The following is a 144179-nucleotide window of genomic DNA, read 5'->3' on the forward strand; positions in this document are numbered from 1 at the left end:
CATTTTTTTTCAACTTAGCAAAAATCAATTTTCCTTTCACCCATCGTCCTCCTACTCACCATATGAAACAAAACCCAATAACAGCCATTGGCTTTGCAAGCAGCAGGATGAGTGAGGGAGCCACCACTACCGTAGTTGAGTGGCTAGTTCTCAACCAGCTTTTCTGCTTCTGAAATTTCAGTAGAAATTATATCTTACAATAGCCTTTGACATATACTAAAAGTTCTGAGGGAGCATGTCTACTTTTATTTTCATTTCTATAGTGGTGAATCATGATATATTCAAGAAGATCTGTAACATGGCTTTTTTGAACATTGTGATCATAGGAATAAAAACTCTTCTCACTTTTTTACTTTTGATATAAAAATATCAGTATATCATAGTAGCTATACTTAGCCTTCAAAGCTCTCTGAATACCAGCTACTGTCATTAGCACAGCAAATAATATTTAGTTTGTGTAGAATCATAAGAATTAACTTCCTTGGTCCAAGAAAAATCATGGATTGGCTAGACATAAATATTTAATTACTTCTGATGTTTACTACCGGGGAAAACTTCAGATAGCTAAGTTATATTTCCATTTGCTGTTCTGTCTTTTCATTGATGGTTTGGAAGGATTTTGGAATGGATCACCAGTGTTAATGCATGAAAAACATATTTATTTCTGAATCCGACACCCTGGTGTGTAATATAGGAGTTACAAGCTCAAACATAAGAATATAGTAATTAAAATGTTCACCCATGCCACCTTGCCCTCCCCCTCCTCATTCTTTCCTGGGTTGTTTGAGTAGTTCTGAGATGCTCCCTTCCAGCTCATTCCCCCGCTTCTGGGAGATCCATGATCTTGAGGTGTCTTTGACCACATGTGATTCCTCCTCAGGATTATGATAGCTTACTAATTTGCAATGGTTCTTTCCAAAATCCTTAACTTGTAGCTCAAGGGGACCCATGCTCCACCCGCTTGGTCTCTGAACTTCCTCATGCATCAAAGTATGTCCTTGATCACCTGGGTGCTTTGGCCAGCACCTGGGTGGTCACTTGCACCCTGGACTCAATTTAGTGTTGGGTTCTATGGATTCCCTGGGAGTCTGCTCAATGCCTTCTTCTATATGTCTACAATGATGCCACACTATTTACTGTATATCAGTTCATACTCTGTGGGATCCCCATGACTATTTTGTTCTATTTTTTCACCTTCTTGCCATATATCTGTATTCATATCTATCCATACGTGTATCTGTATCTAACCATATATATGTATTGTATGTATATAATAATTTTTCAAAGCTTTTGAGCTCAAAGCTCTGGATATTACATACAGTAGCCATATGCTATGGGCTGAATTGTGTCCTCCCCAATTTCATATGTTGGAGTCCTAACCACCATTGTCACTGTATTTGGAGTTAGGGTTTTTAGGACATAATTAAGTTTAAATGAAGTCATAAGGGTAAGGTCCTAATCCAATAAAATTGGGGGCCTTATAAGAAGAGGAAGAGTGCCTGGGTGGCTCAGTCAGTTAAGTGGCCGACTTTTGCTTTCTGCTCAGATCATGACTTCAGGGTTATGAGATCTAGCTCCACCCTCAGCAGGGAGTCTGCTTAAGATTCTCTCTCTCTCCCTCTGCCCCTCCCCACCCCCCGCTCTCTCTTTCTCTCTAAAATAACTTAAAAAATATTTTTGAAAGATTTTATTTATTTATTAGAGAGAGATAGCACACAAGTAGGGAGAGCAGCAGGCAGAGGGAGAGAGAGAAGCAGACTTCCCACTGAGCAGGGGGCCCAATGTGGAGCTGAATCCCAGGACCCTGGGATCATGACCTGTACCGAAGGCAGAAGCTTCCACACCAAGAAAAGGCCATGCGAGGATACAGCAAGGAGGTGGCCATCTGAAAGTCAACAAGAGAGCCCTGGCCTCACCCGACTATGCTGGCAGCCTGATCTCAGACTCCAAGCCTCCAGAACTGTGAGAAATAAACTTCTGTTGTTCTGGTCTGTGATATTTCTTATGGTTGCCGTAACTGACTAATACATTATCCGTGGTAAAATCATTCAATGTTCATTCAACAAATGAGGGCTCCGTGCACTTGGGGGGAAGTCATTTATTCCCACAATTAGATCTTGGAAACAATAGTGCTGAGATACAGTTCCTGAATTTCCTATTTATGTTTCTTTCCTGTGGACGAGTTTGACCTTTAGCCATCACAGGTTCATGAATTGCTCAGAATCACAAGGTCTATGATGAAGCTGTGACAATAATTCAAAGGATTTGTTTTTCTGCTCTGGCTCTATCCATCTGATTACATTGTAACCAATATTTGCTGCCATCTCTGTGGACAAAATTTGTTCATAAACTACAAAGAAATTGCATAGCCATGGAAGAAATCAACTTGTTAAATGGGTCATGTTTTTTCTCCCTAAGCAACAGGGAACCTGTAAAACACTCTGTTGTGCTGGAAAAAAAGAAAAAAAAGAAAAAAAAAAAAGAAAAGAAAATGAAAAGAAAGGAAGGGGGAAGGGGACCTATAAACACTGAAGAAATGTTCTTGGAAACTCAGTTCTCAGATCATTCATGTGACATCCTCTGCTGCACAGGGCTTATTTTAATAGGGGGCATGACGGTATAATATTCTCCCACTTGGGACATTTTTCAAGGATATATTGGTGGAGAAAAACAGCTCCATCAGCCAAGTTATGCACATGAATCTATTGGAATTGATCCATTCTGAAGGCAGATATGTTGGCAGTCAGCAGATACCAGTAACCAGGGCGGGTGTCATGCTCCCAGTATGCTGCTTACCTCCGGACTGAGCCGCCCCTCTGCACTGAAGAGACAGATGTAGGTGCTTGTTTATGTTGTCTGTCTGTGTCATGAAGTGAAAGGGGAGTGCAAATTTTTCCACTATTCTTCAGGAGAAATCGAGTGGCTATGTGACCATAGTCATCCAGCAAGGAGTGGACCACCCATGAGGTCTCCACCAGTCCAGTTCCAACTGTTCCTGTCACCCAGAGTGCACTTCTGTCTCCTGTATGAATGGAGTGGAAATAGTACAGTAAGCTTCCAAACCTGTCTGCCACCGGTACCCTGACTCCTCATAAGCTATCCTCCTACTGCTCTCAGCCATCTCAGTAAATGCTGCCCTGCATCAATGCCACCATCAGCCATATGTGGCCCCATGGATCCTGGCTAACTAAAGGAAAATACATACCAGCTTTAGAATTAGAATGTTGTGGGGCGCCTGGGTGGCTCAGTGGCTGAGCATCTGCCTTTGGCTCAGGAAGTGATCTTGGGGTGCTGGGATCAAGTCCTGCATTGGGCTCCCTGCAGGGAGCTGCTTTTCCCTCTGCCTGTGTCTCTGCCTCTCTCTGTGTGTCTCTCATGAATAAGTAAACAAAATCTTTAAAAAATTAGATTTAGAATATTGCATTTTTGTCTATTGGGACTCCATAGGAGCTGGGAAAGTTGTCATCTCTGGTTTGGCTCAAAGAAGAACATTCTGAAGTTCTGAACAAAGAAAGAGAACAGCCTCTTCCATCACTGCAGCGTGTCACAATCTCTTCCCCACTACCATTTCTTCCCAAGGCCGCAGCAGCCTACATCAGACTCCACCAGGTTCCAGAGACATAAGGGGATGTGGAAGTCTCAGTTTACTTTTGGGACATTCCCTTTTGATCATGATGTGCTTGCTCTGGTATGTCTTGGCCTTTCTCATTCTCTGCCCATGTGCACCTTGCGTTCCTTGCATGATCCAGCATCTCAGCACGGATGCAATTGCTCAGCATGCACTTCATGATTAGCATTCACTGGCTGGGCAAATATCATAGCTTAGATAATAAATAATGTTTAGGAGCAGAGTGAAGCTAAGATATTCTTGGACAAAAGGGAATGCAGGTTATCGACCGGAAAGAAAAGGAAATATAGGAAGGAGCCTGTGAGGGAAATAGGAAATGACAACAGCTCTAATCCACACACACACACACACACACACACACACACACACACACACACACACACAACTTCACTGGGGTCTGGGACAGTCATGCAATGTCACATGAAGCAGTTACCAACCCCTGCCTCCTCCCTCCTGTGTCTGAGCGACTGGGCGCTGTTGGTGGTGCTGAAGCACTGTGGGTGAGGTGTGGAGGTGCCATGCAAGGTGTTCCTCAGACTTTCCTCTTGCTCAGAATGTCTCCTTGGCCGGTATGCGGACATCTCCAGAGATGAGAGGTTTATTTCTCTGTGCTTCATTGGATCTTCTCTCTCATGCATCAGCTTTCTCCCAGAGCTCTCTAAAATACCTGGCAGGCGCTGCCCTCTCGTTAGGACGAGTTATGAAATCTGGTGTAGAGTGAGCTCCTGAGCGTGGCAAGGAAAGGAGAGACACAGGTCCTCAGCAAGCCTCCGCCCTCTCTCAGGATGTCGGAATTAAAAACTGCTCACAATCCCTCAAACCAGCTAAATACAACTCTGAAATCTTTCTGGTAAAATACAAAATAACTCAAGTGGCTTTTGAATGTACACAGGGCTTTCCTTTCCTCTGCAGTTATTTCTTTCAGGCAGAAAATTATTTTGTTAGCATCTTGGGAGAAGGAGCAGATGGAAGTGGCTAGATTAAAGCCCCTCTGTGTAAGCAAAATAATTTACAGCAACACTGGAATTGCTTTATTCTTTCTCTGAATACGAGACGAATAAATCACAAGGTTGTAAATTTGGAACAGTGACAGTACAGCTATGACTCCGCCACCGCCAACACTGTCATTTTCGGGGCTCCCTGAGAAGTGCGGCTGAGGACGGGGGAGGCATGTGGCAGGCTTTCCGGTCTGGGTCGAGTGGCTGCCTGTGCAGGTGACAGGATGTCTTGTTCAAGCTCCCAATGAAGAGCCGTGTGGAAAAATGCTAGCCTGGTGTATTCTCCAGTTCCACGATGAGTTTCTGTGTGTGGGTCACAATCAGAGGGGAACAGAATCCAAGAGAGACAGGATTGAGTTCTACACACCTGCCAAGTGACTCCATAAAGCAGTCACCTTTTAACTTCAGAAAGCGGCTGCCCACGGCGCAGAGGCTGGGCGAGCCCATAAGGGTGGTGGCTGAGAGCCCCAGCACGCTGCAGCACTAAGCCATTTTGATGCCATTTTATAAGTATAATCCCTCCTCAGGGGTTCAGGTGGTATTAGTTACGATCAACCAAAGTGCTCTGGGTGATTTCATCATTTCAGATTGAACTGTTCCTTGTCCCTTTATAAGATTTTCTTGTTATTTTTAACTACACAGCTGGTCAGGTGTTGTTTTGTTTTGTTTTGGAAATAGCATCCAAAGAATGGGCAGTGGGAGGGAGAGGCAGGTAATGAGCTGCCTGTCAGGGCAGTGCCCTGGTTGGGAATCTGGTTTCAAGCATGGGATGTGAGGAGGATCTGGTTCACCCTTCTTGCTGCTGCTGGAGTGGGTGGCAAATCCTGATAAATGGGACACTTAGGGGTGACTGTGAGCCAAGGGTAGTCAGGTTGTGTCCACTGGGGCCAGGGTCTGTTTCTGGGTTGAAGGAGGCAGCCGGCAGCCAGCCTTCCCAGGGCTCTGTCTGCAGGGCTTTGACTTTTCCCATCCTGGGAGAGAACAAAGGAGAAGGTGGGGGAGATGCCAGTCACAGCAGATCTGGTCCATCTCGGGCTCAGACCTTTGGGTGTGCCGCCATCCTGTCCAGTAGAGTCAAACCCACACCTCACTGACCCATGTTCTTCATTGTCGCTGAACACAGACATTCATCCTCAGGCTCGGGCAGGGGAGGGGAGCAGGATACTATCTGGAAATCTTATCTGACACATTTTTGTGCCTGTAGTTCTCTCTCATCCTTGGATTCTTCTGCCATTAGCCAGGATGGTGAGACCAAGACTCATGGCCTCAGAAACTGAGGACACACAGATTTGCATTCATGGCTTTGTGCTAAAAAAACGGTCTTGGGGAACTCCAGCTTTAGATTGCAAGAGGTTGTGAGGACGGGGATGTGTTTTGTGTGTTTATTTGTTTATCGGGTTTTGGGTTTTGAATGACAAATCTTGGCTCTCACTATTAGGAGTGACATCCAGAAGACTCCGAGCTTCAAGGCCATGCCATCCACCACACAGAGTGCAGGAGTCAGGGAGTGTGAGGGCTATTCCTCTGCATGGAGGGGGCCCAGACCCTCAGGCTGGGGGACACTGGCAGGCACAAGAGAGGAAGATAGGCAAGTTTCCATTGGAGAGGGTACAGGGAGCCTGTCATCCATGTGACACAACCACCACTGAAAAACAGACCTAAGCAGAGATAGATAACATCACACCCTCTGCCCCTGATCCAGCTTGCAAGCCTTCACACTGGGCACAGAGGAGAGTTTGAAGGTTCCCCACAAACATTCGTCACCCCAGGAGAGACAAAGGTACTGATGGAGAATAGCCAGTATCAGGCCTACAGGTCTCAGGACCAGAGACCATGGGAACATGCATGAGGGAGCATCTGCTGATAGAGGAGCACTGGAGAGGGAGCAGCTGAAGGCATGGGAGCATCACTGGATGCCCCCACCACGGTGCAAAAGGCACTCTGTCGTGGATGCCTGCCAGGGCACAAATAGCCACAGACCAAATCGTCCCTCTTCCTTGGCACCATTATGTCATTATGTAATTTCACCTGACCCCAGGTGTCACGCCCATGGGAAGGAAAGGGATGTGGGTGGAATGAGGTGGGTGGGATGGGCTCTGAACATGGTATAAAGTCAATGGAAGTCCATGATAGAGCTAGAACATCCATTTTTGAGTTTCCAAGTTTGTGACCACAGATTTTGAACTTCTCACATACAACTTCCTTTATGCCATTGGGAAGACAAAATTTTCAATAGATTCTAGAGTCTTGCAGGAGATTTTTCAATTAGTTTGATTTATGATACATTTTGCCTCCAATGTGCTCACCATGGACATCAGTGGTGCTTGGCTTGAGGAAAAGCAAACAAATGCAGAGAGGAAGTATCCGAAACCGGTTCTCAGTGGCTATACAGCACTAGCCAAACAGTAAGAAACACACCGTATACAGCATTAGGGCCAGATGTCTCGGGCATCAAAGGAAGAGAGGCTTTGGTTGTGGAGTATGGGGACAGCCACGAGTCTTCTAGAAGCAGCTCTGCAGGGCTTGACAGATGCTTGCTTCACTTTGGGGCCCCACCAACCACAGGGCCCCATCCTTCTTGTTTGAAGACAGTGGGCTTGCCTCCTGCCAGCTTTCCTGCCTCCTAGGGCTGCTCTACCTGCTTCTTTAGACTGCGTGGATCTGCTCATATGCCTCGGATATCAGCCAAGCCTTCCCTGTGGCTGCCAGTTGGGCTGGCCCCCTGGGTTCTAGGGGATACTCTGGGCTCTCCTGCTCTTCCTAATTGACTCCATTCTTTCTTCTTTCCCTTTTCTGGCCTGCATGGCCCTGTCTGGTGTCAGAGTGCTGGCCTCCTATCCATTCTGTTCCTTTGCAGGCTGAATGCTGGTTCTGAGAATAGTCTTGGCTCAGGGCCTGGAAAATATCACCTAGTCAGAACCCCAACAGGACAACTCACAAGGTTGCTTAGTGAGCATAAAATTGGAGCTGAGAGAGCTGGATATTCTTAAGGGATGTCTCCAATGTGCTGCGGTAGCAAACTATGGTGCCCTTTCCACCTCTGGGCTATTTGCAGAAGAAAGCCTGGGAAGGGACATCTAAAATTGGGGCATCCATCCTCCCTAACAAAGCCAGAAGAGTGGGAATGCACACCTCCCCCTTCCCGCCTCTTTTTTACGATATCCCAGTGTTCACTACTCTAGGCCACAGCAGCAATGGAGCATGCGTTACAGGCTCAGGACCTCAATTCATCCCCTTGGCATGTCATCTCAAGGAAGAGCCTTAATCACATCAGTGATACATTCATAGATCTTGTCATCCAACAGATTGCTTCTGGGAAGATTTTTGCTGATGAGTGAATCTGGTCGCCAGTGTCAAGTCCTGGATTTCCCAATGGAGAGTGATACTTGCTGACTCAAGTTCACAACCTGGCTGTGGTCAGGTGGTCTGTTTCCCTTGGGATCGTGGGCCTGTCCTTGCCCCTCTGCCTATTTGCTCCCAGGCAAGTGCGGCTTCCTCAGACAGGTGGTTCCTGAGTCTTCTAACCACGAAAGACTCTCTGAGACTGACCCAGACAGCACTGTCTCCTGCTCCCCACCATAGTGCTCAGCAGTAATAATTTTACCCACATTTGGGGTTTTGTTTGGTCAATACTTATATTAGTTTCCTAGGGCTGTTGTAAAAAAAAAAAATACCACAAACTGTGTGCCTTTGAACAACAGAAATTTATTGTCCTGTGTTGGTGGAGGCCAGATGTCTGAGATCAAGGTGGGAGCAGGGCTGTGCTCTCTCTGGAAGCTCTAGGGTGGGGTCTGGTCCAGGCCTCTCTCCTGGCTTCCAGTGGCCTTGGGCATTCCTTGCCTCGTAGACGCATCCCTCTACTCTCTTCACATGGCACGTCACCTCTTCTGCTCTGTGTGCTTGTCTCTCTGTGTGCAGATCACCCATTTTATAAGGTCACCAGTCATAGTGAATTAGGGCCCAAACCTAATGGACTAATCTTAAGTTGTTTATCTCATAGAGACCCTATTTCCAAATAAGGTCACATTCTGAAATACTGGGGGTTAGGGTGTTGACATATGAATTTTTAGGGGACACGAGTCAGCTGATAGTATGTTGCCTCCACGAAGGCAAGGAACTTCTTTGTTACAGTCTCTGAGCCTAGCCCACTGTCTGGCACAGAGGGAGTGCCTGACAGCTATTGCTCAATGTATGAATAAAAGAAAGAAATAATAGAAGCTAATTATCTAGGATCACCCCCATGCCCTCAGGCACATGTGGCAATCTTTAAACAACAACTGATCACAGGTATCTTGAGACAGTCCAACCACACAAGAATCAGGTGCATCATCCAATCTATCCTGCCTTTCTTTTCTAGTCCCACTGTTTGAGAATCTGAGCTTGTGGGATAACACAGTAAATTTGCTCTTCTCTCCTTTCTCCTGGATTAACGAACAGTAGAGAGAACTAGGACAATAGAAAGTGTTTGGTCTTGGTAAAGAGTAGGTTTGGCAGAAATAAAAATGTAGGATGCCCAGTTAAATGTGAGTTTCCCAAATATTGCATAGGACCTACTTTTACTAAAAATATTCATTGTCTATCCAAAATCCAAATGCAACTGGGCACCTTGTATTTGATCTGGCAACTCTGCTGTGGTTGCCATCTAGGTGGTGCACTGGATTTTTGAAATTTGCAGGAGATTCCTCTGGAGATCAGAGTAGGAGGTAAGAGGGTGGGGACTCTGAGTGAGGAGAGGCAAGTAGGACCAAGTCCAGGTTGATCTGCTGTGACTGTTTTCTGTCATTCCAGCTCTTCCTTTAGATACAAACAGCTCTGGGGCACCTTCTCACTCACCCCCTCACCTCTCCTTTGTCTTGTTTCCTCTCTTTCTGTTTCCTTTAAGATGATGGTCTTCCTTAGACAATAAGTAGTGTGTACCAACATAGTGCTTATTCTAAGCACCCCCTGCACATTTGTAGGGTTTCCTGCTCTAGGCTCTCGGCAGGTAACTGGCCTCATCTCAGAGGCCCAGAGCTCACCTGTGACTTCCAGGTAGTGTGCCCATGGGTACTGACCTCTCATTGGTCATGGAAGACTGCAGATTCTCCAGAATCAAGGCTAATCTGGATCTGAATATCTTCTCTGTCTCTTCCTAGCTAGGTAACTAGGCCTATTTTAGTTCTCATCTACAAAATGGCAATAGCAATAGATCAACCTCACACATTGTAAGCAATAAATCCAATAGCTTAATTAAGGTGCCATGGATGTAGCACATAGTCACCATTTAAAGATATTAGCTATCATCATCATCATCATCATCATCATCACCTTCATCCCCATATCATCATTCCCATCACAATCCCATCATCACCACCCTCATCTCCAATATCACCATCATCATCACCATCATCACTGTCATATCCATTATCATCATCACCATCATTTTCATCATCACCACCATCTCCAGTATCTCCATCATCCTCCTCATCATCATCATCACCATCACCATTGTAAAAATCATAGTCATTATCATCACCATCATCATTTTACCCATATTACTTTTATATACCCATATTGCCCGTATGTCTCCATTACCTCACCTTCCCTTGCCTACTCCCCTGCCTCTCGGAACCTGGATGGAGTTGTTTAAATCCATATTTCACTGTTGTGAGAGGACAGGCCTCTTGCCAACATTCTGATAAATTCTCTAGAGGCAGACCTCCTCAAGGTTGCCTTTAGTCTAGCAGAAGCCTGCTTCCACTAACTTAGTTCACTGTAGCAATTATCTTACCAGTTAGCCTATGAGATCCTCCATCTGTGTAGCTTTGATCTTGACATGAAATTTATCACTCACTGGAGCATTTCAATATGTTCTTTACAGAAACTTGGGGAACATGAGAGTTAGTATTGTATCAATGCAAACTGAATTTTCCATAGTTCTATTCACAAAGCTCCTCTCCATTCATTCAACTCATTCTGTCACATTGTCTCAAATCATCATTTTTCCTTCTTTCTTCCTTTCTTTCACTCTGGGCCCCAAATTCCTGTTCATTTGTGCTGCATCTCCTACAGACTTTGTCCTCAAAGTCTTCCATGTCTTCTAAGTAGCTAATCAAAATGTTTTCCTAAACACACTTTCCTCTCTAAAAGACTCTGGTGCCAGCAACTCAAATGACAAAAGTTTTACTCTACTACAATGAGTTTGAAAGGTTCAGGGAAGAACTTGAGCTGACTTTTAATGCATATTTTCCCTTTTGGCCTGAAATAACTATTCTATATAACTTTTACTTTCAACATGTGGGATAGAGTCACTTTCATCCCAGAAAGTTAGTGGCCTCTTAAAACAAGATTCCAGAAACATGTTTCCCTAATATGCTTAGTTTGATGATCAACACTGCATCATCTCTAACGCCCAATTATCATCATACATTTTTGTTTGCACTTAGTGAATGAAAAACAATAGTAGAAAAGAATCTCATCAAAAACATCCTTCTTGAGACCAAGCTAGGAAAATGGAAAGATTTAAATTCGTACTGGCTGAGAAGCCAGACTGAAGCCAGCCTGGGAGGATGGACTTCCCTCCATGGAGTGGCAGCTGGACAGGCTGCCTGGCAACTTTCCTGTGATTTAGTTCTGAGGCTCACATGTCAGCATTATTGTTGGAGATTGGATTTGCTTCTACAGGGGCAGTGAGGCTTCAGGATGCTGGCGCTGAGCCCTATCGATCTGTTTGGATGATTTTAACTCCCCGAAGCACAGGCTTCCTAAGCCGAGGGATGTTCTTGAGGCTCTAGCATTAAAATCGTTCATTTTGACACCTTGGGATCTTCCCCCACGTTGCAGAAGTGTATCCAAGAAAAATAATTATACTTATGACTATGAGGAAATATACCTTTGGGTCAACGGAGGTTTCCAAACTTCATTATTACTCTAATATTTTGACATTGAAGAATTGGATTCTAACATTGGGCTTGGGGTTAATGCCAAAGGACTCTAGAAAAGTTATAAATAAGACCTTTATGGGGTAAATTTCTTTAATTAGGGAGGCTGTGTAACTCCCTGTTCGGCAGCACAGTAGATAGAGTTATGGTGAACTTTCACTCAGCGTGAAATCAACCATGGCATTGCATTTCCAGTAAATGCAGTTTGATGATTCCAGCCAGCACAAGCTCCAGGCAGTGGTATTTGCCTGTGCGACAGACGGCGGCAAAGGGAGACCACACGGTGCTTCATGGAAGGCAAGCCATTTCCTGTCTCCATCCTCCCTCCTTCCTCTTTCACTGGCTTCAGCTCTGGGGCAAATTGAGGGCCCGGAAGCTGCCTTAGGGGAATGATATACAAGGGACTTCCAGAAGGCTGGACCCAAAGGGGAAGGGAAGAGCAGAATGTTCTCTTGGAACCACTGAGCCCAGGAGAAGAGGGCAGCAGTGTGGGATGCAGCTGAAGTCAGGGCTGGGGTCACTGGCTTGTGTGCTGTTTCTCTGCCTCCCTTGGAAGGGGATGCTTGCTTCTCGGCATAGTGGGTCGAATGGTACTCCCTCAACTCCCCCCAATTCACGGCCAGATGGAAACTTCAGAATGTGACCTTATTTGGAATTAAAGTCTTTACAGATGTACCTAAGATCTCAAGATGAAATCACCCTGGATTAGAGTAAACACTGAGTCCAATGGCAGTGTCCTTAGGAGAGAGAGAGAGAACAAGAGACATAGGCAGGAAGGAAGAGGCCATGTGAAGATAGGCAGAGACTGGGATGATGCATCTGGAAGCCAAGGGCCCCCAAAGACTGCTGGTGACACCAGAAGCTACAGGACAGAGTGCAACAGATTCTCCCTCAGATCCGCTAGAAAGACTCACCTTAATTTCAGATGTCTGGTTTTCAGAACTATTAGAAAATAGATTTCTGTTGATTAAGCCACTATTAGAAATTTGATTTCTGGGGGGACCCAGGGGGCTGGAGAACCACCACCACCGTCATACCCTCGACACCCCTGAAAGGCTCAGAGCCCAGTTTGGGTCTGGCTTGAGGCCAACTCAGTTTGCCATTTCCCTCTTCACTCTCCTTTCCATGATGTACCCAAACCCCAGATCTTGGCTTACCTGCTCCTCTTCACATCTTCAGGACACCTTAATAGTCTTGTGCATGTCCAGTGAGACATGTGTTTAGAATTATTGGTTTAATTCTGTTGTCAGACTCTTGCTGAAAAAAATGACTTGTCTCTGTTAGATAATTTACTCCTATTCAGGGAATAGCTGAGTGACCACCCTTTCCCTAATACTTCTGTGTCCATTGTTTTGTGTCCTCCTTAGTATCCCCGTGAGGTGAAATGCTTTTTATCCCTGCTTCGTAGTTGACAGCGCAGTGGGGCAAGAGACTTGGGCCAAGCCGAAGTTTGAATGCAGGTCTACAGAGACTGCATCCAGGGCAGGTGTTTTCTCCTTTCACACAGAACATTTCATTAGTCCACAGAGCCTTTTAGAAATAATGCTCCCTTGGTGATAAAAATTATAACTGTTCATTACTAAAAACTTGGAAAATACGTAAGGATACAAAAAGAATATAAACACCAACTATTTTCCCACCGCACACACAAAAATCATTATTACATCTTGAAATACTTAATTTTCTCCAAATGTCACATCTTTCCAAGGTATACACAAGGTCATTTCATGTAAGTTTAGTTTTCATCCTCTCTCCCACTTAGCAATTTGTTATGACTGCAGTTATGTTCATCAGTACTATTGGAAATGCCACGGCTGCATGGTATTCATCTTGAGGATAAATCACAGTGCTTCAAACCCAGGGTTATACATTCAAGCTGTCTAATTTTCCCTTTCAGAAGCCATCTCATTTTGACCATCATTGTATGCAAATGTTTGTCTGTGTTTTTGACTATTTTCTTGGGACAGCGTCCTAGAAAGAGTCTTTTCAAAGTGTTTCCAAAGGCAGCTCTGCCTCCTGGCTACCATGTCAGTGCTTCTCAGGGTATTTATTTTTCAAAACAAGACATTAGGAGATATTGCATCTTGTGTTAGGGAAAGAAATTCTAGTTAGAAGAAGGCTTAAAAATAAAAAAAATAAAAAAAAGAAGAAGGCTTAGTTGGTGGAAATCTCTGTTAATGGGTCTGTTTACCATACTTCCCATCAAATCTGGGCAACTTGGAGCCTCATTACTTCATGCTTTTGGAGAGAGCTGCTCTAGCAGGTCTGACAGCTGAATAGATGAACAAACTATTATGTCCTGAGAACTTAGAGGTTGACCCTTCCCCAACCAGGTTTCTGCCAATGTTAGAGTGGCATAGATGTCCCCTGGTCCCTGTCTGGTGAAAGCATGGAGCTTTCTAGGGGTGAGGCCCCTGCCTACTGCATAGTAAGTGCACACCTCTGCAGGTAATGAACTCAAAGGGTCACACATGCTGGGGTCTCACCTGTGGCTCCTGTGGCAGATGCGCATTCCTACCTACAAAGAAGCAAAATGCCCACTGCAGTTTGACTGCAGTGCCGATTGCAAAGATAAGTTTTAATTAATCTTATTTACTTTGAGTCCTTCTGAGGAGTGGTTTTAATTTATATAGAAGAGCAAGAACAGAACTTCTAATTATAACATTAGTGAACGGTAATGAAAGAGATCCAAGATTATGTGAATAATAATTCCATTTAAAGGGACTTTCTATAAATACAGGATAGAATTATTCTGAAATTAGAACTTTCTTTTTAACTCTCTTGACTTTTAAATCTTTGAGTTGTACTTAAACATTATTTTATTGATGGTGGCATGCTTTAACTTAATAATGTACTCTTCTAAAATAACCCATTATAGGTGCAGATTTTTAAACAGGGAAAATATTCTTCAGATAATAGGCTTTTATAGATATTTGAGCCTGTATCTTTGTAATAAAATGTACTTAATCCCCTAAAGTGCACAATCTTTTTATAATGTCCGTGGGGGTAATCATAGGTATTAAATTAGCTGCAAGCGGGTTTTGAAAATGTTCTCTAAATGCTGTAAAAAGATATTGAGAAATCAAGAACGATATTGAGAATTAGAAGAAAAAAATTAATAATACCACATAGCCTAGTAAGATTCAAACGTGGCCCTTTCTAGTAAGTTTTGTTCTACTTTGACTTTCCTGAGCAGAAAGAGCTTGCAGAATGTTTCACTGCTAGAGTCAAAAGGTGGTTGCTTATGACTGAGCTAGTTTATGGAATTTACCCATCCATGACGCTTTAGAAGATTTGAATTCATCTCATCTGCTTTTTTGGCAGAGGCCAAACTGATCGCCTGCACCGGGTCTGGTCTGTGAATTTCAGCTGACACAGTTTACAGTCTTTCTGTATTTCCTGAATGTAACAAGATTGTGGGGATTATAATATAAACATTCAGTTGAACCTGGCTTTTGGTGTCCATTTGGGTTTATCAAGGAACATGTTCTATTAGAAAGTAAGCTGTCCGACATATTGATTTAAGAAGAGGAGTTGATGTGTGGCGTTTTGTTGCACTAGGGATATGAGAAATGATTTCTTATATTGTGTTTTAAATTTCAGGGCACCAGGAGGGCTCAGTTAAGCATCTCCTTCGGTTCAGGTCAGGATCCTGGGGTTCTGGAATCAAGCTCAGCATTGGGCTCCCTGCTCAGTGGGGGGTCTGCCTGTCCTTCTCCCTCTGACCTTCCCTTCATGCTCTCTTTCTCTCAAATAAATAAAATCTTAAAAAAATAATAATAAAAAATAATTTTTTTTCACCATGATCACCTGCTGAAATAATAAATTCAAAATCAAGATGGGAGAAACCCCACCCAAAACCGACAAAATTTTAAGAACAGGAGAGATTTGAGAAAGCCGGCCTTCCTCGTCTAGGGAGGTTGTGCACCAGACTAGAGGAATGAGGGTGGGGAGGCTGTAGGTTATTTAATGAAAGATGCTGATGAGGTGACATGACACATGCCTGTGTTTTCTGTTCATGGTATGATTGGAAATGAACCTGGATACTGGCCACTCTCAGGGAAGGCAGACTCCAGATTGAAGGCATGGATTCATGTGTCCTGTCTTTGGCTGTATCTCTGGCCATAGCTGAGAGGAGGTGAGGGACTGTTAGGGACACCTGCTTGCAGGACAGAGCAGAGCCTCCAAAACTGAATTTGCTTCCAAACATCTTGCAGGGAACCTGGCACATAGTGTTGATAAATATTTGCTGAATGAATGATTAAGTAAATTGTCTAGAGTGGCTCTCCTTTTTTTTTAAAACCCTCCCTTCGGTTAAAGTATTTTCCTTGAAGGATTATACACATACAGAGAAGTGCACAAGCATAAATGTGTTCAAGAAATTACACCGTGAAACAGCCCCACGAAACACCTGGTTACCGCCCAGTAAATTCTTTGTCCACTCTCAGGTCACTATACCAAAGTACCAACTGGGTGGCTTATAAGCAACAGAAACACCTTAGTGGTACCAAGTCTCTCAAATCACAGACCTCTCACTCATCCTCACCTGGTAGAAGCAAGAAGCAGCTCTCTGGGCCTCTTTTATGAGGACACTAATCTCCTTGGTGGGGGCTCTACCTTAGGGACCTGAGCACCTCTCAAAGGCCCCACCCCCCAGAGGCAGCCGGGTGGCTCAGCGGTTTAGCACCACCTTCAGCCCACGGCGTGATCCTGAAGACCTGGGATAGAGTCCCACATTGGGCTCCCTGCATGGAGCCTGCTTCTCCCTCTGCCCGTCTCTCTCTCTCTCTCTGTCTCTCTCTCTCTGTCTCTCATAAATAAATAAAATATAAAAAAGTAAATTCTTAATATTATTTCAATACATTTATAGACTTCCATATTTCATTATTTAATTTATATTTGGGTAGAAGTTTATTCAAATGTACACATTCAAATAATATTTCATTGTGTATTTTAATCTGAAATATATATTATAAAGTAATGAGTTTTTTTTTTTTTGGTGTGTGTGGAAACAGAAAATATAGAAGTGGGGCTCAGAAATGAAAAGCTGAAAAATAAGATATTTTTCAAAGAGAGCGCTCTGCTTAGATTAAAAAATAATCTGGAAAATTATTTTTCAAGCAGACTTTTGTCAAGTGTGATTCATATGAAATTTGCAAACAGAATATTATAAATTTTATAATTAGTTAGATTTAATTGCCGAAAAAATAATGAAAATGAGGAAGAAAATTATTCTTACCAAATAGAAAACTTAAAAGAGGTCGGATAAAATCTCTTTATATTCATTATGAATATAATATAAGCAGGGGCCTCATTTGAATGAATTGTTTTTATTTTATTTTATTTTTGGCCCTGAACGTTTTATCTTTAAAAAAAAAAGAAAGAAAAGGAAGAAAATGAAACACCATCCCCACAAGGGGAAGGCCTCACTTGGGCCCCTGTCTTCTCCTTGGCTCCAGAGGCTTCCGCACAGGCCCTGGCTGCCCACCGGCCGATCTCCTGTTCCTGGGGCAGGAGCCGCTGCTAAGCATCCTTTCCCCCACTTCTCGCGAAAGCCTGTTCCCCAGAGTCCTCGAGCGAGCGCACACCAGAGCTCCGGGGTGGGGAAGAACCGGTGGGAGCGCCAGAGTCCCGGGGCAACCAGAGCGACACTTGTCAGCAGACCCTCTGCTGGCTCCCGAAGCAAGCACAGGGCAAGCTCCCACGTTGTGTCCGGTATCCAGCTTGGAGACGGCACATGCATGTGAAGAGGGACACGAGGGCCCAGGGGCCGCGCGGTGGGACTGGAGGAGGCTGTCAGCGCACCCACGTGTGTTTCACACCACTGCACGCTGCTGTCACCGGGCCTCAGTTCAAAGCCACGCTTTCTGAGCTCCCCCTGGTCCCACACCAGTTTGCAGTTTTGATCAAACAATGAAAATAGAAAAGAGTAATTCTTATCATATCCACAAGTAAAAGCTGCAGACAGAGCCTCGCCTGCTGCTAGAAGATGAGGTGATCTTCATGACATCGGAAAATTAGGCAAGAGGTGGAGACCTCAACACGTTGTCCTGGCCCTGTGTGCACGTTTCTAGCAATCTGATTCAAATTAATCGTTCTGATTTTTCCCTTTAGTAAGTCTGACAGAAAACTTAGTATTTTACATCAAAATTATTTCAAGTGGAAAAAGAAAGTGCAGAAACCAACTTTTCTACTTCAGGTTTAAAGGCAGAGTGTTTTATTTTTGTTTACGGTGTGAGGAGGGGGTCCAGTTTCATTCTTCTGCATGTGGCTGTTCATTTTTCCAGCACCATTTGTTGAAGAGATTATCGTTTTCCCATCAGGTATCCTCCCCTGCTTTGTCGAAGATCAGTGAGATCTATGGTCAACCGATCCATATTTTAAGGCATAATAAAGTAGAGGAAAAAATCATACATAAATGTTTTAAAAAGTAAATATTACTCACTTAAACTAGATTGTACCAAGGACACGTGTTCTGTTGAACAACTAACATTCATCACATGTGGTATTTACTACCATACAAAAGAAAACAGGGACATTAGAAGGAGTGACCGTGTCATTGGTTTAGATCCGTTGTAAAATGTACAGGTTTTGACTTACATAGAAGACAAGATAAGCCACTTTCAGTTTTAGGCATTGATTTAAAAGATCATTGAGGGCCTATGGTAAAAGCACTCATTATACTGTATCAGTAAAGAGGATTGCTTACAAACTGGAAATTTGGCTGAAAATCCAAACTGGGAGTCCTGACTCAATTATATGCATAGTGACATTTTTGGAGCAATGAATGCAGTAATTATACATGCTATTTTCTGGATCTTCCTGGAGACAGAATATTTTATCAAGTTGGACCTCATGATCATTCTCAAACATTTGAAGGGAGTATCAGATAGATGCAGTTAGAGAAATCAGATTTTATTTTGACTAGATAAAATACTTATTAGAAGAGTTTTAGGTAAAACAACAGATGACCCTCAAACAAAAATTAATATGGTCCTCAGCACACAAATGAAATAAATGTTGAATCTGTACCATATGCAGTCATGGGCTATGAATTTTTGCTTACTAATAATATTTAGCAAAAAGTTTACACAAAAGCCAAACCTAAATTTAAGATTAAAATAATTTGAAAAATGGGGTGCCTGGGTAGCTCAGTGGTTGAGCATCTGCCTTTGGCTGAGGTCGTGATTGATCCCAGGGTCCTGGGATGGAGTCCCGCATCAGGCTCCCTGGAGGGAGAAGGGTGTGTATTAATATTCTGAAATGATTTATACTCATTGTAACTTATGACACAGTCTCAAATGAAGAGAGACCTGAGTAAGTTGGGCAGCATTCTGTCAGTTTGGTGTTCTTTATAATGTTCCAGAATTTTCTGAATTCTGAAGGAATTTTCTGCTTTATAAGAAGAACTTACACGATTCAGTTCTATAAGAATTAAGTAAATAAAGTAAATGGAAGTTTAAGGAATTCATTGATTGTGTATTTTTGTAGCTTAAACAAACCAATATTGATATGTTATTGTTAACAGAAGCCCACACTTTATTCAGATTTTCTTAATTTTAACTAAATGCCCCTTTTCTATTCCGGCATCCTGTTCAGGATATCGCACTTCATTTAATCATCTTACCTCTTTAGGCTCTGCTAGGCAGTGCTGTCTTTACAGACTTTGCTTGTTTTTGATGACTTTGATGGTTCTGAGGAATGCTGGTTGGGTATTTTGTAGGATGTCTTTCAACTGGGATTTGTCTGATGTTTTTCTCATGATGAGACTGGAGTTAAAAGTTCTAGGGAGAAAGACCACAGATGTTAAGTACCATTTGAGCCATATCAAGGGGACACACTATCAACATGACCTGTCACTGCTGATGTTAACTGAACACCTAGGGCTCATAATTGCATTTCTTTACTGTAAAGTTACTCCCACCCCTTCACACTGTACACTTGGAAGGAGGTCACTGTATGGAAGGGAAGCCCTTGTTTGAGAGTGGAGAGGTATGCTGCACCTTTTTGAGAACAGACCATATAAGTTATTTGAAATTCTTCTGCAGGGGACACTTGTCTATTCTCCCCCATTAATTTATGTATTCAATCATTTATTCATATCAGTGTGTACTTACAGACATTTATTTTCTACTTTGGGTCATAATCTAATATGATGTTGCTCAAATTGGTCCAGCTTTGACCATTGGGAGGTCTTTTAATTGGCTCCAGGGACTTTTTGATATACCCCCTGGTCATAGTTTTTAATTATATTTAATTATATTATTATTTAACACTTACTTGCCTTTTGCACTACAAGATGCTCAAGGCTCCTCTTGTGCATTCCTTGCCCTGGTCCTAGAATCAGCCATTTCTCCAAGGATCCCTGAGTCCACTAATTGCAGAGCAGCATTAGAAATCAGGATGTGGGTGCTAGATGTGTTTATTGTTGCAGGGTGTTGTTGTTGCTAGATGCACTCATCTGACAGAGCAAGGAAATATCTGTGAGAATATTAACTTGTGTGTAAATACAAAGCTCTAAATATTTTTTTAATGAAACCATCTTTATCTATATTAAGCTAAACATGGTTTAGGTCTCAGCTCTAATGTGTTACTACTTGGGTCATTCTAGCATCCTCCTTCCCCTTGCTTATCTCCAACCTCTCACACCAACAGTGAGAAACCTGGTGGCTCCCCCTCCCTCCATTTCCTTAATTATTCAGTTCCAGTCTACATATACTGTGGTTTCAGAACTGGTAACGTGTACTCCAGTGGGAAACACACTATCAACCAGAACACAATGCTTATGTACAGTTTCCATTGTCCTCTGTCCTACAGGCCCCGCTTATTTCCAGAGATTGAGGTCAGCCTCTTTCCGCCTTGCCTCTGAAGTGAGGTTGTTTCACTCATTTGTAATACAGTTAGATCCTTCAGTCACAGCCTATATTCCATCCTGGGATCCCATGACCTCTTAAGTGATTCATATTTTTATATTCATTAAATCTCCCTCTTTATACAGAAAAATTCTGCAGATTTTGAGAAATGCATGGTATCATGTACACACCATTATAGCATCATACAGAATAGTTTTGCTACCCTAAATAACTCTTTGCTTTACCTACATACCCCTACTCCCAGCTTACACCTTTGGCAACCACTAATTTGTTTAAAGACTTACATAATTTTTCCTTTACCAGAATATCAAATAATTGAAATCATAAAGTATCAGTCCTTTTCAGATTGGTTTCATTTAGCAATATGCATTTAAGTTTTATCCATTCATTTGTATGTCTTGAGACCTCATTTATTTTTATTGCAGAACAGAATCACATTGTATAGAGGTGCCACAGTCTGATTATTCACTCAACTCTTGAAGGACATCTTGGTTACTTCCAGTTTGGGATGATTATGGCTAAAGTTCCATACAGGTTTTTGTGTGGACCAAAGTTTTCAAGTTGGTTCGGTAAATACATGGTTGCTGGATCATATACTCCAACCAGTTTAACTATATATGAAACTGTGAAACTGTCTTCCAAAGTGGCTGTACCACTTCTCATTCTCACTAACAATAGATGAGAGTTACTGTTGCTCCATATTTTTGCCAGTATTTGATATTTTCAGTTTTTTGTTTTGTATTCTAGCCAGTTTTAGCCATCTTAGCCATTCTAATAGGTATGTCATGATATCTGATTACTGTTTTCATTTGCATTTCCCTAAAGAAAAATGATTGATAATTTTTCTTTTTTTTTTGAAGATTTTATTTATTCATTCATGACAGACACAGAGAGAGAGAGAGGCAGAGACACAGGCAGAGGGAGAAGCAGGCTCCATGCAGGGAGCCCAACCTGGGATTCAATCCCGGGTCTTCAGGATCACACCCCAAGCTGAAGGTGGCGCTAAACCGCTAGGCCACCTGGGCTGCCTGATTGAGAATTTTTCATATGCTTATTTGCCACCTGTAAATCTTTTATGTATCTCTATATATCTATGTATCTATGTGTTTATATTCTACCTATTTTTCTATCATCTATTGAGAGAGGTTTATTTTAAGGAATTGGTTCTTCCATGATTGTGGAGGTTTGTTAAGTACCAAATCTGAATGATAGACTGGCAGGTTGAGAGCCCAGGGAAGAGTTGCAGTTTGAGTCCAAAGACAGTCTGTTTCTAGAATTCCTTTTTTCTCAGAGGAGCCTAGACTTTGTTCTATTAAAACCTTCAGCTAATTGGATGAGGCCCACCCATCTTATGGTTGGTAAAGTGCAATGACTTAAGTGTTAATGTCATCCAAAAACCACCTTCACAGAAGCATCCCATATAATATTTGACTAAATATATAAACTCTGTGGCCCAGTCCAGTGGACACACAGAATTAACCATCAGAGAATTTTTAAATTTCAAATTCCAGTTATTTATTACTGGATTATAAGAAAGCAATGGACTTTTGTGTTTTAAGCATGTACTTTGGAGCCTTGTTTAACTTGCTTATTATTCTAGGACTTGAGCTTTTCTTCATACACAATTATTTTCTGTGAATAAAGACAGTTTTACTTATTTCTTTCTAATATGTATATGCCTATTTCTATTTCTTTTCTTTTTGCACTAGCTAAAACTTACAGTGCCATGCTGAATGGGAATGGTGAGAGAGGACATCATTGCCTTATTCCTGACCTTTTTTTAAAAAAAGATTTTATTTATTTATTCATGAGAGACACACAGAGAGAGGCAGAAACATAGGCAGAGGAAGAAGCAGGCTCCCGCAGGGAGCCTGATGTGGGACTGGATCCCAGGACCCCAGGATCATGCCCAGAGCCAAAGGCAGATGCTCAACCACTGAGCCACCCTGGTGGCCCCGCCTTGTTCCTGATCTTAAGGGGAAAGTGTCCAGTCTCTCATCTTTAAGTAGAATGTTAGCTTCAGGTTTTTAATAGATGTTCTTTATCAATTTGAGGATGTTCCTCTCTCTTCGTAGTTTGCTGAGAATTTTATTATGAATGGGCATTGGATTTTGTTAAATTGTAATCAGATATTTTTCTTCTTTAAAGTCTTGATATGAGAATTACATCAGTTCATTGGTATATTTTTGAATGTTGAACCAGCCTCATTATACCTGGAATAAATCCCACTTGGTTTTGGTATATAGTTCTTTTCATACATTGATGGATTTGATTACCTAACATTTGGTCGAGGATTTTTGCATCTTATATGCATAAGAGATACCCATCTCTAATTTTCTTTTTAAAAAATGTCTTTACCTGATTTGAGTATTAAAGTAATGCTGACCTGAGAGACAAGTTAGGAAATGTTCCTTCTGATTTTATTTTCTAAAAGACATTATGGAGAATTAATACGATGTCTACATTAAATGTCTTGTACAATTTACCAATGAAACCATCTGGACCCAGTGCTTTCTTTTTTGGAAGGTTATTAATTATTGATTCAATTTCTTTTGTAGATATAGGGATGATTATGTTGCCTATTTCTCTTTGTGTGCATTTTGTTTTTTTGTGCCTCTCAAGAAATTCATTCATTTCATCTATGATATCAAATTTTGTGGCAAAGAGTTGTTAATAGTATTCCTTTGTTATCCTTTTAAAGCATAAGGAATCAGTAATGCTGACCTCCCTTTCATTTCTTATATTGATGACTTGAATTCTCTGTTTTCTCCTTCCCTCCCTCTCTCTCTCTCCCTTTCATCCTGGCTAAAGATTTATCAATTTTATTTATCTTTTCAAAGAACTAGTTTTTCAGTCCCTTGATTTTGGTTCTTTGTTACTTTCTCTGAATCCCACAAGTTTTGCTGAGCTATATTCTCATTGTTATTTAGTTCAAGATACTTAAAACATTTTCTGAAACTTCTTTTTGACCTATGGGTTCTTAGAAGTATGCTTTTCAATTTCCATATATTTGAGGATTTCCCGGTTATCTTTCTGTTACTGATTTCTAATTTCATTTTATTGTAGTCTGAGAATACACTTCGTATGATTTCTATTCCTTTAAACTTGTTAAGGTATTTCTCTCATGGCTCAGAATGTGGTTTATCTTGGTTGATGTTCCACATGAGCTTGCAAAAAATGTGTGTTCTATTATCACTGAATGAAGAATTCTAAATCGTGTCAATTAGATCAAGTTGATTGATGGTACTGTTCGGTTATCTATATATTTACTGATTTTCTGCCCTCTTGATGTATCAGTTACTGGCAGAGGATGTTGAAATCTCCAACTATAATAGTGAAGTTGTCTATTCCTTCTTTCATTTCTGTGTTTTTTTTCTCATGCATTTTGATGCTCTGTAATGTGGCACATTCATGTTGATCATTGTGTCTTCCTGGAGAATTGACTCCTTTATCATTATTTAATGCCCCTATTTATCTCTGTTAATCTTCTTTGTTCTGAAGTATACTTTCTCTGAAATTATTATAGCTACTCCAGCTTTTTTCCTCATTAGGGTTAGCACAATATAAATTTCTTCATCCCTCAACTTTAACTTGTCTGAATCTTTCTTTATGTTTCATGTGGAGTTCTTTCGTAGACAATATAGAGTTGATTTTCTTAAATTCCATATGAGAATCTCTATCATTTAAGGAATTTGAGGCCATACATTTTAGGTGATTATTGATATATTTGGATTGATATCTATTGTTCTTAACTATTTTCTATTCATTTATTCTTATTTCTCTTATTCCTCTCTTTTTCTGCCATCTCTGGTTTTAATGGAGCATTTTGTGTAATTCCATTTTGTTTCCTCTCTGAGCACATCAATTTTACTTTTTAAAATAATTTTTAGTGACTGCCTTACCATTTATAACATATATTTTTAAATAAACGAAATAACTCTTCTAATAGCACTATATCCAACCATGTACAGTGCAAGTACGTTATAGTGTAGTGCAATTCCTCTCTCCTACCTCTTGATACATCCCTGTCACTTATGTGCTATAATTACACAACAACAACACCATGCTACTATATTCCCTTAAGCAAATATTAATTTTTTAGATCAATCAAAAATCACAATAAAAATATTTTACTTTCACTTATTCCTTCTCTGATGCTTTTCCTTTTTAAAAATGTCAGCCCAAGTTTCTAGTCTCTATTGTTTTTCTTCTTTCTAGATAAAGAACTTCTTTTAATATTTCTTCAAGGGCTGATTTCTTGATGATGAATTCCCTCAGTTTTTGTTTGTCCAAGAAAGTCTTTATTTTCCTTTCATTTTTGAAGGATAATTTCCTTGAAAGATAGAATTCTAGGTTCGTTAGTTTTTTCCTTCCAACACGAGCAATATTTCACTTCTGTTTTCTGATGAAAAACACTGAAACTCTTATCCATATTTTTGTATAGACAAGATATCCCCCGACTTCTTTCAGAACTTTTTCTTTGTGTTTGGTTTTCTATAGGTTGAATGTGATGTGTCTAAGTGTGTGTACATGTCCATGAACCCATGTGTTTTGGTAGTAATACTGCTTGGTATTTTCTGAACTTTCTAGATGTGTGACTTGGTGTTGTCATTAATTTTGAAAAAAATCTGAGCCATTATCATTCCTATTATTTCTTGTGCTGACTTCTATCTTCTCCTTTTGTTATTGACATATCCTCAAGCTCACTGATTCTTTCCTTTGTTGTGTCTGGTTTATTGATGAGCCCATTAAAAGCATTTTTCATTTCTGTTACCGTGTTTCCGATTTCTAGCATTTACTTTCAATTCTTTCTGAGATTTTCCATCTCCTTGCTTACATTAGCCATTTGTCTTAGTCTTTTCAGGCTGCTATGCCAAAATGCCACAGACCAGGTGGTGTTTAAACATAAGAAATGCATTGCTCACAGTTGTGGAAGCTGGGCATCTGAGATCAAGGCACCAGCAGATTTGGGCTGATGAGACCCTGCCCCCCAGGTGTCTATCTTTTTGCTGTGATCTTATATAGAAGAAGGAGCAAGGGAGCTTTTACAGGTCTGTTTTATCAAGGCACCATTACCCCTTATGAGGGCTCTGTCCTAAAGACCCAACCACTTTCCAAAGGCCTAACCTCCAAATACCATCACACTGAAGGTTAAGATGTCAACAGGGAACTTTTGGGAGAACACAAACATTCGGTCCATAGAACCATCTGTTTTTGCATGTTGTCTCTTGACCCACTTAATATACTAGTCATGATTATTTAAACACACTAATACTGAGCATACTAATCATAGTCCTTTACAGTTCTTTGGCTTCTGATTCTAATGTCTTTGTCACATCTGATTCTAATCCTGCTGTGGTTCTGCATGTTTAGACTATTTTTCTTTTGCTCCTTTGCTACCTTATCTGTGTTTTGAAGGCTGAATAACAAGAATAGAGCTAAGTAGGTCTTTGGCGTGAAGATTTATATTAACCTGGCTAGGAGTTGGTCTGTTTTCTGTGTGTGTGTGTGTGTGTGTGTGTGTGTGTTAAATGTTTACTATGACTGTAGGTGCTAGGGGCTTAAAATTTCTCTGATTTCCGTGTTTTTGTCTCTTCTATTATCTTTAGATTCCCTTTGAACTTTTCTTAGAGTGAATTTGTTTTGCTGTGATCTTGACTCTGTTCCATGGTTTTATGTTCCAGGAGTCCTGTTGGGGTTGGTAGCAAGGCGAAGGGGCCAGGGAACATTCCAGTGCCCTGTAATCTGATCACAGTGACTTGGGCCTGAGCCTAGGGGTTGTGACTTTCACCAGTGTCTCTCCATTGGCACAGGTTACCCTTATGTCCCTTCCTCACTTCCTTCCATTTATTTCCTTGAATGCTGGCCCTGTAGACTATTTTTCCCCATGAGACAGAGGCTGGAGCAGGAGGAAAGACCCTGACGCACCTTGAATAAGGTTCTGGCAATGTGTTTTTCCCTGAAAAGTAAATCTTTGCTATGGAGAAGGTCTGGGAACATTCTTGAAGATTATTCTTCCCTTCTCTCTGCTGTGGTCTTGAGGGGATCTTTCTCAGGTCTTCAACATAAATGCCTGGTGTGGTTTCTGATAGTAAAGCCCATGAGAATGTGCACTCCTTGCCCCCAAAAGGTGTGGTTTCTAGGAACTTCTTGTCACATCTGATTCTAATCCTGCTGCTGTTCTGCCTGTTTAGACTTCTTACCTACTTACTTACTTACTTTTTTTTTCTTTAAAGATTTTATTTATTTATTCTTGAGAAACACACAGAGAGAGACAGAGGGAGAATCAGGCTCCTTGTGCAAGGCCCGATGTGGGGTTCGATCCCGGGACCCCAGGGTCATGCCTTGAGCCAAAGGCAGATGCTCAACTACTGAGCCACCCAGGCGTCCCAATTTCTTACTTTCTTGCTAGTCCACACTTAGCCTCCAGTAAGTGTTTCTACCAGTTGACGGCTCCAGGGGCTTCTGCTCCAGGCAAACAGATCTCTCTGGTTGTGTCTGTCTCTCCAGATTTTGGGGTGGTGGTCTGCCCATCAAGCTCAACTTTTCTTTTGGGTCCAAGAAAAGTTTTTTATTTTCAGCAAAGGAGAAGGTTGCACAGTTGCACCAAATTGGACTACTGTTTACTCTGGATCTTAGGTGTGATGCAAATGAGATCAGCCTGCATCTGTTTTGCTCCCATTTATCCTTGTCTTTAATCCTCCACTAGCTCCCATTTGCTTCTGGGGCTGGGATCCATCTGTTTCCTCTTCCTAGTCCCTTTTCCTTTGTAGCCTTCTGGAAAGGGATGTTAAAGCCATTCTTAATTGCAGTTCCAGGGCAGAAAAAGTAAAGCTGATCTTGCATCAGTGGATTGAAAACGGGAACAGAGATACAGCACAGATGTCTTTCTGAGGGGCCACCACAGGTCTTGGTGACCAGTAGGGTGTGATGAGGGTGACAGAGTAGAGGTAGAGGTAGGAGAAAGAATACTGCAATTGTAGGCTGTTTGACTGGGTGGATTAACCATTGGTTAGGTATGCCCTGCACATATCTAACAAACGGATAGATATTTCCACTATGATGGGAAAATCAAGCAGACTGTTGCATCTAAAACAGAATCTTTGATGTGATCACATCTGTGCTTTCACAAGGAGACCTCAGGAGGACGGGCAGGTCATTGGGAGATATTTTGGGGGCAGGTAGATGCCAGGCTTCTCTCATCTCCCTTCTCCTTGACAGAGACCCAGAGGGGATGGGTTGAGTGTTGCTGAGGCCCAGCAGAAGATGGAAGGAAACAGTTGCTCATAGATCTCCTTGCATTGCTCTGCAGTGAAAAGAAACTCAATAAAAGCTTCATTTTCAAAAAACAGTAGGCTTCTTTTCTGAGAAATAAATGCTATTTCCTTTCTTTTTTTCTTTTTACCTGCACTAACAGGAAACTGAATTAAGGTTGAGTTTTGCACCCTAAGGCTGCAGTTGTAGATACAGTTGTTTTCATCCTTGTGATCAAATATTGAAGGTGCACGTGGGGAAACTGATGCCAAGGTGGAAGCACAGAGTCCCCTGTGGGCCACGTGAATGAAACATTCTATGCTCTGAATCACAAGCAGGCTTTGAAATCCCAGATTTCACTTCTACTTGAGTCTGTTTTGGAATTGTGAGAAATCAATATGAAAACGTATAGATGCAACTTTGAAAAAATGTCTTCACTCACCTGAAAAAGCCAGACTGGAAGCGCTCCCACCAGTTAGTGCGCAGTCCCCGTGCAGAGCCACTATCCGACGTGAACCATGAGATGCTCGTCCTCCTTTCAGATCCTCCAAGCCCGCCTGGGTGGGAGCGGCAGTGGTCTGGAATCCGAAGTCATAGGGGCTCTTGGGAACGTGAAGGAGCAGTCTAGTAAAATTGGAGGAAAAGGGTGAACTTTAGACTTTATAAAAGAATTCAGGTTTATTACTTTTAATTTTTTTAATTTTTTATTTTTTTAGGTTTATTACTTTTAAATATATGGATTAACCTGAGTTGGCCAGAGAAGGGGCTACCCTTGAAAAGGCTGGACTCAACGAAGAATCATTCTAATTCCTGTGACCCTGTTTACATGAATGGTCTGTTCAGATATGTCTACAAACGATACATTTTTCTCAGGTAGCAAACTTTTCTTCACCATTTACACAGTTAAGCTTAGACACTGGTTTTTCATAGATTCCAAGGAAGTGACCTTTTGAGCTGGCCCTTTGCAGATGGCTGCTGGCAGGTTCCATGCTCTGGTTGGCGAGGACAGTGATGGATGAGCACCATCTCCCAGGACTCACCGTCAGAAACTCCTGAAGGCACTGTCTGCAGATGGTGATTAACCAGACAGGTTTATCCAGCTCCTGGAAGACCCTCCTTCTCAATTAACCCCACGTACATAGTTAGATTGATTGAGGACTATAGAGAGAAATACGCACCAGTCCTGTCCTCGGGCACCAAGAATCTAGTTGGTCGCGAGGGAGCAGGGGGCGATTGTGCAGGTGATGTGGTAGGGGACATGGCGGAAGTAAGCTCTTGTCTGTGGGGATGGGGGCCACAGGGAAGAGTTGGCAGTTCTGCCTTTGGTGGAAATGGAGGCTTGGGAAAGTTACACAGAAGTGATTTTTGGTTTGAATTATTTATAAAGGGCTTGGTTGAGAAACAGGATCCAAGGTGGAGCGATGAAGGCCCAGAGCCTTGGGAATGAAGCATGTGCTGCTTAGGGGGCCTGTGAATGGCGTAGTGTGGTTGGGTAGTGATGGTGCCTGCATGTGTGTGAGGGGACGGCGCCTTTCACCAGCGATCTTGACAGATGGATCCAGATAGACAGCAACAGGAGCTGGGGCCACGGGAGATACAATGGAGACTCTATTCTAGTGACCTTGGCAAGCTCACTAATGGCCTTTTCACTTATTTTAAAAAAACTTTTTACTTGAAATAATTTGGGGCTTAACAAGAGAGTTGAAAAGATAGTACACAGAGTTCCTGCACACCCCTCCCCTTACCTCCTCTAATGTTAACATCTATGCGACCCTGGTGCATTAGACAAAGTCAGAAATTAACACTGGTATAATATTATGAACTCAACTGTAGACAAGTAATATTTCATCATTTTCCTAAGTATGTCCTCTTCTGTTGCAGGATCTGATGCAGGTTTCATGATGCTTTCAACCCTCATGTCTCCCTAGTCTCTGCCAATCTCCTCACCGGTTCTTTCTTTCATCCCCTGACATGTTTGGAGACTATTGGCCAGGTATTTTGTGAAATATCTTTCCCCTTCCTGTCCATCCCTCCTTCTTTCCTTCCTTCCTGCTTTCCTTCCATGCCTCCTTCCTCCCTCTCTTCCTTCCTTCTTTTCTTCCTCCCTCCCTCCCTCCTTCCCTTCTATCTATCCAACCATTTTTCTTTTTTTCTTCCTTCCTTTCTCCCTTCTTTCATTTTGAGCATTTTCTTACCAAGTACTCCAGACTCATCTCGCATTGCACTTCCCTTGCCCATAGCTAACTTTGCTTTGTCTAAAAGACAGAGTGAGGATGCCTGGGTGGCTCAGCAGTTGGGCGGCTGCCTTCCACTCAGGTCATGATCTGGGGATCCAGGATCGAGTCCCGCATTGGGCACCTGTGAATAGCCTGCTTCTCCCTCTGCCTATGTCTCTGCCTCTTTCTCTCTCTGTGTGTGTCTCTCATGAATAAATAAATAAATCTTAAAAAATAAATAAACAGGGAGTTACATGACAAGAGACGTGTTTGGAAAGATCCATGTCATGGAGGATGGATGAGTTTGTAGAGGGGTGACTACTATACTGATCAGGCTGGAGATGAGGAAGCCAGAGCAGGTTTGTGTGATGGGACTGGAAACACAGGAGTGGGTTTTGCTTTGCTTTTCTGGCCTCCAACAGCAATATTATTGCCCAAGTTTTCAGCACTCTTCTTCTGGCTCTTTCTGTGTTGTTTCCTCGATTTTCTGGATCCTCTCCTTTCTTATCAGAGCTTAACTGAATTGCCTCACTTCTTGCAAGAGAGGCACTTACTGCTCAGATAGCCCTTTGTTTCTTAGATGTGCAAGGATGACACTCTTTCTTGCTCTGCCAGGCACTGTAATAGGAAATAGGAGGTAAATATCACAGCCAGGTAACTGTCACATCTGATTCTAATGTAACTGTTCTCATGAAGCCGACAATTCTAGGATATGTAATAAACCAGTGAAGCTATAAACAACCCAGAGTATACTAGATTGCTGAATAAGTGTGATGCAAGACATACAGTGAAGAAATCTGATGCAAAAGAATCTCAGGGGGTAATTTTGATTGAATGCTCATTGCAAGGCCCATTAAAGGGGCCGGGGGACAGGTGTTGGGTTGTGCCAAGATGTGCAGGGAAGAGCCTGCCATGTAAGGATCCAAGGAAAGAACACTTCAGGCAGAGGACTAGCTAGTGCACAATCACCAAGAGGGGGCGAGATTGAGTGCACATTTTAGGAACAGATTGAGAATCCATGGGGCTGAAAAATCATGGCCTGGGTCGGGGAGGGCAGGTGAGATCAGATGGGAAATATTAGTTGTGGACTGGTCAGCCTAAGGGGAAAATGAATTATATTTCAGGAAGAATGCAAAGCCATCAAAGATTTTTACTTAGAGGAGTAACATGATCTGATCTATGGTTTTTGTTTTGTTTTGTTTTGAGAGAGGGAGAGACAGAGTGAAAGCAGAGTGGGGGGGAAGGACAGAGAGAGAGGGAGAATCTTAAGCAGGCTCTGTGCTCAGTGTAGAGCCCAACACAAGGCTCCATCTCATGACCCTGAGTATCTGATCTATGTTTTTAAAAATTCACTCTAGCTTTTGTGGTCTCAGGGTTGTAGGAGGGCAGCAGCAGGTGTAGAGAGACGAGAGGTGAGAGATGAAGAGGGTGGCAGAGATGGGTGTGAAGAGAGGAGGGCATGTTTGGGAAATATTTTGGAGGTTATAATGATAGGATTTGCTGATGAAATAGGGGCAAAAAGAATCAAGGATGGAATCTAGTTTTTAGCTTGAACAACTGGGAACTGAGGACAGCTGACCGAAAGGCAGGTGTGCGAGGGGGAGACGAAGAGTGTGATCTTGAGTATGTAAATCTGTGATGGTGATCAGGAATCCTCATGGATGTGTTGAGAAGGCAGCCCTGAGTTTAGTGTTTGGGAGAAATGTTAATTCAGAGTTAGTAATCTGAGGGTGGTGTTTCAAGCCTTGGGGCTGGAAGGGGACGCTGTGGGAGAAGGTACAGATGGAAACCACCTTTAGTTTTGTGCCTTCACAACCCCCAAGTGATTGCTTTAGACATACAAGGTAGCAAATTTCATTAGTATACAAATAAAACAACAGGGCTCTGATTGCAATACCAGGTCGATGCGTGGAGTGGACAGAGCAAGCTCCTATTCCATCTCCCAGCTCCAAAAATCCATTTAATATATTGTCCTCGGATAGAGAACATATCAGATATTAAACTGATAAGAACAGATACTACACTTGATCTTGGTCAAAAGGCCGAGAAGTGATCAGGACCATGATTATAAGGAGAATAGCCATCTATCTGGGTTAAGATAGAGACAAAAAATGGAATAAAAGTATTGCAAAACCAAAGGATAAGACACAGCTGATGTGCTCATAGTCAGTTGTTTCTGGGACCAACGAGCATCGCAGTGACCCTGGGGCTGTCCCTGGGATTTGGATTCAGAAGAGCAATAGTAAGGGACAGAAGCAGAGCCATTTGAGGAAGGAAAGGGAAAATGAGATGACTTCCATCTAACTTCTCTTAAGAAGAATATTTAAAATAAGATTCCATGCTTTTGTCAGATCCATAAGGATGACAGGGGACCAGAAAATCTAATAGGAGGGGAGGGGGGATTCTGAGGAAATAGTCTGGGGCAACCCCCAGGAGAGATTAGGGACTTGGGCCAAGGTCTCAGAGCCACCGCCAAGGGGTCTTGGCAGAACCACTGTGACGATGGCCACTGAGGACTGGGTCAGTGTGAGATTGGAAAGTGGGCATTTAAGAGAGCGAGACTGGGGAGGTCAGCACCAAGTAGGCACAGAACCTCTGAGAAAGTCTTGGTGGGACTTTACTCCACAATAGCATATCCAAGGCAGTGAAGGAATTAGGACCCCAAGAGAAGGCATGCTGAAGATGAGCCATGCAAAGTGCGCCGGGACATGTAACATGACATTAGGAATGGATTGGATTGGCTCTGATGCAGACCATCCCCAGGTAGGATTATCTAACTCAGGAACATGTAGGCAATATATTCCTCTGAGTAGCAGATGATTTCGGCAGATTCTGAACTTCCTGATTTCATCTCTGTCACTGTGGGGTACTTCACTAGACCAAATCTGGTGGGATATGCTTGAAAAACAAATATGTTGGAGGTTGGAACACTAAAAGAAGATCAAAGGAAGGAAGATTTGGAATTCCAGCAAATTGGACTGACTTTCCATTTCACGGGGAAGGCATCAAATAAGAAGCGGGTTGAAGTGTTAGAACTCGGCTTCCTAGAACCTTCCTGAAAGTAGTGGCAAGGAGAAGCTGGAAATAAAACACAAGACACATACTCCCCCCATTTCAGGAAGAAAAGCAGTGTAACAAAGACACGCTAAGCAGAGCCTGAACACGGGCCAGCTGATGAAGCATCTCTAAGAGCACACGGAGTCTCTAGGCTTCCAGGTGGTGGACTCCAAAGATGCTGATGGGAACTCTTTCATAAGTCTGCTGGGGGCAGTTCTTCAGTGGGAAGACAGGTGGGAATGAGGGGAAGGTGTCCAGTGGGGTGTGTTGGGCAGAGTCCTCCAATGCCGCAGTGGGAAGGGACAGTGGCCATCATTGTGGCCTGGCTGGACTCATAAGAGAAACCATTAAACATTAGACAAAGCCCATGGTCCACAGACCCAGGGGCAAGAAAGAGAGAGGGAAATCAGGAAGAAAAAGAGAGGTGGAAAACATTTGTATTTGTGGAAAGGGAAGGGGTCTCTCAATGGCACCCGATTCTCCAAGATGAAGAGCTAGGACACATTTCCTCCTACATGTGGTAAGTGCAGTGCCCAGAGCAGGTGTGATGGAAGACTGGATTCACCTGGGCTCACGTCACAGGCTGCAGACTCCATCCAGGGCTGGCTGCATGCCCCCCATGCTCAGAAGGGCCCCGTATTATTCTAATGCTCCATGGGGTCACAATTTGAAATTATTAATTTTATCTCTGCATGTGTGCTTTGTGAGTGAAGTCTGGTGGGACAATGAAGCATGCATATGAATGGAGAAGGTCCAGGCACCTTGGCAGGGCCACCAGCCCCTGCCGCCTCAGTCCCATGTGGTGTTGGTGATGCCCGCGAGCTCAGAATTCCCATGGACTCTACGTGGGGGCTCTGAATTTTCTAAATTTTGTGGTGTGCCACCAGGGCTGAGATTGTCTTCTGGTTTGGTTAATTCTTTAGATTCTTTCAAGAGTGAGGATTATGAGCACGTTGGTGTTGAACGAGCCCGATCTCTAACATCTTGCAGGACCCATGACAGCTTGTAGGGCAGAGGACTCCAGCCTGGCTTCTGAAGGAGCCTGACGGTGCTCCCATTTGAGAGGGAATGGAGGAAACAACAGTACTTTTTTCTATTTTAATTTCTTTAAACTTAAATTTTTCTTTAAAGGGTTTTTTTTTTTTTTGACTCTTAAAAATTTTTCCTTAGACTGTAGATTTTGGGCTTTAATTCCTTTGGCTTAGAATCTTTTTCACTTTTATTTCTCTGGATTTTAATTTATGAGTAAAAGGGAATTTCATCTCTGAATGTTAATCCTGAGAAGTTTTTCACTGAGAGGGTTTATCTTCAAACTGGAGGCATCTGTGGATTGCAGGCATCTTATTATTTGATTGCATCTGTTGTCACTTCAGCTCATTGCGCCACCTGACCTCCTCCTGGTCTGTTGTCACAGTCCTCTCCACTGTGATTCACACATAGCCACACGCATGTTGCCTGAAGAGGCCCACTGTGTGCCCTGGCACACAGTGTCCCCTTTCTCTGGAGGCTCTTGCCCTCCTCCTCTCTCTTGCAAACTCAGCTGGCTCATCGCAAATGTCACTTCTCTCCTCTGACTCAATGCTTCTCTCCTCTCTCATCCACTTTTGCACATCTCCCCCATAAGCAGAAATGGGGAGTCCTGCTTTGATGTGTCTGCTTCAAGTCTGCCCATGTCCAAGGTTGTCCGAGCTTAAGGAGAAGGACATCTATCACAGGCATTGCCGGTTTCTTAGTTTTCAATGGGTCATCTCTTCTTCAGAGGGCGGACATCCTACAAGCATCCTACAAGCATCCTCTGACTGCTACCATCAGGCCCCTTTCAGGCATCGACATATCTGCTCTGCTGGTGACTATTACTTGCTTTTCAGTGTCCTCTCCATCCTTCTCCACTTGCTGTGTGTTGTAGAAGATGGATCCCCATGAACCAGCTCTGGTCTCTCTTTCCACTGGATTTGGCTGGTGGCACTGGCAGATGATCTTCTGGTTTCCACTTAGGAGGTCTCAGCATCTTGGCTAACTTCTCCCTGGGTTCTGGAAGCACCCCACCCCTTTGCCTGTGGGTCTAGTCGTTAGGGCCTCCTGGTGCTGCCAGCCACAGGGGGCTGCATGTTCCCCTTGTTGACTTTTCTTACTTCTGCCCATATCTCTGCAAACACCTCCCTACCAACATTTCCTTAGGCTACTGGTTGACATACTGCTTCTTGTTGGGACCCAGACCAAGATATTTGAGAAGCTAAATAATAATAATAATAATTACAGGGGGTGCCTGGGTGGCTCAGTCAGTTAAACATCTGACTCTGGCTCAAGTCATGATGTCAGGACCCTGAGATCGAGCCTGAGTTGTGCCGGGCTCCCTGCTCAGTGGGAAGTCTGCTTCTCTGTCTGTATTTTCCCCCACTTATGTACACTCTCTCTTTTTTTCCCTCTCATATAAATAAATAAAATCTTTAAATAATAATAATAATAATAATAATAATTACAGCAAAATGAAGCAAATTGTCTTGAGAACCTTCGTTTTAGTTTTCCATTGCTGCATGGCAAACTAAACTTTGCACTTTAGAACAATGCCCATCTGTAGTTCTGTAGGTCAGAAGTCCAGACTCAGCTGAATCTCATGGTAACAAACAAACAAAAAAAGAACCGCTGACACTTGCCAACACGTGGGCAAGGACCTGCTTCCAAGCTCGTTCAGACTGATGGCAGAATCCAGTTTTTCATGACTGTGGGACTGAGGTCTCCATTCTTTTGCAGATTGTCAGCTGGGGGTTATCGGCTCAGAAGCAGCACACGTGGCCCTCTCCATCTTCCAAGTCAGCAGTGAAGAATTTCTCTTGCATTAAATTCTGTTCCATTTTGAACATCGGTCTTCAGGAAGAAACGTATCCATCTTAATGGCTTGCTTGGTTAGGTTAACTGCGCCATATTACAGACCTCAGCACTTGGGTGACATCCCACGTGGTCACAGGACCTTCCTAACTCAAGAGAAGAGGATTCTTTAGGGTGACTCAGTTATTACTGGATCATTTTAGAAATCTGCACACCCCAGACTTAATGAATCTTGATGGATCACTAATTGCTCATTTCTTCAGTAACAATAACATATGTGTTCCTTGGATTTTAAGTCTTTTCCTTATAAAACAATGGACAAACCCAGCTGCTCTGGATCTTTGTCCTAGCTTTGGAGTGCTTCTGATTCCTGTTTGGAGACATATTGCCCTCCTAGGAGGTATTTAGAAAAGAATGGATGGAACTGGAGGGTACTATGCTGAGTGAAGTAAGTCAATCGGAGAAGGGCAATCATCATATGGTTTCACTCATATGGGGAATATTAAAAATATTGAAAGGGATTATAGGGGAAAGGAGATAAAATGAGTGGGAAAAGTTAGAAAGGGTGACAAAACATGAGAGACTCCTAACTCTGGGAAACGAACAAGGGGTAGTGGAAGGGGAGGTGGGCAGGGGGATGGGGTGTTTGGGTGAAAGGCACTGAGGGGGGCACCTGATGGAATGAGCACTGGGTGTTATACTATATGTTAGCAAATGGAACTCCAATAAAAAAATTATATATTAAAAAAAAAGAATGAGATGATTTTTATTTTCATCACTTCTAAGGGAGATACTAGCAACTTGGTGTGATTTGGCCAAGGGCTGTGGGAATACTCAGGATGTGACTTAAAGTCCTGCACAATAATTGCCCCTGACCACATGGTTTCTCAGGAGAGAACACTATACCATACACTAGATTTCTGCTTACTGAGTTATAGTTACATCCCAGCTGCTTCCAGAATACTTCTAGGTTATGCTTTGTGTGAAATTTCTTACCTGTTTTTGTATGAAGTGACCCCTTTTAGATAGCATTTAAATGGGCTCTGGGAACTCTAGGGGGAAAAAAGCAGCTTCTAAATGACACCAATAACAGAGAGGTGGGGTTGGAAGACAAAATGATTCTAGAAGAGTTTTTCTTCGGCTACTTGATGAAAGTTAGACACATCACATCACTGTCAATACTGGATCCTGCGAGATGGATGTGTTGCCTGGTTAGGCTGACCACTCTCCAAGTCAAAATAGCTCTGAATGCATTATTTTGGGGCGGCCCCCAAATTCAATGCATTAATGAGCCTGATAGATTTTCCTTTCTCCATTTCTCTTGGGTCTGTCTCCCCTTTTCTACTGCCACTTCACAGCCTACTCTACCAACAGCTATTTCTTGACTTTATACCACGTGCCACGGACCATCCTAAGGTAACTCTGGCTTAAGAATTGCCTTTTGGCTTATTTAGTTTCTGCCTCCCACTCCAGTTAATTCTGCATTCTGACCATCTAAAGTAATCATGTGGGGTTATTGATCAAAACCCTTTAATACTTTTCCTGTGCCTTCTGTGTTTCAAAACCCTAACGGGCAAGACCCAGCCTTCTCCAGCATGAATCCAAACCACCTTTCACACCCGATCCCTGATTCCCAGCCCACCACCCTTCCAGAAGGACTGGTTTCCCTGGGCTTGCTTTCATCTCTACTGTATTTAATCCAAGTCTTCTTCCAGAAATGCTTCCCCCATCTCTGCTCACTGAAATAGAACTCATCCTATAAACACCTTGCTAGATAGTTTGTGGTTCACAAAACTTTTGGAATTTTTCCTAAAGAGATATAATTTGTATTCTGTTAAGGTGGAGGGAGACTTCCTTCCCCTGCTTTATGTTTCTATGTGAGCTGAGTTCCACCAGGCAGCACTCTTGTGCCTCTCCTGTGTCCACATTCAGTAAGTCATTGTTGACTTGGCGTCATTAAGGAGTCGCCATAGATCTCTGACTGTTGAGTGTCACTGAGGACAGGAGAGATTCTTTGTGTCTCTTGGGACATTGAAAGTAACATGAGACATTTGTGGCATCAACAGACTGATCTATTCAGTGTCAACATTCCTCTAGTCTTGCTGGATTACAAATGTGCTGTGCTTTCTCACACAACATAGGGCTATTCACTCCCACACTTGTTCTCAGATAGAATCCACATTTGTTGTGTTTTATGGCTATTAAGGCATTTTAGCTTAAGCTCTTTTGTTTGATGCTCTTAATATCATTCTATGAAAGTTGTGTAACATAAATAATATGTAGGAACAGTATCTGTAGTAATAAATTTCCTGCAGTCCCAATATTTTTGGGAATATAAAACCTTTTTCATTATGCGTCATAAATAACAAAAAACATACGATATCGTGGATGTTTACCATTTGTGTTTTACTGACCACAGCTAACAGATCTATACACATAAAAAATCCGTGTGTGTCACATGAGCCTTTACATATTTTTTTTTCTGAAATAAATGTGTCTTTGATTGTGGCTGTTTGTATTTGAGATAGAAGAAATCCATGGCTTCCATTTATTAGTATTATTCAATGAATAGCATGACTTTGGAAATCAACAACTCTTTATATTGTGGTCTTTAACTAAGGAGACATTGGTTTTTCCCTTATGTTATTGACTAATGTTATTGGAATTAAAGATTAATGTTTTCTCCACATCTCTGTTTTATAAAGAATGAAAAACAAATCCAAAGAACCTGTCTAGGTTGTCACGTTAGGGACATATGACGGAGAATCTAAGAGAGCCTGTTGCCAGCCTCCATAGCAGTTACTTCCATTTTGAGGTCATAAGGGTTCAGAGCCCCATAATCAGGAAGAAACTGGGGCAATGATGCCAAATTAATTTCTTCCAAAAAGAATATCTTTGTGTGCTAGATCCTGTGCTGGGTGGAAAGTTGTTCCAGGTTACCTTTAGAGTAATAACAAGTGGGGGATCTCCAAGGAATAAGAGCTTAGCCTGGCTCTTTCAGGGCGATTCCCCATGTCCTGAAGTTGAGGTCTGAGCATGTGTACTCCCATGTCTCCTGCTCCTTTTGTAGGTTGGGATCTCCAGAAGCAGACTCTGAGATAGAGTTTAGTGGGCAGGACATTTATTAAGAAGCCCCCTGGTATCTCCAGCCCTTAGAAGGATAAAGGAGGAAGCAGGATTGGGCAAAGGGAGAAGTTGGGCTGAGATGCAGCCTGAGGGGTAGCCTTGGCCAACTGCATGAGAGCTCTGAGGCAAAGATGGCCCATCAAAGTTGTTCTGAATTAGCTAAAGTAGCCAGGGTCCTTTATACCCCTGCTTCAACCAGGTATTAGCTATGATCCTGCTCTGGGGAAGGCATGATCTTGGGTAAGGAGGTTCAGTAGAGACTTTCATGTCCCCATGTATGAGCTAAGAAGTGGGGTCCCTCTAGGAAGATGCAGTTCTCTATGATATATGTGGCACTCCCCCCACCCCCGCCAAGTTTTTGGCCCTTACTTGTCCAGGAAAAGTGACTTTGGTAGGTTAGCCCCTTCTGGAGGCTCTGAGGTTTAGACCTCTGATGGGGGATTGGAGATATTTAGGGGATCTTTTAAAAAATCCTAAGCATCCCAACTCAGAAACCCAAGAGTAAAGGTCTTGGAGGCTATGTCCTTGAGATATGTTTCTGAGCGCATCCAGTCTCCTTGAGATTCAAACAGGCCATTTGCTGTCAGACTTGATCCCTTCTGTTTAGTGTATCAAGTCACATTTAAAGAGACTAAGGTAAAACCAGAAAGCCTTTTCGTATTCCAAATAAAACTTAGTAAGATTCCAAGGGAGGTCAAAATGACTCTCTAATTGTTTAAACACAGAGATGACACTATGTATAAACACAGTTTGAGACAATCATTATCTTTGCCAGCTCTCAGGGAACCTCTGCTGTCAACTTCCTGTTGCCTCCGCCTGAGTGAGTGACATTTACAACCTTTAAACACAGGGATGAAAGAGAAACTGCACCTGCATCCCACGGTGATGTGAAGCTCCTTGGAAATGTCAATCAGACGTGATATTACTTGCCTCCTCTGGATTTTATTACTCCAGCTTACCTTTCTATTTCCGTTGGAAATATTCTCTAACATGAACTTCAGACTGGTAGCTGTTTCATGCAACTTCTACGCAGACATACATTTTTAACTACTTGTTAGAAATAATTTTTCCAAGCACTATAATGAAATCGGATTAATCCTGGTTCACATCTGATATTTTTTAAAACAGATTTAAAAACCAAATAAAACATAGATGACTATGGTCATTTATATATAACTACAGAATTAATTGAGAGTAGTTAGAGTTACAAGGTTCCTTTGAGATCATTTTATTTGATATTCCTTTAAGAAACAGGGGACATAAAGACTTGGAGTTTAAATAGTCACCGGCACCTCAGGACTCTATGTTCATCAGTTTCATAAAGCATTTCACGTGCAGTAGATCCCTTTCTGGTGGTGAAGATGACATCTCATGTTGTGCATGAAGGCAATGATGAGAAAACAGGAAGTGCCCAGTTTAGGTCCTAGGTTTGCCTGGTGCCCAACTGCAGGGCCTACAGGTGGCCTTGGCTCCTCCCCTCTGCCCAGGGCTTCCTTCATGTTGCACTGTGGCATGTTTCAATCCCAGATTTCCCCAATTAGAATGTTAAAATATGCCATTACAGAAATATCCGTGTTGTTCATCACCCCCTGCTCTGCTTCTGGGCAAGGTTCCGGTCATTGGTTGGGTGGTCAGCACCCCTGTACCTGAATTAGCTTTAGGCTCTAGAGGGTCTAAGGGGAGGTAGTGTTTCATTTATTAATTAGTGATAAAACTTGGATTCTAGCCTTTTGGATGACAACTGGTCATTGTCTCTTGTATATGCTCTTAAATGATAATTTTAGGAAATGATAAAATAATGATTCTCTTAAACATAGAATTAACATACATCAAAAATTTTATTTCAGTCTTTAATTAATGAGGAAGTCAGTGTGATGTTATAACTGGTAAATAATCAACTGGCAGCAATCAAGTGCAACTCTGCCAGACACAACTTGCTTCATATGGGCAAGAATCACTGGCATTACTGTTTGTCCTCTGTCACCTATATAGCTGTATAATTGCCCAGACAGAGATCACCTGGAGGCAGTCATATTTGCTTGCTTCAAAGTCTTTTATGCTTTTTCTTGACACTATATTTTGAATGTTACCCTTGGACTCAGCTTTGCTACCTCATATAAAGTTTACCAGTGAAGTTAACATGCTTAGATTTTTCTACATCAAATTCGAATGTAGTTAGCAACAGAATAATTCTGCTTTACACAAATAATTTGTTACCTAAATCATAACTTTTCATTCTTTCAATTGGATGTATTTAGAATTAATTAAAAATACATCTAGGTTTGGATAATATAGCATTGTAGGATTTCCATCTCCAACCTTCACAGGAAATCCCAATAAAGTCACTAATGGTATCCAATAGGGAAGCCTTGAGTGAGGTCATGAGATGTGCACGTTCCTTTCTGAATGGCTGAATGACGTTGAATCATTTTTTAAAAGAATTTCTCTGGACTTTGGCTTCTTCATTCATAAAGAAGGATATTTTGAAACTCAGGATTCTTTCAGCACAAGATTGATTCTCTTTACCATCTCCACTGTGACTACTGAATATTGAGGATGTTTCTCAGCAACTGTCACACAGTCCCTGTTTAGGTCATCAGGAACATCTTGGAGCCGTGGTGCAGGGACCACTTGCCTCATCGTCTCTACTGCATCTTTGTTTCTTCTATCAGATACTTTTTTTTTCTTCTATCAGATTCTTGTCTTTGCTCTTAGCTATGATTTTGAGGAAGACATAAATTTACTCACCAAGATACTCCTCTTCTAAAACACTGAGAACAAAATAATTACCAGTAGATACTCTTTCTCTCATTTATGTGAAAAATATGAAACACCAGCTAATTTAGAAATAGGAAACAAAAACAGCCCTTCACTGTGCCATTCACACCAAATCACAGTTCCAATCAGCTTTCAAATTGGCAGGTCCAAAGTCTTTTATTTTTTAAAGTTTTTATTTAAATTCCAGTTAGTTAACATACAGTCTAATATTAGTTTCAGGGGTACAATACAATGATTCAGCACTTTCAGGGACGCCTGGGTGGCTCAGCAGTTGAGCATCTGCCTTCAGCTCAGGGTGTGATCCTGGAGTCCTGGGATTAAGTCCTACATTGGGCTCCCTACAGGGAGCCTGCTTCTCCCTCTGCCTATGTCTCTGCCTCTCCCTCTATCTCTCTGTGTCTCTCATGAATAAATAAATAAAATCTTAGAAAACAAAAAACAAAAAACACTTCCATACAATACCCAGTGCTCATCATGACAGATGCGCTCCTTCATCCCCATCATCTGTTTCCCCATCCCCCATCCCCCTCCCCTCTGGTGACCATCAGTGTGTTCTCTATAATTGAGAGTCTATTTCTTGGTTTGCCTCTCTCTCTCTCTCTCTCTCTTTTCTTTTTTACCATTTGTTCATTTGTTTCATTTATTAAATTCCACTTATGAGTGAAATAATATGGTATTGGTCTTTTTCTGACTGACTTATTTCACTTGGCATGATACCCTCTAGTTTCATCCATGTTGTTGCAAGTGGCAAGATTTCATTCTTTTTTATGGCTGAATAATAGTCCATTGTTTGTGTGTGTGTGTGTGTGTGTGTTCACTCATCCATTGAAGGACACTTGAGTTGTTTCCATAATTGGCTATTGTTGATAATACTGCTATAAACACCAGGGGGCATGTACCTCTTTGAATCACTATTTCTGTATCCTTTGGGTAAATGATCTAGTAATGCAATTGCTGGGTTTTAGGGTAGTTCTATTTTTAACTTTTTGAGGAACCTCCCCATACTTTTTCAGAGTGGCTCTACCAGTTGGCTTTCCCACTAGCAGTGCAAGAGGGTTTCCCTTTCTCCACATCCTTACCAACACCTGTTATTTCTTATGTTGATTTTAGCTATTTTGACAGGTATGAGGTGATATCTCATTCCTGGTAGGCACCTGACACCTATTATCTATTTGAAGACCTCAGGAATCAGTTATTCTGTTTTATAGAAGAGGAAAGTTATTTTCCTGGAGCTTAAGAGACCTGCTAGGACTCTACTCATAGGGTCCAGATCAGTCGCTGGACAGAGTACAGGGAAAGACATGGAAATATTTGAGTTGATGCTGTACATATGGTATCTGCTGTGCATGATTCTCAGAAGCCTGATTACTTAAAAAATAAGTTGAAAGCCAAGATTGACTGAAGCTAGAGCTTTTTGAGATCTACGTTCCTCTGTTTCCCACTGTCTTTTACTATGAACTGCTCTCCAGCTGGAGGAACTGCTCAGGACCCCTAGGCATGGTGAACAAATATGCCATGACTAATGGTTATATTGCCAAGTAATTTTATTTAAAAAACTCCCTTAAATGCTTAAAAATATTGCTACATCTCCAATTAAAATTTGTGATATAGGGAGTTGATTGATGACCATCTTTATCACATTTTACATGTCCTACCTTGAATTATACAGATAATTAGCTTTTTGAAGCTTTCCAAATGTCACTTCTTGCTGCCGAGAGAGTAAACCTTGACCACTCCTCCTCGACTCCAAGCTTGGTCATCAGTCTGGTGATCATGCAGGACAAGAAAAATATTTTTCCATTTGTATTCAGAAAAAGGATTTGAGCAGAGCATAAACATGTTTTTAATAAATTTTGAGCAGCAGGCTGTCTGCTTATAGAAAAAATTCTCTTTGTCAAAGGAAGAGAACATTATTGCAAAGGCATTAACTTGCTCAAAAAGGCGTGTGTTGGCAGCTCTTTTTTTCCATGATGACATCATCTAGTTTAGAATTATACCCCAGATGATTTTTTCCTTCCGTTTGAATTATGAAATTAAATTTTAAAAATTCACTTTAAGTTACTGGCTTTTAAGAACTAAAGTCAAAATACAGAAGAGTTGTTGAGATACTTTAGTTTGACTGCTTAGTTTCATCCCCTGTCCTGGCTAGTTTTGCTGTGTGGCCTTAGACAAGTTATACAGACATCTCTGAGTCTCTGTTTTCTCATCTGAGAATGGGGATAGTAATAGTTGCCTCCCTGGGTTGCTATAAGAATTTAAGAAGTGAACATCAGCATATCACAAATGCTCAATAGATATTATTGGTAGTAATTGCCATTTTTTGCTTAACGTAGATAAGGAGAACCATCTTAAGATTCAAATAAATATGCTGGGCCATGTATTTAAGATTACAGAATGAACATACTCAGTGCCATGGGTACAGCTGGTAAACCTGGCTAATATGGAATCAGAATCACATTCACAGGTTTGCTGTACTGCAAGTAGTTGCCTGTTGCTGCTGGTCTTCACTGGGGACTTTCTAGGGAGCAAGGGGGAGCTCCTGCCCTCCAGTTACATCAAGCATCATCAACTCTGGACTGATCTGGTATGCTTGTTTTCAACAACAGTTTAGAGGTTACAAGGTTCATACACAAGACTATCAGGATAAAAGCTAGGAATCCATATACTGATGATTGATTACAAATACAAAGAAGGTTAGCTCTTAGATAATGCCACAATGAGCACAGATTGACAAAGATTTGGCCCGTCTCTTTCTTAGAGTAATCCTCAGTTGGTGCTGAGGTTGGGACTCCCCCATATATCCAGAATGACTCAATTAATGAAGCCAAAGTTAACTTGTAAATTATTTCTATAGTTTGGTAGTTTTGAGTATGATATCTTATTGATTTCTAATCATTCATGAATATAGACATGTTGACAAATATTAAATTTACAATGTGCTGATCATACAAGATATTTAGACTAAAGTGGTCTTTAATTATAATCAGTGAATAGTTTACATTTTCCTTATAGAGATCTTCTTAATTTTCACCATTATTATTTTTCTCAATATATTATTTATATTAATTGAACAGTAACTATTTAGCTTCTATTGTATTTTTGTCCTGTGTTAGCATTGGAGATACTACCATGCCACTGTGGGTCCCCTGAGCAGCAGAGACCAGATGGGATTAGACATGTGAGAGGTTATCAGGACAATTCCCCTAAAGGAGAACAGTGAGGAGGGGGCACAAGGAGGCAGGATCAGCCTTCAGACTGTGGGGCAGGTTGGACACAGGGAAAAGCTTCACACCACTGGGCAGCTCAGAGAATTTGACCAGACTGATGAGGTATTTTCTAGCCATAGCTGCTCTCAGAGGAGTTTCTGGCTTGCCAGGAGTGGGTGGGCAGAGACTGAGAGCATCCCTGGGAAGCTTGGCCTTGTTGTGAATGCAGTAATGGATGTGGAGGGCCACTCTTGGTCCCTTTGTCAGTACTGCCCCCCACAGCAGGGAAGCATCACATGCATTAGCATGGGGACCACAACTTGTACCAGGACCCAGTCTCCTATTTCAAGAAACTTGCAGCATGGTTGGGATGTGGTGTATGATCACTTCTGTGGGGGTGTGTCCGGGGTGCCTGTGCAGGCAAGTGGGAAATAACCATTTGCATGGCTTTTAGAATAAATACTTGACCAATAAAAGACTTACTTGGTACAATAGCACATGATCATTATTGGCAGGATCTAATGTATTAGTTCAATTCCATGTATGCTTGTTGAGGGCACATAGGGTCCTAGCACCAAGAAACATAGTGGAGAGCTGAATGATGGAGACAGACAGAGAGCCATCCCTGCTAGCCTTCCCACACACAAACTCTAGCGCCTTCGAATCTGTCCACCTCTAGCTTCTTTGCTAGACTCCAAGCTCTTCGAAGACAAGGATGATAATTTAGTTTCTCTGCATTCTCTGTGCACAGTATCTTGAAGGCACTTAATAGATTTGTTCTTATTGTCGATGAACAAAATGTTGAGACAGTGATGTGTCATTATCAAGATCACTATCACAGTTGTCCCAAACCCCATCTCCATTCCATATCATCTCTCCCAAGGAATCCTTTTAGGGAACAAGGGAACCACCTTTTCATGGGAAGGCCATTCATGACCCAATGTAATTTGTAAAATAATGGCTGGCCACAGGTAATGAAATAAACTTGGGCTTTTTCTATTATTCCTGCCATTTGCCTTCAACCTTCTTCAGGTATGAAGTGTGTGGCTCCCTCAATAGAATTCCTATTTGAAGAAGGATTGGATATTAATTAGACTTACGTGGCCACTTCCTGGAATTCTAACCTCTCCCAAGGCTGTTTGCCATCTGGTAGGAGAGCACCATGATCCACAATCAGGAGAAGGTGAGCTATACTTGAAATACACTCACTTGAATTACCTCAGAGGTGTCTTCCTGACAGTTCATTCCTTTTCAATGTAGTTCACTTTGAGAGTGTGGAAACACATAAAAAAATATAGAGAACAATGTAAGCAAGCACCACAAACTGCGACTCAGCTATGTCAAATCTTTAATACTTCACCATGTTCTCTTCATTCCTTCAAAGTCATAAAGTATTGCAGGTGAATCTTGTGAACATTATTGATCCCCTCCACTCACTTATTGCTCCTGGGCATTTAAAAAAATTTCAAAAAGAATTTGTTTTAGGGGCACCTGGGTGGCTCAGTCAGTTAAACATCTGTCTTGGGCTCAGGTTATGATCTGGAAGTACCGGGGTCGAGCCCTGAGTCAGGAACCATGCTCAACGGGCAGTCTGCTTCTCCCTCTCCCTCTCATGCTTTCTCTCGCTCAATCTCTCAGAATAAATAAAAAAGTAAAATCTTAAAAAAAAAAATCTCATTTTATTTTTTAAGTAATCTCTAGACCCAATATGGGGCTTTGGGGCTTGAACTCACAACACCAAGATCAAGAGTCACATGCTCTTCCAACTAAGCCAGCCAGACCCCCCTGGGTGTGATTTTATATTTTCATATCATACACGTGTTTCTGGTAAACAATGAATAATCTTGCTTGGCATGTTCTTAAACTCAAAACAAATGATATCATTTTGTTTGTGTTCACTTTGAGGGTCCCCAGACCACCCAAGTTTCAGCACTTCCCCAAGGATTTGGCAGGTGGTCATGCTCATGGCTGCGATTTGTTACAGTCAGGGATGTAGTCAGCAGAAGGAGAGGCACAGGGTGGGGTGGGAATGAATTCAGGAGGAAACCGGGTACAAGCTTCCACAAGTCTTCTCCCCAAACAGTCACACAGAACACTCAGTTCCTCTACATGAGAAGTGTTGCTCACCAGGAACCCATCAGAGGCTCAGGATCCAGGGTCTTCAATGGGGGCTGCTCATGTCAGTAGTCTTGGCTGGTGTGGTACCCAGACTCCAGATTCCCCAAAGGAAAGCAGGTTCCAGCATAAACTGCATTGTTTGCACACATAGTTTTGTTGTGCTGAGCCTTTGTTGTCCTTTGGGGAGTGGTGGGACCCCTCTGGAAATCTGAGGTTCCAGATGCAAGTGGGTCTTTCTAAGGAAACAGGCCCAGGGTGGCCATGTTAATGCTTTTTTGCATAGTATCCATATTGTGGTAGCTTTTTTTTTTTCAACATTATGGTTTTAAGATTCATCTACTTTTTTCTTTTTAAAGATTTTATTTATTTATTCATGTGAGATAGATAGATGATAGATATAGATAGATAGATAGATAGATAGATAGATAGATAGATAGATGATAGATAGATAGATACAGAGAGAGAGAGAAACAGAGACACAGGCAGAGGGAGAAGCAGGCTCCATGCAGGGAGCCGGACGTGGGACTCCATCCCAGGTCTCCAGGATCACGCCCCAGGCTGAAGGCAGCACTAAACTGCTAAGACACTGGGGCTGCCCCAAGATTCATCTACTTAATTCTGGTCAGCTACTCAATTTTTAACAATATTTTATTGATGAGCATTTAAATTATTCCCTATTTTCCAAAGTTGCAAATAATATGCAATGACCACCCTATTAAATGTCTTCTTGGACATCTATGCAAATATCTCTGGAATATAGTGTGTGCATGTCTTCAACTTTGCTGGGTGCAACCACAGTACTTTCCAAACTGTGCCTACCTTATAATTCCACCAGAATGTGTGTGAGCCCTCATTTCCTTGCCTCCTCACCAAGGCTTGACACTGTCAAGTTTTTTTTTTTTTTACTGATTTAATTAGAATGAAAAGGGGGGAGTTTCCTTAATTACCACGAGTGAGGTATACAGACATCTGGGGAGCAAGGGATGAACAGGGCAAGGACTCAGAACTGCCAGAAGCAGGCCATGCAGGCTCAGGACAGATAGAAGAGAAGGACAGGGGCTGTTCTCCCCACTATTTTCATCTCTGGCAAGGCTGCTTTGGGTAACATTGAAACAGCATCAAAGGAAGTTGCATTTCATGATCTATTATATTTATCCATCATCAAATACTGCCAGTTTCTGGGTAAGAAATAATCAGAGTTTCTTCCTGTGATTCATACACTAGTCAGAAATCCTTGGCTTCCTAGAACTCCAGTAAAAATTCAAAATATCCAAGTAATAATTCTTCACAGTACTTTGTTTTTTGGCAGAAGAACCCTAGGAATAGGGCCAGGCACAAAGGTAAATGTTTTACAAATCTCCACAGGGATTTCTAAAGGGGCCTTTTCCCTGAATGGCCTGTGTCAGCAGGATGGGTGTATGATGCTCCCTCATGGGCTTCACAGATGTTATGGAGCATGTGCTGGGTGCCATGCCCTCCCTGGGGAGACTGAGTCCAGTAGAGGAGATGTTTCCAGGCCCATGGGGGTCAAAGAACACCAAATCAGCAGTCCCCAAGCTATCCTGCTTGCTCATCTACCTAGAACACAAAGAAGGTGAGGATGCCTATGGTTTACATGAGACCTTTTGACCAAACAAAGCAATTTATTATGAGAACAGTGAGGCGTTTTATGGGCTGAACTCTGCCCATAAATGCACATGTTGAAATTCTAACTGCCAAATGCCTCAGAATGTGACTGTGTTTGGAGACAGGATTTTTAAAGAGAGAATTAAGTTAAGAGGAAGTCATTTGGGTGGGTTCTATACCAGTACTGAAGAGGAGATCAGGGCACAGAGGTAGACAGGGAAGGTGGGCCCTGTGAGTGGAGCCTGAGATGCACCTGGGGAGTCAGTCCCAGAGCATACCAGCCTGGCCTGGAGTCTTAATCTTTCTTCTCCAGTGTGACTGAAGGCACTGAGCTGCAGAATGGCACATTCAGGGTCAGATTCCAGTTTGTTCCTTGTACCAACAGCTTCTGAATCAAGCAAGGCACTGGCTAAAAATTGAATTTATAGCCACACACGAGACCTACTAAATCAGACTTCCTGGGGAAGAAGCCAGGAATCTAAATTTTTAACAAGCTCTCTAAGCAATTTGGAGACACACTGGGGATTAAGAATCATTGATCGGGTGTCTGGAGGAGTAACGTGGAAGTTGCTGGCAAAGACTTTCCCTGTCCTGTCTCTCCTTCTCTCTTGTTACTTTCCACTTTATTCTAAGTAGGGCATTGTCTTGGTTATTTTGCAAGGTTACAGTCCCTAGCTATAGAAAGTGTGCACATGTGTGCATGTGTGTGTATGTGTGTGCCCTTGCATAAGACCATTTCCTATGAAACCTTTGAGCATCTGCTACATGAAACCGAGACCACCGTTTCTCTGGGGGAAGCAAAAGGAAGCAAAACAAAACAGTTAAAAAAGAAGGATCAGAAAAGCAGAAGCTGTTTGGATTCAGCAGGGTTAATTTGTAGCCCTCTAAGGTCAAAATCAGGCATGCAAGGCACAATGTAGCAAGGGAAGTAGGCAGCTCTCATGTGGGCAGGGGCCCATTTCAGTGGAACAAGGTCCCTTCTCCTGGCTTTGCTGAAGATATAGGCCTCATTATCAGCCCTTCTGTCTAGGTGACAATGTTTGCATGAGGGCTGGTCATTGCTCACAACACACAGCAGCTTGTTGCTTGGCAATACATTGCCTCCACTGGCATTATTTCCTCACAGACCTGAGGCACATGCATCTGTGATGTATGTTCTCTCCAGGGGCTATTTATAAGGGGAGGAGATCAGGGCTCAAGCAACGATGGAAGGAGGGTCCTGACAGTGACACCTGGAATGATATAGGACTCGGGACCATGGACAGGCAGGTAGGAATGTGTGAAGGAGAAGCAATTGCCATCTCTGGACCACTTCTAATCCATCTTTGGGGGGTAGTGTCATCTTTTGCTGAACCATACAACTCTTACAGTTCACTCTGGTTGTCTGAGGCTGTGTGTTGAACATGTGTCATCTCAGTGCACTCTGTGAGCCATTTCTACTCCTCATCCAATCAAGATTACAAATAGATTAGGGAGGAGATCTGTGTCAAGTAGGCTTGGAGGCTGTGACTTCCCACAGACATCTTTGCAGCATTCAGGAACATATGTAAACACCTTGGGAACTCAAAAGCTCCAGAATAGTACCAGTAATAATTCTTATTACCACTGTTTTCATTGATTCTGTCCATCTGTTTAAGTCAAGCAGGGAATTTTGCCAGATGCCCAAAGCTCTTCTCACAAGGGGAGGGAATACCTGTGCTAAAATATCTACTCAACTGAACTGCTAGCCATCCAGGGGCAGCATGAATTCTTGGGTTCAGACTTTTGATTTTCTATGAAAATATGTTGCCACTGAAGAGACATTTATTCAAAAATTAGTCATTAAGACAGATATTGCTTTGCACTCTTGGATACAAGGGTAGGGGAAATTGGGGTTGGTCCTGCCATCTTGGAGCTCCCATTTTGGTAAGGAGACACTCACTAATCAGACAATCACACACAAGAATAGATTAGATGTGCTCTTTGGAGAAGCGTAAAACATGGCACTGAGAACATGTAGCCCAGAACTGGAATTCCTTGTGAGTAGGGGAAGGTCCCTTGTTGAGATGCCCACACTCTGGGAACAGATAGGCTGGGAAACCACACTGGACCTGGGAAGACCATTTAGGTGAAAGATACACTCTTGTGGAATGGTGAAGTGTGTGAGCAGTGGATTGATTTGACAGGTGTCTGGCAGCTGAGACAGACAGGAATTGGTGCTGAGTTGATATTGGAAGAGGAGAGGGAGATGCCAAGGGCCATGCCTAGGCTATGGCTTGTGTAGTTGGTGGGTGGTGGTGCTCTTCACTGAGAAGAGCAATGTTTGGGGCCATGCTCATGGGGGAGGAGTGGGGTGGACGTGATGAGTTCAGTATCTGGTGTGTGATGTGTTTAGTTTGAGATTGCCTTGAGATATCCAAGTGAAGATGCTGAGCAAGCACTTAGACATGAGGGTCCAGAGCTCAGAAGTCAGGTCTATGCCAGGAAGGTTCACTTGGGAGTCGGGGGAGGGGGGGCTTGTGTGTATGTTGCTACCATGCTTAAAGTTGCCACCAGAATCTGCATCTTTTATCATCATCATGTGAATTTTTATAGTGATCAGCTCCATTGGACCCAGAATTTCTATGAACGAGGGCCTAAGGAATATGATCTACTTTGTGTTTCTTAAAGACCACACTGCCATGAGGATGTGGAGAAGAGGGGTGCCATACAAGCAAGGAGCCCAAGTACAATGCTATTCTGATAATCTGGGTGAGAGATGTTGTAGGTTGGACTCCTGGTGAGGGTGGGGATAGGTTGCAGGTTGGCTTTGGTTATGTTTTGCAGATGGAGCTAATAGGATTTGCTTAAGGGTGGGATGTAGGACGTGGGAAAAAGACAGAAATCAAGAATAATTATTAGATGTTTTGTTGAAGCAACTAGGACTATGTGCTCCAGGGCACGGTGGGGGGGGTACTCAAGGGGCAGCAGGTTTGGGGTGGAGTGTGTCATGTCTGAGACACTTGCATTTACATCAAGTGGGGGTGTCAAGGGGATGGCTGGTTGTTTGAGTTCATTGCTGAAGAAAAAGGATTGGCCCCTTGGTTAGCTCAGGACACAGGAACATCTGAAGGAAGGAGAGGGTGTCAAAAATTGGGATCATAGTTGTTGAAGACCTCCTGTCCTCTGAGATGCTGTCTTTGGGACTGGGAGGGTAGCTATGCATCTCCAGGCCTAGCTCTCTCTCTCCCCTCTTTGGCTCCATGCACATGTGATTATCCAGATAAATAAAGTTGAGATGAAGGCCAAAGCAGACTTGAATGTTTCCATTAATCCTGTTTGTTCCTTCATCCCTCATCCTTTTAAGGTATCTAAGAGAGAAGCCAAGGGCGAGAGAGGACTGGCCTTGTCATAAGTGTCTGCATAGAGGGGAGTGAAAATGTTTTACCAGAGCTCCATGCATAGCCTCTCCTCCCAAGTGGCCTCATTGAACAGATTAAAAGATTGCTTGATCTTTGGGAAATCCTGAAGATGATGGAGACGCAGTCCAAATCACTCTTTCTGTGTCTTAAACAGACCGCTTCCTGGCTGCTGTGGCCAGCTGCTTTTCCAGAAACTTCTTGCCATTATCTCAAGAGTTAATTCTACTCTCTGTAAGGACAACTCCACTCAGGCACTCATACTGTCCTAACAATCAGTTTGATTCTGTCCCAGAACTCTGGATTTCCCCCTCAGGACCCATGGGAGGAGCAGTGTTTTGGGGAAAGTTCATAGAGGTGGCCAGTATGTCCCCTAAGCTGTTTTTCTTCTGTTTTCATGGACCTTCATGCACATACATTTACACAGTAAATGTAGCTACTTGTGAAACTGTGACCCATGCTTATTGTAAAATACCTCTCAGCCCTCATGATATTCAGGATATAGAGATGGTGGGAGTGGCCTGTAACCTCCTGATCAGCTGTGTTTTAATTGGTTGGGTTCCCAGATGTCAGATTTCTCTAGAGTCGTGATGTTACCTTCCTGGAGAGCCTACTGCATGGACCCCCTCCTGCAGGGAGCCACGCTCCATTTGTTCTACACCACACCAAGACATATTAGATTGCGTATGGTCCTTGCAAATAGTTGACAATTTCCAGTCCAGAAAACTTGCCAGCTGGGCTGAGCCCCAGATCCAATGTCTCCCTTTGAAGAGAAGTGGAACAAACCATGAGATGGACGCCTCCTCCGGTCTACAGGGGGTTTCCTTGTGTGGCTTCATTGCTCAGGTGCAGGCTGGAGCAGGGATTCTGGGGCAGACCGGGAATGGTGTCATCAAAGTCAGGCACTGGTCCTTCCAGGACCTGAGGAACCTGCATCCTTGGTGCTCTGGGCTGGGCAGCCTCTGATCGCTTCTAGTGGAGCCCCCTCCCTCTGTCTCTGGGTGGCATGTGGGCCTCAGCCCAAGGCCACTGCAGATGGGGAGAGCAAGTGACCAGCTCTGCTTTTGGCCCAGCTGTCCAGGTTGCTGTGCCACTTCCAGGATGAGAGCTGTTAGGAACAAATCACGGGAACATAGGGCATTCCTGCCAGTTTCCAGTCCTGACCTCCATCCAGTCTCTAAGTCACTGGACTATTTTTAAAACATTTTGGTGGGGGGACATACATTCAGGCATTTCACAGTTTTGATGTAAGAATTTTCTCCCCCTCCTTCCCTGCTACATCCTTTTCCTCCTTCTCCTTCTCTTTTCCTCCTCTTCCTTCTGTGGAATCCCTCACTTCTTTTCTCTGGCCACTAATCCATCTATAGAACCCCCGGAATAAGATCTCATGGTATTTGCAGCACTGTGAAGCTGGGTGACATAAATCAAATCAAATAGGGCTTGATTTTCTGCTTTATCTTTTGGGGACTTTGTTCCTGTACTCTTGTCGCTGATTGATTTAAGACAAATGATGTGATCTTTAATTTGCAAGTTTCCTACTTCAGCATTGCTTCCCTGATTGAATAACCCATGACCTAATACTTCTCCTGAGAAGAATTTCCCTAAAGGTCATTAACACAAGGGTATCAAAAGTCATTTTCAAAATCAAATGTATTTCCATTGCTATAAATCTTCATTTTGATTACCACACAAGAGTTTCCTGGAAATCTTTTATGGTCTGTTTCAAATTCAATTAGATAAGATTTGACATAGTTTTCAAAGGGCCTCAGAATGAGAGGACCAAAACTTTCTTGGATATTGTTGCCGGTAAAGTATCTGCATGCCCCAACAGAATTATTTCTTATATTATATTCATTTACTTTCTGGATTAATTTTATGGTGGAAGAAACTGACTGCTGATTTCTTCTGGGAAACACATAAGAAGTCCGGATTTTAATGTATTCTTTCCTTCTGCCAAGAAAACTTCACAAAGTCTCAGCTTTGTGAGTATATATAACCCGGATCTCGGAATTCATTTGTGGAGTAGCCTAAATTCAATCCGTGAAGCCAAATCCTAAAGTCCCTGTATATGCAAAACTTTCACTAGAGTTTAAATTAATTGATAAATAGTTGCATCTTTATATTTCAGGTTATTTCAGAAGGTTCATGGGTTGCCTGCAATTTCTAAGATGGCTAATGATGAATGGCTATCTTTAACAAAGAGACTTACATCATTCATGAAACACTTGCCTATTTATCACAGTTATTAGTCAAACTTGTACTGAGAAAGCCACCAGATAGATGACCCAAACCTTGTAGCAGCTGAAGATATGACAGTTCAGCTGTTAGAGGTTGTAGGAAACAATTAACCTGGTTGCTAGGAGGCTTACTTCTCCAATAAAGAACCTGGAAGTGCAGGACGGCTACAATGGGCTCAGTTGGGAGTGTCTCTGGTGAGTCTCTCTTGGGAGACTGTCCAGCTATTATAGGGAGACCACTTCTCCTGAATGGACTGATTTTGTCAAACCTTAACCATTACGAGGTACGAGGTACATGCCTAGGCCCTTGGTTTTGGCACAAACTAGTCCTAGCATTCTTTTCTCATCAAATGTAGTATCAGGTTTCCTACTCATGAAATAGTATTTTTTTAAAAAGATTTTATTTATTTTAGTGAGTGAGCGAGAGAGACAGCATGAGTGGGAAGGGGCAGAGGGAGAGGGAGAAAGAGACTCTCAAGCAGATTCACGCTGAGTGTGGAGCCCGACTCGGGACTCTGTCCCAGGACCCTGAGATTGTGACCTGAGCCAAAACCAAGATCGGACACTTAACTGACTGTGTCCCCCAAGGTGCTCCTCACTAAAGTATTAATAAAAAAGCACAGCTGGGAACACTGGAGACCCCACTGTCTACCCCACATGCTGCCAGGGGTTGGCCGAATGACAGCCTGCACTGATGGGAAGTGAGGCCTACCCCTTTGGGTGTGGTCCTTCCTGAACTCCCAAGCCCCAACATCCTGTGTCCCAGATCCTCTTCCATCCTTTCCCACTGATTGAAATGTAGGTGATGGAGCCACATGGTGGAACAGACCTGGATTCCCATGAGAGCTCCTGAAGCAGAGTGGTTCCACCCACGGCTGGAGACAGCATGATGGGTTCATGAGGAACTTCCTTTTGAAGGTACTGCATTTTGGAGTTTCTCAGGTTAGAATTATTAACTTGTACTCTAATGAACACGCTGAATCAGTTCCTAAGGCTTCTGTAGCAAAGCACCACAAACTGGTGGCTTAAACAACAGAAATTTATTATCTCATAGTTCTGGAGGCAAACGGTAAAATCAAGGCGTTAGCACAGCCATGACCTTCTGAAATCTGCAGGGGAGTCTTCCTTGTCTCTCAGCTTCTGGGGGTCCACTGGCAGTCTTTGGTGCTCCTTGGCTTGCAGAAGCATCACCTCCATCTTTACCTGTTGCTTTCCCAGTGTCTTCACATTTCTTCCCTCCGTGTCCTAATTTTCCATTCTGATAAGGGCCCCGGTTGTATTGGTTTGGAGCCCATCCTAATGACTTCATCTTAACTCGATTACTTCTGTAAAGACCCCATCTCCAAATACGATCACATTCTGAAGTACTAGGGGTTGGGACCCTAACATATCTTTTTGGGAGACATGGTTCAGCCCATAACACACACCAATGTTAACTGAGGCCTTATGGTGCCCCACGCATCTCTCTGAGCATTTACACAGATTATCTTATTCTGTTCTCATGGTGACTTCATGAAGGAAGTACTCTTGCTGCTGCTTCGTAGGCTAACGAAACAGAGGTGCAGAAGGATGAGGTAATGCTCCAGGTCACAGGGACGAGAGGTGAGTCAGTCCAGACCCCACGCTGTGTGGTCTTTTCCATCTCTCAGGATGGAGCTCTGGCCATCAGGAAGCAGAGCAGACAGACCAGGCTGTCCCTGGGGATCCTGTGTGCCACTGAACACTCCCTGATGACCTGAGACGTGGGCCTGCTTTGCTCTGAGAGGCCGTAGGGAGATCCCAGGGCACATGTGCTAAGAGAGGTGAGTGGACCTGGAGCTCCCCACTTTGGTCTTTTCGGGGGAGCAGGAAGGCCACAGTGAAGTTCTCTGCCTTGACCCTGGCTGTGGATTTCCTGTGTAGGTGGTGGGTTTCTGTGGCCCACCTTGTGGCCTCCCCTGTGGCCACCTCTGTGTCTCTGGGAGCTTCCCTTTCTGTTCCTTGCTGGGTCCCATGGGCTTCTACAGGGTCAGAGCTCAGCTCTGGGGCAGAAATCCAGGCTCTTCTCTGTCTGTAGTGGAACTACTTGGGGCGGGGGTGGAGGGTGAGTGCTCCGTGGGGGGCGTAGTGCCAGGTATGACAGCAGGCTGCCACTGCACCTGGGTAACAGAGCTGAAATGCCGGTGGGCAGCAGTGGGCCGCGTGGGGCGAGATCGTCACTGCGTGTTCTTGCGGCTGCGGGGTATGCTGGAGAGGCTGAGTCCGCTGCCCGGGGAACCCGCGGTAAGGATGGCATCTCCCGACTCATGTCCAGGGGAAGGGTTTGTCCCCGCCGCGTTTAGAGAGGTCCTACCCTTACTGAACCCTGAGCTACTGCCCCCCCATCCCGCCTTCCAGCCCATGAGCTTTGAAAGCAGTTTCAATTACAAACGCCATCAGATCTAAATCAGGCACTGAGGAAAGCAGCCTGCCTCTAATCAATCACCGCAGTTCGCGGCTTTATGCCCCGACTGGCAAAAAATAGATTCAGGCCGTTCAATCCGAGGCTGAGCCAAGGCCGAGCGGGGCGGCGGGGGCGGGGCTGGGGCGGGGCTGGGGCTGGCGCTGGGGCTGGGGCGGGGCTGGGGCGGGGCTGGGGCGGGGCTGGGGCAGCGGCGGGGGCGGGGCTGGGGCAGCGGCGGGGGCGGCCTGCACCTGCCGCGGTGCGGAGTTCCCGGGCCGCCGCGGGCCGGTCCCGACCGCGGGTTTCTGACGGACATTTCTCGTTTACAAGGTGACCCGAGCACAGAACCTTTCAATGAGCCCTTAGATCCGGGGGCGCGCCGCGCGGGGTGCCTGTCCGCGTCCTCGCCTTCTGCGGCGCTCTGTTGCCATGGCAACGCTCCCAACGACGGCTCGGCGGCGGCTCGCAGCCACGTAGTGAATATTCCGATAAGACGGCGGGGTTAGAAACTGCGTTGCCGATGCGTGTTGTTATTCAGGGTCAGCGTTACGAGGTGCTGGGCAGGGGGGTGGGAGTGGAGAAAGAGAACTTGTTTATCTTCTGGCTAAAATACAGAAGCACAAGTACCAAACTCTAGAAAATACCCCAGGAAGTGTGAATGCTCCTCAGCTGTTGTCTTGACTTTATTAATATCAAATATTTCCAGGGAGGTAGAAAGAATATGGGATTATCTTTATTAACAAGTAATATTGCTATAATATTGTCTTGCCCATCTATTTGTTTAATAATACTGAGTCACCAGGGAATGTGATTAAAAAGCTGAGATCCAGTCAACATGTAATTAATAGTCTTCTGAGCAGTAGGGGCACATTCAAGCTGCCCTGGTCTTATGAACACGTTTATACCTTCCTGTGAGGACATTTCGGGATGAACAAATCTGAGGGTCGAAGCTATGTCTATGAAAAAAAAAATCTGCTCCTCCAACACACTGGTGATAGTCATCTTTCAGGGAGTTCCAGAAGAGAAGTAATGGGAACTGGTCAAAGGCAGATTCAGGTAAAACCTTTCTCTGTCCTCTGGTCACTTGGGTCTTGGATTCCTGGAGGGCTGTCAGGTGTTGGTCGGTCCCACTGCTGGTTGGCAGGGCGAGGCTGGTGCCAATGCACAGTACAGTCTGGGCCAGAGGGTGAGAAACTGGGCTTCTTTTCACTTGAAGATTTAGTTCCGTGAGGGCATCATAAACTGCCATTTGAGTCCCTAGATCCTCACAGGGAAATCATTCCGTAGTAATGGGGCTGCTTCAAGATAGAGGGAAGACTTGCCACATCAATACTTATAGGACTATTTCATTAAGTGTTAAATAACTATTGTAATTACATTACCTGCAGCTTACTTGATTATTTAATTCAGCCTGTTGAGGAATTAATTACTATTTAATCAGTGCTGTCATTTAGAGGACAGACATAATCACCGAGGCTCTGTGCTGGTAATGACACACTACTATTCTTTTTCTCCATCTGATATGGTCTAACAGCTGGAGGCCATGTTCCCATCAGACATTGGATCCTGCAGATCCAGACAAATGTGGGCTGGGTGTTGGCAGGGCACCTGCAGAAAGCCACTTAAGGTGTATTTGCAAATCTCAGGGGGTCATTGTCAGGCGGGCCCGGAGCTGTTTCTACCGTCTGAATGGATGGAAGGGGCAGGAGCATCTTCCATAGTAAAAGTCGCAGCAGAAACCTGTGGCTAGTCAAGGCTACGAGGTAGAAAAGGAAAGACATATTTTAAAATTTCCAGTGGGCCGGTATTGCTTAAAGAGAAAAGCTTAAAACATCCGTTCTGTGAAAGAAACTGTCAAGAGAATCAGGAGACAAGCCACACATTAGAAGAAAATATTTGCAAAAGACACATATGATATATCCCAAGTATACAAAGAACTCGTATAAAATTGAACAATAAGAAAATGAGCAGCCTGATTAAAAAATGGGCCAAAGACTTGAACAGACCCCTCACCAAAGAGTATACACAGATGGCTAACAAGCATGTGAGAAGATGCTTCATATCGTGTACCATCAGGAAAATGCAAATGGAGCAACAATGAGATACCACTGCACACCTATTAGGAGGGCCAACATCCAGAACCCTGATAGCACCAAATGCTGGCGAAGATGTAGAGCAATGGGAACTCTCACTCACTGCTGGTGGCGATGCAGCATGGCGCATCCACTTTGGAAGACAGTTTGGCAGTTTCTTACAAGACTGAACATACTCTTAACATATGTTCCAGAATTCGTGGTCCTTGGTATCCACCCAAAGAAGTTGTAAATTTATGTCCACACAAAAACCTGCACACAAATGTTTATAGCAGCTTTATTCATAATTGCCAAAACTTGGAAACAAGCAAGATGCCTTCAGTAGGTGAATGGATAAGTAAACTGTAATATATCCAGACAATGGAATATTATTCAGTGCTAAAAAAAAAAAAGAGCTATTCAGCCATGAAAAGACATGGAGGAGCCTTAAATGCATACTACTGAGTGAAAGAAGCTAATCTGAAAAGGCCACATACAGCATGATTCCAACTATATGACATTCTGGAAAAGGCACAACTCTGAGTCAATAAAAAACAATGATTACCGGGTACCGGGGGCCAGGGGAATAAGAGGCACACAGAAACAGCCCTGTAGTGGTGGATGTGCATCATTACACATGGCGAAAACCCCGAGAGGCACAACATCCAGAGTAGACCACAATGTAAACTATGACCCCCCGAGGGTAGTGGTGAGTCACTGCAGGTTCATCATTCCAACAAATGCCATCGCTCTGGTGTGGATGTTGATAGTTGGGTGGGGGGCGTTATACAAGTGTCAGGGCAGGGACTCCATGGGAACTTCATACTTCCCACACAACTGTTCTGTGAACCTAAAACTGCCCATAAAAATAAGGCTTGTTTATTTAAAAAAATAATACACAAGAGCAAAGGCATGTAACTGAATGAACTTACTGTGGAGACTTCATGATTATTGAAGAATCAACCCTTTTAATTGTGGGTAGCTACATATTCGTGGCTCTTTGCACAGAGCTGACCATGGCTTGGACTAATCGTGCAAGGTGGGTGTACATACAAGTGAGGACCTGGTGGTGAGCCAGCTTCTTGTCACTTCTTGTGAGGCTGCTGGAAAAATCATGATGCTGGCCGAGGTCTCTGGCCAGATCATGATGGGGTTTTCTTTTTTCTTTTTTTAAAGATTTTATTTATTTATTCATGAGAGACATAGGGAGAGAGAGGCAGAGACATAGAGGGAGAAGCAGGCTCCTCCAGTGCAGACGGATGTGGTACTCTATCCTGGGTCTCTGGCTCAACCATGGAGCCACCCAGTCATCCATGGTGGAGTTTTCAGGTGTTTTGGGGTTCAGTTGGTCAGCAAAATCTGAAAGAAATATGACTATGAGACTCGAGAAAGGAGTGTATTTTTCTACATCACCTCTGGGCATCTGCTCCCTGTGGGGAGTGAATGGTTTCCCTCTGATTGGCATGAGAGGCCAATGTTAAATCAAGTGACACCTAGAAAGTGCTGAAGAAGTTTTTCTGTGGAAAAATTTTCAATTACATTCAATATACAGTAGCCTCCATTCACCTGATTATAATGCTATAATTTATTGAGTGCCTCATATGTGTCAGGGATATTTTTTAATCAAACCGAGTGAGAAAGTACTTGTAAATGGGGACAGGAGGCTCACAGAGGTCAAGTGGCTTTCCTAAGGCGCTATGCACAGTGAGGCTGAAGTGGGGATTCCAACTCTCTGGCAAACTCCAAGGCCGCTGCGGTTTCCAGCGGGTCTCCTGTAGTCTACCTCCCGCTCTGACTCAGCACTGGGAAATTCCAGCTCAGTCACTCAGCACTCTTTAAACCACCTGGCAGAGGTCATTGACCATCTTCCAAAAAGGCCTGCTTTAGCGATCAGAAATCTATGGGTGATGACGCAAGTGCGGATAGAGCCAAATGTTGAAGTCAAGCTCTCTTTCCTTCACCTAAGAGATGCCATTTGTCGCCAGTGGACATGCTAGCTCTATTTGCTGCTGCACCCAGCTTGATAAACGAATGTCTGATTCAGGACACCTTGGGATTCCTAACAACCCCCACAGCCCTCATCAACAGGCAGAAATTCCCCCATAGGTTGCTAGGATCTTGGAACTCATATCACACTGAAGATGGGAACAGTATCTTTATGTCTCTCCTGGAGCCAGAGAGCCCCGTCCAATAACCCACTTTCTTTTCAGTGACTCTAAGTGTCAGGAAGCTCCTTCCTTTATTGTCAGCGGAAACTCCCTTCCCTGTATTTCCTCTTGTCAATAGCTATTCTGCTTTTATAATCACACAGAATGTACCGCTCTCAGTACCTGGCAGCCAGATGGATTTTTGGCCATAGGGTTCAAGACGTCCCTCCAGCATCCTCAGCTATGTCTCATGTGCTGAGGTCAACATTAGGATGTTGATGTTGTTGATGTTGACTGAGCCTTGAATTAAGAACTCAGTTTTGATGAGCATGGGCAAGTACCCTTTGCACAAGTTTGCTTAGAGTCCTATAATTTCAACTCACCATATAGGCAAGATGAGTATGGGGAGGGTGGATATGTGTACAAGACAGCCACATTTAAGATTATCTCCAAATCAAGAAGTGAGAGGCCTTTTTTAAAAAAAGATTTTATTTATTTATGCATGAGAGGTACTCAGAGAGAGGCAGAGACATAGACAGAGGGAGAAGCAGGCTCCCTGTGGGGAACCCGACGTGGGACTCTATCCCAGGACCCGGAATCACACCCTGCGCCAAAGGCAGACCACAACCACTGAGCCACCCGGTGCCCCCAAGACGTGAGAGGTCTTATCCCAGTGTCCCCCAGCTGGCCTAGACTCTCCCTAAATTCCATGGCTGCTTGACTTCTTACTTTCTATTGTTACCCTCTGTATCCCGGTGGGGACCATTACACTATCTCAACCTTGATAGGCAGAAAGTGGACAGGCTGATTTAACTTGTGCAGACCTTAGTGAGAATGTACAAAATGCCTCATCCTTGGTTTCACATTTTTAAGAGAATTCAATGAATCGAGTGGTATTTCCTCTGTAGTATCTCCGTATGGGAATACTCTGTGTATGTTGCCTCGGGAATTATAAAGTCCAACTGCCTCCATCTTCTCTCACTCTGCCCCTTTTATCTCTACACTGTGAAGAAATATGAAATAACTATTTTCCTTTATAGGGAGTTCACTGTTTTTTTTAAATATATTTTTCTTTTCTTTCTCGAAGTATGCTCTGGGAGCATAATAGGGAGGAGAATTCATATGCGTTAGATCCTTCATTAATATGGAGTGTAACTTTATCTAGGAATTTCTTTGCAGGTGCAATGATACATTTAAAGGTAAAATTCACATTTTTTTTTCTGCTGATGACCATCTGGTATTTGAACAGCACTTTTTACATGGATGTAGGAAAAAAACCTTTTTTCTTTAACAAGCAAAATAAACAGCTGACTCATTCCTCCTCTCTAATTGTAATTCATTGAAATACTGTATTTGCATCGCCTGATATCTTTTTGTTGCTGCTTTAACTCTAAGATGAATGAGGCTACTGCCTTTATGACATCGAAGCCTTATATCTTATGAGGTCCGAGTTCTAGAATGATGACAGATCGGTGCAGATTATCATAAATGGATGTTGTAAGTGCACTGGAAAAGATCTTAACAGGTGAGGAATTTGTAGTGTTGCTCAAACGCAATCTCATTTCAAGATTCAAATACTGGTATTTTCTAAAAAGTTCAGAGGAAGAAAAGAGGCTTGCTGCAGGGGGAACTGCAGGATGCATAAATTAGCGGGCAACCACACAGGCAGGATCATTTTGAATGTATGATAATCTGTATTTCAGCCTTTACAGTCGCCTCATAAATGAAGGGCGATTTCAGTTTTGCCATCCCTGCAGGAAAGGCTGACATGTTTTGGCATCTTCATTTGAAATGTGCAGGCTGTGTTCAACAGGACTTTTTACCCTAGATTTGTTAACCTATCATAATGAGAATCTATAATGCAGAGGGAGTTTTGGGTTTTGTAGCTGAGCACAGGGTGCAATGAGATTGAGAATACATTTTCTTGGCATAGAGGATGAATTATGATTTCTATAATGGGCTGCAGTTCCCTGTAAAACACTTCCTATTTATTGAAAGTAAACGCTAAATTGTTAACAGTGTATTTCTCTGCATTTCTCAAATTATTATTTTATGGCAAGAAATGAAATATGGATTGCAGTCTTAAAAGCCTTTATACTAAGCATCAATTCAAAACAGTTTGCTGCAGCAAGGCACGAATCAATGGATGGCAATGGTGTGCACCCAGCAATCCCAAAGCACCAAACTGCAGACTTGTTTGCTGTAGCCTTTGGCTTGGGCCACTAGCCCATGATGTATTTGCTGAACTTGGCTCAGGGGAGCTGTGAACCCAAATGATGGCCACATCCTATGTAAATGCAGTTGAACTCTGTGTGACAGTTGGTAAGTCAGGTGGGTGAGTGTGTGTGTGTGTGTGTGTGTGTGTGTGTGCTGTGTATGACAAGACTGTGATTCATGTTTAATTTGGCTGTGCAGTTTTCATGGTACCTTTGTGACACTTTTGTTTCTTCCTGTGGAGTTGAGCTACATTTGTGGCTGCCACTGGCTTGAACCCTAGAACATTCGTCCAAGCTGCACAGACATGCACCCATGGGTGTGAAGGGGAGTTTTGGCAAACCACAGTGAGTCCAGGAAGAAGGAGAGTGGCAGGATTGCACAGGTAGCCTCAGGGTGCAACAGAAGGCTAATGCTGGAGATAACTGGTTGATTCCATGCATGTCACCCATCTAAGGGTCTTGAAGCTGAGCGGAGCCACAGAGCTATGGATTGGTTTCCTGTGGGTGCCAGACGAAATAACACAAAGTAGTACAACTGGTGGCTGCTGGCTATCCTTGGGGATACTTGGCATCCTTACTTGTAGTCACATCACTGCAACTTCTGCCTGAGTCTTCACATGGTGGTGTGTGTGTGTGTGTGTCCAAATTTCCTTCTTCTTCTAGGAATAATGATTGAGTTAGGGCTTACTCTAGTCCACTATGATCTCATCCTAACTTGATTACAATGATCCTCCTCTCCCACTGGTATATCCATCACTGCCCTCTACTTCTACTCATTTTAAGACTCCCCTCCAAAATTTTTAGCAGCATTTTTGAGGCAAAATTGACGCAAAACACTAAACATATTAAATGTACACAATTTGATGAGTTTGGAAATACATAAACACCCATGTTACCAACACACAAATCACATATATATCAATCAACCTTCAAAATTTTCCTTGTGCTTCCTCCCTTGTTTGTGGTAAGAACTCTTATCATGGGATCTACTCTCTTAAATATTTAAGTGTACAATACAACCCTGTTGACCACAGTTGCTCTGTGTACAGGAGATCTCTAGAATGTATTCATCTTGTTTAACTGAAATTTTATACCAGTTGAATAATTCCCCACTTTCCTCTCCCTGCAGTCCCTAATAACTGCCATTCTATTCTCTGCTTCTATGAGTTTGACTGCTTTAGATATCTCATTTAAGTGGAATCACACAGTATTTTCCTCTGTGCCTGGCTTGTTTCACTTAGCATGATGTCTTTCAGGTTCATCCATGTTGTTGCAAATGATAGAATTTCCTTTTTAAAGGCTGAATAATATCCCATTGCATGTATAGACCACATTTTCTTTATCCATTCATCTGTCAATGGACATTTGGGTTGTTTCCATATCTGCCTATTGTGAGTAATGCTGCAATGAACATGGGAGCACAGATATCTCTTTGAGATTCAGATTTCAGTTCTGTTGGGTATATGCCCAGAAGACCAATGGAACAGAATAGAGTCCAGAAATAAATGATGCATATACGGTCAACTGCTTTTCAACCAGGGTGCCAAGAATACATAATGGGGAAAGAACAGTCTGTTCAAAAAGTGGTGTTGGGAAAACTAGATATCTAATGTGAAAGAATGAAATAGGATCCTTATTTTACTTTATAAAAAGAAAACTCACTTCAAAACAGTTAAAGATGTAAATGAATGTCCTGAAATTAAAATTGTCGAGGAGAAAACATAGGGGAAAAGCTTCGTGACAGTGGGCTTGGCAATAACTCCTAGAATATGACACCAAAAGCACAGGCAATAAAAGAAAAATTAGACAAGTGGAACTATGTTAATCTAAAAAGCTCCTGAACAGCAAAAGAAACAACAGAGTAAAAAGGCAACCTATGGAATGGAAGAAAATATATTTGTGATAAGGGATTAATTTCCAAAATATACAAGGAATTCCTACAATTCAATAGTGAAACAAAAATAAAAACCAAAAATCCAATGTTGAAAATGGGCAAAGGACCTGACCAGATTGCCAAAGACACACAGCTGACTGGATAGTGAACAAAAAGATGCTCAACATCACTCACTATCAGGGAAATGCAAATCAAAACTGCAACAAAATGTCACCTCATACATGTTAAGATAGCTGTTATCAAAAAAAGATAAAAATTGTCAAGGATGTAGAGAAATTGTACACTGCTGGTGGGAACGTCAGATTGTGCAGCGTCTATGAGAAAGAATACGGAGATTCCTCAAATAATTAAAAGTGTAACTACTATATGAGCCAAGAAAAGTCAAGCTAAGGGTTTGCTAACCTTCTCCACTTTCATCAAAATTGTAAATAGGCCAAGGGGGCACCTGGGTGGCTCAGTCTGACTGAGCATCCAACTCTTGATTTAGGCTCAGGTCATGTTCTCAGGTTGTGAGTTCCAGCCCTGAGTAGGACTCCACGCTCAGCAGGGAGTCTGCTTGGAATTCTCTCTCTCCTTCTCCCTCTGCCCCCCCGCACCCCCGCTCAGGCTCTCTCTCTCTCTCTCTCTCTCTCTCTCCCTAAATAAATAAATATTTTAAAAAAATTGTAAATAGACAAAGACTTTTTCCAAATAAGGTCAAAATCACAGGTTCCTGGGGACACTAATTTCAACCCACTGTATGCCACATACCTCATTCTTGCCACTGGGTTAAGGTAGAATTAATGTGTGTCACTTCTGAGCTGAGGCACTTAATAGTTGGGTGGAAGATGCTCCAGTGCCCTCTTCTGCTACGTCCACTGTGGAAGATGCATGTTCCAGGTGGGGAAATTATAGGATAGCAGCGGCTCTGCAGAAGTAAGTTACACGGGATGGTTGCCCTGACTTGCACTGGATGTTGTTCAAAGGAGTGAAAAACAAATGTGAGCTGTGTTAAGCCATCCAGGGGGCAGAGGAGCAACTCCTCAGGTTGATGAGGTTGAGGACCACATGGAAATCTGAAAAAATCTTCTTTCAGATTTTCATGCTTGGAGGCCTGTGTCCTCCCCTCTCTTAGTCATGGGCCACCCTCAGGGCACAGGTTCTGTCTTTGCGGGGGGAGCTCCATGTGGTCCAACCTTGCCAGTGATGGTAGCTAGCTGAAGCTCACTAATTCTGAGGCTAGGGATGAAGACCACTTAGCAACATGACTGAAGCCATGGTCTTCGATGTCACCTTAATGCTAAAAAAGCACTATCTTCATATCTATCATTTTTCTCGATGTTTTCTCCCAGATGGCTTAGAATGTGGGTAAGGAATAAAGAGTGACATTCATTAGTCCCTTATAATCCTCCTGGAAACATTATACCTGTAAAAACAAACCAAAGTCTCACAGTAGAAATACTCAAGAGTAGAAAATCACTTTTAGGGTATAAAATATTATTAATACATAACAATATTTTCGTAGTGCTTACTATGTCCTGGGCACATATGCTTGTTTCTCTGCATCCATTTATCCATTGTCATTTAATTCCCATGACAATCTTCAGAAGTAGGTATGGTTTCTCTCCTCATTTATTAAAGATGAGGCACAGAGTTGAAATCTTTCCATAGCAACTAGCTCTACAGTCTATATTCAACTATATTTTCCTCTAACATATGAATTGTTAAAATAAAAATTCCAGTTGAATGACTAGATGAAATCAAGGAAATTGTCTACAACATAGAGGAAAGGACAGACAGGCGATGCCACAGGTTTATTCAAGTAGCCTTTCCATCTCTAGATCAAAAAGTACTTTTCATCATTCTTGTAACTTGCTAGTGTTGCTTGTCACATTTGAGTCCCTAGTCCATGTATGATGTGAAGTAGGGATCCAGTTTTATTTTTCACCATATATTGAGACAAGTTTACCAACAATCCCACTGAGTAATCTTTCTCCAGGATTCATTAGGGCCATTACTATCACATCTGACCTCTCTGTTTTTTCCTTGTTTTTGTTTTTGTTTTGTCTTTTTTTGCCTTTGATTGCACCAGTAACTTATGGTTATTATTACTAGGTCTTTTTAAATGCCTTAATGGTTGATTGAGATATTTCTTAGACTCCTTGTAAAGTTGTTGTTTGTGAATGGTATTACGTTTTTCATAATTTTTTAGTTTCACTCTGTGTTCTGCCCACCTTCCTGAACACTCTAATTTGTTCTTCTAATAGATTGTTGATTATGTTGGCTTCTTTGGGTAGATGTTCATGGCTTCTTGAAATGATGACAATTGTATCTCTTCCTTCCCCCCATTCTTATATTTATTTATTTTTCTTCCTTTTCCTTTCTATTCTTGTTTTGTGTTAGATTTTTATTTGGTAAGTTTTTGCACCTAGTTATAATTATTCTTTGCTTGATTGGAATCATTTGATTCTTTTTCTCTTTTAGTCTACTGATGTTATATTAGTAATTTTTAAAGTAGTGAACCATTTTTGCATTCCTAGGATCAATTCCCCCTGCTGATGTTTTATTTTCATTAATATACTATTGGATTTGGTTAGCCACTATTTTATTTAAGGATCTTCATATCTACATTTATGAGTGAATGAGGCTATGCATTTTATTGCTTATGTTGGTCTCCTTATTTTTGGAGTGAATATATGCATGTTTAGAGGTTTGTATTTGTTCTGCAACAACTGTTTCTAGGTGTGGTGGAGCACACTTAGAAAGAAAGCTAAGCCTATTTTGGTTCACTATGTTTATTTTTTTAAAAGAGAAGTCAATTTGCTTAAAATTTACGGATTTATGTAAGATATCTATTTTTTCTTGTGCCAATTGGCATTTTGTATATTTCTAGGAATGCATCTATTTGAATTAAGTTTTTACTGCATGACTAGGTTTTCAAGTTTATCACTGCATAAGTACTGAGATTGACACTCTTCTTATGTTGTTATTATTATTATTTTAAAGCTCCATTTTATCTATGATCATGTTCCCCTTTTTGTTCTTGTTTTACTTTTGCATCTTTTGCTTTTTGCACTGGATCAGTTTGCCAGTGGCCTATCTTAATAATCTTTTCACATACCGGCTTGTGATTGCATGCTCTTTTCTATGATATTTCTCTGTTTTTGTTCTAACCTTCCTATTTATTTTCTGTTTATTCCTTGTTTTTCTTGTTCCATCTCCTAAGTTAACACAAATGTTGTTTTCTGCTGACAGTCAATTCACAGGAAGTTGAGTTAAATGGATAGTATTGAGACTTTCAGAGGGAACCCAGGGAAGAATAAGAGATCACTCCGTGGAATGGCATTGTGAACATGAACTTCATCCTCCAGCTTACCACCTCTGGCCATGTCTCAGTGCCTGTTTCCTCATTTGGAAATTGAAATTAGAAATGTATCTACCTCATAGGGCTATTGTGTAGTTTGAATTAATTAACGGACCTTTAGGCTTAGAACAGTGCCTTGGCATAATGATGCTCAGTAAGTATCAGCAAATGGGGACACCTGGATTGCTCAGCGGTTGGGTGGCTGCCTTTGGCTCAGGTCATGATCCCAGGGTCCAGGATCGAGTCCTGCATTGGGCTTCTGCAAAGAGCCCGCTTCTCCCTCTGCCTATGTCTCTGCCATTCTCTCTGTGGGTGTCTCTCATGAATAAATAAATAAATATTTTTAAAAAGTATTAGCAAATTATGATGATGACAGTGATGATGGTGATGATTAGTACTATTAATCAGGTCTCAAATACTGGGAGGAGACATTCCTTAGAGCTCTCCTTGTGCACTCACCAGCATCCATGTTCTCCTCTTTTTAAGTCTACAACTAGACTATATTTTTCAGATCTTGCATCTAAGTGGGACCACATGACTTTGTGAGACAAAGTAAGATGTGAAATATCCAGGTCAAGGTCAGTAAATGGGGGTGTGCCTTCTCCAGGAATCCCTTTCCCCACTGGCCAGGGGAAGGCAGGGGAGGACAAGGCCCTAGAAGTTGGTGTAAGATTTCATAGAAGGAGTGCATGTCCCTGAATGCATGGAACCCCTCTGCTCACACTTCATGGATGTGATAATAGCAAGAAGTAAACTTTCCCTGTGTGAAGCCACTGAGTTTTAAGGAAGGAGATCCATGCAATATGAAGGAGCCCTCAGAAGTCATCAAGTCTCGTGGCCCTCCAAACTTGTTCTGTATCAGCAACTTTAAAAAACAAACAAACAAACAAACAAACAAACAAACAAAAGCCAATTTTCAGGACTGATGTCCATACTTCTGAATTTCACAGTATAGGTACCAAAAGTCTTTCTAAAAAGCTCCCCTGGAGAAATTAATGAAATCAATTCACTGCATATTTGGGGATCACTATTCATCAACTTTTCATGGAAGTGAATATCCCCTATTCTGGGTTGTTAAGGGGGTGAAGTCTAAAATTCTCCTCAAGAGATGATTTCATAGTCCAAAGCAGTTCTCTCCATATGTTAATGTATGATGCCTTTTTATGAGTCAGCCTTAGCCATGTGTCTAATTCCCTAACCTCTTTCAAGGGTTTGCTTAAACATTACCTTCTCAGTGAAGCCTACTCTGACCATCCTCCTTAAAATTATACCGAGGTCTCTGTTAAATGTTTACACTTTTCATTATTCCATTGCATTTTTCCACCTTCCTAATGCTTCATATAAATTCCTCATATATTGTATCTTACCCTGAGAGGATAGGAGCTCCGTAAGCAAGAATTCCAAGTGTTCGCTGATGTATTCAAGTGCCTAAGACACTGCTGCGCACGTGGTAGCTGCTTAATAAGATCTGTTGAATGTATAAGTATATGGCTTCATAATTCACATACTATTTGCAATGCTCAGCCTCCTATAGGCTTCTCCAAACCAAGCCAAACAACTGATTAACATTTAGGGTGAACATAGATTGAATTGTTTTTGAATTTGGCTTTTCCCTTTCTCTATTTTTGAAGAGATCTTTGGAGACTCAGGAGTAAATCTGTCTGGTCTGGACTGAACACAATATTTCATTTGGGTTTTAACCTTCTTATTTGGGTAATAAGCTCGGTACACATTTTGAGTAGGTGGAGAAAGAAACACAATTCTATATATTCTAGGGAACTTTTTTACATATGTATTCCCCAGTGAATTCTGCAGTTCTGGCATTTTGGGTAAAAAAATCTAATATTTAAACAACTAAAACTTTGAGCTTCTAGAACTTTGAGCTACTACTCATTTACTTATTCAAGCATTGATTTTTTTTTTTTTGAATGCCAACTGTGTGGCCAGTGTTGTACTGGGAACTGAGGAAGTGTCTCCACAGCTTATGAGCAAATGCGTGTGTGTATGTATATAAGGATTCTTTAAACAATACATTAAAAAAATTTCCATCAACTGGTTGGTTTTGAAAGTGCTCAAAGTGCTCAAGTGTTCTAAAGGGCAAATGGTTGCACCGAATTTTAGAAGTCATTAGAGATGTGTTTTACTGACCTGCAGTCAGAATTCTTAGGCTCAGTTAATGGTTTACTGTGACATGTGTTGTGGCCAGAGTAAGCACCTTGACCTCTCAGAGTTGTCATCATTGGGTGTCCTTTTTTGCTTCACAGAGAAGGAGAGGAGATGTGGGATGGGTCTTGGATCCCGAAGAGATGCTATTTCAAGTATTTTATTACACAGTACCCAGTCCAACTACAAAATCAGAATGACAGTACATGCAAACTTGCAACATGAAAATATATTGTTTTGGATAGTTATTAATAGAAAAAAGAGATGCAATAAAAATGCCTTTAGTAAAGCAATCCTTCATAATTGCAAAATCTCCATGCACTAGAAACTGTCCAGCTCACTCTAGTCACTCAATTGTTGCTCAGATTGACCTAAAATATCTCCCCTATGGCAGGAAATGACATTTCAGACCATATTAGTATGGAAACATAACTGCTTTGTCATTCTTTTTTTCAGGCATTGGAATATGGAATATTAATATTTTCCTCATCTCTGGGAAGTTTTAAAAGTAAAGCTATTCAAAAAAAAAAAAAAAAAAAAGGGATCCTTGCGTGGCGCAGCGGTTTGGCGCCTGCCTTTGGCCCAGGGCGCGATCCTGGAGACCCGGGATCGAATCCCACGTCGGGCTCCCGGTGCATGGAGCCTGCTTCTCCCTCTGCCTGTGTCTCTGCCTCTCTCTCTCTCTCTCTCTCTCTCTGTGACTATCATAAATAAATGAAAATTAAAAAAAAAAAAGTAAAGCTATTCTTGGTAGGTGCTTTGGTTGTGAAAATGTTGGCTCTGGTTTAACATTGCTAATCCCAGAGGGAGGGGATGGAGGACTGTGGGTAAAGTGGGAGACAGGAAAATGTGGGGTGAGAGGGACAGGTTCTCTGGGGCTGAGCAGCCTGAGGAGGGAGTAGGATGGTACATCTTAGAGCCATTGTGGTACATTATGGGTCTCTTGACCTGCTTCCCAGTGTAACCACTTGTACTCTGGCTACAAAAACCACATGCAGGGATCCCTGGGGGGCGCAGCGGTTTGGCGCCTGCCTTTGGCCCAGGGCGCGATCCTGGAGACCCGGGATCGAATCCCACGTCGGGCTCCCGGTGCATGGAGCCTGCTTCTCCCTCTGCCTGTGTCTCTGCCTCTCTGTCTCTCTCTGTGTGACTATCATGAATAAATAAATAAAAAATCTTAAAAAAAAAAAAAAACCACATGCACTGAGATTTCTAGACTTTCCAATAACCTCATGTCCCCAATATGGCATGGAAGCCCCCAAACGACATAGGTCTCAAGATGTGTCTCAGGAACAAAGGATATCCTCATGCTAACCATTGTGGACTTGTAGCCAATAAACAAAGAGGCCACCTAAAGCTGTGGCCAAGCATGGTTTCCTGGAGTCAGAGTGACCAAGAGAGGGAAGGGCCCCGATGATGACTGCGATGGTATGACCTCCATCTCTATCAAGATAATGGCTTAGAGTTGGAAGTAACTAGATTTAAGAGACATTTAACAAATGTTCTTTCTTAACCTCTTGAGTTTGTAGACTGAGATTAATGTCTTGTGTCATTGATTCATGACATCCCTTGGCATGTCCAACAAGGAGGACATTGGAGCCCGAGCCTTCCAAAGGAAAACTGAGAGAACTACACCTATGCCATGAAAATCTATATATCTCCTTGCCACCTGAATGTATGGAAGCATCTAAACATTGGACATCAGGTCACATGAGAAGCACATCAAGAATTCTCACACTACTTTGAGTAGACAAGAAGAATTTCCTGACATGAGCTGTGAGTGTGTTCCCTGTATGCCTGGTTTGCTTGTGGGTCTGGGCACCTTGCATGTGGGTGTGACTCACCCATTGCTTGATGTGATTTGGCAGTTGTTCTTGCAGGTATTAAGGCATGAGCACATTTTGACATTCTTAAAATTAGTATTGTCAATATCTTTTTTTTAATAAATTAATTTTTTATTGGTGTTCAATTTACCAACATACAGAATAACACCCAGTGCTCACCATCCCGTCAAGTGTCCACCTCAGTGCCCGTCACACATTCACCCCCACCCCTCACCCTCCTCCCCTTCCACCACCCCTATTCGTTTCCTAGAGTTAGGAGTCTTTATGTTCTGTCTCCCTTTCTGATATTTCCCACACATTTCTTCTCCCTTCCCTTATATTCCCTTTCACTATTATTTATATTCCCCAAATGAATGAGAACATACACTCTTTGTCCTTCTCCGATTGACTTACTTCAATATCTTGATTGGAAGGCCTTTTCTAGTTTTTGCTTAGCTTCATGAATGGAAGCCTCAGGGAGGAAGGGAAGACTCTTATAGTGTGTGATTTTTCATACATGGACATATTAATGTGGCTATTAACATTTTTGTCTGTTCTGCATAGAAATCCTCTTGATCTACCAAGGTGCACATACAAATGCATTTTTAAAACAAACTTTTGTTGTTGTTCCACAAAGCACATTTCACACACCATGCAAAATTTAAAGGCTTTTCTCCTGGCAGGTTTTTTATTTTATTTTATTTATTCATTTGAGAGAGAGAGAGAGAGCAGGAGCAGGGGGAAGGAGTGGGAGTGGTGGGGGAGGCGGTGGGAAGCAGACTCCGGGCTGAGCAAGGAACCAGACATGGGGCTTGGCCACAGAACCCTGAGTGGGGCTTGATCACAGGACACGGAGATCGTGACCTGAGCCAAAGGCAGATGCTTAACCAATTGAGTCACCCAAGCACCCCTTCTGGCAGGGTTTTTGTTGCCCCACTTCCTTATTCTTTCTGATAGGTCAGGTGGGGTCAGTGAGGCTGTGGGCGGGGCTGCTCCTACAAAGGTGCTATCAGTAAGCCGGTCAGCTGATAGTTATTTTAATATTTCTTGGATTTGAAGAAATGGACCTTATTCATGTGACCTGAGTCCACCTCAGCAGACAAGGGATATGAAGTGGAAGGTTCTCTTGATCAGGTCAGCTGTATAAGCTCCATGGTTTTGAGCTATGAGCCTGTCAGCAGACCTCCACCTTGTATGGCATGTCTGTGAATATGTAATGTGCTCATAAGAAGATCAGTGATGGTTACCAGTGTTGGGTCAAAATTCTACATAAAGCAAGTAATTTCTGAAGTTTTTAAACAATGGAAAGTAGGCACCTGAAAGTATGTTTATTTCACCTCTAACAATTTAGTTGATTATTGCCACTAAAATGAGGAGCTGACGGGGATCCCTGGGTGGCTCAGCAGTTTAGCACCTGCCTTTGGCCCAGGGCGTGATCCTGGAGTCCCAGGATGGAGTCCCACATCGGGCTCCCGGCATGGAGCCTGCTTCTCCCTCCACCTGTGGCTCTGCCTCTCTCTCTCCCTCTCTCTCTCTGTCTATCATGAATAAATAAATAAATCTTTTAAAAAAAATGAGGAGCTGAGGTAAGAGAGAAAGTCAAGATAGAAAAATTCTTTACTGAGAAATTAGCTAAGGAAGAATCTATCAAGCTGATTGGATAAGTAGAAATAAAAATCAGAGGCCATGCCAGACACGGAGGAGGGAGTCCCAGCATCTCCTCTTGGGGGAGTCCTGAACATCATGTTGTAGGTCCTACTGTTCCTGCTCATCACAACTGGGCAGCTTGTTGCTCTTCAAGAGTTTGGGATCCTCCTCCAAGTACCCCTCCATGGGTCAGCCTCTGGAACCCACACCTCACCTCTGCTTATCTACTGCTCCCCACTCCATCTCTATCTGCAGCTTTTTCATGTTCCCAGCAAATGTCTCAGTCCCTCTTGGTCCAGGTTTCCTTGTTTGAAAACTGAAATTGGAAAGGCAGGGCTATTGTGGAGTTCAAATAAATTAATAGACATTTAGGCTTGAAACAGTGCCTCGGCACAATGATGCTCAGTAAATGCTAGCACATCATGGTGCCGATGCTGATGCTGATGCTGATGGCAGCGGCAGTGGTGTTGATAGTGTTGATGGTGGTGATGATGGTGGTGATTAGCACTGTTAGTCAGCTCTTGGTCACTGGGAAGAGATACTCCTTACAGCTCTCCTTGTGCACGCACCATCCATGTTCTCCTCTTTCTAGGTCCACAACTAGACTGTATTTTCCAGATCTTACATCTAAGTGGGGCCATATGACTTTGTGAGACAAAGCGAGATGTGAAATATCCAGGTCAATGCCAGTAAATGTGAGCGTGCCTTCCCCAGCAGCTCCCTTTCCCCACTGGCCAGGGGAAGGCAAGGGAGGACAAGGCCCAAGAACTTGGTGACTGTTTAAATGTGTTTAGTGGTTACAGGACATTTTAGCTTCTCCTTTTCCTCTTGACTGAGTGTTAGTAGTTAGTGGTTCTGAGGGATTGGTCCATTTTCTGAGTTGTTGAATTTATGAGCATAAAATTGCTTATGGTGTTCTCTTGTTATATTTTTAATGGCTGCAGGATATATTGTGATATTCCTTATTTCATTCCTAATATTTTTGATTAACTTTTTTAAAATATAAAAGCTCTCAAATCATAAACCTGCTTAAAATAATGCAGTGGATCCATTGCCTCCCTGAGAAAACCCATGCCCATGCCCATGCCTGCCATCTGGAGCACTTCCAGCCTCCCCTTGCCTTTCCTGTTGGCTTCCTTGTTTCTCAGACTCCCTCTCCTTTGCAAACTTCTGGAAATATTTGCAATTCAGAAGCTCTTCTTTTCAGAGCCTCCCTCTGCACTGCCCCTTCTTTGCTTTAGCTCCTTGAGGATTCATTTTGCTGTGACTTCCTTTATGAAGTCTAAAGTCTGAAGAAGCAGAAGAGAAGATGGGATATGATGGGACCAGTCTTTATGTGAATAGTGTTCCCGTGTTTTATCACCTGCTTCTCAAACTTTGTCCTGCGACCTCATACCAATGGCATTTTCTTCTTTCCTTGAGGAGGTGGGTGGTGATGGCATCAACAACAAGCATTTAATGATGAATTTTTATGTGCTAAGGTCTGTGTTTGAAGTGTTTTCTATAATTTAATCATAACCACACAGGGTAAGCATTATCGTCATTCTATTTTGCAGCTGAAGAACTGAGGCTGGGAGTTACTAGTTTCTCCTGGGGGACGTGCAGGTTTCTGACCTGTTGGCCTTCTGCATCCTCACTCCTCCCTGCTTCCTGACTCTCTGACCTTGACTTCCCTTTGGGTTTGCCCATTAGAAGGCTTTGACAGGAGGTAAAGGTACTCCCCTGGTGTCCTCTCTCAGATCCCCTGGGCTGACTTATCTCCACATTACAGAGCTGCAAGACTCCTCCCTTGGCCTGGCACCTGCTGCCTCTCCTCATTCCTTCAGGCCTGGACTTGGCAACAGCTCTTCTGTGGCAAACCCTGCTTTACTGAGCCTTGTGATGCTCCTACACTGAACCTTTGTAAATAATCCTTGGGTAAAGAAATTCTCCCCAAATGCCCCAATTTCCAATGTGCCATCTAGTTCATGTTGGAACAGGAGAGACTAGAGCAACCAGAAGAACTGGGAATTCGGTTCTCTGATGGGGTCTCTAGGGCCCAGGTTCTACCTGCCACCCTGAGCCACTTCCTACTCATCTTTCTAGGTTCAAGCCAGGGAAACAGATTTCTGGCCCCTTGCACAGCCTGTGTTATTCGCTGAGCTATTCCACGGGCTTGGAATTCCTTTTGGATGACAAAATACATGTCACCAAAACAAACAAAAAATAGTGCCATCACCAAATTCACATCCCTCTTGGGTACATTTTTATTGGTACTTTGACGGTTAAAGAGTATCAAATGAGTTGTTTAATTGAAATGTAAAACAAGGGAGTCAACTTTCCAGCTAATTTCTGGGGGAACTTAATCACCAAATGTCATACCCCTTCTGGATACAAAGTATTCAGACAGGAAAAGTGTGAGATGAAAGGTGTGGTGACCATCAGGGTCTTGGTACCGTGAGGTTATGAGCGCATATAAGGAAAAGGACAGCATTCAAGAATGAACTGTTGTGTAGATGATTTTGGAAATAATTCTGGAGTGGCTGGTAAGAACAGCACACGTTGTACCCAGTCTGTTCCAGCATCGACAGCTTTTTTAAAGAAATAATTGTTTTCCTCATTTGGTACCTCCTGTATTTTCCACACTCCATTGGGTGTTTCCTACTTCCTCTCACTTAATCTAATGACAACTGTATGAGGCAGGTGTGACTGCACCTAGTTATAGGGAAACAAACAACTCAAAGGTGAAATGACTCATTCTAGGGCACAGAGCTAGACATAGATGAGCCACCGTCAAATCCAGTTTTTCTGAGAGTGTCTGAGTGTCTTATCTGAGACTCTTATCCAGCCAGAAACAGAAGAAGATGGGTTCTGGGAGGAATAAATATTTAAAGAAAATCACTATAAGACAGATTGTAATGACTTAGTTATGCCATGGGACAAATATCTTCCCGAAACATAAAAATGGTAAAGAACTGATAAAAAGGTAGTTCATACAAAAGGTGTTAGGAGCCAGGCACCCACTACCCAAAGCTTTGGTGAACGCCGTCACAGAGAAGCGACAGGAGAGCTGCCCAGGCCTGAACATGCTCCTTTTCTGGCCACTTCCTCTTGCATGTGTTGCACATTTGGAAACCAGGGGATGTATGTTCACCTGTGATAATGTGTGGTGCTTATCCAAAGAAGCAGGAGATTTGCTTTGCTTTTACCTTAGAAATAATTACGTAGGACAAATGCTTTATGGAAGGACACTCAATTGTTCCTGAAAAAAAATTGTAGATACTTACAGGCAGTGCATTTTCACAGTTTTAGGGGGTTTTTGTTCTTCTCTGTCACCAGGGCATTCTTTCTTATCCATGAGTCCTTTTCACAGGTCTTTGGGTCTTTGTGCCCCTGACAGTCTGTGGACGTAAGTACCTATTTCATCTTCACTGTAACTGCTTTTGTACAAGCCCTAACTGCTCAAGTCTGCACTCGTATCACCCTTTCTCTCTTCGGCATCAATATCTCCCCCTGCCCTGGCTCATTCCCATCAGCGAAGACTGTACTGTGCTCTATTTCACCTTAAAGACAAACAGGAGATATGATAAGGACCTCCTGAAACTCTGCACACCTTTCCCCTGTGTATGTCATTGCTTCTCGTTAGTGCAAAAGCCTTCCCTCTCCTGTAGGGTTTGGCCCTCCTGCCCTGTGCTCTCTCACGCTCCTTGACTTGGTCCTCCTCCTCTTCCCAGCCCCATAGTTCACTCCCTGGACTGTTCTGTCTATCCTCGTTCCTACGTATTCTTGCCAAGATCTCGCCTTTAATGCCACTATATGCTAGTTACTCCCAAATGATTCCCAGTATTTCCCCCATGAACTTCAGACATTCAAGTGTGACTGTCTCCTTGTTATCTCTGTCTGTGTGCCTGAGAGATGTTTTGATGTGGTGTGTCTGAAAAGGTTTTCATTGCTTCCTAGTCCAGATCAACTCTTCCCTCTATCTTCCTCACTCATAGGAGAGCACTTCTTCTGGTGGCCAGAAGCTCAGGCCCAAGACTCTGGGATCCTCCTTGGTTCTCCCTCTCTCACATTCACCTCCAATTAATTAGCTCCATCTTTCAGCCATTGCTTCAGAGTATACACAAATCTAAACCTGTCTGGCTCCTATTGTCATGTCTATTCTGACAAGACTCACTGGCGTCTCTCACTGGGTTACCGTGATAATCTCTTACCTGCCTGCCTCTACCCATACTTTCTTGTGATATCTTTTCCAATAGTTAAAAATGTCCTAAGACATACACATCCCAATTACTCCCTTGCTTGAGTCTTTAATGCCTTCGTAACACCTTTGGGATAAAGTCTAAATTCACAAGACTGGAAATAAGCTGGGGCCTGCCATGGACCTCACCAATCTACCACCCCACCCAGATCCCTCTCCCCGTCCCCGCCAGCTGACCTGCATTGGAACAGGTGTTCACCATGCTCCTTTCCTGTGCCAAGCTCTGTTCTAGGCTCTGGAGATGCAAGTTTAAATTTGAGTGAGCAAGACACACATAGAGTGGGTGGGGTGCCTGCTGTGAAGGAAACAGCAGAAGACAAGGACCTAGAGGGATGGAGAAAGTATTTCAGCTCAGATGAGAAGGGGGCATTGAGGCACAGACCTGCTGGGAATGTGTGGGGAGCCCTGAGAAGACTTGAGGAAGAGCCAACCCAGAATGGGGCTTTAGTGGGCTGGACAGTCCCTTTCTGGACAGGCAAGTGGCACAGGGCTGTCCCTTTCAGACTGTGGATATCCCTATGGTTCTGGAACAAAGGGGAGATGAGAGAAAAAGAGGGTAAGGGAAGGAAACACTCAGTTATGGTTTGTCAGGTGATGGGACAGACACACAAACAGACCATGACTTCATCCCTTAACCAGGTGATGCTGTCTGTTCTTTCAGGAGGAGACTGAAATATCACAAAACCCATAGAACTCAGGATAAATAGAAGGAATAGCTCTTCCAAGAGTCAGAATCATCATCTGAAAGACTGGTAGTTCTGATCATGCAATCTTCATGTATTTTTCAGGCATCTTACAGTTAGTAGCTTTTCAAAAAATGTGTTATTTAGTTCCATCCCTGACTCATGGATTTTGATTGCTTATTGTTAATCAGAGCCTCATTTCATTCAACTGAATGTCAAAAATAAACAGAATGAGTTTATTTGTTCCTCTTCAGTTTCATTCCCATAAAATTAAATAATGTCATCTGAAGCCAATCTACTTTCAAAGGGACTCTTCCAGATGAATAATGTTTTTGGAGATATTTGTTTCTTTTTAAAATAATTTCTTAAACAAGCAACCACTTCAAGCTTTTACGTTTTACTTATAGGTGTTTTAAATTTATTTTTAATAATGAATTCATTAACTTTGTTATACAACGATGATTTTTATCCATATCTAGGGCTTTTTTTCATTAATTTTAATGGACCTTAATATGTATTTTGGGGGGTGTGAGTTAGAAAGAGTAACTAAAAGAGAAAGGTTTATAAAATGTACAAGTTGGAAATATTGTGCTCATGCGTTCAACTATTATTAAGCCACTTTCATGTTTGAGGCACTTTTATAAACAGAAATCTCTACTCACGTGGAGCTTATATTTTTTCCTACAAAATCTCTTTTTTATCTTATTAAACAGACATTACGGAGTTCCCCAGAATTTGAGCTTTTCTTCATTTTCTTGTCCTCCTTGGTTTATACTTAGATTTTGTTAAATAATTTTGAGGATCTTCTGACCCAGATGACCACAGTCAACAGAGATGCTGAGAATTTTCACTGATGTTTCAGGCTGCTTTACATTGAGAAGACTCATTTCCATTAGTGGAGAAGGGCTCTGTCTCAAGTCAAGTCTGCTTTCAAATAGTTCTCAAAGTATTTTGTCTTGGATGTAAACATTGAACCCTCTGTTAATCCTGATAGTGTGTACAGGTGGAATCAATAAATGAATGAGTGAGTGATGAGTGATGAACAGCATCATTTTGAGTGAAGGGAGAGAAAGAGAGGAAACTAACCTTGAGGGCAAAGAAGGGCCAACCTCCAAAAGTTCTCACAGGCCAAGTACACAGCCATGTTAAAACAAACACTGGCCAGGGTGATGGAGCAGGGTAATGGGTGTAGACTCGTGAGTGCCTATACCAAGGACTGGGGGGTGGGAACATCTGGCTACATGAATTCCTGAAAAAAACATGTTCAATTAGAAATCAAGAATAGAAAGGGGTAGAACATAGATGATGAATAAAAAAGGCAGAAGTGTCTATTATAGTATCCTATTACTTTTGTCATATATGGCATTTTTAGAGTACAGAGGTCTAATTGTTTTTAGACAATTAGCTGTTTCCCTTCATGGTTTCCAGTTCTAGCTTGAAAGGCTTCTTGATGCCTAAGATCCCCAAACAGTTATTTATGTTTTATTTTAGTCTACACAGTCTAAAGTTTTGAACCTAAATCATGGGTTCATTTGGATATCACAAATGAGGGGGATCTGTGTCCATCAGGGTCCCTCATAAACAGACTACAGAGGTATGATGGAATTGAGAGAATCATCACCTGTTGCCCAGGCCCTTAGGGAGGAGGAACACTGGAGGTGTTCCCAGTCTCTGTTCCATTTTGGTGATGGCTGGAGCTACAGAGGAGCAGCAATGGGATGGAGGGTGGCAGGAGCACACTCAGCTAGGGCAATGTGACTGGAGCAGGGAGAGAGTGAAGAAGAAATACCTGACCTTTCTCTTTCTCTAGTCCCAAATCTGTCAGTGACTCCTTGGCTGAACCTAATGTCAAGCCAGAGGTCAGCTGAGACAACCTTGAAGATGCAGTCCAAGGACTTCTGCCCTCACAGCTCAAAGCTGGGCTGAGGAAGGACCTGCAGGGAAGGTGGAGAGGATATGGAATAATCATAGTAAATGGTTTTCCACTACTTGTGAACTTGTCTTCAATATCACTTCTGTTCTTTACCAATAAATTCTAGTGCTTCTTCTATTCCTGGCTGTATATTTCATTAAAATGGCTGGAGCTAGACAGAGTATCTGATTAAAATGTGGAGACTGTATTGGGGATCTTACATGAGTTTCTGGAAAACCATTATGAAGGCTGAGAGAGGAGGTGATGGAAAATCCTGTTGTTTTCAGAACAGCATACTTCTGTCCATTCATTGATTCATCCATCCATCACTGAGCAATGATTCCATCTGTGATCCTGCTGGCTTGGGAAGAAGCTCTCAGTGGGGCACCTACAGACTGAAGAGAGAAGGAGGCTCAGAGCCTAAGCAAGGAGTTCCTGGGGATATTCCTGGTCCTGGTGTCTGGAAACATTCATGATGGGATGTATATGCCTTGGTACCCTGAGAATATGCAGACTATCATTCTGAGATCAGACTTTATTGGCTGACAGCCCACTTCTAAGTTCCAGCTGTTTCTGCAGTGAGGGCACTTTCTGAAGCAAAGGTGCACAGGGCTCCAGAGGCTGCAGAAGCCCCAGCCATGCCCTGGGATGCCCAGTGACATGGAAAGGCACCAGCCAGATTTCTCATGAGAACAGGAACCAGAAACCCTGTAGCTGAGAGCTGATGTTAGCATTACCATTCTTCATGCTCTCCTAACACAACTGAGTGTCCACTCATTTTACTTAAAACACAACCTCTAAATGCAAGATGAATGTTTTGGTAACATCTAGTTTAGAAATACACATCTGTGTGCAACTTTGAACAGAGGATGCAATGAATACGTTGATGGGAATGAGTGAGTGCTGGCTTCTATCTAAGCATAGACTGAAATGTAGCACTCTTATTTTTTCCTCCATTTTGTTTTTTGAAAACCACAAACCACTCATTATTTATTAAAAATATTTTACTTTTAGTGTAGGCACTGATTGTATTAATCTAAGAGATCACGTTTGAGTTGGAAAAGATCATTTAGAAATATTTTGAAATCCATTTCCCCTGAAAGGCAAGTTCAGAAAATAATTTCAAAACTAATCCATTTATTCCACTTGGAGTCATTAGTCAACTTTTAGTTAGTGGGTTAGAATTATTTTTAAAAATGGGTAATTCACTTATGAAAATAAATCCCATCCTTCTTTCTTGAGGATTCTAAGAAAAGAGGCTGGACCATATTTTTCTGAGATTAAAGGATAGTTTGTTGTGGATCCAGAATGTTTACTTGGAGTGCAAGATTTCCCGGGGGAAATTTTGTAATGAGACTTTCCTCCTGGAGGACTAGTGCTAGAAGGAGTACATGGCTGATACTCCTCACAGGAGCCTCCCCAGTGACAATATGAAATGCAGAAACCAATAAAGCCAACCACAGGCACAGGGCTGGACAAAAAGCAAGTGAGGGGATTCTCTTTCTGCATATAGACAATGTGTTAGAAGAGACCCTTACACATGGAATAAATATATCCATCAAGTCATGTAGCACATTTCCAGACAAATGGATTTTTCATAAATAGAAAAAAATATCAAAGGCAAATGGCACATTGTGATTCAGCCCAGAGAAGACCAAACCATCACTTAATGTAAAATGCACAGACACTTACAGGAACCCATAAATATTTGATCAACAAAAGAATAAATCACGACTGTCTAATGTATGACAATTATGATTACGATGCCAAAGGCCCAATTTGATATGATGATTTCATTAAAATCTGCTAGTTAAGGGTAAAGAAAGGAGGAAAAACCAAAGCATCATCATCAGAAATTTCGACTGGCCTAGGGGAAAAACAGGGAGAGCCGATCAAGAACAGCCTGATCTAGTCTTTTCATGGAAAAGCTCCTGAAAAGGATGTGCTCCCAGAACTGGGCTGGGCTCTGGAGGCTGGGTGCTGGGTGCTGAGGAAAACAAACCCAGGAGGACCTTCTCCCTCTGGGACCAGAGCCACATTCTGCACACCTGGCTGAAAGCATGTGTGTGGTGAATATAGGGTATTCGTTTTCACAATTATGTACTACAGGTAGTACATGTTGCGTATTCCAGAGCTCTGAGTCCAAGCCAAGCTGTGCATGTATATCCTACCAGAAAGTTGATCTTCTCTATTAAACATCCAGGAAATGCAGCTTTACACCATTTGTAAAGAGGGTATTTATATGTAGTGCATGTTTGCAAGGCTCTTCCAAGAAAACAAATTGAAAATGAAACATTCCAGTGGGATCTAATCACTTATCAACTATTCCCTCTGGGCAATTGCTAATTTGACATATATATATATAATTTCCTTCCTCACTCTCCTCTTTTTTCCAAGGATGCTATGCACTGAATGTGTACCTCAAAACTTCCTATGTAGAGATAGAGCCTTTTGGAGGTAATGAGGGCTTAATGAGGTCTCAGGGTGCTGGGATCAAATCCCATGTCAGGCTCCACACTCGGGGGGAGTCTGCTTGAGGAGTCTCTCTCTTTCCCCCTCTGCCTCTGCTCCTCCAGCAGCTCTGTCTCTCAAACAAATAAATAAATCTTAAAAAAAAAAAAAGAGGAAGAGAGACATGTCTCCCTTTCAGTGCTGGCACCGAGCAGGAGCCATGCGAAAGCACAGTGAGCGGACGGCTGTGTGCAGGCCAGGAAGCGGCCAGCACTTGTCCACCCAGCACACTGTCACCTGATCTCGGACATCCAGCTGCCAGGATGGTGATAAAATACATTTCTGTTATTTCAGCTGTCTAGTCTATGGTATTTTTTGAGAGCAACCGTCAGAGAAATACAAAGCGTGAGCACTGTTTGTCCTGGGCAGGCTGCTTCCTGGTGATTCCGGAACCTTTCCTGCTGCCACGCATGTCCAGGGCACTGAACTCCCATGAGTGCTGCCTCAGTGAACTCCAGCCTGCCTGCACCTGTCTTCACATGTCCCCCCAGGTTCTTAGGGCTCCTTCTCACTCAACTCACCCTCCTTCAATCCGGTTTCTTAGCCTGTGTCTGAAAGGCAGTTGTCTTTCCTTCTACTATTTGCATTTCTTCTTCTGGACATAGTTCTTTTCTGTGCCATATCATCTCTGTTTCCAACTGTGCCTCATGAAGGTCCCACCCCATGAAGACTGTGGGGCATATTATCGATGCTGTGCAGGTGCAGATCTGATGTGGCTGGAAAAGCCTAGTTCTTCAATATGCTTTCAACAGAAAGCTCATCAGCTTGCCCCACGAGAGTGGTAAAACCAAAAATGGAATCAAGGGTTATCACTTGATCTCTGTAACAGATTGAATTGGACTGAATTGAATGAGATGAAAAGACAAACAGTGCCCCAAAGGTTTGAAGCTCCATGAAAGAGATGAACGCAAAACTCCAAACAAGGTAGTAAATCCTTGTGGCCTTTTCATGGGAAGTTTTGCATTCATGGATTTGCATTAAGGAACAACACCCAGGTGAGTGGATTGAGAAGCGAATGGGTTGGGAGAGGGAACCAGCTCCCTCATCCTCCCGGAGCAAGACAGCGCCTCAAGTCCCACCTGCTCTCCAGATGATGGGGCATCAGCATGGCAGCGTCAGACATGGGACAGCTCCCCAGCCAAGCTCCTCCTTAGAATCCTGCTGCCCGGGTCACTGCAGGTGGCCCTGAGTGGATTCTCTTTGCAAAAGGATTCGAACTTTGGCTGTAGAGTATCTGGTATTAAAAATACGACAAAATATTAAAATCTACTCATTTAAATTATCTGCGGTCTAAAGAAGAGTAAACAGTAACAGACAACAGACCAGTGAGGCAGGAGCTATTATCACCCAGATGCTAAAGCTAAGGAAACTGATGCCCATAGAAGAGGCACGACATGAATGGGACCACATCATCTGTAACTAGCAGAGCTGGGATTTGGGGCCATTTGGCTCCAGAGCCCCGGATCCTTGACACATCAGTGTGGCGCACATGCCTGTTCGTGTGGATGGTGGGGAAGGTCAAGATCCTCAGTGATCGCTCCAAATAATGTTTCTTCTCAAATATCTGATTTCTCTACTCATTCCTTCGGTGGTAGTTTCTGGAAAAAGACTCACTGAAATCTTCCCACAGTTCTTTGTGCCCTTTTTTAATTCTCTTCTCTTGGTGATGTAGATGATGATGCGCCACCGTGAAGACCTTTCTTGGCTGCCTGGAAGGATGGTTTGATACTCTTGCACTTTTCTACACACCCCTCCTTCGCTCACCACACCAAGGAGGAGGGGCATGGTTCTGATGATCTCTGACTGATCTCAAGGTCCTGTGTCCTGAAGTCACACCTGGGCAGCAGGGTTTCCAGTTGGAGACCACACTGCCACAATGTGGACTCTGCTGTCTGTGTGGCCACTGGCCTGACCAGGATGGGGTCACGAGAGCTGCCCAAAGGACTGTGCAGTCTTCTGAGAGAGAAAATGCCTTAAGGGGAGGAAGATGTGTTGCCTGAGGGCTCCAGGAGGAAGGCCTCTGTCCCTTGAGTGTTTAGGGGCTCTTATTCCACCTTGTTTTTTTACTCCAAGAAGCTCCGAGTTTCATTCTCTGTGGACAGGGTCCAAAGAGAGTGGAGGTTGCTTATTGAGTGAGAGCTCCTTTTTTTTTTTTTCTTTAAGTAGGCTCCACACCCAGCCTGGATCCCATGAACTCAGGACCCTGAGATCAAGACCTGAGCTGAGATCAAGAGTTGGACACTTAATGACTGAGCCACCCAAGCTCCCCCAAGGGCTCTTTTATTAAAACAAGCAGCAGGAACTCGGGTTAGGGTCAGGCCAGTGAGGTGACCAGGCACCGAGTTCAAGAGGCAGCTTTCTTTTCAGGGCTGACCTGTGCTGGTACCACCCTGAGGTTGGAGGACTCTCTTGCCTCCCACTAATACCGATTGTTGTGGGCTGAATGGTATCTCTACAAAAAAGGTCTATTGGAAAACCTAATCCCCAAAGCTGTAGCACATGACCTTGTTTGGGGATCGGTTCCGTACAAAGGTGATCAGGTTAAAATGAGGCCAATAGGGTGCCCTTCCTCAATACGACAGATATCCTTATGGAAAGGGGAGATTGGAACACAGACATGCACATGGGACAAACACTGCTTAAGGTAAAGCCAGAGATCAAGAAGATGTGCATTCAGGCTAGAGAATGCCAAGGATGGCCAGCAAGCGCCAGTAGCTGGAAAGCGTCCTAGAACATACTCTCCTCGGAGTCTCAGGAGGAACCGACTATGCCCAGCCCATGATCTTCAACCTCTGTCCTCCAGAGCTGTGAGAGGATACACTCTGCTGTTTCCCTGCCCTGTAGGGAGACTTGGTTAGGTAGCTGGAAGGGACGAAGACACGGGGAAGGTGGTGCTGCCTTGGGGCCATGGGAAAGTGTGTCACCCCTCCAGGGGGCAGGGAGCGAGGACACCAGGCTGTGAGCACGGGGCACCCTGGTACTTCCCAGACTCTGGAGGTCCCGGCGGGGTACTGGCTGAGGAGCAGCTTTGGCTGGAGATCATCATGGGCCCAGTGTGGGCCTGGCAAAGAGGGGGAGGCCCCCAGACTCAGGGAGCAAAGGGGCACCAGGGGGCCTCTCAGAGGCTACATGTTTTCCAGGGCCCAGGGCAGACAGATGGAAGTGACTTTCCCAAAGTACAGATTCTGTGTGTCCTGTTTTCTCTCTCTGAGGTTGGATACAGAAGATTTGGAGTTCCTCAGGAGGTTACTGCCTCCATTTGGTTGATGTTGTTCAGTGTTAGGCACCAAACACACTAAGGGAAGGTTGTGCAGCGGGAGGTCTCAAGGCTTTTAGAAACGGGAACATTGACCAAAAACGGAGATGTGAGCTCCAGCCCATCAGCCTCTAGGAACTCTGGAAACATCACACGGCCTCACTGGGTGTTGTTTACCCAACCTCATGACCAGGCCACTCCCCATGTGACACCTCCTGGCTTTATGACAGGCTCGTTGCTCTCTGAGACTATGGTCTGGACACTACCAAGAGTCGCATCCTTATGTCCTCAGATGGAAGTTAATTGTGAATGAAAGACCAGGTCGGGTTATGAACAGGTGTGGCCAGCACGGCGGCTGCTGTCTCCAGGCAGGGCACGCAGGGCCAGGGATGGCTCGGCCAGAGTGGGGACTCAGCTGGGTGGAACTGCATGCCAGGGTCCCCACTGTCTCCTCACACGGAAGGCCTGCAGCCCAGGTGTGCGATCGCTGAAGCCTGTGGACAGGTGCCAGGGGGAGTCGGGGCAGGAATCCAACAGGGATGGGCAGGTCATCTGGCTCGCTCAAGCACCTCCGCCATCCTGGCTTCTGGCATCACGCCGCGCACTCAACCTGCCGTGGAAATAGCACATGGAGGCAGGCATCTTCTTAGCCAACGGTGAATTCCACTTGTGAGGAAGCCAGGTTGTGCTGTATGTACTGAATGACATGTCAGCGTGTCCCAGAGTGTGTGATAAATAGTTTATGTGGCACCAAAAATAGAGAGGAATACCGCTTGAATGAAACAGATCGGCTCAATCACTCGGTAAGCATGGGTTACTAAATTAACACCTCACACTGGATTTTTATCTAAACCCTCGGTTAAAGTCTCAATTTCCCTATCAACCAACCGAAAACCTCAAAGATGTTGCCATTGGAGGCTGTGCTGGAGACGTGATAAATGATCCCCCCTACTTGATTTTGCGCTGGCACCAGAGAGTCATCATTTCAATTTATCATCTATCTCCTTGGTGTCAGAGGTGCCTTGTTCCCCGCCTCCGTGCTGTTTCCCTGTGTGCTACCGGCGACGGCTTATGGCAGCAGACAGCTGGGCTGTGCTCGAGCACCTTGACAATGAGAAATTGCAGGATGCCTGCTGGCTGCCCAGCATGTGGCCCGCAAGCCAGGCTCACTGGTCCTCAGAGACGCCCTCCTACCGCCGACAACCAAATTCTCGGTGGTGGCAAATGCAAGCGTGGAAAGTCTGCTTTGAAGGTCTTCCAGTGTCCCCTCTTTCCCGTCCACCCAGCCTGATTGGGCCTTGAGAAGACTGGCTTCCTGCCAGTGCTTAGCGGAAGTGAAACGGGGAGAAGCAACGGTAGTGATGGGCAGCACACAGGAGCTCAGGCAGAGGGTGGCCCCAGCGGGGCCCGGGTGTCCGGACAGGGCTGGGAGGCTACGGACAGGCAGGTGGCCTCGAGGAAGCCTTTGGCTGGTGGCACAGCATCTCTACTGGCAGACGTGTTCAGAGGCCCTGGTGGCCAGGGGATGGAGGTGAACAGGTGTGTCAAAAGCCAAGCAGAGCCCCAGGGCCCAGTGAGGGTCTTTTTGCTCAAGGACCACTTTTTTTCTTAAAGATTTTATTTATTTGAGAGAGAGAGAGAGCAAGAGTGTGAGAAAGAGAGCATGAAAAAAAAAAAAAAAAGAAAGAGAGCATGAGCAAGGGGGAGAGGGGCCAAGGGAGACAGTAGCAGATGCCCCCCTGAGCAGGGAGGCCCACGTGGGACTTGATCCCAGGACCCCGAGATTATGACCTGAGTGGAAGGCAGATGCCTAACCACCTGAGCCATCCAGGTGCCCCTCGAGAGCCACTTTCATCCTGTCCCTCCCCAGCCATGAGCCAGTCTTCATCGACATTAGATGTCTGGGTTCCTCTGAATCAAGTGGCCCCTTTCTGGGCAGCCCAGCCAACCTAGCTGGTTGTCCCTCTCCTTCCGACCTTCAGGCCTGGGTGTGAGAGGCACTCACCTCTCCCAGCTGCTTGTTGATCCCGGATCTCGGCCAGTGCCAAGCACTCTGGGGGACCTGAGCCTGCACCTCAGCCCCTTATCCACTGGGACTGATGAGAACCCTCTCTGAGAGAGCATTAGCACAGTCCTAGGCCCAGGGTGGGCTGCACAGAGACAATGAGGCTAAAAGCCCGGTTGGGAGAGACAGTCTCCTGGGCTCAGTCTTGTGCCCCCTTCCACCCCCCTGGCCCTTGCCCCTTGGGCCACCTAAGAACGCGCCCTGGGCCTGGAGCCCTTGTCATCAAGCGATGGAGCCCACGAAGCTGTGCTGGACTTGTTGCCGTGGGCCGGAGGGGCGTTTCCTGCTTTAGACTGTGTGCTGCTTTGCTCTGCTTAGGTGTGTGGGCCATCTGGCACCTGGCCGACCTCACTGCCCCCTCTGTCCCCCGTGGGGTGGGGGCGGGGTCCCACCTCTGCTGCTGCGGCACACAGAAGGTGAGGCAGGCCAGATGGCCCTCATTCCCTACGGGAGAGCCTCACCAGTTCTGGTGACCGATGGCCGACACCGAAGCAGATCTCCTGGCTCGTCAGTATGTGGGCACCGCATCGCTCCGTCTAGAGCTTGGCTGTGTTGTTTCCCTTGGTGACTCTACTGTTGAGATGCAGTGGGCAGGAATGCTCACGTGTCTACTCCTGGTGGCAGGCGGCAGATGCCAACTGCCTGACAACCCCCAGAGGTGTGCTGTAGTGCACAGTGCCTGTGGCCCTGCCTGTGGCCCAGGGGGTTGGCTTTCACATCCCAGAGAGCATGTGGGGCCACAGTGCTCTGGCTCCTGCCTGGCACCAAATACCCCCTTGCTTGGAAGTGCTTTCTGCAGTGTCTGCCCCCCTGAAGCTGTGATCGGTGCCCTCATCCTGGTCCCCTCTGGCCTTGAATCCTGCCCCTACCCTGCCTACAAGTGTGAGGTGGGCCTTGGGGACAAAGCCCACACATCTGGGGAAGGTACAGAGGATCTGATGGCTGCCTTTGTGGAGCCCCCAGAGGGGAGCCTCGGAGCTCCCGCACACCACCCCAGTTCCCCATGATAGGATGACTTTCTTTTGCTTTTCTGGGAATATCGTTGTTTCATGCTTGTTGTGAAAAACAGACAGTGGTTTTCATAACCATTGCTTGCAACAGCAGAATCACTACCACGCCGGGAATCCCATGGCCCTCGGTGGCCGTCCTCGCCCACAAGTCTGTCTGTGCATTTCTTTTTTCCACACTGGCCTTAGAACTGGAAAGCCTGGTTCCCTTCCCAGTGGAAGGAAGAGTGCAAGCAGGCTGGTCCCCGGTCAGGTCACCCTCCCTCTGTCCATCCTTCCTACACCCCTTGGCCCCTCCCCACCTCCCCTGAGACCCTGCATGGCTCCTCACACGTGAGGACACAGAACAGGGACACAGTGTCCCTTCACAAGGATGGGTGCTGATGGGTACAGGCAAACCAATGGTTTGAGAGGGCTCCTGCCAATGGCCTGCTGGTGAAGCCCCAGCCCAGGAGCAGCTCCTCCTGGGGGCTCCACGGGGACCCCTCCACCGCCTCCCTAGTGCTCCCCAGGCAAGCAGTGCTGGTTGAGCTCTGTGCTGCCTGCACCCTGCTGTTAGGTCAGAGGGAGCCTGAGCATCCTTCTCCAACAGAACCTCTGCTAATGGGAAGCCATCTGTCCCGGCCCCGCCAGCAGAGGCACCTCCCCCTATTAGCCGCCAGAAATATTAGTCCCCCTGTGTCCCAGCTCCTGGAGCTGCTGACGCACGGCTGTCCTCAGGGTGCCAGTCACGGCCAAATCCTCCGGGGCTCAGACACGGGAGGACGTCCAGGCAGCCTTGGGACTCATCCCCCCCAGTTTCAGATCTGTTATAGTGTAGTTTTGCTTCAGGCCAGTGGTATCTACGTAAACCTAATAAAACCAGCTCCTGATGGAGACCAGTAGCCACAATGATCAAGTGCAGTGTTGCAGCTGCTCCGGGAGACATACTCTGAGGGAGAGCTGTCTGCTGAGCTGTCTGCCGAGCTTTCCGCCCCTGGGAGTGAGCGGCGGCTGGTGCTGACTCTCGGGGTGGGTTCCACTGAGACCTGGGTGGTCCCTCTGAGTTGTCACAAAAGGAGGCAGGGAGGCTGGTGCATGAGCTTCTACCTCCTTGCAGCAGCCCATTGTCACTGCTGGCCATCCCTGGGGGCACTGGCCTTGGGCAGAGCAGCTGTTCTTTGCACCAAAGAGTGACACCCAGTGTGTTAAATTGCCAGCCAGTTGGGGGCTTGAACTACAGACCTTTATTGCTTCACAGAGTGTAGAGGCTGGAAGTCCAAGGTCAAGGTGTCAGCAGGGCTGGTTCCTTCTTTGGGAGAATCTGTTCCAGGTCCCTCTCCTTGGCTTGTAGACATCCTCCTGTCTCCTTGCATCAGTCTTTCCTTCCCGTGTGTCTGTCTTCTCCTTTTCATAAGGACAAAGGCATATTGGACTAGGGTTATGCTATTGTGACTTATACTAAGAAATATGTATTTGCCCTTTGTCTCTGGTTCTGGCACACAACTCCTAAATCCCTCGGAATTTCTGAAGTGCTGAGAGCAATAAAAGTGTCTTTTGCAATGTTAATTATGTGGCTTTGGATAGCACCTAAAGATGGGGCTGGTTGTCAGGAGAAAGAACAGGTGACTAAAGTGTCCTATGCCCTGACCTCTGGGGAGAAGGGGGTTGAATCCATCCATCACCAATGGCCAATGATTTAATCAGTCATGTCTGTGTAATGAATTCTCCATAAAACCCCAAAAGGATGGGGTTCAAAGAGCTTCTGGGTTGGTGAATGTAGGGGAGAGTGATGGCCCAGAGGGATTGTGGAAGCCCTACACCATTTCCCCAGACCTTGCTGTAGAGAGCAAGATGGAGTCACTCATGTCAAGCAGGGGCCCGTGTCAAACAATGAGGCAAGCAGTGAAAGGCAACTGCAGCCAACACATATCGCTGTGGAGTCACTCATGTCAAGCAGGGGCCCGTGTCAAACAATGAGGCAAGCAGAGAGGCAACTGCATCCAACACGTATCGCTGAGGCCAGCTCCAGCTGACAACACCCCAGAATTGATAGCAAGCAGAAGCAGAGGAGGTCCGCAGAGACCCAGGACTGATTCAATCTCTTTGAAAAAGGAGCATTTTTGCAGCAAACTGTCAGACACCTGAAACACTGAGCCCTCTATGTCTGACCACTTCAAAAAGGCAACTGCCGCAAAGGCTCTGCCCAGTTGACCTCCAAGCAGAACCGAAACCCTTCCCTGCTTGAACGTAATAAGCAGTAAGTGCTGAGAGCTGACCGGACTGGACTGAAGCCTCAACGTAGCTGCGGAACCCACAGACTGACTTCGCCTTGGGTCCCTTGCCCGCTGTCCTATCTCATTCGTTGTGTGACATGCTTGTGTTCTGCTTAACATGCCGCGCGAGAAGCCAAGGTGATCACGTGGTGAAATGTCTGGGTTTGGAATCCTGAAACTGCTTTACGATTATATTAACTCTGTTTTATGATTGCAGGAGGACACAGGTGGTACATGCACCTTCGTCGTGTGCTCATGACACTCGCCCTGTGCATCTCTTCCATACGTCTGTTCCTGAGTTACAGACTTTGTAGTAAACCAGTAACCTTTTAAGTAACTGGTTTCCTGAGTTCTCTGAGCCTCTCTAGCAAATTAGCAAACTCAGGGACAGAGTTGTTGGGATATCCAGTCTATATAACTGGTCAGTCAGAGGCACAGGTGACAACCAGACTTGCATTGGTGTCTGTGGTGGACGGGACCAGGGCTGTCCTGCAGGGCTGAGCCCCAGACCCATGGAACCTGATGGTGGCTCCAGGTAGATAGTGTCAGAATTGAATTGAGGGGCATCTGGGTGGCTCAGTAGTTGAGCATCTGCCTTTGGCTCAGGTTGGGATCCCGGGGTCCTGGTATTGAGTCCCACATTGAGTTCTCCTCAGGGAGCCTGCTTCTTCCTCTGGCTGTGTCTCTGCCTCTCTCTGTCTCTCATGAATAAAGAAATGAAACCTTAAAAGAAAAATTGCGTTGAATTGTACGACACCCAGCTTGTGTCCCAGAATTGCTTGGATGTGTGAGGATAAAAAACATGTATTGGGATTGAAGTCAGATTGTGGGGCTCACCCTCATGGACCCCCTTTATATGATCTAATTCCATCTGCAATGACACTGTTTCCAAATAAGGTCATATTCTGAGGCCTTGAGAGGCTGGAACTTCAACATATGAATTTAGCAGAGCGCACCCCAGGGAGGTCACCGCTGTGACTCGTTGGGAGACACCATCCCGGCAACTGGGTGATGGGGTCAACTGGCCCCAAGGCAGGCATCAAAATGTCCATCTTTCCAGCTTTGCTAAAAGCTTAGAGACTCCTGACTAGTCTAAATTCAGTTTTCATTACATGGCTGGAAGCCGGAAGCTTTGTCAAATTAAATAAACTGTGTCTGGCTGCTTTATCTATGTTATTGACATTTATCCTCCATCCAAAATGGATATACCATAAAAGTGCACATTAATTCAGTCAATTCTGTATTTATTTGGCTTCCCGAATTTTTCTTGTCTCTCTCCCCCCATTTGGACTTTCAGAATAATTTTTTGTTCTCGCATCTTATAATATAAAACTTTAAGTCATTTATTTTATAGATTTCTCAAGAAAACAATTTTTTACCTGATCTCTAAAAAATAATTTTTACCTTAAAAGTGGATTTTTTTTTAAAGTGGATTTTTTTACTTCAATAAAAACTCAGATTACTGTTACCAGGCTATCCTCAAATCATTGTCACTTAAAATTTTCTGAGAAAGCACTTAGTTCCGAGCTATTCTAGAATGTTGCTAACTGGAACATTGCATGAAGATGAAGACAGAGTCCCTGCTAGTAAACGTCACCCAAGCCCACGTAGTAATGAGTCATACTCCAATGAAGTGACAAGAGCACTGGATGAAGAGCTGAAGGCATGGCTTCAAGTCCCTGGCCTGCCGCCCACTGAGGACCTAGTGCATGTTCTGTCCCCTTCAAGGGACATACCCCTGGCCATCATGGGTGCAGGGAGCGGAATGTGGGTCTATACTTACTGGAGGGACTTTCACATGGGGTCACCCAGTAGCACGTGGGGAAAGCCAGTCCCCTGGCCTGTGCTATTCATTCCATCATGCTCCTCGACATGGTGACAGTCACTGTGACAGATCTCTCTCTACTCCCGCTCACCAGGACCCCCATTCCACAGCAGGTGTGCTGTACACAGGGAGGCTCCTGCTGCTTTGTGAGGGGGCATTAGCAGGACTCATAACTCCCCAAGTCGTCCATGCTTCCCTGCCAGTGATCTGATTTCTCTCACCTGACCAGAATTTGCCTATTCAGAACATTCCATTGATTTAGCAAATATCTAGGTCAACGAAATGAGTTTCTGGAGCTCCCTACACCCAGAAAGCCATAATAAATTACAGGTGTTGCTGGAGGAGTGTCACTGGCCGTCCTCATGACCCGTGAACGTCATTCAAAGATCTCAAAGTGAAAATGCTCTGCATCACTTGCCATCAGGGAAATACAAATCAAAACCACAAGGAGATACCACCTTATACCAGTGAGAATGGGGAAAATTAACACGGCAGGAAACAACAAATGTTGGAGAGGATGCGGAGAAAAGGGAACCCTCTTACACTGTTGGTGGGAGTGTGAACTGGTGCAGCCACTCTGGAAAACTGTGTGGAGGTTCCTCAAACAGTTAAAAATAGATCTGCCCTATGACCCAGCAATTGCACTGCTGGGGATTTACCCCAAAGATACAGATGCAGTGAAACGGGGGCACACCTGCACCCCAATGTTTCTAGCAGCAATGTCCACAATAGCCAAACTGTGGAAGGAGCCTCGGTGTCCATCGAAAGATGAATGGATAAAGAAGATGTGGTCTATGTATACAACGGAATATTCCTCAGCCATTAGAAATGACAAATACCCACCATGTGCTTCAACGTGGATGGAACTGGAGGGTATTATGCTGAGTGAAGTAAGTCAATCGGAGAAGGATAAACAGTGTATGTTCTCATTCATTTGGGGAATATAAATAATAGTGAAAGGGAATATAAGGGGAAGGGAGAAGAAATGTGTGGGAAATATCAGAAAGGGAGACAGAACATAAAGACTCCTAACTCTGGGAAACGAACTAGGGGTGGTGGAAGGGGAGGAGGGCGAGGGGTGGGGGTGAGTGGGTGACGGGCACTGAGGTGGACACTTGACGGGATGAGCACTGGGTGTTATTCTGTATGTTGGTAAATTGAACACCAATAAAAATTATTTTTTTAAAAAAATAAATTAATTAAAAAAAAAAAAGATCTCAAAGCCATAACTCCATGATGGTAATTGTAGGCTTAGGAGAGGTAGTTTTTCTTGAGGTAGCAAGAGGAGACCTGAGGGAGGGCATGCCCTGAGGGGAGTGTGGGGGATGGGGCCAGCCTGGAGGCATACGGTGTCCACCTATGAGAGAAGAGCTAGAGGAAGTGAGTGGGGCCTTCACAACTTTTCCCAGGTCTCTCTTTTCTGGGATGAAAGCAGGAGACATTATCAGTGTACCATTTTCCCCCAAACCATGAAATTATTCATGTTGTTAGCATAGTAATACAATTTATTAATGGGCTATTAGCATGTACTTCTGTACATGAAACAAGAAAGATGGAGACATTGATCCACATCTACTGTGACTCTGGCCACCTTGTCTCACACATCACGACGCTCACATCCACCATCAGCCCATCTCCTCTACAGTGGAAGCTTCATGTGACACTGAATACCTGGCTCCGGGCTTGGTCTGTAAGAGGAGCTCAGGGCATGTTGATTACTCTTATTATTATTGTCGTGGTTGTAACTTTATGAAATCGTGTTTTCCCAGTGAGTAGAGCCTGAGCTTTAATGCATAATTCCAGTTCCCAACCTTCTTGTTTTTTAAAAAGATATTTTATTTATTTATTCAGGGGAGACACAGAGAGAGGCAGAGACATAGGCAGAGGGAGAAGTAGGCTCCCTGTGGGGAGCCCGATGAAGGACTCAATCCCAGGACCCTGGGATCATGCCCTGAGCTGAGGGCAGATGCTCAACCCCTGAGCCATCCAGGCATTCCCCTAATCCTCTTACAGAGGACTGAATCCCACTATAATTATACTCGGCCTTGTACTCAGCAGAAGATACAAGAACTGTGTCTGTTTCCTAATTGCTCACTGGTTAAAACTTCAATGAGTTTGGAGCAGAGTGACCCCTGCATTTAGTGTGTCTCTCCTTACAAACCGGGAATGGTCCCTGTTGCCACCGGCTCTGCTGCCCTGTCCCTGCATGTGGCAGCTTCAAGAGGACCTGATGCCACCTCCAAATGTGCGAATGTGGCTGCCTGGAGGGTGTTGTCCACTGTTGGTAATACAATCACATTTTGGCCCCTCACTGTCATCAAAGCGTTGTTCACCTGTACACCATTCAGTCCTCAGGAAGGCGTTGGGGGCAGATTATCGGCCACGACCCCAGCAGATGGAGAAGGAACCTGAGACCAGCTGGGCACCTGGCTTGGTGGGGTGTCTCGGCTTGTGTGTGTGGGGTGATAGCCGAGGAGGTGAGTAGGACTAACCTGGGGTGATTTTTCTTCTCAACCTTTTTACTTTAAGTGACCAATATAGCTCTCCCAGGAGAGAACTTGTGAAATTGGAGGAAACCAATGTTTCTTTTTAAAATTTAATGTGAGATTGTAATCACAGATCAAAGAAAAAAATATAAAGTCATCCAGCTGTTGCCAGTTTTCTCCACACCTGAGCCTTACTTGTCTTCACCAATCAAACCACCCATGTTCTTCTATTCATGCCTCTGACATGGCTTAGTCCACAAAGGACCCGGTGCCTGTGAGATCAAAGGGTAGGAGCTGTCACAGAATCCTACGAGATTTCCTCTGTGAAGGTGCAGGTCCCAGAGCCACTTGCTCCCACCACATCCTTTCCTGGGCCGCAGCAGCAACAGGGCTCCTTTGTGCTGGAGTGCATGATGTTTCTGTCCCCCACCCCCACGCCCTCTGAGATGTCCTCTGCACCATCACCTCGCAGGTCCCCAATAGAGGCCTCTGGTGCCCCTTGGATCTTCCAAACTGTTCCGGGTAGGGGGCAGATGATTTGGGAACAATTCAGAAAATGTTTTTGAAAAAGTGCTCTGGGCTGGGTGTGCCCAGCAAGGTGAGGCTGTAGGATGAGGAAGCCCATACTTGCTCTCATGGAGCTCAGAGTCTAAGGGCAGGATGACATGCATCCCCATGTGGCTAGGGAGCAGGTGAACATGACCCCACATTGCCCCACCCTGGGATGCTGAACAAGCCTGGCTTGAAAGCTGGCAGGCACCATTAACACTCTTTGAAGGTAACATATGTCTCATGAAGCACACGGGGCCCATGGGAGGAGGGACACATGAATAAGGGATGGGATGGACTGGAGGGGAGCCTCGGTTAGCTACAGTGTTATTGGTGGGTCTGCTTTAGCAGCTAACAGGAACCTAACACACATGGCCTCCCTGATGAGCTAGCCCTTCAGGAGCAGTGTGAGGATTTAGAGCATTGACACTCAAAACAGAATTCACTCAAGACAGCTGGTAGTAAAGGATTCTGGTTGTATTCTAGGGGAAAGGTGTTAGGTTTGCAGCTACTAACATGATGCAGGATGCATGAGTAGAACAGCTGTGCCAGGTAACCATGGCAATCCTTGGGAGATTTAATTTCTTCTACAGAGGAGAGTTCAAAGATCCAAGCGTAAACAGGTATATAAACTTTCCTTTTCAGATGCAGTGTGTTTGGAAGGGATGATGAACCTTGTGACCAAGAGGAACCAGCTCATGGAGAAGGTGGAGACATGCTTCCTGTTATCTGCTGCCTTTGGATCAACATAAATGGTGGATATGAAGATGCTAGAGATCCCAATCCCTTTGGCAGCAGTGTGGCTGCATTTTTCTCAGTGTGGTGCCAAGGACTTTGAGACAGCCCAGGGCACTCAGGAGAAGAAACAACAGTCGTTATAGAATAAAATGGCCAAAGTCTCTTCCAGCTGTCAGCTGTTGGCCAACTTATTGGCGAGATATTACAGAAGATATCCAGTTTTCATAAGACTAAGTCACAAGAATGAAAGAATTATTACTTTCAATTATTCTGTAACTGTATTTCCCTTATGGTTGAGCTAGATGATTGAAAGAAACATCTTAGGAAGAGAGATTTTTCTCAAGCACAAAAGAACATAGTTGGGAGAGCTAGTGTTTTAAAACTCAGAATGGCAGGTGGATGCCAGATGCTGGTAGGTACCAGACAGCTCACCATGGGGCCAGCGGTGGCCTGGATTTACAAATGGAAGTGGCCTTGTCATGCCAAGGCACTTTACCAAATCAAACATGCTGCTATGCAACTGGAGGAAGGCACACCTTTCCCTTGGAGCAGCTCTCAGACACCTCCCCGTCGTATACGTACCTGCCAACAAATGTGTTCCTCACCTTCTCACTAGTGGGCTGGGCTTCTGGTACAGAGAAATGTGGCTGTTCCTTACTTTTTGTTCTGTGGAGCTAACTTCAGGACAGGAAAATCTGCATTCAGTGAGAATTTACCAGAAAGAGCACCAAGTCTGCACTCAGTGTGTGTGGCCGGCCTAGGTTCTGCTCTTCTTCGGCAGTGACAAAGTTGCCTGACCTCACTAAGACTCAGTTTTCTTCTATGTAAAGTGAGAATAATTGTAATCACACTTATATTTAGGGTCATTAGCAGAATCCAAGAGAATATGTTTGAGAAGGTGTTTTATGAACTCTTCAGAATTTGACGATTGTGCGATTTCACTTTCTCAGTCAGAGCTTGATTGTTGTGCCTGTGGCAGGACTGCATCCCCAAGCCACTGCTGCTTCCCTGGCCTCCATCTCTATGTTATAACATCCCTCCCTCCTCATCAACATGAGCTAGAGTCATGTTAGATGGTTCCATCTCGGAAGAGACCCATGTGGGTCATGGTTACCAGGGACATGCTGGTGCAGGCAGGGGTGTCCTGCTCTGGAGACCTCTAGGATGGTAGCTCCATCAGGGTCTTGCCTCTTAGGAAAGCGGGAGGCCAGGAGACCTGGAGAGGGAGCCCAGCCTCCAGGCATACTCATGAGTTCATGGGATGAAAACTCTTAAGTGCTGGCAGTTTGCAAAGTACCCTCTTGCTGAGAAGTCTACTGTTTCCTTCTAGTTTTACTGTTGTGAAGGACAAGCCTTTTACTTTTGTTGAAATAGTAGCTAAGCTCTATTTTTAGGAAAACACAAGGTCACCACTTTGTGTCCTATCAGATACTACAATTGTTTCCTTATAATTCAGGAAATTACTTCGGCAGGGGGAATTTAAAGGAGGTGATCTCAGCAGGACTGAAATAATCCACAAGCCACAAATATAATCTATAGATGGGTGGGGAGGCTTATCTGAAGAGAAATATTCAGAAATAAGTGTCCCTTAGGACACATCTAGATTTTAATTTCTAGAAAGTAAGATGATTCACTAAAATAACTGTCTTTGGAATCTAGTAATTCAGTATAAGCTCTAGATCCCAGACTCTCATGTAGAACTGAGGTCCAGATGTCTGTAATTTGTAGTAACTGGAAGGAATGTATGCCATGTGTGATGTTGTGGTTTACAATAAATATATATTTGGTCTCTGTCCCAGTTCTGGCACCGAGCTCTTAAAACCCTTGGAATTTCCTAAGTGATTCCAGCAATAAAGGTGTCATTGGTTACATTAATGAAGCAAGTTTTGGACCCCACCCAAGGACGGGGCTGTTTGCCCAAGGGAACCAACCAAGTGCTAAGAGGGTTGGAACAATCAGTGCCACTCCCAACCTCCTGGGAGGGAGAGATGCTGGAGGTGGCATCAATTACTGATGGCCAATGATGCAATCAACCATGCTCATGTAATGAAGTCTCCATAAAATCCCAAAAGGATGGAGCTGGGAGAGCTTCCAAGTTGGTGAGCATGTGGAGATTCGGGGACAGTGACACACTCAGAGAGGGCATGGGAGCTCTGCGCCATGTCCCCATGCCTTACTCTATGCATCTCTTCCATCTGGCTATTCCTGAGTTGTGTACTTTTATGATTAGCTGATACCCTAGTAAGTAAAATGTTTCTTTAAGTTCTGTGTGTGGCTCTAGCAAATTAACTGAACTTAAGGACAGAGTCACGGGAACCTCCAATCTGTAGCAGGTTGGTCAGAAACACAGGTGGCCTTGGCTTGTGAGTGACATCTGATGTGTGTATGGGGGGGGGGCAATCTTGTAGGACTGAGCTCTCAACCTGTGGGATCTGATGATGTCTCCAGGTTATGGATGCCAATTCACGATTTAATTGAACTATAGGACACCTAGCTAGTGTCTGAGAATTGCTTGTTGGTGTGGGAGCTCCCCACCTCTGCAATCGGGTGCAGAACCATTTTACCATGAAATCAAAGTAATTTGAGCTTCAATGTCTGGCAGTCTCCCTACTAAGGGAGTGACTTCAGTCAGTTCATTTGCTTGCCTGAGCTATTTTTCCTGCTTGGGCCAGGCATGGCTGATCTTGGCTGGGCAGCCCTGTGTGCATGGGCCAAAGACTCACTAGTGGAGAATGGTCTCTCCCAAAGCAACTGACTTCCACATGGTCTTTCATCCTTTCCAGGCGAGTGTATGTTTGCTCATGGACTGAGACACAGGGGCTGGGTTAGGGCTGTCACATTTTTTGCCCAAGAAACATCCCAAGGGTAGTTCAGATCCGAAGATTAGGGAAATAAATTCCACTTATTGATGCAAGAAGTTGAAAAATCATATTTCAAAGGACAGAGATACGGTTAAGGAAATAGCAACTATCATTTTTGCAAACAACTTAATGTAAAAGATAAAACAAAATAATATAAACCAGGCCAAAACCAAAACCAAAACAAAAATTCAGGTCACAAATTATACTTGGGAGGGAAAAGTAGTCAATCTTGGCCATGCTTCATGACTCAGTGGCTCTGGACATAGACTGTCTCCCCAAACATTGACTACATACATCCAGAGTTAAGATCTTAGGAGAGCTCCTTTGATAAAAGTTTTAGTTCTTGTATCTGTTCCCAGCAATGGCTTCTTGCCCTCCCATTGAGGACGATGGGAGAGGAATATGGGGAGAAGCTGTGGGAGTTTTCTGAGGTCTGGAGTCATCAACGTCTTTACTCCTACTCTCAATAGGCTTGGAGTTGACCCCAGTGGTCCAAATTTGTTTCAGGACAACCCCGATGTAAGCTTAGCTTCTTTGAGTTGTGGGGACTCAGGATCTCCCTGGAGACTGTTTATTTCTGTGATCATTCCTGATTCTCCCCAGGGGCAGGCTGTGGACCAGCTGCAGGGTCTCACCAGTGTCTTAGATGCATGTTGATCTGGAGCCAGCTCATGAGCGGATAGACCTTGCACATCTCCTTCAGCACAGAACAAACCACCTACGCGATGTACGGAAGATGTCCTCCCAAGTCCATGCTTTTGTGTCTCAGCTTCCTAGAATCCTGGGAAGAACAGAACCCAATGCCACATCTTGTGCTGCAGTTGCAACGATGCAAGTCATCGGCGGGATCTGAGATGACCCTCTAGTTAAGGCAGCTCAGATCCTGGAGCTTATGTTGGTATCCCCAGTTGCTTGTAGCTGAGCTATAAATTTATGTAAAGTCTTAGGATGCAAAAGAGATGGAATAAAAGAAGGACCCCTTCCCTTGTCTCTCAGTACTGAGGCACTCTGCTGTGGTATAAGAACATGCGAATCTGGTGAATGGTCATAGCAACAGTCAAATCTTTGGTGGGTAACTGTCGAACAAAATCTGAGATCTGTTTGTACAAAACAAATAATTAATGGGACATGTCTTCCTAACCTTTGTCACAAAATTGCAACGGATTAATAGTATTAAAATAAAGTTGTAAAACCAGGAAGAGTACAGAGACAGCTCCTTAAACCTGTGATTATTTTTTAGTAGAACAGCTCTTTATCCCCTGACAGAGACCTCAGCAGCTTGCTGTGACACAGAAAAGCCTTTTCTCCAGGGCCCTGGGGGCCGTGTGTTGCCTGGCACTCCTCTGACTCTGTGCTGGACAAGATGCTCCTGAACCTTCTTGCTGTGCCTGTGAGCAAAGAGGTGAGAAGCTTCCTTATCTGCTTTGCTAATGGACCAATCAGATCCTGGAATCATCATATGGTAACCCCGCAGGTGGCCCTGGCATCCTGCTGCCTAAGGTCAAAATACTCCCCAGCCCCTGGGATGAGGCCACATAGGCCAGGGGACTGAGGAGCAGTGCATGGAAAGCAGTTAGCGACAGAGGCCCAGAGGCCCCCGTAGCTGGCTCCCACTGCAAGCCCCAAAATGCCATAAATTGTGTCTTTTAAAATGTAGGACTCCAGCAGGAGGAGTTTTGATGAGAAGTGCAGTATGATTTTGTTTCCTTTTTAAGTGAAAAGGTCAGGGGTGCCTTCTCCTCAGTTTCCAAAGGACACCCCTCAATGCAGCAGCTCACGAATGTCTAGCACCCACACAGCACGTGCCTGCATGGCTGCCACTTCCTATGGCCGGGTCGTGTTTGCATTCTGCCCATTGTCCACACACCCCTGCAAGTGCTGATGGTGACCCCAGAGCAGACCTCCTGAGGCGCACAGAATGGGGATGCAGCGGGCCGGGGGGAGGTGTATGCCTCATTAAGCACGCGGGTTGTCTTCTGGGGCCTCAGTGGCCTGACTCGGGGTATTGCGAGGGCATCTGCGTCTGTCAGGCCCACCAGATGCCCTGCACACCCTCATGCTCAAACAAAACAGTTCATCTCTGTCTGTTATTTGCCACAGTGTGCCCAGCTTCTAATTAGGCCTCGGTGGACACCCACCGAGAAGGTGAGCGCTCTCAGGCTGTGTGGGGGCGGCCCGCCCCCGTCTTGCACAAAGGGCCAGCCTCGCAGCCTCCAGTGAGGGAGAATCATCCACAGTGATGTGCCCTGGGGGGAGCCAGGCTCTGCACTCGAGGTTTTTATCTTGTAGGTTCTGGGCATCTGAGACGCAGCAGGTGGGCTCAAGGTAAAAGCATTCTGGCCTCAAGGGCAGGACCTTTCCGCCATCCTACTGGTGGGGGTGTGACCCGTTCCCCTCTGCCTCTCTACCTTCAGAGCCGGTGGGGTTTTGAATCCACTCTCCATCTATTTTCACAGACGGCAGGGTTTCACTCCACGACCCCTCTGTGTTTCTGCCATCAGACTGGCAGGCTTCGGACCTGCAGCTTCTCCGTTGGTAAGAAGTACGGAGTGGAGAGGAACACCTGGGAATATGGCTCTGTCTCTGTAATAATCTCCCTCTGTTCGTCTCCCCCCGTCTCGGAATCAAGGCTCTCCCTACAGTCGTTTACAACGTGCTTGGAAGGAAAGATGAGACACACGGACTTACAGCTCGGTTTCCCTTCTCTTCCCAAAATGAAAAATAAATTGATGTGCTGACAAATGATTGCCAGCGGGACTCTGCTAGCTTCTTGGTGAGTACTGCTTCCTGTCTTGGAGCTGGGGCGATGGGCCCAGGGTTTCCGCAGCCTCGGGGACAGTGCGCCTCCTGGGAGGGCGGGCGGGGTGACAGAAGGAGGACAGAGCAGAGTGTGCACCCTGGAGTACAACCAAGCCTGGGTCCCCAAGATGGCAGGAGCTTCTGCTCAGAAGCTCAATCAGAAGTTGAGGATGTCTGGAAACCTCAGGGAGGCAGAGAGCTGAAGAGGTGGTCAGAGCATCCCTCCAAGCCAGTTGGACTCATTCATTCATCCATTCATTCATTCACTCACTCCGTTCATTCTATACACTTTTCCATTAAAGAGAGACCATGGCCACCAAGACCTCATGGGGTGGTTCTCAGATGGTCCGCTTCTGGCCTGCAGTCCCTCCCTGCCCCCCAGGGTGACCCTGGTGGCTGTGAGATCTCACTGGAATGAGGCTGGGGAGCAGCCTAATACCTGCCTGAGGACTGGCACTACCCCAGGCCCTTTCTTTAGGGCTAATTGAGTCCTTTCTGGTGTGGGTTTTCCTGCTAATAGCTCTGTCCCTTCTGTACCAGTGACATTCCCCCGCTGGGATTCCTACCAGCGTGGGACACCAGCACCTCCCCCTCTAGTAGAGGCAGACACAGGAGAGCTGTCTGGAGGGGGGATGGGGAGGCTGCTGGGGGCCGTCTTCTCTTCTCGTAGTCCTGGGGAGACTCTGCTGTGGCTGCTGAGCAGAGCCCAGACCTGGTCCCATCCTTAGCAAGCCACCTGGGAGAGGTGGTGGCGGCTGCTTCACTGTGGGGTCACCCAGCAGACACACAGTGGTTTCCAGAGTGGCAGGTCATCTGGATTAGATCATCGAGGCCTCATGGAAGTGCCTGCCTCCTAAACAGGGCAAGCTGCCCCAGCTCAAAGCCTCGCTGCTGTTATTTTGAGAACCCAAACAGAACAAACTGATGGTGCTTGCAGCCTGTTTCGGGTGGATAGATGGTTTTGCTCCTCTTGTTTATGAACTAGGGTGAGCTCGTTCCCCACCTCCCTCCTGAGCGGGTCAGTCTGAACTGGGGGAAGAGGCCACGAGAAAACAAGATTGGTTATTATTATTAAACGTCTGGGAATTGACATCATATTCATGAGTCTCTTCAGTGTAGAATATATGTCATTTCCTTAGCACAGCAGACAATCCCCTTTCTCAGGATGGATGAAGAATCTAATATTGAAGGGATCTTACTTGGCAGTTTGCGTTGGTGAAAAGCCAGTTCAGAGCTGTGCATCGAAGGGAAAATAAGATGGGGTTGTTCAACTTGGCAAATGAAAAAAGGAATTTTGTTCAATCTCTAGGTGATGTGGAGCACAGAGAGCACGACTCAGAGCCCCATCCCCTAGGAGCCAGCGATAGCTCCTCAGAGAGAGCAGGAAGGCTGGCACACTGGGGCCTTGCTGGTGCAGCGGCTGCGCTCGGGGCTGAACGGGCCAATTCCTTTGTGGGCAGCCACACCTGGAGATACTCCATGGGGCTCTAACTACGTCTTCCAAGCTAAAAGGGGATGCAGCAGAGCTGGGCTGGGGCCCCGAGTGGATGCTCAGAGGGAGAGGAGGGGTCCCCCTGGGAGCTTACTGCTGCCTCATGCCCGCCAGCCGGGCGGGGGGTGTGCCAATGTCCCCAGTAGAGTAACGGGGGTACACAGTGGCATCTCGGGTACACAGCAGACGGAATTCCAGCGCAACAGATCCGCAGAAAGAAAGACTCGTTTCCTTCAAATTTCCTTCAAGAGGCCGGGAGGTTTTTGGGGGGTGGAGAGGTGGGAGTTATAGAAAATGGAATAATGGTGAAGGGAAGGGGGTGAGGCTGCGAACGCCTCTTGTCAAGTTCTAGGGAGCCTTCGGATAGACTTGGGGCCAGCTCTCCAGGTTTCAGAGGCTCTCGGGATCCATGTGACTTGTAACAAGTTGAATCATTACTCTCATTTACTCCATCAAGCAAATTAGAATTTCTACCTTTTTTGCCATAGAATGAGGATTTTTTTTTACTCCAAATATTGAACACATTGCATCTGCTTAGTGTTCTTACTTCCGATAATGACTATAAAGACAGAAATATATTCTGATAGATCCTTGAGTTTTTAAAATTACTGCTATTGCCAATAAGTGGCATATTCCCTAACCCCCGCCCCCCATTCTGCATCCATGAAGAAATCATCACTAATTCTGTCCTTGAATTATTTCAGTTAATTAAAAGAATGTGGAGGAAGCCCATCTCTCTGGTTTGGTACCGTTAATTACAAAGGTATTCAATATGCCACTGCAAATGGCATTCTGCTAGCGCTTAATTAAAATAAATACAAAAATTTAAATGAACTAAACAGATTTTGGCACTGGTCTACAGTTACAGGGCCAAATTTTATGCGCGGATATAATACAAGCAGAGGAATAAATCTTTGCTCTTTGCTCTTAATGGATTGGCATCTGGCCAGACTCGGGACACAGCCTGCTGTTCCATCCACAGGGTCTGAAGGAACAGCCCACCCCACTCACACTCCATCCCCTACACTCTCCCCAGCTTTAAGGAGACCGCTCCAGATCTCTTGGGAAGGATGAGGGGGTGTTCCTTGAATTTCCCCTCCCTCTAGGGATTCAAAATGCAAAGGATAACATGTATTTATTAACTTTTTATCAAGGGGCACTGCCACAGTTCATGGATATGAGCTCAGTTTGGCCCACTCCTCTGCAATCTGGGGAGCGGAAAAAAAAAAAAAAGACCCCTCCAGCCTGACTGAGCAGGAACTGGAAGAGATAGGAGGAATGAGCTGCCTTCCTCCTCCCCCACGCATTCCAAGCCTAGGGTGCTGGTAACAAATCCAGGGTGCTGGAAGCTTGCCTTTGTATCTCCCATCAGGGCAGTGCAGTTAAATAATTTGATGGTGCAATCAAAGGGGTGGGGGTGTCTATTCCCAGATTCTGAGCATTTCAGGACCACCATTTGTATATAAATAATTGATGCATCAGACCTTCGTGGATGCCACCTAGTGAGCCTACATGCTGAGACTGCTGGTTAGCAGAAGGGTGTGCATAAGTAAAGGCAACACAACTGTGTTTCATTATTTTGAAATTCACCACTGCATTTATTCTAAAACAAGTATAATTAGATCCACCTTACAGAATATATTGAGCATGTTGTCATAGGAAAGGCTACAAGTGATAGAAACCCAACACGACTAGCTTACAGTAAAGAATGAATCCTTGGAGGTATAAGGATGGGGTCTCAGATGCCCGAGCACCAATGGAGAAGTGGGAGAAGCAGAAAGGAAGCCGAAGCTCAGGGCCTGGTGGACCAAGCATTGAACCCTCCAGTAGTCTCTCTTCCGGCCTCTCCCATCCACTGCTTGCCTTGTGGGCTTATGGCTCTCCTTCCCCGCCGGCCCCCTTCCTTCCTCTTCTCACTCAGAACTTCTGCCTCTGCTCTTCATGGTGACGAGAACACCTGGCTCACACATTCTAATATTTTAGCTGCCAGGAGAGTCCATCTAGTTGTGACCTCTGGTCATGGAGCAGGAAGCCCAGAATGTAACTCATAAGTGCCAGAGCGGGGCAGGGGCACCTGAAAACAGGGCCATTAGTGTCCGAACCATCCAGAGAAGGAGGAAGAGGAGGTGAGCCCTCAAGGGGAAGCTGATCTCAGAAGAAGGGGGTCCTGGATGATGAAGGTGACAGACACCTGCTGTATGCATGGCCACCCTGGTGTAGAGCGCAGTGCTGTGAAGCAGCTGTAGAATGGAGTGTGAGACGTGGGGCCCAGCTTGAAGAACTGAGAGTGGCATGAACCAAGTGAACCAATAACTTGTATCTTTAATCTGAGACATTGAACTGAGTGTGACGTTGACATCACACCAGTGAGTGAGTACATACGTTTGTTCCAGGAGTGCATTAGTGTGAGATTCTCCTAAGTGACAAAGGCATCCTGCATGGGATAGAGACAGCTTCTGGGATGATCAGACAATAGGAAGCAATGGCAAGTATGACACACTTTGGGAACAGAGGTTTTGGCAGAGAAGAGGGTACATGGACAGGCATGAATGGCTTAAGAGAGGATAAGAGGAGGTGAGAAGTCTGATGTCACCTGGAAAGGACACGCAGCCTGGTTTGCTGGCATTGGGGTGGATGTGCAATGTTGTCCTAGTCCCTTTGGGTAGCCATCACAAAGCACCAAGGCTTCAACACAGACCTTTACGTTCTCCCAACCTTTCTGCTGGAAGCTGCAAGTCCAGGTTGGAGGTGTCGGCAGGGCTGGCTTCTTCTGAGGCCTCCTCCTGGGCCTGCAGAGGGCCCCCTCATGTTGCTTCCCCACAGTGTCCTCTCTCTGTGTGCTCCGGCCCCTCGCATCTCCTCCACATGCCCTAATCTCCTTTCCTCATGAGGATACCTGAGTATCATGCCTGAGTAGGGCCCCATCTCACAGCTTGGTTAAAGACCCCATCTCCAAACACACTCACATCCTGAGGTGTCAGGGCTTTGGCATGTGAGTTTTGGGAACACAGCTCAGTCAAAAACATGATGGAACTGGATGTTTTTCTGGGGTCCCCTTCTAGAGTTCATTGGACCTCTCAGGGAGGTCCTGTATCTCAATAAGCAGCTGCATGTGACTTGGTCCCTAAAATACTTAGTGGGTCAGTTCTCAATGGGACTAACTGGGGAGAGGCTGAAATGAGAGACAGATCCAGGATGCCTCTATCTTGTCCTCCACGCAGTGTTGCTGGGCTGGAAGTCACAAAGGTGCAAGTGAGGCTGGTGGAGCTATCTCCTGGTTGGCACGCCCTGCTGCTGGGGCCACGGGAGCAGCCTTGAATGGGGTCTGGTCACCATTCTAGCCTCTAGGATACCCCAGGGAGTGTGTCTGGGCAGGAAGAGGAGAGCTGAGTGCTCAAAAGGGTGACCCGGGGCTTCTGGGGGGCAGGCCAGTAGGTGCCACTCCACTGATACCAGAACCAGAGATTTCATCTCTCAAATGTGAGCTTCAGGGGCAGAAAAAAGATACGGGATGTTTTGGGGCTGGGCCCCCCAGGAAAACTCTTGCTGTGGGGCCGCATTCGGTTCTGGTGATTGGAGAAGCTGGGCTGTTTTGGGGGTGAGCGGAGGGTTTGTGAGAGGTGCCCCCTAATGATGCCACTCTGAGGGCCAGCTGACCTGTGGCTTCTCACACCTTGGTTAGAGTCCTCTCCTGTGTGACCCTGACACCCCTGCTTTGTTCAACTTCTAAGGCAAGTACCTTCCCTGTGCAGAAGGAAGTAGCACTCTTGTTTACAGCCTGCTTGGCGCAGAGCTGCAGTAAACCCAACCCCGTTTCTGAGGGATGTGTAATTAGTGCCAATTTTCACAGGAAGCTTCTTAGCACTGATTAAAAGCACTGGAGGCCATGGTGAGAATTACCAGGACTTTCCTTTCCTGCTCCCAGAGCTGCTCATTAGACCTGAGGAGGAACCGACTGCTGTCAACATCCTTGATGTTGACAAACGGGGGCCACGGAGAGCCTGCTCAGCTTGCACTAAAGGGGAAAATCACAAGGCTGACATTTGAATCTCAGATTCACTCTGCCGTCCTCCCCACACAGCACTTGTCCACGCGCACCTGCTGGCCAAACCCAGCCGAGCGCTCCACTGGGGCGGCCTGAATCTCCCTTCCATTTCTCCCCTAGCTACTCTGTGTTTCCTGACCATCTAAAAACACTTAGATGACTTGCATCATTTTTGGGGACTTAGTAATTTAGTAACACTGGAATAACATCCCAGTATGGCTATAAAAATCGTGGGAATGAAAAATCGCGGATATTAGTGGTGGAACCTGTAACTAAAATAGAAAATATACATTCATCTAATGTATTGACATGTGATTAAACTGAAACATAACGATGAAATATGTCATCTTTTCTACTTCTGTTGCTCTGCTAGTTAACAAACTGTAATTGGATAACCAAGCGTGTGGAACCCTACACACAGGGGAGGAGGAGGTAAGGGGTCTGGATGACGGTGGTGGCAGGAGGCACAGAGGGAATGGACAGGGGACCGGTGACACACATTACAAAGGGAGAGTCAATAGACTGTGCTTTGGGTTTAGATCTTGCTTGGGTTTGTGGTGGAACCTCAAGGCTTCTGGAAACTGCTCTCATGACAGTCGCCGCCAACCTCTTCAGTGTTAGGGTCAAAAGGTCTTTAGGACTTTCTTTTCCTACGTTTCACATTCCCGACCCCTTGTGCCTTGCTTGTATGGTGACATTGGAACCTAGAACCAGAGGAAAGGAGGGAGCAAGCCAGGGCAGCATATTTGACAGATGCATTGATTCTCTAATCACTCTGAGAAATTAGAGGGGCTTTATTTTGGGGAGTGGCTCTTCTCTGAAATATCAGGTTCTCCCACACTTCTCCCCAAATGTCAGTTGAATTATTAGTCTCTCTTGTCTAGCCCTTTTCTTTCCTTCTGATGGTTTTCTTTATATGCCTCATAGTCCTTAGAGTCTGTTATTTTAAGGAGAGAGGGTGATTTAATTTATCCACATAGCTAGTATAGATTTCCTTTGCTATTATGTGTGGAAATACGACTTCTGAGTATGAAAAATTCCAGAAAGTTCTGTGTATGTTGGGGAGGCTTTTTGATTAACAGGGCTTACTTTTGAGTAAATGAGTGGATGGCTGATTTGGGGTAAGGTTTAATTCACCTGTCTGTTCACTCACTCATCCATCTGTCCACCTAGCCACCCATTCATTCATCTACCCACCCACCCACCCATCCACCCACCCACCCACTCATCCACTCATCCACCAACACATTTATCCATCCATCCATCCATCCATCCATCCATCCATCCATCCATCCATCTTATCTACTTTGCCTAGAGGAGTCTGGAATGTTGGAGCTCTGTTTTGACCAAAATCTGGGGGTTAGGGGCACGGAATTGGAAGGCAACTCGGGCAGACATTTCACAGTTGGACATTCGAGTCCTTTAACCTCCATCCTCTTTGTTGTTGTTGTGTTTCCTTCCACATATACCCACAACGCCTGCCACTTCTGGGCCTAGAGCTTCTCCTAGGTTCTGAGAATGGCAGTTTATCTCCCTCTTTTGGGTATAACATGAGATTGGAAGCCAGATCTCCTGGGCGCCCACCTTGGCTTCCGTGCTTACTAGCCCTATGACCTTGGGCAGGTTAGGTAACCCCTTTGAGCCTCCATCTTCTCAACTACAAACGGAGACAGTAACTGTGCTGATCTTTCAGGTTTGTTGTGAATTCCAGATGTGAGAATATGTGTTAAAAGTCCCACTGGGCATGGACATGACCCTTACTCAATACATGTCACTGACATGGTCATGGCCATTACCATGATTAGTGCCATCACAGTCCTTATATTCTGCTCTATCCTCTCTCTGTGGATTTCAGGTCATGATATTTTGTTCTAAGTTTAAGCTTCCTGAAATTTGTTGAAATTTCTCACTTGTTGATGAATCTCTTCCTATTCTCTTTACCACTATGAGTTCATTTCTCTATCCTCTGTAGTTCTCTCTTTCTAGTAATCTTCCTCTAACTTTATTGATGTCTCAGCAGGAAGAGGAGAGACAAAGGTGGGTGCTTGATCACCTTTTCTCTTCTTGTTTTTGAGAATTCCAAATCACCTGAGATGATGGAGTCCATTCTATTTAAAAGACAAAATAGCTTTCCTTTGTGGCGGATTGATGCCCAGGGCACTGAGCTCTTTAATAACTGAATCCTTACTCAATAGTTCAATAAGCGCCCCTCGCTCTGTGCAGCTGAGCTTTATGAAGGCTGTCACCTGGTGTCAGCTGTTTCTCCTAGGCCTACAGATCACTGCAACTTATTTTAGTGTCTCTCCGGGAGCCCAAAGCATTTTCTACAGCATAACCTTTTCATTACTAACTTGAAGGCTAAATTGCTATACTAACCACCCGCCGCAAATAATACCGCTGCACAAAATGGTAGCAGGTAACAGGTGGTCACTTGCTCTGTGCATCATGACTCTCATTTGGAGGTTAAAGAATTTCGTGGCAACAACCCATTCTCTGTTCCATAATTTTTAGCTGATAAAGAAAAAAAATGGTCATTCTTGCTAAGTTTTTGTGAGGTTTCATAAAAGAAAGGCAGGTTAGGATCTGTGGGTGCTCAGCATCACAGCATAACCACACTGGATATGGAAATATGAGAATGAAACTCATTCCTTGATAATGGCTAAGCCCCTGTTCTCAACCACCATGTCATGATCACCTCCCCATTGGGGCTCCATTCCCCAGCTCTGCACAGGGATCTCACCTGCACCCAGCGCCCTGTGCTGAGGCAGGTAGTCACCCAGGTCAGGATCTTGCCCTGTGTGTCAGCATCAGGATGTCTGTCCACGTGTATGGTTCCTCTGAATTCCCCATCCATGATATTTTTTTTTTTTAATTTATTCATGATAGGCACACAGTGAGAGAGAGAGAGGCAGAGACACAGGCAGAGGGAGAAGCAGGCTCCATGCACCGGAAGCCTGACGTGGGATTCGATCCCGGATCTCCGGGATCGCGCCCTGGGCCAAAGGCAGGCGCCAAACCGCTGCGCCACCCAGGGATCCCCCCATCCATGATATTTTTATCTAAAAAATGTTTATCGAACGGTGATGAACTTATGTTGGGGGGGATGTGAGTCAGGTGGTTAATGGGGAAGGCTGGTACTGAGGAGCTGAATGTCTCATTTTCCCTAAACAGACAAGCAATGAATCAGCAGAGCGTGTACCTCTGCCTTGTGTTTCTTATCTATTCTTGAATGACAAAGTGACCCGGAACAGTAGGTTCATCGTCTCCCCTGGTTTCTGTGGTCAGGAATTCAGGAGCAGTTCGGGGAATTCCTGGCTTGAGGTCCCTCATGGGATTACAGTCGGACAGTTTCTGTGGTGGGTCATTTCCTGTGTGTGCTGCCTGGGCAGTCCTACAGCTGGAGGCCTCAGGCGTCCATGGCCTCTGCACTTGGTCTTTCTAGCACAGCCGAGCTGATTCCCTAGTGTGGAGGCGTAGGACTCCCAAGCACCTGTTGTGAAGGAGAGAGAGTGAGAGAAGGAGAGAGAGGGAGCAGACTGCAACCCATACCACCTTTCAGACCTCGCCCGGGATGTCACCTGTGCCTTCCCCGCCACATTTTATTTTCTGACTCATTTGTGAAAACACACCGAGGTACAGAGAGAAGGGAGGGTCGACTCCAACTCTCGATGAAGCTGGAGGTTCTAAAAGAGGTTGCAGAGCTGGAAATATGGCTGTGGTCATTTTTGGAGAAAACAATCCACTTACCTCGAGGTCTTTTGTTCTTTTTTTGGACAAAGGTAATTTTTCTTTAAAAAGACACTTCTTTCTGCTGTTTGTCATAATAGCATATACATTGGTCATCTGTCCCTCCCCCTGGACCACCAGCCTCAGGAGAGGAGCTGGCTCCCTCTCTATTGAAGTGCCCTCAGGCAGCTCCCTCCCCGGGGCAGCGTCAGCTTCTCTATCTTTAAAGTCAAGGTGAAAACGCTGGTCTCAGCAGCTGGCAGGACAGCTGGGTAGCACTCCAGGAGAGACCAGAGTACCCCATGCAAACGCACAGCCGGACACATCTTCAAGTTTCGACACCCTTCGTCAAGGACTATACTTTAGAACACTCTGGATTGGTCCAGATGCTCTGAAGGTGTTGATAAAAATGGCTTCCTCTTGCTCCCTGTGTATCAATGGAATGAGAAATGAACAATCCTGGCAGGAAGAAAGTTGATCCTATGGTCTGTGTCCCTGTTTCCACAGGATGGATGCCTGCAGTCACTTGTCCACACAGCTCAGCCAGGGCCCCATGATGGGACAGGACAGGGCATGGACTCCAGTGACCGTTTGGAAATCAACTGCTTGGAACTACAGAGTTGGTACAACCATCAGAAAGCTACTTCACCCTGGTTTGGTTGTGGTACCTGAAGCCTGAGTCTGTCTCCAAGGCTCTCAGCGTTGGGCTGGAGCCCTGGGGCTTTGCTGGAATGGGACTGGGAGGGAGAAGTAGTTGAGAGATGACCCAGAGCAGCGGCCAGGTTGCAGGGTGGGGCTGCTGTTGGGGAGGGGACGGGAAATTCACCTCCGACAGGGAACAAAAGGTTGTGATTCAGGAAGTCCCCCGTGACCAGGGAGGGACAGGCAGCACTTTTGTTGGCTGGCTACAGATGGCTGGTGGCACCTGGTGACTCCCTTCCAAAAAGCTGGGTCCGTGGGATGTGCCAGGGTCAGTTCCAACCTACCCCACAGAAGAAGCACAGAGACCTGGTGGGGTTACCCACCTCCCAGAGTTAAGGGACAGCCTCTGATTTTGATGGGGAAAGCCAGGAGTGTGGTGGGACAGGGATTGCAGTCTCTGGCCTTGAGGTGGGCCTCGCCTTCTAGTGGGGACCCTTGGGTGGGGTGTTATCTTCTGGTGGAATCGTAAAGGGCATGCCTGAAAAGGCCAGCTCCACCCACTCCCGTTCCTCTGGGTTGAGGAGCAATGCCTGCCCTTTGGTTGCTGGCTAAGGGGTACATCCTTGCTGGGACTATCCTGGAAGCCCTGGGTCTCCTTCCACCACGTAGGAAGCTTCCATTTCCAATTCAGAGGGTGGGGAGCTTGATCGGCTCTCCAGGTGAGAGGGAGCCTCTTCCTTTGGCTCGACCTATTCAGTGCCAGCACTTTCTGCTCCAGGGGTCTCCCCCTCCCAGAGCAATTCCTGAACTGTAAGAAAAAGCAGAGCCAGTCCAGAACTCTGCTGGGGAGCTGACTATGTGGCCTCCTCATGAAGAGAAGCGTCCAGCGCACTGGTGACCGTGACTGAATCTACTTCTATTTTTCTGATCTTGGACCAAACTTCTAGTCTAGATTTTGAGATGAAGGGGAACACAAATGTGGTATTCTGAGGCCATTGCCTCCTTCCCAGGGTGACATCAGGGCTGGTCCACCTTATCTGGGCCACGGGCCTGATCAGGGTGGTGTAGGTGGGATGATTCTAGATTTCAGCTCCAAACCAGAAACTGAGAAGAAAGAACACAGAATATTTGTTTCTATTTGTAAAAAGTAACAAAACAAAACAAAAGGAAACAAAAAACCTCACATCATGCCCGCACACATACACATGCACAGTGTTATTATTTTCTACTTGATTTATGCAGCAATTGCTAGAAGACACATGGTACTGCTTGGTTCCAGTGAATTTTCCACACAACTGCTGTTGCAATGCTTGGTGATTTGCTTTAGCTTTTCTTTTTATTTTTTTAGGATTGAGATCTCAGAGATGAGAGAACATAGATCTGAAGCCCGGGGTCTCATCTTTTCTTCCCTGTTCTCTCAGAGAGGGATAGTGGGGGTGAAGCCCAGACCAGGGGGGAGGCCAGGAAGGGGTGAGAACTGGACTGGGGTGGGGGAGGGAAGGGGTGAAGCCCAGACCAGGGGGGAGGCCTCCCAGGGGGCAGCATGCAGACCCCACCTACTCCTTCATTTTCTGCCGTTGGCCCCAAACCCACTTCTGTCCTCTGAACCCAGACACTTGAATTTTTTCAGAGGGAGAAGAAAGGCTGCTCACCTGGCTCTTGGTCCAGGCTCTGGCATGTGCACCTCCCTCAGCATCTGGAGCCCCCCAGCCCGGCAGGGGCTCCGGCAGGCAGCTGTCGGTGGCCGGAGGTAGGTGCTTGGGGTCTTCTGGAAGACTGGGAGAGCACTGGGTGCTTCAGGGTCAGGGGGATGTGGCCAGGCCCACCGGGTGTTGCTTCCTCGGCAGGCAGGGGAGCCTTGAGCCTAGGGCAGAGGCCAGCAGGAAAGGCAGGCGGGCTCCTGCAGGGATGGAGTGGGTGGAGGGGGACGGCCAGGGTGGGTGCCCAGGTGTTTGGGGGAAGCGGCCCCAGGACAGTGGGGTTCGGCATCTCGTCAGACTTCACAGCTCATTCTGGACAAGCTTCTGGGTGTCCAGGGGGCTTTCAGGCTCCTCTCCCCCACCAGCAGGGTCCACAGATGTCAGCGATCCAAGATGTAAGGCACCCACCAGCCTCAGAAAACCAGAAAAAGGCCACGTGGAAGAAGCTCATGGAACGCCAGCGCGCACCCTGTGTTCTGTTAGTAGACCAATTCCTCCTTCCGGGTCTTTTCCAGTTCTGGAATCCAGTCCTGGATGCGGGATGGGTCTCTTCTCCCAGGACAGCACCTGCACTTTTCAAAATGGGCCTGCGGCCCGCACACACTCAGGGCCAGGGGCCCTCCCACCTGCTCCTCTGGCTTTCTGAGCGGGGCTCCCTCTGCCCCCACTGCCAGGGAAGCCGTGGGGCTCCGCACCCTGTGTCATCTCAAGGTTCTATCTTTTAGTAGATGGAGCTTCAAGAAAAGCAAATTGCTTCCAGCAGGGAGTGCAGCGCAGCAAACGCAAGCACCAGATTTCAATTTTCTAATGGGCTGTGTAACCACAGGATGACGTAATCCTGCCCTGAATAGTGATTAATTAAAGACTAAAAGAGCCTCTTTTCTGGTTAAACAAAAGGAGCCTGACAAGTAAGGCAGGAGGCTCCCGTGAGGGCCGGCGTGCAGAGGATGCTCGTTGTCAGGCCCCGGTGGCGCTAGCGCTGTGGGACCGGCACTGGGATGTGGGGCAATTGCCACCTCGCTGCCCACAGATGCTACTGGGGCCACAGCCCCTGAGCCTACGTGTGACCCAGAGATGGAGGCAGAGGTGGTTCAGACAAAAGAACACAGAAGGCATAGCCAGGAGCTTAGAGGGCTGAGACTGGAGGGTCCCGGGCCTCCTCAGGAGGAGAAGCGGAGAGCTGACCGTACCCCCTGGTGCTCACCTGGGAGCAGGGCTGCCCTTACACCCCTCGGCATGGGAAGAAGGGGGAGCATGGAGGAAACTAAGCCAGGACAGGCCGTGGGTGGCCCTGGAAGGCACCGTGGTGGTTGCCGGTGGAGTGCAACCACCCCTGCAGGAGCCCGCCTGTCTCTCCTGGTGGCCTCTGCCCGAGGCTCTAGGCTCCCCGCCTGCTGAGGAAGTAGCACCCGGTGGGCCCGGCCACATCCCCCTGACCCCGAAGCACCCAGAGCTCTCCCAGGCTTCCGGAAGACCCCAAGCACCTGCCTCCGGCCACCGACAGCTGCCTGCCGGAGCCCCTGCCGGGCTGGGAGGCTCCGGATGCTGAGGGAGGTGCACAGGCCAAGGACAGGGGGACCTAGAGCTGCCTTCCAGAAAGCAGGGTGCCCAGCTCTGGCTTGCCCCGCTGCGGGAGCAGAACCATCTGGGGATCAGCATCCAGGAAGGATCTGGACATGCTCTTCCGCTTCCTGGCTTGGTGATCCCTGGCAGATATCAGAACCACCCCCTGCCTTGGTCTGCTCACCTGGAAATTGGGGATTATTAACAGGACCACTAGAGTGACTCTCTAAATAGGTAAGGATCCAGCAGGAGCACCTGGGTCCCGTGAGCCAGTCTGTCAACAGCTGTCCCACCGCTGCCGATTCCCCTGCCATTCCTGCTGCTACCTGCCTCTCCTGGTGCATTCCGGAGACGTCCTGCTGCCTACACCTAGCAAATCAAAAAAAAAAAAAAAAAAAAAAAAAAAAGAAAGAATAAAAGGAGGGAGAAAGAAAGAAAGGATGCATCTAAAACAGTGGTTCCCAGGTTTCCTGCACCTTAGAATTTCCTACAGATCTTCTGAAAATTCCAGAGCTGAGCTAGTCCCCCCACCAGTGAAATCCAGCCTCTGGGGCTGAGACTCAAACATCCTCAGGTGACTCCAGTGTGCAGACAGGTCTGGGAGCAGTTGCCCTAGGTGTTCGTCAGAGCAGAGCAAAGAGCCAGTGGCTGGTACGTCCTGCAGTGTTTGCTAGGATGTGATTGCTCGTGCCCCGAAAGCTGCTAACGGCATGTCTCCGTATTCCTTAAGGCACAAGATGCCACCACCCTGACGGCCAGACTCGATTGTGCAGCAGCTAAAACTCAGGTCCTAATTAAACCAGGGCAGGGGCCATGGCCACATTACATTATCTTTACTCCGAAAGAACAATTTTGTTCTCCCCAGTGTCTTCCCCTTTGATCAAACCTTTTTCTGGGGACCTTTGTTCCAGCTGGATCCGACAATCACATAATCTGCTACGATACTGACCTTCCCACTAACGTTTGAAGCTCCCTTTGATAACGGAGATTCAAAAGAGAACAAACCGTTTCAAAATGGACTTACCAAGACCCAAAAGGGCTATCATTGCACAGTGATTCTAAATGCCTGCCCTCCTCTGGTGCGGGAGGAAATCCATCATCCGTGGCCGTGGAGCTGAGCCGCATTCCCACGCAATTCATCACCCTCCCGACCTGCCAGGGCACCTTCCGTGTTGTTCTCTTCCAAATGGCAGCTCCTCGTTCTATACCAAGGCTGATGGTTTCCCTCAGGCTATTTGGCCACATATTTATCCACATCAAATCGTCTCTCCTTTGAATCTGTCCATTTCTGAAATTTAGATTTATCTGTTTTGTTACCAAATGAGAAATGGCCCGTGTCAATGTTGCTTAGATGAGTTTGGGGGTAGGAGTAGCAAATCACTTGATGCTGCAGAGCTGTGCCTGCCTGCAGCGTGGAGGCTTGGGGTCCCCTGGGGAAGGGGACCCCAGGCTCGCCCTGCGTGAGACTGACACATTGGACTTCATTGCCCAGCATTTATACCCGAAAACGCTGCAGGATCAAGTGCATCCCCATCTGTTCCTTCCCCTCATCTAAGTTTCTTTCCATCCTAAGATCACATACACGGGTGTCACCTTGTATTTTTGCAACGACAGGCTCATCATTTTGTCCCAGAGACCCCGTCCCCATCTTGCTTGTTGCATCGGCTCAAGCCCCAGCACACGGGCGCCTCGGGAGTAGCTGGTTCACACCACACCTTTTCACATTGCCCACCGTGTGGATGTGGTGCCAGCCAAGCCTCGCTTCCAGCCTTTCTCCTCTTGCCTTCCTGGCAATGGCAACGATTCACGCTTTTGTCCATGCTCGTTCCATTAGCCTCATGTGTCTCGCTGCTAGAGATGGGTGTGCGGGGTTGTCATGTCCTGGTCCACGGCTTCGGAGGCTGTGCAAACAACTCTCTCGCCCTCCTGGGGACTGTGGGGCTTTCCTCGCAGACAAATGCCTGATTACACTCACTCACTTCTTGGATCTTTGCCTCTTCCCGCCCCAGAGATCAAGAGACCCTGGTCAATCGTGCTCCAGGAAGTAGCGTCGTTACTATAAAATAGAAGATAACTGGGCACCAGAGGGGCTCAGCTTCAGCTGAGGTCTGCCTTCAGCTCAGGTCACGATCCTGGGGTCCTGGGATCGAGTCCTGCACCAAGCTCCCTGCTCAAGGAGAGTCTGCTTCTCCCTCTCTCTCTGCCCCCTTCCCCACTTGGAGTCTTTCTCTTTGTCTCAAATAAATAAAATCTTTTGTTTAAATAAAGTAAAAATTGGGGACCTGGGTAGCTTAGTCAGTTAAGTGTCTGCCTTTGGTTCAGGTCATCACCCAGGGTCCTGGGATCCAGCCCAGCATAAGGCTCCCCGCTCAGCAGAGACTCTGCTTCTCCCCCTCCCTCTGCCCCTCTCATGCTCTCTCTTTCTCTCTTAAAGAAATAAAATCTTTTAAAAAAAGATTTAAAAAATTTCAAAAATGGATCCTCCATGGTTGAGGGAGGTAGAGTGGGGCAGAGGTGCAGAGGGGCATGTCCCTATCCTCTGATGTGTAAGGAAGCCTCATAAATAAAATGAAACCAAATACCCACACAACCATGCCTTTGAAGGTAAAGGAGGTTGGACGTCACCCATGACAGCCACGATGTTGCAGTAACTCCCTTCTGCTTCTCTTCACTTCAGAGAACCCCAAGTGGCTCTCTGTTGCTCCTCAAACCTTCACAATCTCAAGTTCCAACCCAGGTGGTCTGTCCTCTGTGGATCTAGGCTGCAGTCAGCTGACAGGACCACACAGAGCTGCCACCAGCCTGGCTCCTGAGCTACAGACTCTCTCTGGGCAGGTAGACTTATGGTCCCTCCGTGGGTCCCCCTTGCATGAGCCCTGCAAGGTGCTAGTACTGTCCTTGTCTTTGCAAGCATGTCCTGTTCCCTGGCTGCATTAACTCCTGTTAGGTTCCAGCCTTGTCTTTTGTCAGCCCAGCTCTCGCTCATGGCCTCGTTGTGTTATAAGGAACGAGCTCCTTCTTACTGGCAGCATCTAATATTACCTGGTGACACAACTGTATTTTAAGAGGATGTTGCAGGAAGCCATTCACTACTTCTGTGGCTCTGGCTCTAAGTTAGCAGGGTTACATTTTATCCTCTCATTTACTAGGTAGTCATAAATATTTCTGTTATGTACACTCAAAACACTGAAACATATAAATGTAACCATGCTATCAAACCTACACAAATATCATGCTCTATTCTCTGTGTATTTAACATTTTTTTTCTCTATGTTTACTATGTATTTATCACTAACATCTTAGACTTGTCAAAATAGGGAGAATTTGATGCTGGAAAAATGACACTATAAATAAGTCCCATCAATTTTTATTAGTTTGATCTGGCAAGGATGATGATAACCAAATGTTTGAGAGGGGACTGGCCTTAAACGTGACAGAGGCATAATTCAAAACTAGGACAGATCTTGACTAATCGTGTAAATAAACGGGGAGCAGAAGCATGGATGATTCAAAACAAGGAATAATAAAAATGATTTTGTGCTTTAAATTGAAATATTTATTTCCCATTTGCAATCAGAGCATGTTTCTATTTAAAGTGGCTTATTGATCCCATTGTGACCAAAGATGCTGGGGGTAGGGAAGGCCCAAGGAGGTTGTGGGAATAATCTGGAGGATGAATGATGTGTGTCTGGGAGAAACAGCAGCACCACTGTCACCATGCTCAGACATGCTGCACCATCTTGGTAGATCCGAGTACCCTCCAGAACCACACCTCCCATCCGCCCCCTGCCCCTTGCCCTTACACCCCTGGACTTCTGTCTTGGTCAGTGGAACATTGGTAGACATGATGAGGGCAAAGTCTTAGCAAAAGCCTGAGCCATGGGGCTGGTTCCCAGGCCCTTCTGTCATTGCCATTGAAAGGAACATGGTGGATCAGGAGGAGGAGAGACACATGGAGTGGAGACCTGGGCCCTGACCAGCTGGGACCTGCAGGTGTGTAAGCTAAATAAATGTTTATTGTTATATGAATTCTGATTTTTGGCTGGTTGTACAGTATTATTATAACTATATATGTCTGATAATATCTACTCTCAATGGGGATTTCTCTTAAAAATAGACTAGGGTACAGACACATACCCCTCATCATCTTCCTTTTCTTTACTCCTTCCTCACGCCTGCATGCCCCCAGCTTTCTTCCAGTGCTATAGGTGCCTGGTATAGAGGTCAGGTCATAAAAACGACTGGTAGGATACTTCTTCTGCCATGAGGAATAGTCTTGCTGGATGTTGGGACCTGGAGTTGGAAGGGACTCAGTAAGCAAGGAAGGCAGTGCAGCTGAGCATCCAGGTATCAAACGAGCATCACCCTGCTCCACCTGTTGGCAGCGTGGACTGGAGTCAATTACTTGATATCTCTAAGCCCCAATTTTCTTTTCTGTAAAATAGCAATAATTATACTAATCTCGCAGGGCTTTTGTGAGAATTAAATTAGCCAAGGTAGATGCATGTGAAGCAGTCAGCGCTGTTCCTGGCCCTCAGAAAGTGCTGGGCATGGCAGCTGGTAAATCACTGCAACAGAACACATTGCCACTGGTGGAGGGGACAGGCCAAGTGTGTGCACCTGCCCACTTTACGGAAAGCAGGGAGCCTGATCCTTGGAATCACTGAAGCCACAGAGAGTTGGGTGTTTTGTTCCTTGTCCTCTGTGGAGACCTCCAATGTTTTCTTGTGTGAAGGCAGCTCTATCTATGGCATGATCCCCTGAACCCCCAGAGTCTGTGTGGGCGAATTCCACAACTGCCCTTGGATCCTGCACATATATTTTGTTACAGGAGTCTGGAGCCAGCATGCATTTTTTGTTGTTGTTGTTTTTTTTTTTTTTTTTAGCCCTGTTACATGGAGGATAGTGAGCCCCAGGGAATACTATGATCTAGTCCAGCCTGTGTCTCAGGATGAAATGAAAATGAACTTGTATAGACCACCTACTGTCTTTCAGACATCAAAGTAGAAAATGAGATGAGCGTGCAGCAGCCAGTGCATGAGCTCTATCTCTTAATGAGGGTTTCTGGTTTATCTGTGTATTTTGAAGAAACCACCTTGCCTTATGGTAACATTGACAATATCTATAAACCATAAACACTCTGAGTGTGGGAAGTGGAAACATCATTTAGGGTCACTAGATCTTTTTACCTCGTTGTTGACTCTTTGTTGGTTTATCAACGTGAAGAGAGAACACAATCAGTGTTTGCTTCATAAAGTAGTCTATCCTCGTTCATTACACATGTACCAACTCAATTTAATGGCATCGATAGAATCTTCCAATATTTAAGGCAAAACTTTCTCTATAGCATGCAACATAGACCATGAGATGCTCCTGACCTTGCAGGGCTACCCTGAGTCCTACGTTCCAGGTTGAGTTTCCCACGAAGCAATTCTGAGAAGGAGATGTGTGTGCAAAAAACTAATTGGGAATTGCTTTTGGAATCCACACCTGATGGGGAGGAAGGGCTGCAGGAAGGGGCACACTGGGGAGCTGAGCCATGATGCTGGCACAAGAACAGCCTCAGACCATCCTGGCTCCCGGGTGGTAGTGAGTTGGGGGATGCTCTGATTTCAGGAAGGTCCCTTTGAGTGTTCCCCTCCTGGTGTGAGGGGGCCTTTGAATAACTTATGACCTTGGGCAAGGTGGCTCTCTTCAACCAAGAGCAAATTCCAAAGTGGTACTCAGCTGAGAGCTGCCAGCTGCTGGACCACAGGGGTGAGGGCTGAGCTGTTCACTGCAGTCCATTCTGTTATGGCGCATGCATGAGTACTGTAGGGTCCACGGGAGAAGCTCTAGGGGACCTCAAAGCCAGAAGAGAATGTCCCAGGAAAGTCACAATGAGGCCTAGCTTCTGAAATGGGCCTAGGACCATGGAAACTCTTGCCCTGGGGGCGTGTGACCAGCTGCAGATGTCAGAGCCTCGAAGGCATATGGGACAAGTTTGGGTAAAAGTGAGGAGCAGTTCTGTCTGTTTGGAAAGTAGGAGTGAAGAGACCTGGAAAAGTGAGTGACAGTCGTGGAAAGCCAGGCTGAGACCAGGGTAAGATAAAGCTGGATCAACTGGGTCAGGGGGAAGTGCTCTCCATGGCGGAGAATCTCAAGTGCCAGACTGAGCGGTGTGGAGTTTATTACCCCCAAGGAGCACTGGTCTAGGTTCTGGGATCTGGAGTGCCCCAAGAAAGCATGACCGAAAATGGTGTGGGAGTGTCAACACCCATCAAAACAAGCTGGTCAGAAGGCTCTAGCACTATTCTAACTACAGATCAACAACTGCTTTTTATTTATTTATTTATTTATTTATTTATTTATTTATTTATTTATTTATGATAGTCACAGAGAGAGAGGGGCAGAGACACAGGCAGAGGGAGAAGCAGGCTCCATGCACCGGGAGCCCGATGTGGGACTCGATCCCGGGTCTCCAGGATCGCGCCCTGGGCCAAAGGCAGGCGCCAAACCGCTGCGCCACCCAGGGATCCCAACAACTGCTTTTTAAGCCTCCGCTGGAGTGCCGTGAGGGTCTTAAAGGATGTATCCCAGACCCTGGCCTTGCAGCAAATGCCATTTTATAAAGTGGTTTCACTGTATCTGCTGAAGTCATGAAGAATTATATACAAAATAGGTGTGGATTGCAGATAAATATGACTGGCCTAAAAAGAATTGGCAATGCAGTCTTGGCAGAATGACTGATTAGTGGCTTTTGTTTTGGAGACTCGTATTTTTTTTCACGTTGAATATGGAAGAGAATATGATGAAACCCAATGAGATGGAAAGATGTACTTTCCATTCATCTGTAGACTGAGGCAGCCAATATCAATTACCATCATTAATTACAGTTAATCAATTAAATCATTAATTTCTTGAGTCATTGGCAATAAAAAGCATAACAATGTATATTTGCCAAAATGATTTGCAATCTCAGTGAAAACAGTAATTCAGCAATTAAATACAAAGAAATTCCATTAATTTGCATTGCTTTTACTTACCAAAGCAGTTAATTACAAAGATTAGTCAGAAATTGATACAAATCAAAGTATGAGTGGCAGCAACGAAGGATATGACAAAATCCCTGCTAAGAGGCAAATTATTGATAGTAACGTTCAAGTAATTTATTTTATGGCAAAACAAGGGTTCTCATACCGCCTATCTCATGCAAATACTAGAAAGAATAGCTCATGATAATAATTGGAAAGCTCTGTACAAATTCAATTTTCCATTTAAATACTTGAAAAAGTAACAATGATCACTTACTGTTTCTGAAAGCAAAACTTTAAACCAAGAGAAAACTATTGGCAGTATTAAATCAAAATTATCATTTAAATTACTCCCAATTGCACACACTTTACACTGTAAGCCACCCACATCATAGGAAGGAAGTTACTGCATTGCACATGAAGCGGGCCTTGGGTCTCAGGGCTTCGTTGTGCCCCGGGACCCTGGCTGTGAAGGGGTAGCACTGGATTCTGTGAACCCAACCACAGGTAAGTGTGGTCATCTCTGGACAAAATATGGAAACTGATTGTAGGGCAGAACCACAAGCAGGTGGGAGCTGGAGGAGGAAATTGCACTGGTGGAGTTAAGAAATCTGTGACCCATGGGACAGGTGAGTCACAGATTGAAAGGAACTGGGCACTTTCCTAACCAAGGCAGAAAAAAAAAATGAAATCTTTAACGTTAAAAATGAACACACATTTTTTACATAAAAATCAAAAACTTAAGTCAATTCTAAGAATCACAAACCAAATAAACAGAATGATGGTTTTAACTGACCAACCCCCATGTTATAAATATCGTCATGTACCTAACATGTCTTTCCATATCCCTGTGAGATAGGGATGCCTATGCCCAGCTGACAGATGAGAAAATGGTGGTTTGGGGAGGTAGATTGTTGTCTGGCTACCGAGCAGCAGAGCTGAGACGCACACCCTCCCGGTGGGGCTCCTGAGCCTGGCGTTTAAGCAGTACACTGTTCAAGAAATAATGAGCTTTATAAATCACGGAAGAAAGACAATTCAAAAGACAAATGGCGAAAATTTGAATAGCAAATCCAGAGAAGAGCAAACCCAAATGATTCATAAACATTTGAAAGATCAAATTCAGAGCATCAGGGAATGCAAATTAAGGTAAAGGGACTAACTTTGCAGGGGAACCGCAGGGAGCCAGGCACCAGGCTGCAGGGCTGTGGGGAGAGAATGCGGGGAAGGGGCATTCCTGGCAGGATGGGAGCCGGGATCTCCTTGGGCAATACCACCCTCACCGTTTCCCTCGTGGGAACCCATTTCACTGAGGGGAATGTAAAACTTTTGCACGCACATCTGGACAAATATATAATTTCCAGATGGCATCAATGATAACCATTTAATTGCCCATCAGTCGGGAAATCGCTGGATGGCCGGGTAACCCGCGATGCGCCAGCTGAGCTAGAAGGTGAGCTGCAGAGCAGCCCCCGTGGCATCCTTATTTCTGTAAAACAAACCGTGCGTGCGTGTGTGTGCGTGTGTGTGTGTGTGTACACGCTTGCGTGACTAAGTGAGAACGCCTACAGTGTGGCGACAGGGGTCCTTGGGTGGAACGCGGAGAGAGGGCTTCCAAGCCCTGGAGTGGGGAGGGGAGGAAAGAAAAGAGGAAAATGCCAGGGGAAAGAAAGAGCCTGCGCGTCAAAATATTTGAAATAGAATAATAATGTGAGCCAATTTACATAAATCTGTGACTCTGTGAAGAGATGTGAAGACCAGAGTGTCGACTCTCCATCTCCCCCTCCTCAGTGCACTGACCGCCAGGGGTGCCCACAAGGTGGGTGAACGCCCACAACTGGATCATGTTTTGTGGGCGGGAAACTCCACTTCACCATCCGCGGGCGCATCCGCTGGGCGGGAGGCTGGAGGCTGGGGCCCCAAGACCAGGCGACGGCAGGCGAGGCAGGAGACCAGCTCTTCGTGGTCTTATCCCACCGGGAGTGCAGGGGCGTTCGTTTGCAATTTCAAAAAATGAAAGACACATTTCAAAAGAAAGGAAAAGTCAATGCCTGCATCTCAGCGTATGACACATGTCATATGTGTCCATGTCCCCCCTTCCCCCCGTGAATCAGCTCAATGCCCCTTGGCGATCTGGGATAACTGCAGATAGACACCCCTAAGGCTCTCCTGGCCAAAGTCCATAGTTTTGGGGCCACCAGAAGGATGCCCCGTATGACTCTGTGACAGCAAGAGCCCCACGTGGCCGTGGCGGGCTGTCTGGTCTCACCGGGCTCAGGAGAGGACTGAGCAGAAAGGACAGAGGCTCCCTCGCCCAGGAAAGGCGCCAAATTAGAAGAGTTGGCCTTCTGGGATGCACCGGGGCTAGCTGCTTTGCCAGAGCATGTGGGAAGAAAGACAATGTGCTTCTGATGACTTAAAGTGCCAGAAGAACATCAATAGTTTTAAAGATATAGGTTTACTTATTAATAACAGAAGCTCCAGCCAGGAAATTGTGGAAACACTATAACTCCTAAAAAATGAAATTTTGCTGCAGGTCCTCCTGTCCTTTTCTTAGGCACCTACATTCCAAACATCTGATTCCTTCTTCCTTGTCTCTGAAATTTGGGCAAAGCAGGAAGAACTCTCAGCCTCCCAGCTCTGGAGACCCCCAGGGTGGACACAACCCAGAGAGGGACCACGTGAGAAGGGCAGACCCACCTGTTCACACAGCAAGTGGTGCAGACAGCTCCTGCCGCCGTGACCACAGCCCATCTGGTTGTACCTCTGCAGCCTGCAGGAACAAGCCCACGCACAATCTTTCAAGGTCAGGTAGAGATGTTCAGTCTAAATGTTACATTTGTATTGAAGAAGAAATGATGCCTAATTAATAAGATGCCCTCCCTTCCCCTGTGTGGCTGTCGGAACGATGAAGGCACCCTAGCACCCCCACTTTCTGCTTCTCGTGTCACCCAGTGAGGCTGACTTAACCAGTGAGCCTGTGTTCTGTGTCCAGAGGCCCATAATGAATAGGCCCAAGGCAGGAAGTACTGAATGCAACCTCTTACCTATTCATATATATGGACTATCTTCTTTAATAAGAAAAACAAGCAATTTTTTTGTAACTAGATTTTCTTTTCTCTTGGCATGAGAAGTTCAGCATGTTACTTAGTATACAGAAGACTGAGTGCCACATGCATGCACGAGTGTACCTACATTCACACACACACACATACACACACACATACACTCCTCTTACTTTGCATGCCAATTCCAATTCCAGATACCAGAGCCTGTTCTACGCTGCTATGTGAATGTTGAACTAAACACACCCAACAGACATCACGGGGTCCCCTCCCATGAGTGACCAGACGCCCCTGGTCCACTGTTAACATTTGCCCCCCATAGTCATCCTTTCTTTAAAAATGGAGTGGGCGCTCCTGGCCCTCCTTTTTCTGTCGTGCTGTCACCAGGCAGTGGAGAGGGCGCCAACTGCACCTGCCATGTAAATCGGGTGCAGATGGAAGGCAGGCCCAGAATCATCACTGGGGAACAGAGAGGAGCCCAAGTGCACATAATCAAGTATTTCACACTTTGCATACGGGGCTGCCTATGGAGACATCTTTGGGGGTTTTCCACTCTAAAGACCAATGGGACCTCTGCTTTTGAGATAAAGGGGGAAGCTAGCTGCCTGCAACTTTCCTTCTGCTCTCCATTGGGGAATCCTGTAATTTGCATTTTAGATGTAAATTCATGTAAATCAGCACTTATTTTCAGATGAAATCCTACCATTGAGGACAATCTGGAGTCATTCTCTAATGCCAGCATGCATTTGATCCCCATATAATTTCTTGGCATATGGATTAAGCCTGCAATAAGGGTGGCATGCTCATGATTGGGCATGCAAGACAATTGACCCTTATTTTGCCACAAGGACAGGAAAATCTAATTGTAACGCCTTTTCTAGCATCTGAGACAAAGCCGGGCTGAATGCCAGTTCTGCTAATTGGCTGGAGTGTGGGCCATCCGGTACCAACCTTTTGGGGTCAGTTATATTTTCTTTTTACCTTCAGTCCAAAGAAAGCTCTTCACCCCTGGCCAGTTTATTGTCAGTCAATGTGTTTGGTTTCAGTAAAGCAAGTGAATGTATGAAAACCAACCCAAATTAACTACCCCTTTCAGGCAGACTTTACCCCAGGGCTGCGTCCTTGTGAATGATGGATGTATCATGCTGGTGATCACATCTGTATACTTAGGAAAGCCCTGAGCAGAAGACTTCATGAAGGAAAGGGATGCAATACTCAGGTCTTCGGAAAAATAGATTCTGATAGGACATGCCAGCTCGCAGCTCTTATTGGTAACAGAATAAATACAGAAAAGGTAGGGAATGTTCTTCTGAAGACCTAAAGACACATTACACAGATCGGTCACATTACATGGAACTGTCGTTACATAGATTTAGATAAATATCAGAAAAAAGTTATGAGCCCCAAATAAAACAGTACATCATTGGGAAAAGCATTAGATTACACGGCAAAATATCAATATCGGCTGAGTGTGAAGAGGCTCCTTGTGTGTTGTGGTAAGGAACGTGTGCTGGAAGTCACTGTGAGCAAGATGAGGTACTGGTCAGAACAGGATGCTCATAGCAGGTGCAGAGTCCTTGGTGCATCGGTGGTGGATAGAATGAACCGGATGACTCTGCTGGGGGTAAGGGGGACCAGAGTAGATGGCACACACTCTCTCGATAATACCAGGAGAAATAATTCTAATGATTGTGAAAACATTCAAGACTTTTTTTTTTATCCCTTACAACTCTTGTAAATCTATTCTTATGGTTAAACTACGTTTGAATGTGGGTGGATGGTTCCTGCTGATTTTCGCTTTTCTTCTGTTTTTGGGAGGTTTCAGGGGAGTGGGGAAGAGGGTGGTTTGAAGATGAGAGTTTGCTGTCACGTTTAGCCATCATTCTGTCTAGGGACCTCGGTGAGGTGGCCGGCTGACTCCCCTGGGTGTGGCAACGACCTCCGAGCATCTGTAGGGACCCGCCAGCGTCTCCCAGGCCAGGAGTCAGATGGCAGGGAAGGAGCAGGTGGGGCTTAATTAGCACAAAGAGCCAGCTCGTTAGTGGTGAGGGGCGTCTGCTGGGAAGCCAAGCAGGCAGCAGCCCCTTTAAAGGGAAGAGACAAGGAATTAGTGACGAATCGTTATTAACATGCAGACAGAAAGGCTTCAGCTAAATCATTATACTCGTTCCCATAAAGAGAGGCCAACAAATAAAAATTCCCCACCCCCCAAGGGTCCACAAATGGAGTGCGAGGGGCAATTTAGGTGGAGAGGGTCCTGCAGAGAGCAGTGACAAGGCTTTAGCGCTTGAAGAAACTGTGAATTTGAGGGAAAGATGGAATAGGAAGCTTTAGTCAAGTGATGGAATAACCATTTTCGAGAATAAAAGGGGGCTGTGATGCTGAGGATGGCGACCAGCTGTCCCTTCCTTCCAGTGAGACAGGAACAAAGGCAGTGAGCGGAGGGGCCAGCAGGAGGGGTGGCACGTGGGGGCGGGGGTGGGACTGTGTCTTGGGCGACCGTGCCAGCTATAAAAGTCACAGGCCCCAGGAGAGAGTTCCCAGGGTGGGTCTGCAAAATAGCCTGACTGATCTTAGCAAACACCTGCCCGGTGCCCTCCTGGAGGGCTCCCTGGGGAACCAGAGGCTCGCGGCAGGGGGCAGGGCAAGGTGTGCACTGCTCTCAGGATGCAGGACCCAATGCAGGCGGTGGCTCTCAGAGCCCCCAGGGCTGGTGCAGCTGGGGCAGCCAGATGCACAGCACAGACCTCCCCACGCCCCATTACAGGTGAAGCCCTGACCTAACACCGAGGTGTTCCCCTGCCTTTCCACCTCCTTCCGGCCCCACTTCCAGGACAATGTCCAGTTCAATTCACCCCCCTGTTTCCACAAGCCCAGCTCCCTGTGAACACACTTCTTGCTAAGTCTGTAATGTCAGCAGCCTACGGCAAACCAAACACCTTAGTTATAGTGGGAAAAAATGGAGCCACAGACCCATTTTCAGGACCACTTTTGAAGGAGGAAGTGTGGAGTTCCCTGATTCCAGAGGTGATATTTACTGATCATGTTTGGAACAATCTCTTTCAAAGCTTTTGAGAACGGAGGCTGTAAATCCAGCTCCCGGAATGCTGCAGTCTCGGCCTCGGAGAGGCTGTAATCAGCTGAGGGTCCCTCCTGGGTTTTGAGAGCTACCATTTCCTCCCAGCACTTTTCCGGTCTCGGAGTGCTGCTTGCTTTGGAGCAATGTCATGGAAAATGAAACTTCACTTACTGAGCCTTTGCTGAGGATGGGCAGAGAATAAATATGGCCAGCGCTTGTTTTTCTTCTGCAAATCTGAGTCCTATAAATCTGAGTCCATCTCTTCTCTGCTTTCGTCGATAACAGCATGAGACCCACTCAGTGATTCTCCCAGGCATGGTTGTGCAGCTTCACAGAGGGGATGGCAATGATCAATAGCTTCATCTCTGAGCCGTGTGCAATTAGCTGACACACACAACGCTCTCGCCAGCCACATGCTTTATCGGCTTGAAATTATTTTCTTTCAGTGGAAAAGTTGCAAGGTCTAGGGTGTGTGGCGTCTGGAGAGAGATGAGTCTATGGTCCAAGAGCTGAGTTGAGGAGGGAGGAGGTCACTGCTCTGCTTCTCCTACATCTTAAATGTGTTGTGTGTACCTACAAGTTTGTTCAGGAAAAGCACTTTGGTCAATTAAAAAATTAAGATACAATTTACAAATCATTAAATTCACCACTTAAAGCATTATTTTTTTTTTTAGTATATCCACAAGGTTGTGCAACATAACTGTTATTTAATTCTAGAATGTTTTCACCACTCCAAAAAGAAATCCAATACCCCTTAGCAGTTACTCTTCACTTCCTTCCTCCCCAGCCCCTGGCTCTCACCCATCTATTTATGATGTCTCTGTAGACCAACCTACGCAGGGCATTTCATGTAAGTGCAATTGTACAATATAAAAACCTCTTGTGTCTGGCATCTTCCAGTTAGCATAATGCCTTTGAGCTTTTTTAAATGGCTGAATAACACTCCATTTTATGGCTAGACCACATTTTGTTTATCCATTCACCAATTTGCAGAAATGTGGGTTGTTTCTATTGTTTGCCACCATTTGTTTGTTATGAATAATATTGTTTTGAACTTATGTATACAAGATTTTAGGTGAACACGTTTTCAACTCTCTCAGATGCCTGTTTAAGGGTGGAATTGTGGGGTCTTATGGTAATTCTATGTTTAACTATAGAAGAACTACCTGATGCTTTCCAAATTGTGTGTCACTCTGTGCTCCCAGCAGCAATTGTGAGGGTTCTTATTTCTCTACATCCTTGCCGAAACTTATCTTTCCCCTTCTCAGATTCTGACCACTCTAGGTGGGTGTAAAATCACACCTCATTTCAGTTTTGATGTGCAGTTCCTTAACTATTAATGATGTTGAACTTATTTTTGTATATGTGTACTTGTTGGCCATTTTGGACAAATGTCTCCTTTGGAAAAATGTCCATTCATAATTTTTGCCCATGTTTTTATTGGGCCACTTGTCTTTTTTATCAGAGTTTTAAATGTTCTTTACATATGTAGGATACAAGACCCACATCGTTATTTAGCCCAGACACATGATTTACAAATCATTTCCCCCATCCCCTAGATTATCTTTTTACTTCCTTCATAGTGTCCTTTGTTGTACATAAGTTTTTAATTTTGATGAAAGCTTGGTTTATGTTAATCAAAACACTAAGGTCTGTGTTTCCCAACTTGTTTTCAATATCAAACCACTAAGAAGAAAATTCTAATTTGTTGAATGAGATAAATTAAATGTTAAGGGGTGAATTTTCATTAAGCAGCATTGAGCTTTGAAGGGCCACAAACCATTGCAATATATAAGACTTATTTTCCTCCAGGGGCACCTGGATGGCTCAGTTGGTTAGCATCTGCCTTCGGCTCAGGTAATGATCTCAGGGTCATGGGATCGAGTCCTGCATCAGCCTCTCCCTTCATCTGGGAGTCTGCTTCTCCCTTTCCCTCTGTGCTCTCTCTCTTGCTCTGTCAAGTAAGTAAATGAAATCTTTAAAAGAAAAAATTTATTTTCCCCCAACAATCAGTTGTTCGCTTGGGGAGCATCACTGCTACCCCAGTTCCACTGAGTATGCAGGAATGAGGTCAGAGCTATTGCTCTTTACCTAAACTTGGATGAGGCTGGGAAAGAGACTTGAGCCCACTGTCTGCACTTGCTTGGGTGCTCCAGACCCTGTTCTAGCCCAGGGACATTCTCTATCTCCATAGGCCATATGTGATCTTTCTCAGCTAAACCTTTACAGATTGAAAATAAAGGCACCAATGGTTTTATTCTTTCTGCCATGTGCAGACTTGGACCTCGGACTGCTATCAGTGCCTCGGAACATTTCCAGCAATTGTTCGATTTACACAATTTATTGCCTAATCATACAGTCTGGGTTTATAGCTCGGTTTCTATCTGCTAGTCCTGGCTTGCTTATACGTTCACGTAATGCATGTTATGGGCACTGAATAAACACTTGGAATATCAATGTAAATCTTACTTCCTCCAACTTGATTTGAAGCTTCCTGACAATGTCTTGAAGACTTTTTTATTCCTTTGCAAAATCTGGCTTGGTGTTGTGTACCAGCGTGGATTCAACACCTACTGATTCCTTGACATTTGTGTTTCTTCATCTAAAAGAAGTGAGACGTGTGCTTTGTTAGAATAACTTCCTGATGGTTTTATTTTGCTATGTGTCACTGGTCACATATAGGTGACAGTCATGGAGTTGGGGTTACCTGCTGTCTTGAGCTAGTTTGACACAATAGTGACAAAGATGTCATATATCTGGAATAGGTCCTGGGCACTTGGGCTGGAATCAGGACAAATAGTGTTTTCCCAAAGTGTTGGAAACCACACTAGTGTAGAAGCTAGGTGACTTAAAGGGAGAAAAGCAGAGGTCAGGACCAACCTAGTTATAGTTAGCATCAGACATGTGGGTTTTCTGGAGGCTGTGAACAGAAAGTCAGGTGAGTGATGAGGAGTCCTGGGGACCTCCATGTGGTGGATAAACTGTATGAGGCAAGTTAAGAAGAAATGGTCCTCATGGAATCTGGGAAGAGCCCAGACCAGTAAGGAAGGTGACCCAGTGGGATGTGAAGTTGTAGCCACTCCGGGTGACTCACTAGTATACTATGATGAGCAATCAAGGCCAATGGTCAGCCCTGAGAGTCAGCTCTACCCTCTCCTAGAAGCAATGACCCCAAATCAGCACTGACATCTTGGGGGAGGAGAGTATGGTTCAACTAGGTCTTTTTGGTATTCTTATAAAATTTTTTAGGAGAGAGGCTGATGGATATATATAAACTCTAGAAGGTAGCTGTCACTTCATTTAGGGCTCCAAAGTGCCTCATTTCTGTAATGATGAAACTTTATTTTTGCTCTGCATTCTCCTATAATGTCTATGAACTAAAATCATATCCAGTGCTATGAACCCTCACCTCTAATATCTGTCCTTAGGGACTTGGTTCAAGGGGTCATGAGACTGGGGATTACTTAAGGGACAGGGCTTATGGGGGGAGGGGGCTCCTTTTATCTTCTTCAGAGGTTAAGTACTTTTCTTCCTTCTCTCTCCAATAACTTCCACAGACTCCATTATTGGGTATTTCACTTGATTTTTTCCTCTAGGATGGGAATGGTTGACAGCATTAGTGGGAGTAGATAATGGAGTTAGTCATTCATGTACTTGGTGCTCAGGATCCTCAGAAGGCCTTAGTAAGAGCCTAACACAAAAGGAAGCTGGAATAAAAGATGCAGATGTCTTTATGGAGTGTCCACCAAGGACAGGGCATTAGATGGTCTGCACCCAGTGGGATCTGATCTGGTGCATCCATTCATACTCATTGCCCCAGCTGGCAATGGGCCTTCAAGCCACATCCAAACCCAGGACAGCCAGCTTGCAGGACTTTTCTGAGAAACTCCAGAACTTCAAGGACAGCATGCTGGTCTTCTCCCAGCAGATTCTAGAACAGTACCCTGGGTGATGCTGACTCACTTGGGATAAGAGTAGCCTTATGTGGCCAATAGTATATCCCCTGAGAGCAGCCATATCACACTGTGAGTACTGACAAGTCTGGACTGCCCAGAAGCTCAAGAACCTGTTCTTTACTTAGTGAACGGTGTGGAGTTGTTCTGGAATTGGGCTGTGGGATTGCCCTGGTAAATGACCCAGGAAATATGAACTCTTCCAGAAGAATCTCGAGATGTCCTGATTGTCTTAGTGTTCTTGGAGCCTCCTCTCATGGCCGAGATCTCATAAAAAGCTGAGGTCATCACCTTGGTAGAAGAGTCTGAAATCCCAAGATGACCCAGGTATGTACTGATTTCTAGAAGTAAAAGTGCGTACACCTACGCCCCTCTCTTGGGAGTAGATAGAAGGAGCTTAACTGTGTAGAACTCCTGATTTCTGTACATGGTTTTGTTCACTGTGTAAGAAGTAACTTCTGTTGAATTGATCATAGACACAAGACAGAAATAACTTCTGCTGAGTTGATTATAGACACATATACACTTGGATGTTGCTACGTGACAGTCTGAGATATGACCAAATTTGAGCCAATATCTGAAATGAGTGTTCTGGATCATGTAGAACTCTCTGTATGTTATCTCCCTAACTCCATTCCTCAGATAATTAAACATGGCTGTCTCAAGTAGCCTGTCATTGCAAAGCCTGCTCTGCAGGCTTTTGTCTGCATTTTGTCTCCAAAGGAGGAAGAAAACAAGCAAAATTGGATGTAAGGTGTGGTTAAAACTCATGTTTCATGGCTTTGTCCTCTCCTCCTTCCCTATCCCCTTCTCCTCCTCTTCCTCTTGGTTATACCAAATAATACTTTATTTCTTAATTTAAAAAGTGGAATTATTCTCAAGTAGAGAAAATTTAAAGATTAATGGCCTCAAAACCATTGTAAATCATATTTTCTTGTTGGAGTCAGTAACTTTTTTGGCAACAAATATCTCAGGTCTGAATCTCTCTGCACATTGAGAATAAGTGGTTTTCTTTTTTTTTTTTTAAGTGAGGTTTTCTTAAATAATTTCTTAAAACTTTTAAGAGAGAGAAGGACATATGCTTACCAGGGAGGTATACATGCACAAGATATGGAAATCCATAGTAAGGATGCTTTAAAACTAGTTGTCTCTATATGTGTCATCTTCTATATGTGTCAGAGGAAGTGCTCACAGGAACTCATAACATATTTACTCTCTTTTTCTCCCATGGAAGACAAGTTACAAAGTAACTTTAGGAAAGTTACTATTCCAGATTAAGTGAATATTTTGTGTGAGATAATAGTTAGAAGTATGGACTCTTCATTAAATAAGTAAATAATTACTTACCTATTATGTGGAAAATACCTTGTTAAGTATTACTAAGGCTACAAAGTAACACGGCCTTGCGCCTCTGATCACAGACAGCTCAGTATCTAGTGAGTCAGGATTAAAACATGCACAAGAAACTGCAACCAAATCACTGTGACATCAGTTTTGTAAGGAGAGATGACATAGTCTAGCATTTCAGATGTGGGCTAGTTTAACTTAAGTGATTCGTGCTTCGTGATTCTCATTCACATTTAAATGAGATTATTTAAAAAAATGAACAGTAAAAAAAAGAACAGAATTTAAAAAAACAGAAATAAGGGAGAACATTCAGGAAGTGTACATCCAAAGACATAGGGAGGCAGGAAAAGGAGGGGGAACAGCATCCAATGATGATTGATAGCAGCATAGAACACAGAACGTACCGGATGCCTAGGAGGATGCAGCCAGACTCCCCAGTGTTTGCTCTGGGCAATGGCTGCCCTTGATCATTTCTAAGCACTGAAGTGATACAGTCATGGGAGAAATGGTCTGCAAATGGATGAACCGGAGGCAGAGTGATGCTTAGAAGCATCTTCTGGCAGGAGTGAGAGAGTAAAGATGTGACTGCTCAGAAGGTGGATGGTGGTAGTGGAAAGAAAAAGATAGAAAATGCAAACTTAACCACACAAAGAAAATTTTCTAAGGCTTGATGATTGATTTGCTATAGAGAGAGGAAGGAAAGGAGAGGAAAAAAACAAAAAGAATTTGTGGGTCTGTCTGCATGATTAGAAACATGATTAAATGTGAAATCAGGAGGAGGATATGGCTTGGGAGAGAAAATTATTGTGTGTATTTACAGATGATGGCTTTCAGGAGCTAAAGTTCCAAAAAGCAGATGCAGAGGGTTCATGGTGAGAGATGGGTAACGAGCAAAAGTGGATTTAGGGAGTTGCCGTTCTGCAGTTGCATCTCATGCACCTCCAGTTCAATACCTTCAAACCAAATTCATCCATGTCCACTTGGTCTCCTCTTTTTTGTCATTTTCTGGCCTTATCTCAGTTGTGGTACCAATAACAAGTGAGCCAGCAAATGGGAAACAGAAACCCTCTATTCACTGTGTTTATGTTGTCTTTAGTAAATTGTAAGGACTTAAATGTAATATAGATAAATTTAGGATTAGTGGGGATTTTTTTTTGTCTTTTTAAGGAAACTCTTCTCTACCCGAGGTCATGAATACGTTCTATATAACTGTCTACATGCTTTATCATTTACTTTTAACACTCATGACACTAATCTACCTGCAAATGTTTCTGATATATGGTATGTGAAGTACTCTGATTTCATCTCTGCTTTTCCATATAGATAACTATCTCAACTATATTTATCAAAAGGATATTTGCATTAGTCTGAAGTGTCAAATTTAGATTTATGCCAAGAATCCGAGCATGTACAAGAGTTTATTCTTTTTTATGACTGAGTAGTATTTATAAATATAGTATTCATATATAAATATTAAATTTACATGTGTATAAATGTACATTTATATAAATATATTTTATATAAAAATCAAATTTACATAATATATTGTTTGCTATATTATATATCACATATAAATATATAATATATTGTATATATCACATGTATAAATATGTTAGATAATATATATGATCTAAAAAATATAATAAATACTATATATAATGCTGAATGGACAGCATTGGTTGATAGACTCCATTTTGTAAAGATTTCAATTTTTCTCAAATATACATCTAATGAAATAAATAAATAAATAAACCCTATCTTTTTTATGCATTCTATGAAGGGACATTTGGGTTACTCTCATATCTTGGCTATTGTAAATAATGCTGCAGTGAATATAAGTGTATATACATCTTTTCAAATTAGTGTTTTGTTTTCTTTGGGTAAACAGCCATTTGGTGGAATTACTGGTTCATATGGAATTCTATTTTTAATATTTTGAAGAACCTCCATACATGTTTTCCACAGTGGCTGCATCAGTTTGCATTTCCAGGAACAACATAATCTTGTAAGAACATGGATGGATCTAGAGATGCTAATACTAAGAGAAATAAATTGGTAAGAGAAAGACAAATGCCATATGATTTCTCTCACATGTAAAACTGAAGAAGCAAAATAAATGAACAAAGAAAAAAGAAACAAACTAGAAAACAGACTCTTAAATATAGAGAACAAACTGATGATTTACCAGAAGGGAGGTGGTAGAGGAATGGGTGAAATAGGTGATGAGGATTAAGCAGTGCACTTATGATGGACACTGTGTAATGTATACAATTGTTATATTGTACACCTGAAACTAATTAACATGTTAATCATACTTGAACAATAAAAAAAGAAATTTTCACCCATCAAATTAAAAACTTAAAGGAAATGGAGTCATTAGTTTTTTTTTTTTTTAAAGAGTTCATGCAGGTATAGATTTGCTTCTAGGTCCTATCTCGTTGTTTTTCACTCATTTAGTCTCTGTATGAACCAGTATCATATGTCTTGGTTGCTACACTTGATAATAATGCTTCAGATATGGTGAACATTTTTCCCATTTCCAATTATGATTCAGGAACAACTTGGATATTCAAGTCCCTCTGTATTTCCAAATAAATTTTGTAACCAATTTGTCAAGTTCCCCAATCCTGCTGTACTGTTGGTTGAGATTTTGTTAACTGTACATTTGAGAAGAATTGAAATCTTTATAAAATTGAGTCTATTAATCAATGTTGTCTGCTCATTTGGGTCTTCTTTAATATCTTCTACTGACATTTTATGTTTTCTCTAAAAAACCTTACATATTTTTAAGGTTTTTTGGTGGGGAGGGACTATGTTTTACTTTTGCTTATTGCTAAGACTTATGTCTAAGAGTTCACTGCCAAAGTTTTCTTTGAGGAGTTTCATGGTTTCAGGTCTTATATGTGAGTCTTTCTTTAATCCATTTTGAGTTTTTATTTTTTGTGTGTAGTTTAAGAAAGTGATCCAAGTTTCATTCTTTTTTTTTTCCAGTTTCCTTCTTTTCCATGTAGCTCTCCAGTTTTCCTAACTGATATTATAATTGACATTTTAAGTATTTGTTTTCTAGACTTTTATTGTGACATATAGAAATGAAATTTATTTTGTATGTTGAATTTTAATAAACTTTCAATTTTGCTAAATTTTCCTTTTTATTTTAATGAAATTTTATGGGTTCTTTCTACATAAAGACTTTGTATCATCTCCAAAATCACCTCCATTTCCAGCTCTTATATTTTCCCTTTCTTTGTAATTCTCGTTTCACTGATGGCTAGTCCTCCACTACAATGTTGAAAGCAATGTGTAGTAGAAGGCATTTTTGTTTTGTTCCTGGTCTCAAAAGATTCAATTTTTAATTTATTTTTAAAATATTTATTTATTTATATTTTTATTTTTTAAAGGTTTTATTTATTTATTCATGAGAGACAGAAAGAGAGAGGCAGAGACATAAGCAGAGGGAGAAGCAGGCTCTCTGTAGGGAGCCCAGTGCGGGACTTGACCTTGGGAACCTAGGATCACGACCTGAGCCAAAGGCAGATGCTCAACTGCTGAGCCACCCAGGTGCTCAGATTTCAACTTTTTAACCATTAAATATGTTTTGCATATTTTTTGGTAGAATCTCTTTATGAGACTAAGGAGGATCTCTTCTATTCTTAATTTATTAGGCAATTTATCGTTTTTATCATAAAAAGCTTTATCAAGTGCTGTGTATCAATATATGTGACTTTTCATTTGTTTTGTTAATGTTCTGGATTGCACTGACTGACTTTCCACAATCAAACCAACCTGGCATTATGGAGTTAAGCCTAATTTAGTAATGATATCTATACTTTTTGCTGGATTCAGTTTGTCCATATTCTGTTTAGATTTTTTGCATATATGTTCAAGAGAGATTGGCCTGTGATATTCTTTTGCCTATTTTTCTTGTCAGATTTTACATTAATGCTATAAAATGACATGAAACATTTCCTGTTCTCCAAATGAATTTATTTACACTTTGATTTTTTTAATGTTAGAGAAAAAATTACTAGTTAAGACACTTGAACCAGGCATTTTACTTAGGAGGATATTTTTGAGTTCTTTTGTATGGAAAAATTCTGTTGACATTTAATTAATTTACTGGGTTAACTGGCATACTTGAGTTTAAATGTAATATCTTACTTTGTGATTTGGATTTTTCCCACCTGTTCCACATATAGTTTCTCTCTTTTTATGACTTCCTTTAGATTAATTGAGTTTTTTTTTTTTCAAATCTATCTTTCCTCTTAACTGGTTTAAAATCATGCATGTTGCTTTTGTGTTCTTAATACTTATCCCAGAAATTGCACCATGTCTACTGAACTTAACCACTTCTAAAATAATTATATTTACCTTCTTTTTGAACAATGGAAGGAATTATTAGCTCTTTAACTTTTTATCCTCTCCTGCTTTATTTAATATCACTGTTGCTTTTTAAGGTTTTATTTTGTCTTAATTCTTCAGATATATTATATTTATATAGTAAATTTTATTAGGTTTATACATATTTTGCCACTTTATCTGCACTTAACTTCCTTCTTGTATTTCAAGTCTTCCATCTGGGAAAATTTTGACTCTTCTTGAACTACACCCTTAATTCCTTTTACTGGGCTATTTATTTCCAGTGCTTTCACTTTTTGTTGTTGTATATAGACTATTTAGTCTTTATTCTTGAGAGATATGTTCACTGTGTCTAGAATTATTTCTCCCCCACTCATTGCAGATGTCAGTTCTATGTCTTCTGGCTTTTGTGGTTTTTAGCAAGCAGTCAACTATTTCTCTCATTCACTGGAAGGACTTTCTGTGTCTCTCTACACACACTGTGTATATATGTATTTTTCCTAGCTGCTTTTAGGATTTTACCTTCTTTGGGATTTTTTAAGCTTTTATTATAAACTGTCTTAGTGTGGATTTATATAAGTTTTCCATGCTTGAAATTGGTGACACTTTTGAGCCTGAATAGTTAGGAAAATTATGACAAAACCACTTGTGAAGCTAGGGAGATTTAGGGGAAAAGACGTCACAAAAAAAAGGAGTGGATTCAGAAGGTGTGGGAGGGAGAGGCAGAAGATAGAAACATGCTGTCAGGGCCAGATGCTTAGGGAAGGAGCCTTGGTGAGGGTTGGGGCAGATTTGGGCCTGATGGCGGTCACACCTGAATGGAGCCTGGATGCTCCATGAAATGTGAGTAAGCAACCTTTCTTCTCAACATCTCACTGAATGCTGAGTACAGAGTTTATAAAGGAGAACCCCACAGTATGAGATTTCTAATAAAATTCTTCAAGTTTATTACCATGGTCAGAACTCTGAAAGATAAGCCTGTGATGTCACAATTGTAATCTGAATTTTTCCTGAAATTAAAAAGAATTTGGCTTTTCAGTTTTTGTCACATGATCTGAGCATGTTTTCTGGAAATTCGTATAAAAATGAGAACTGCAGATAAATGAAATCAATTTTCTTCATGTATCATAAACTGCAGTCACCTTAAAACTCTTATGAATGTTAAATACCTTTGAGTCATAATTTTTTAAAGAATACAGGTAATGAAAAGTAGATTTCATTCAGTAGCTTACTGCCCTGATTAATTAATTATGCTTAAAGGCAGCCTGGTGAGCGGCATTGTGCCATCGATCTCCAGGATGGATACAAGGCGGTGAAAGTACACCCACGGGGAGCAATTTTAATACATCAATCTATACCGACCCTGTAGATGCAGCCAACCTGTATTTGACTTCCCAGAATGTTGGCATTCTGACCTGTGTTCCATTTGTCTGCATTCTGGTGATTGACTATTTTCCTATTTAATCTGGAAGAAATAAGAGGCTTGGGGCTTTCACAGTCTGTCAAGTTTCTCCCGGTCGACCATCCTTATCTCTTCATTCACTTATATTTCCCAGGTCACTAAGAAAAATTCACTGAAGCCATTAGCTCTCAGACAAATGTTCTCAAAGCTCACTCTCTAGCAGCAGGGGGAGCTTGGTGACCCTTTCACCCCACAGACCCCGAGGTTGGCTCAGCAAACCAGGCTTGCAGTAACCTTTCTTCCTATTTTCTTACTCTTCTTTGAGTTGATCTCTTTCTCCTGAAATTATATTTGCTGTCAGAGATGATGTCTAGTGTCCCTGATACTGGCTAACAAGGGAGGCTGTGTAGAACCCCCCTCAACAGAAATTACATTATAAGGCTTTCTTGACACAAGATATTTCACAGGATCGGCTACCCATGGGTTTAACTCTGACACAGATTTACCTCTGGATGTATGTCTGTGTGTATGCATGCATGCAAATATGTGGGTGTATGCACGCATGCAAATATGTGGGTGCATGCATGTGAGTGTGCGTATATGTATGCATGCTTATGTGCATATGTGCATGCCTGCATTTGTCTGGCTGTCTGTTTTGCAGTCAGGCAGCTGATGTGCATAGGATTGGCCTCACTTTGTCACTTGATCCTCTGTTAGATGACCAGAAACACCAAGCAGGCTTAGGTACTCCATTTCTAGCCATGGAGAATAATGATGAGGGCAGCTCTGTCTGGAGCTCATGGAAGGCTTGAAGGATTCAGTGCAATAAGGGGAAATGAGCCCTGGATCACCCTGGTCTTGGCTTTGCTATCAGCTGATTAGATGATCTGGAGCAGTTTTACCACATGCACATTGAAGATGATTCTTCTCTTTCAGAGTTGCTGCAAGAACTGAATAAGATCATGTCTGATCAGTACTTGCCCAGCTCATGATGCCATGGACTGTGTCCCTTAAATCCATATGTTGACCTTCAAATCCCAATGTGATGGTAGGATTACTACTAAGGGGTGGGGCCTTTGGGAGGTGATGGGGTCATGAGAATGGGCCCCCTATTGATGGGATCAGTGCCCTGATAAGAGGCTCTGCTCTTCCCACCACGTGAGGACAATGAGAAGTCTGCAGCCAGAAGAGGGCCCTCACCTGACCCTAGACCACCAGACCCCACTGCCTCTGGAGCTGTGAGAGACACGTGTGTGTTGTTACACACCTCCCAGCTGTGCTCCTGTGTCCCAGTAGCCTGCATGGACTAGCAACATGGTCATGGTGTAATGTGAGGGAGCTGTCTTCCTAGCTGGGAAATAAGGTTGCTGGTGCAGGTGGCCTCCACATTTTTCTTTTAAGCTTACACAATATGACTTTAACACTATTGAGTTGGAGTTCACACATCTGTACTTACCAACAAGGCCTGTACAAATATACCTGAATTTTTACCTCAAAATTTCCTTCAACATCTCAAAGGAAGCTCAGAAGACAGAGAGGTGGTAGCCAAGCTGTCTGAGGGCTTCTTCCCTCCATCCATTTGAGACATTGATCTCCAGTACCCCAAGTCACAACAGTCACTGACATAGGATGATGAGCTGAAGGAGGGGCTGTTTGGCTGCACATTTTTATGCAGCCTCATCTGATCATAGTCTTCCACCTAATCAAAAACCCTCCAAGGCAGAGGTAGAGCAAGAGTTTGAGTCCTTTTCTGCCTAATTCTGAAACCAATGTCCTTCTTCTCAAGTGTGCTCAGAGTTACCAAGTAAGCACACCGTGGGGAGGAAGGATGCAGGTGAGAGCCCCCTGGGGAGGTAGGTAAATGAGCCAGGGGCCCCAAGGAGAGGAGGAGTGTACAGGTGGGCTCCTTGGGGAAGGGTGTGATGGAGCCAGGGGCCCAGGGATGACCCGAATAGAGCCTGGTTCATAGCCCCTGATGGAAACACATGAGTGGTTGATGCTCTGGGTTTATGTCCTGAGACAAAGTAAAGCAGAAGTTGGAAATTTTGTGAGTTGTCCTCACAGAAGGCAGGGAATCAAGCAGAGGGCCTGCCTCCTTTTGAGCCTCTGCTACTGCCTCTCATGTTCTTTGTGCAAAGATAGCGCTGTTTCACTGCTGTGGTGTAATTTCTATAAACGCGCAGGTCCCAGATAGCCTCTGTCACGGTCCTACAATCTCAGAAAAGAAGGCTGAAGTGTCTCCAAGACTTACAACATGTAGAAAACAATGGAATGTGTGTTAGTCCTGTCTTAAGGTCACCAGTACAAAAAAGAGTAAATAATTCTGGTGTTTCTTTAAATTCATGCTTGCATAGACATGAAGGATGGCTTCATTACTAGTTCATTTATCATAAACTAGAAAGCCTGGGCGACAGAACAGAAGTGGAAGCAAAATATTATTTGATTTACAAACATTCAGCTTAAAGATTTCAAGAAAATATCTGCTAACAGATCAAAGGTAAGGCTGTTCTGGAAAGATAGCTGTGTACTTGATGTGAAGAAGCCCCACTTGTGACTTGGGATGCTGGTGCCCTGGCCAGTTTTTACAAAAGGACTTATTTAGTTGGCTTTCTATCAGAGGAATAATTCATCTCCTCCTAGATTATTAACATAATTTCACATATTGCAATCTAAATCCTATTTTTCTGATCTTTGATTGAAAATAGCGAATTGACTTTACTAGGGTTCTGTACACCGTGTCCCCTCCTAATTCTGAGGCCAGCAGGTTTCTAGCATTTCTTCCCCCCGGCCCTACCATTGAACATAGTCCCTGTGACAGAGCATAGTCAACTTTTCACTTGTGATCCAAGGTTGGCTAATGAGCCTGGTCGCTGAGTGGATGGCTTTTCTTCCAGGATTAGTTCTTGGATTATGATTTAATTAATAAAAGCAGTTCACATGTACCCATTCTTAAATATCTGTCTTAAGGGGAAGCATATCCAATGGGTAAGATCTGAGTTTGGAGTGGGCCAGACCTGGGTGTAGACCTGGGTATAGACTTTGCCTCTGGGTATAGACCTTGACCCTCTCTCCAACTGCTGAGAGTTTCTGAATCTTGGTGGGTTGTTGTGATCGAGCTATGGTCTCACCCTCTGGACTTTGCAGGCCAGAGCTCTGCAAACCACACCTCTGCTCTACCAGTGGGTCCCTGCGACACTCTGCCAAAGGGAATGGTGGGAGTCGGGGGAGACCTCCAGGCTGGAAGACTGAGGGGCTCAGGCTTCTCAGGGTACCAGTCCTGGCAGCACACCTTCATGTGGCTCTGCCTGTTGGTTCCAGTTTCTACCTACTTTCTCCAAGCTAGACCCAGTGCATCCGCAGATAGAAACCCTCAACTCCTAAGCTTTGAGTGTCAGTGTCACGAGGCCCGACCTTCAAACTTCAGAGCTATGCCCACCTGTGGGTCCAGGTTCTTTGCATCCTTATCTGAGTCTCTATATTCTAATGATCTCATAGAGTGTCCTTGGCTCCCCGATCCCTGAGAGCTAGCTGCTTCCTGCACATGCTCTGTGATAGGATCTCCTTGTACCTTCTCAAAGATGAATATCTACCTAACTCATTCTGCGTGTGAAATTCTGTTAAAATAACTGATGTGGTTTCTAT

General features: G+C 44.6%; 2 long non-coding RNA genes and 1 other non-coding gene across 4 annotated transcripts; 2 read left to right on the top strand and 1 right to left on the bottom strand.

Annotated features, from left to right (window-relative positions):
• Positions 1-31752: 31752 nt before the first annotated feature.
• Positions 31753-31943, bottom strand: LOC119867551. The gene has a single exon (XR_005384069.1). It is a non-coding gene; the product is annotated as a U2 spliceosomal RNA (small nuclear RNA).
• A 17842-nt stretch (positions 31944-49785) lies between these two features.
• On the top strand, positions 49786-71012 carry LOC119867472. 2 transcript variants are annotated; one of them, XR_005383686.1, is made up of 9 exons: positions 49786-49895; positions 51201-51356; positions 53889-53985; positions 55043-55158; positions 55759-55814; positions 55890-56042; positions 56390-56502; positions 56993-57718; positions 70954-71012. It is a non-coding gene; the product is annotated as an uncharacterized LOC119867472 (long non-coding RNA). The 2 variants fall into 2 exon arrangements; XR_005383687.1 differs by lacking the exon at positions 51201-51356 and having other exon boundaries at positions 49806-49895.
• Positions 71013-101619: 30607 nt separating this feature from the next.
• Positions 101620-114366, top strand: LOC119867425. Its single transcript, XR_005383506.1, has 4 exons — positions 101620-101757; positions 102812-102890; positions 102985-103128; positions 112925-114366. It is a non-coding gene; the product is annotated as an uncharacterized LOC119867425 (long non-coding RNA).
• Positions 114367-144179: the final 29813 nt, after the last annotated feature.

The sequence above is a fragment of the Canis lupus genome, chromosome 34 (genome assembly GCF_011100685.1).
Source record: "Canis lupus familiaris isolate Mischka breed German Shepherd chromosome 34, alternate assembly UU_Cfam_GSD_1.0, whole genome shotgun sequence".
NCBI lineage: Eukaryota > Metazoa > Chordata > Mammalia > Carnivora > Canidae > Canis > Canis lupus.